Raw genomic sequence first — 144,179 nt, forward strand, 5'->3', positions numbered from 1 at the left:
ATATCATTAGGTAAACCGTTGTATTTCTCTCCGTCATATTATATCACATGTGCTGCAGGCGTATTACCCGCATGCATGTGCTAAATGCTGCACGCATGTGGAAATAACAGTCATGGAGGGGTGGAGGGAGGGAGGGGAAATACAGCAAATTGGTTCTACCGAAATTTTATTTCTCCGAAACGCTGAAAGTTAGACGCTCGGACCTTGTCCGCTTTCGTTCGCGACGTTACTGTATATACCAAATGTGTATATTGTTTATATACCTATAAAGTTCGTGTACAACATTCGTATTATACGCATGGAGGAATTGCGATAAGGCGGATGCCTGCACCTACCTCCGCATAACGTACGATCTTATCGAGCCGCAATTGTGTTGGACGCATACGTCGGAGCGGTTGGCGAAGGAAAAGAGGGAGATGTTTATGCCGGTGCAACGGCTTGGCAAGGTCATAAGTGCAGGACCGCAACTATACAGATACACCGCAAGCATCCTCGACGTGTACTAGGCTTGTGTGCAAGCGTACAATTCTCCAGACGGGAGTATGGATAGTACGAAAACGTTTTCGCATGCATGGATGTATGGGTTATACGTGTTTGTTGGACATTATACGCGAGATACGTTGCATCCGTTTATGTATACGTCTACTATTGGCCGCGCGCGAAGTCCGTGTTTAACTTATAATGTCAGAGGATGGCGATCGCTGCATTGCATCGTCCTGAACACCGCCTCAAACTGCGCATATGTATGCACGTATATTCGTACATAAGTATAACCACCACCCCGATGGATGCAGCAGTCCACACCGGCACATTCTGGCTCGCGACGTAAATCACTCGCCAAAATAACCCGTCGCTCGTTCAACGGGCTTTGGCCCGATGCCTGTGTTCCTACATGTATATACATATACATACACCCGCGTGATGCGTGCATGGTATGTACGTAACGAGAGGATCCAAAAACCCTTTTCCGATTTTCCCTTCTTTTTGTTTTTAACCCATTTTCGAGCCATGGAGTGAAGTCGGTATCTGTCGCCGATTAAAACGGACCCCGGGCGAACCGAAATTTCGTTTGTCGGATTAATTTTTTTTTTTTCTTGTTTTCTTCTTTTCTTTCGTTTTATACGTTTTCTACCCCGTTTTTCAGTGAAAGTAGAGTTCACCGATAGTCAGCCGACCGCTCGGCTTCCCTTTACAACAACGTCATCACGCGAATCTGCGAGGGAGGCACGGAGTCGAGTCGAAGAGAGGATAGCGTATGATCAATAATGCGGTTCACGTGCAGCAGCCGTCTACAGAGTATCACCGTCGAGTTTTCTATCTGTGTATACTTCGTACTCACGGTTGATCCACGATCCGACCGCGATTATTGCAACGTCGCGTTAAGCCTAGCGCGGTTTTCCGGAATCGCGGAAAAAACGGTGGTCAATCATACGCGTATATAAGATATAAGATATAAGATAAGAGGAATGTCTTAACTTGAATACGAAAATAGTTAGGCACAAGGACCGATCGACAAGTTAGACAGGAACAAGACGTCCGCTCTAAGTAACAAAGTTTTCTATGACCGGCGCCGACCGCCGTTAGTTCGTAAAAAACAACGGCTAATGTGAAAATATGTAAGGGCTTGATATTCGTTAACAAACATTACTTGTTTTAATACGAACTCTTGTCAATATTTTTTTTTGGGAGGAGGATCAGACGGGCGATTAACCTCTTAAAGATACAACAGGAATGAGAATATGAAATTTAATGTGAGATTGACAAGAGGAAAACATAACCTAACTCGCCCAACTAACTACAGCGATGCATCGCCCCGTGGAAATATAAGTAGATTTACGTCGTGAATGCACCAGCAGCCCACTTTCTCTTCACGGAAGTGTGTGTTAAACTCGAACCAGCCCCGAGACCGGACGATACTCTCTGTCGATAACCGCGTATACATAACGCGACAGGTATACGTATGTACATATTATGTATGTACATACCTACGTTCTGCCGACGTATAGAAAGTTCCGGCGACGTCTCGTCGCCGCATCGTTGTCCCCGGATCAAAGGACTAATTGGCTATTGTGATTACAGAGGAATCGGATCGTGGTGCTTTTACCTTTCTGTATCACCACGACAAACCGGAGAACAACGATGACTGGATATTCGCCTCTCGGCGTTTCTCGCGGAAGGACATAAAAGAAATGGCGCGGAGGGAGGAACGAAGAATGAATGAGACAAAAAAACACGCCACGTCTTGCTGACTTTCATTGTCGAAAACCCGAGCCTGTACTCGCCCCTACCCTTGTTCAAGGGTGTGTTATTATTTTGCGCACTCGTTACTTTGAAGGTCTGGTTGCGAATAAGTATCGAGTATTCCATTATGTAATTAAAACTTTTCTTGCGTCTGCGCGCGTTGTGCATTTCCTCTGTGCATATTCGCTTTACTCGCAATCATTGTTAGGGTTCTTGGGTAATTTGAAACGCTGAAAAAATTCGACTCTTGATCTACTTTAATTATAATCAGTAGCAAATCCAATGGTTTTAGATGCGAATTTATTTTCGATACGACGTCACGGTGTCTAAAAATTTGCGGGGTTGAAATTGATCATATTCGCTCGTGTACCGACTGTTGTGGAACAATTTTTGTACTCAATTCGGAAATTCAGCATCATAGATACTGTTAGATTGACGCCAAAATATTTTCCATAGAAGTCTACACCGAATTTCTTTGACAGTGCAATTTTCGTAACGTATACTGTAGGGACTAAACCGAATGAACAAACAACACCTAATGATTTTCACCCAAGAATCTGCAGTTCCAGCAATCAATGCTCATTACATGGCAATCCCTTGAGGCTTATTACCTGACCTAACTTTTTCCAGGTGTAGGGTACAGTTCAACCAAACATAAGACGAAATGTACACTTGGGTGATTCATTTTTAACTTTTTTTTAATGATGCCACTCGAAAAATTTATGACAAATACTGAAAAAAAATTGTCGTAAAACCTGAAGGAAGTAGGAAAATATTCACAGGTCGCTACCAATTATTGTAATATTTTTTATTTATTTTTATGTGTACACCTTACGGTCTTATGTATACATTAGTTTATTTTTTTCGTATCGTGGTCCAATTAATCATTGCTCATAACAGTCAGTACTGAAAACGAAATAGGGACATTGAGGTAATGTGATACTTCTTTTTCGGTAACAAACACTTATCCAAATTACTCGGAAACGATTAATCTTTCGAATAAAATACGAGAACTGCCATCTGCGGAATTGTTAGGCGGAGTTTGCTGTTGATGGGTGAACGATTAATTGGATTACGATACAAAAAAAGAAATAAACTAATACATATATAAGTTCGTCAGGTGTGCTCATAAGAATAAATAAAAAAATATTACAATAATTGGTAGCGACCTCTAAATATTTTCCTACCTTCTCTAGGCTTGGCTAAAATTTTTTTGTTAGTATACGTCACAAGGTTTTCGAATGGCAAGTTAGAAAAAAAAAGTAAAAAAAAAATGATCCATCCTACAATACACACTAAATGAAAGTAATGGATATCTCGTGAAGGGAAATCCCATGATCCGATCAAGGCGCACTTTCATATAGGTGGCGACGCAGATAATCGAAGAAAGAAGGCAGGGAAAATCCAAGAGCGGATGAAGCGGAAACGACGATGCCACGAGAGCAGCATGCGCACACGTGTGTAACGCTGCACAGTGGTAAGCGCTCGAGTAAAGGAAGGAAGGAAGGAAGGAAGGAAGGAAGGAAGAAAGAAAGGAAGAACGGACGGAAGGAGGGAAGATGACGGAGAAACGAAGCAGCGGCCTGACCTTGGCCGGCTTTCCCTTGAACCTTTGTCGTCGCCCTTGCAAGAGCTTGACTGCCGTTCGGAAATCCGTCTCACCGAGAGATCGTATTCGGAGGAATCAGGTTAAAACTGCGTTTCACCGTTCAAACGACAAGTATATAAATTCGCAGTTCCACAGGATACGCAGATGTGGTTTCCGGCGGAACTGACGCCGCCATCTTCAACATCTTAATACACCTGCACGACAGGCAGAGAGCTGCTGATGCGTCGCGTGCAGTCCCAGGGAGCTGGAGGGGAGTGTTCCGGAATCCACGCGGGGCGGCTTCCAGGACGCAGCGTCGCTTCTCTCGCCCGTCTGGCGAATTTTGCGGGTTTTACCCAGAGTATTGATTGTGCGTACGTAGCCCCCTTCGTCCACCGCGACCCCCGGATCACCTCGCCCTTCGGCAGACACGAGCCACCCTCGTCGCAGGTACATACATACCTACAACCGCTGCGCTCGCCCATTTCAGGCTATATTTATCGCCGTACGAGTGGCTGCAGCGGAGGCTAGAAACGGCTCGGCCATACCACCGCGCTTTTGCACATGCAGGGGAACTCGGATCGCGTAACCGTGCGAATTGCACATGCCTGAGCTCTCCGCTCTAGCTGCCTTCCTTATACTCTTTGGATTTTCTCCTCTCAGTCGCGGCGTTGCGGCGAATAATCGAACCAAGACAAAGGAGCGTGTTATTCACTGGTTGCGGTGCACCGAAAATCTTTTTTTTTTTATTTTATTTTTATTTTTTAGACTCCACCGCAGGCTACGAAACCGGTGCGCCTCGAGGAAGTTTTTGGATTATCAGGACGTGTCGACGGGTTAGAGGTCCGAGCAGATGTTGATTCCATGCCTGCCTGAGAGTTCTGATTATCTGCGCACTGTGCCTGGGTGATTTTTTTTTTTTTGTCAAACTAAACCAAGGCGGATATAACGATCTCCGTTTGTACAGACCAGTCAAATGATAGAAAAATATTATGACAATTTTGAGAAACATCTCCTATCATATTTTTCTATCAATCATCAATCATCTATTTATTTTCGGATTTTCAGTTCCCTTGCTCTTTTTCGTTACGCCAAGGATGAAGCATCCTTCAATTCGTTAGTTTGGATCATCAGTGCATGGATAAATCTGACTATAATTTCTAAAATTTCATGTGCCACGTACGAGTCGAGATTATAGGTAGATAAGTAACTTTAGCGTTAGCAGCGACTTTCGTTTGCTTTTCAAAACTTCTTTATTGTGTTACAGGTTAGATAGTTTCGAATTCAATTTATATACATCGCTGGGGTATTTTTCTTTTATTGATCTCTCGGTGCCAGGCCTGTTCTCGCCACTCTACTGCGTGATTCCGTCACATGAAGAAAGTACAGATCACGTCAGATTAAAATGTTATTCAGGTGACTGTGCGCACCGAGTATGTGACAGCCTTTTAGTCGCACTTCTATTACAATCCTATGATTGCTATTTAACTGCGCGGAAACGCTGATTAATCCCATTTTCTCACCTCCCACATCCCGTTCGTCATTGCTAATTGCGGTATACATACATGTATATACGATTACAACGAGAAACAGCCAATTATTATATGCATACAGCGATAATTACTAATCGTATGAATATAAGATTCGCAGTATCATTAAACTTTCATTCGAACATCGCCCGCGTGCAAATACTTGCAAATTATTCAAGGAGAGTGCCTTTCAACACCGGTACAAGAATTCATTTCGAAGGTCAAAACATCGCCGCATCATCGCACCTTGAACCTCGTTCGTGAAATATGCAACCATATTATCATAACTACAATGCATCGCTGTTTCAGGTCCACGGGATATATAATGTGCAAGAATTACAGCATTTCTAAAAAGGTTCTTTCCTTTTATCGCCCCCCCCCCCCCACCCCCTTGAAATGCCGCGTATGGTTCGTAGACGCGATTCCGCCTCTCTCCCGCAAACTGAGAAGTGCATTGTGGTGTGGAAACATGTCATAGATGGCCAAGATTACGTCGCCGTTCGGACATTGTTTCAGGGTCACGTCCCGCAGAATTGCGGCAGCGTCGCGTCGGCGATATGCAACCTAGCCAATGTCCATCCGCAGCCGTTAGCCTGCATCCCAGCATGACGATGTAGGCGCAGCAGCATAGAACAGAGTCTTTCGTCGTAGCGATCAACACCACCCACAGTTGCAAATGTTTTGCGTCGCGATGATGAAAAGAACGGCGCCGTAGCGTCGTCGTACAATATTCATCGTGCAATTTCCATTAATACCAATGAGCATAGGCGAATGTGAATAGAAAAAAAAAATGTGCGATTATTGCACGTTATAGCTGCGTAAAGAACGAGGCTGCAACAGGTCAGAGCAAGTGTATCATCGCATTCAACGTACAAAGGTGCGTGTATACGTATATATAGGTACTTCGGTATAATAATAAAACTATTCAGCAATCGAAAGTAGTGGTAGATTTTCTTCCTCTCTGTTAGGTAGGTACATGTTAAATGCGGTGCAGCAGACTGCAGACGAGAGGCTCGAGCAGGTTCCTCGATTTTATTATATGCCTAATACAGAGAGAACCGCGCGCACGTGTGTGCACGGCATAAGTAACACGCTACGCGGGCCACTCGACGCACCGACACGAACAAACGCGCAAAACCGGTGCGCTGCAGGCGGCGACTGCGTGCAGTAAGCGAGTGCAGTGGAGCAGGTTAGTTCTAGCCGGCCCACAAGCCTCGGTGTGTGTCCTCAGCGGGCGGCAAGCCGCGGCCTTGAGACACAGCGACGCTCAATGCACTCGCAAATGCTACTCCGTTCCGATGCCCGATGCACTCAGCCGCCTCGTTCGCGATCAGCGGCCTAAACCGCGAGCCCCGATAGGGCGAGAGAGAGAGAGGGAGGAAATCGACGTTTTTCTTTAAACTCGAACACAGTGCCTGGACACTGACTGCAACGTAGCTCGGTGAGCCGCAAGAAAATCTAACGTTGCGACATCTGGTGAGAAAATAATGCACCTATGCAACTGGGCCATATTTAATTTTAAAAGACATCTTTCCGACTATTTTTTAACGCGTATAAATTCTCTGTGCGAAAACTAAGGCCTCACAGCTTGCGCAAAGTTTTCTCTAATTTCGTACTCGCTCTAATTGACCGTAAAACAATTTGTCGGTAGCTCGATGAGAATTTTGCCGCCATATTGCTGGTAACCCTTATTCGTTACGGATAGCTTAGAGAATGGGGAAACTTAAAGTTTAGTCGATATTTCGACGATTCGGATTTTTCAAGAACGAATAATGGTTCAAAACGCGTGCATCCAGGCACACTGCAGTTAAAAACGAGAAACGGTTGCGCGCCATCGTTCCAGAGAGCGCGGAATTTTTCATTTTTCTTCGCCTTCTGGTTCCATTTTTTTTTATTTTTGTGTTTTGTTTTTTCCTTCGCACCAGATGCTAGTAAACGAGAGCGACTAGCGAATGGGACGATGCAGCAGGCTTGGCGCATCGCATCGGCTTGTTTCTGAATTGGCACAGAGCACAGAGCTAGCGCGAAATTCCAAACAAATTCGGCGGTGCATCGTTCTCTCGGTGGCCGCGCTCGGCGGTGGCGTCTATTTCTGACTTGCTCGTGTATAAATTTAACCGGTCTACTACGAGGAACGCGAGGGGGGCGGCAGAGGCGAGATGCGAGTGGCGGAGAGGCGGCCGACTACATCACAGGGCGCGGGACTAGTCTTTGTCCGATGATTTTCACTCATTAACCAAGTTTTCCACACTTGTCAGGATGGCCGAGCGGTCTAAGGCGCTGCGTTCAGGTCGCAGTCCACATCTGTGGGCGTGGGTTCGAATCCCACTTCTGACAAGATCTATCTTTTTGTTTTCCCTACGACTCCCGCATTTTTGACTCGACACATCTCTCTTTCTCCCCAACTCGTGACAATTTTCGACCCGCCTTTTTCTTCTCGCGTTTTGTTTACAGCGAGCGAATCGCGCGAGCAGCGTTGCGTCGTTTATCATCCCGGCTATTCATACGCTCGTCAAGACAACACGTTGAACTATAAACAAGGTAGTGATGCAGGCAGATTCGATGCGCGAAATTCCGTGCGCGGAATAGACGGACTAATCGCCTCCTCAATGTTTAAAATAATCAATCACCGACTGTATCGTTTCTCTCTTCCTCTCGCGCTAGGTCTGGAGGTTGCACTTTGCAGCGGTCGAACCGCTGCACCTATTATACTTAACGTTATTACTCCCCGACTATCACTTGACAACACAGTCTGCTGCATGGACGGGGTGTCGTCATCGTCGGGTCATCTCTTTCATTTACGATATAGTCGAGCATGAAATGATTCGCGCTTGAAACGCAGTAGCGTAACTCTACAAGGGTGAAGTTGGCAGCGTATATATACATTCGCGAGTTACAGCTGGAAGCCGTGAATCGCCAGATTTTCGCGTTAACATCACCGCGACACATGCATATAATTGAACGCATTTCATCGATCAATTGTAAAACGCTTATAGAGATCTTCGTTGTTCCATGAACGAGAATGTTTTTTCCTAACATTATACCTTATACATATAATATACAGCAAGTTACGCAACTGGAGGCGATAATTATTTACTGTTTTTAAATGTATGTACATATAATTATACACATACCTACGCGAGAAATCTCACCGTTCGAATGACGAATCAACTTCTATTACACAGTCACGTGTTACAATAACAAATACGACGGTATTTCAGTCACTGAATTTCATCAGTGTTCAGTGACCGTGCATCGTATAATACCCGATGTGTGTACACCGATCTGTATTTTATTCTTAATTGCAGGATATTCACCGAGTCATATTATACTACATGGTGTGTACATGCCGCATGCGTATTATATATAAATACGCTTGCATTTCAATCTCGCGCATTCCTTTCCGCGGTTCTTTGCCTGACTGTACTACATCCCTCTCTCTCGCACACTGCATGGTATCGCGTACAGAAAGAAGAAGGCGGCGGGGGTCGACGAGGAGAAGGCGGTGGTGGAGGAGGAGGGGGAAGAGGTAACCTTGAGAGTCGGTGAGTCGTCGGCCATCTTGCCGCGCGATGCACTTTTGTCTTTTTTTCTGTTTTCTGTTATTTGTTATTTCGTGTGTGTGGGTGTGCGAGTGTTTTTTTGTTTTTTTGTTTTACTCCTTCCTTCTCTTCTCCTCTGTTTGGGTTGTTTTTTTCTTCGAGTTTCTTACTCGAGACAAGACCACCGCCGCCGCCCTCGCCGCCTTCGTTCTCTCAGTCTAGGTCCCTTCGTCTCTCGGTCGCCTCCGCTTTCGATTCCGCTTTGCAACCTCCGCCACCCGTGCAGTTCCCCATTCGATCGTCCTACATGCCTCCTACCACAGATTACCGACATAATGCTGCGGCCGCCGCAGCTTACAACCACAGACTGGCCTCGACTCGGTGTCTCTGGATTTGCAGGTGTTGAACGCGCCAGAGTTCCCAGTTTGATTAGGGCCTAGCGATTTAGGATTAGAAAGTCAGATGTTGGGAGATTGGAAAACTAAGAAATAAAACTTGCGCAGCCCGTCCATAAAAAACCTTCACGCTAAAATAATTATTTAAACTAATTTGGGATCAAGTATTTATACCTCACATCCATTGCGTAACAAAATCAGCGGAGTAACCTTGTTTAAAAGTATATAATATTTTTGTTTGACAAATGTATTTACCTTAGACCTATTCAAATGTTATAATTATTATTCCGACTTAACTTATAAAAACAAAAATTTCACGAGTACCACGAAATTGAGTCTAAAAATTATAAATAGTATTCATCATTTCCAAGCTGTACTCAATGTGTAAAGAACGAATCATCTGTATGCTTATATTTTTTCAAAACCGTTAAGCTTTTCCGCTATACGAACGTATACACGGTTCAAAGTTTCCCTGTTGACATTAGATATCAGTCGGAAGTTTGATAAGATTTACACACACGAGCCACGTGCAGCTACCGTAAGCGGACTCCTTTCGTCCTGCACAGATCGCGACCTGATTTCCTGACGGACTACAGTAATTCCTGTAGCAGTTATACGTACGCATATGCATATAGGTATGCACGAGTTACTCACAGGCACGCAAGTAAATACCTGCATACACAAGGCGCGTAATGCGCAAAGATTGAAGTTGCACGGGAAAGGGGGTGACTTTGATAAGTCGCGAATGTAGGTCAACGAATGCGTAAAAGAAGCAACCGATAAGATTGAGCAATGATAAACGATCTGTGGTCGGTAATCAGTAAAGATATCGAATTGGTACCTACCCGCTCGAACGTGACACATGCGCACACACACACGCAGACTGCACACGTCGGATATAATGGTGTATTATCTACCGCGGAAACATGGTGCATCCACACCTACCAACAAACGTCCGTGTATTACAAGCCGGGAGAAGATAAGAGCAGTGTACGTACGTACGTACGTGTGTACAGAGTACATACGAAAACATATACAATAGATAAACAAATCCACGCGTAGTGCGACCTGTGATAATATTGTCACCAAATATCTGACCCAAAAACGAACGTACGATCCGAGGAGGAACGAAGATGCGCATTCCGGGATGCATCGCTCGTCATTGAAACTCGGCTTCTCCTCTCTCTCTCTCGCTCGCTCTCGTTCTCATCGCTCGCGAGTCGCAGGCAGTCAAGCCTTAGGCTTACCTCGTTGTCGCGGCGTCTTGCGGGTTGCGGCGCGGCAGGAGGGAGGCGCCGATAAGTGGAGGGGATGCCGAGGAGGACGCTGATTGGCTGCCGACCGGGGAAGGCATGGAAAAGCTCGTCTTTTGTCGGTGGCGAGGTGCGGTGCGGGGCTACGACGGCGCCTCTCAGCGGCGTAGCGGCGAGGCTCGGACCTCGCGGCGCAGAGGGATCGCCGCAGTCGCGCGCTTGCACTCTCAGCGGAGACAACATTACCCGTCGTACAAGTTCATTTATTTGCCGTATATCGCGTATACCTGTTTCTCGCCCCCGTTATTGTCCGGCCCGATAAAAGAGAACCCCCCACCCCCGCCCCTTGTTCCCACGTTAACCCCGTTCGCGGTTAACGGCTGGACATCCCCGTTACGCGTCCATATTTATCGCGTTGCACACAACAACGCGTACAATAAACTTGACCTCGGGGGGGGGCTTGTGTGTTTCGAATCGTCGAGTTTTTCTCAACGATTATCAATAATAATCATCGTCGTCGTCGTCGGTTATATTATATACAGTGACGTGCACGTGTGTATTATTAATACCTTCGTTCATCGTTGTGTGGTTATTCGAAATTTTTTTTTATTATTTATCGTTGTATTTTTTTTTCTCTATCTTTCTTTTCGATGCATTTGTTTCCATCGTAATATACTCAAGTATTTCTTTACTTCTCAATAATCTGTGTGGGTTTTATTTTGAAACTGGTTTACATACGTTCGTCGAGAAGAATTGTTAATAACTAACTGTTCTCAAAAGACAGCATCCCCCTGCAGTAACACGGACTATCAATTCAACACACCGACTGGGATATCTCGAGAGGAACGGTTGTTATGTGAGTACAAAATCATAGGCACGTAAATACCTATATCATGTGTATCCCATTCGTAATTTGTATTCCCTTACTAATCAATCGCTGGAATACAATCCGTGGTACCTTCGTCCTCCATCGATCGGCAATTGTTACATCCAGTTAGTCCCTTACTCAATACCGTCTTTTGCCAAAGAGTTATGCCTAGCTAGTTTCTCTCTCTCTCTCTCTCTCTCTCTCTATATATATATATATATATATATATATATATATATATATATATATAAAATATATACACCTATACGTATCTCTATATCTCTCTCTGTCCGTCGTTTGCCCAATAATATCCGTCCGTTCGATTTCTCTCACTGGACGCGGTACGCGTCGTCCTTCTTTTTTTTCGTTTTTTTTTTCTCTTTTATTATGTACCCATCCACGGTTTCCGACGCAGCACACGTACACTGGTTATGTGCAGTGAAACCCAGCAATCCGGCTTGTGTGCGTGTCGCGACGTCGTCGGTGCGTGCGTGGTGCCGGAGAAACGAGGACACGGCTCTAAATGGTACACGGGTTGTTGGGTACTAACCGTTCGTAACAAGTTGTCCCTCCTCCGCCGACTCCGCCGCCCCCCCCCCTCCCGCCTCCCGCTTTCCTCCCGCCCACGAAAACTCGCCGCCGCCGCCGCCTTCTCATCCTCGTGTTAAAAACGCGCGCCGCGTTGCGCTGCTTCTTGACTTTATACACATATCATGCACATATGTAGGTACTTTGTATGTACGTACGTATGTGTACCCACCTACTATCCGAGTGCGTATAGCGTAACTCACGACGCGTTGCCGTCGATCGCTATTTTATCCAACGTCAATAGGAATGTTGTTCCTTACACCCCCCCCCCGCCTTTGTAACGCACTTTCGCATCGACTCCCGGAGTGGAGACTCTTGGTAATTGTTTCGGTCGCATATCTACCCCGACGACGCGATCCCTTTTCTTGCTTAATCTCGGACACGACATCTCTCTTTTTCTCTTCTCGCCGCCACCTCTCCAAGAGCACGTTGGGTTAACTGGGTATTATTGTTACGAGGTTGAAGTTAGTAACGTTGCTTTAACGACGGATGTTTGAGGGGTGGGGGGGGGGGGGGAATTGCTACTTTGATTCTTATTGTTATATGTGAAATTCGTCTGGTAAATCTTGACAAAGAAAGTATGTTGATATTTCGAAAGGTCAACTTCTCGAAAGTTGTTCTAAAATTGTCGAGGGAATGATTTTTTGTTTTTTTTTCTGCCATCATGTTTCTTTAAGCCAACGTTACTAACTTCAGCCTTGTTTTATTATTATTGCTTCTCTCTGTATCGCTTGCTTGGTCAGTTAGTCAGTCAGTCACTTGGTCTTGTCAGTTAGGGAGAGCGGTAGACCGGATGACAAAAACCTACTTATTTCTAAGGCTTTTTACCGATTTCCAAACTTACCACGGAGCGTTGTAGTTGACGTTGCGCAATTTACAATATTCTTTATACGTAACTCGTGGAAACGGGGGGAAATTAACCAAAATGGTTCCACGTAGTCCGTTGTGTGTACAACGATGATGTTAAGTCTACCATTCGTCGTGGCAATGCCCCCATCCCCCCCCCCCCCCCCCCAAATGAAAATCAGGGAAAGTTTCACAGGCTTGATCGAGCAGCCGTCGTGGCCCTGTTTACGAGAGGCGACTGGATCGCAGCTTAGAGGGGGAACGAGGGCTGCTTTTCTCATCATCGTCATCGTCATTATTATTGTTGTTATTATTGTTGTTGTTCTTGTTCTTATTGTTGTTGTTGTTGTTGTTATTATTGTTGTTGTTGTTGTTGTTGTTGTTGTTGTTGTTATTATTATTATTATTATTATTATTATCGTCGTCGGTCTGGTCTCTCACGAAAAAAGGAGCGCCAATCAAGGGAACGTGGATAAAGAGGAATCAAAAGTTACAACTAGACAAAATCAACAAGACGGAGAGGAAGTAAGATTAGAATATGATGGAGGAAAATTTATTTTTTGTTGTTTTCGCGTTAATCTTCTCTCATTAGATACTGATCTGTAATGATTTTGAAGTTAGTAACGTTATCGTAACGATTCACGCTGAGAAAAAACCATTATTTCGCATTTTTGAAACTGTTTGAAATCTAGTAAACCGTAATGAAACGAAATATACTCACGCATCATATTTTGCAATCGTAGTTCCCTAAGAATTATTGTAAATGTGAACGATATTTAAAAAACGTTTCGTTACGATAACGTTACGTAACTTAAAGTTCGTGATCTGGGGGGTGATCATCTAGTGTCAATTTTCACTTTTCCTAACATCCAAGCATATTCTGATTGGTTGACTAAACTTTGCAAACCCAATGAGAATGCGCTGCAGAATGGTGGGAAATGTGAAAAGTGAAATTAAAGATATTCTACCCTGTACCGTTGATGCAGGGGTTCGGTTGGAGCGGATAGTATTGTACATCGTGCAGCGACGAGCCTCTGCTCGGTCTCCTCTTCTTCTTCTTCTTCCTCTCCTTCTTCTCCTGGTTTCGTCGCGTCGAAATCTTGACCTCGAGAGGCGGCGCGGGCGGCAAGAGTGCGCGTGCGCGATTGCGTCGTCTGCACGCACGCATGCACGGAACCACCACCATCTACGCTGCAGCATTCGTCTTCCTCTGCACTCGTGTGTGCACTTCCGAATGCCACATAACCCAGATACCTACCGCGCGAACACCGCTTCCCCCCTCTCTCACTCTCTCTCTCCTCATCCAACAAAGTTGAAAGAAGAGAGAATGAGAGTGTGCGAGAGGGAAAGAAACCGATGTTTTCGGTCGGATTAGTAATCGAGCTCCCCTTCGTTCGACTGACAAACTTTGACTACCAAAACACGTCGCGTGTTGTTTATCACTAGTTCCCTCTACGCGCCCTTTTTTTTCCTTTATCTCCCAATCTCTACTTCTCGCTCTTGCTCTCGCTCTCGCTCTCTTTCACTCACCCTCGAATCTCGCTCGATTATCATCGGTGTCTCTCCAGTACTCCGTCGCTTCGAAGATCTTTACACACTATGAAAAACGAGAACTCGTCACGTTTACTTTGAATTGTAGGGTAGCATTTACGAGACGGTAACGAACCTCGAGACTGCCGATCGCAAATATTGCAACCACGTGTTGGAAGACGAGAAATGAAATAGGCAAGAAGACGAACCGTGACTATGTGCGCGCGTAATTACAAATTATATAAAAAAAAAAAAACCAAGAATTCTGAAACACTCGTATTTATTCCCGCATATCGTGGTTTGTTTATTACATAATATATATATATATACATATATATATATATGTGTGTGTGTGTGCGTACTCTTCTTTGCTCTTTACTCTTTTACATTTCGTTTCTCTCGTTCATCGTGCAGCGCAGATCCAACACCTTTTTCCTATTATTCGCGACAATGAAGTTCTCTTTCGTCCCCATGGCATGAACTTCTGAGGATGCGTCCCCTCCTGCTTTTTTCTCTTCCCCCTCTCTCTTTCTCTTTCTCTTTCTCCTCGCAAACCACAACCGGGTGGACCCACCTCGAATTGAGACTCTTATCTGCAGGTATAAATTGATTGCGTATGCATACTTGCGAGTGTGTATATGTGTATGTATTTTGCGCAGGTCACGGTGGACGCTTCTCCTCCTTCTCCTGTTCCTCCTCCACCACCTCCTCCACTTCCTCCTCCTACCACTACTACTACTACTATTACTATTACTACACAAACTCCTCCACGCGGCGGTGTGCACTAAGGAAGTAAAGCCGCGATTAACCATACAACGCAATCTATTGTATAAAGAGATAGATTAGAGGTGGCGTTGTCTATTCAAACGTATATTAGGTTTAGTATTTAAATACCTTAAATTTATGCGAACATGTTGTACATTTCTCACTATATATACGTGTGTATATATACGTTTATATATTGTATATATACATGTATATATATTTATACACTTATGTAACGCGTATAGTATACGCGAATACGCATGGTGCGTGATTTTGAGTCTTGCCGCAGCAATATTGCGGAAAAAGAATCACCTCCACCAAATGCGTCGTTGAGGAGTAGGTAGTTATGGTATCGGGTTACATGATATATAGCTCTCTGCATGCGACGAGGAAAAGGGTCTTGAGGAAATTATTCCAAAAATAAAATATTGAACCTTTGATATCCGGTAACTTCGTACACTGGTAGAAAAAAAAAAAAAAATGATTGATCGTTGGCTGAATATATGTATAGGTATGTAATATTTTTTTACTATCGTTTCGAGGAAATGTAATTATAATAATTATATAAAGTAACAAATGACTCAGTTTAAACATCTGTAGTTTGTTCTCATTAAATTCAATTGTATATCAATTTCTGCATCAAACCGATCATCTATTATCAAATGTTGCTTCACTGTTATGATACATGTATGAAAATTTAGTACAGAGTCACAAGCGGTTTGTGCGTTAGTTTTGTTTTTGTTTTTCAATTTAACCTCATTATGTATTCGACGATAAGGTTAGATAATACATCGATTGCAGGTGTCGAGAATTGATAACAAAACGGCAAAACGACAAAAAAAAAAATTTTTTTTACGCGTAACACACGCTTGAAAACGAGATCGAAGTTGACCTTGCGTTAAAAAAACCTTGAAACCTTTTATGTATTTCGAAAATTATCATTTTCACACGCGGCTTATTATCATGCTTATAATCAGAAGGAGAGACGAATAACCTACATTCGAATAGAATAACTATATCTAATTTATAACTGCGCGATACAGGGATAAATCTTGTGTATTTCTTGAATGTAAAGTTTTGCGTACTTGTAACAGGAAGTGAAAGAATCGGTGTTCGGATCGACGATAATGCGTGTTTCACGGAATCACATTATATGAATATTTTGGTTCACGATTGATTAGCTTATGTTTTTCCGCCGTGGGGTTGATGCAATAACGTAGAGCCGTAAAAGAAGGAGTGAAAGAAGGAATTTCTTTTATCGTCTTCGTCGTTCTTCTCTTCGTCACTACTCTCATTACTCCTCGGTATCATCGTAGTTGCTGCATGGAACAATGACGAATCCTGTTTCTCATTTCATTGTTATGTCTCATCGTGTGAATCCGTATAACGATGATGCCGAAAGTAACAGGTGCCAGTAAGCAGGTAATCTATGTCCAAGCTTTCAGGTCGTAAGCAAACGATAAAATATCCAGGAATACATATACTTAGGATAATTCTCTTGAACAATCCAGACACGTTTCATCGTTTGCTCAACCACAGAAAGTTTTTTTTTTACACGTATTACCTGCTGGTTATTTCCTGCTAATTCTCCTGGATCGGGAATAGGAGCGGTTACAATATTGTAACCGAAATGTAGAATTGTCAGAAAAGTCTAATTTTTCCACACTTTACCCAAATTTTTTACTTTTTATATTATTTTACTTTTCTATATTTTAACTGCCTTTTTATCTGTCAAAGATTCGATATTATAGGTATATGACCCTTCCCTTTTTTGATATTTCTACATTCTACCTCTGAACTAAACGATACACTGTCTGGGGAAAAAGAAAAAATCGTTTATACTTTGCAACAGTTACGTTCTCTTCGACTTAAAATACATTAATTTATTTTTAACAAAGCAGAATATGTAACGTTGTAACATATATACTTTCCGGTAAATGAACAACCTCTTGGAAGTAATTCTAGAATTTCATAATACTGGTGTCTGTGAATAATCAAATTTAGTTTTGAAATGTTTCGTTACGTTAACTTTGTTAACTTGACCCCATTGCGATGAATTCATTAATCCAATATGTCGATACATATGCGGTATAATCCTGAAAAGGCGAAAAGATCTTTACGTTTGTTCTGCAAATCAATGAAATGTCACGACGATAATTCACCGACGCCGATAATATAAGCGGAGAATGCACATCGAGACATGATTTCGAGATACGCGAGCAACGCTGCATTCTGCGCCCCTCCGTCTTTGCTCTCTCTCTCCCTATCTCTCTCGCTCTCTTTCCTTCTCTTACTCTCACTCTCTCTCTCCGCAAGGCGAAGGAGTATCTATAGGCGTGACGTCATCCCCGCAGACCGCGCGCATCATTTTTAGACCCTCTGGACACACGAACAAAACACGATCTGGGATGCAACGCGGCGAGAAGAGAAGAGAAGAGAAGCGAGCATGGCAGAGGATGCGACGAGAATCTAGAGACCCAATGTTTTCGAAAAAGTTTGTAAAGTTGCATCGGCGTCCCTTTCCCCACGCCGAGTATCGCTCGTTTCGAAAACATCGATCGCCAACCAACCAAACAAGACAGCCAAACTATGCATGTACGTATCTTCGGGGGCCGCGGTTTTCGGGTTCTCTCGGCTTTGCTCGGACGCGGTCGTCGACATGGTAGAAACTCTGTAAGTCAGACAGAGAGGCACGAATCGCTCGGAACAACAGAAACCCGGCGACGATGGTACATATGTAACTTTAGACCGCAAAGCGAACGGAGAGATTCCCAACCACGGACTAGGAGAGAATCTACAGGGGGAGGAACAACCCCCGTGTGTTATCTGTTTAACGCGTGGCGTCATATACCGTCCGTTCCTCCAGAAAATATCGAAATTTTAGAATTCAGTTATTCGTAGTGAAATGGGAGGGAATTGATTGGTTTCTTAGGGTTGGGTGGATCAGAAGGTAGATTTGCCCTAAGGTACGAGGCTCGCAATGTAGATGAAAAAGTGCGCAATTTAGAGAATAACAGATTCACAAGTAAAGCAGTAGCCAAGAACGAAGAAGCTTACTCGAAAATATTGTTTTTCAATCTTTCACAATTTCAGGCTACATTTTGAGTAGAAATTTTTTATTCGACAAATTGTTCGAATCAACTAATTTTTCACTCAAACGCGTCAAAATTAATAAATCAAAACCCAATTTTCCTATAGCTGTATTGTATATATATACATTTCTTTAGCTAGACCTACAAATTTTGATTGATTCTGTTAGGAGATCTTTTTTTGAGCACTAATACAACATATTTATTCAGTTTTTAATATCTTGATGATTTTCGAAAACGAGAAAGTTTCGTTCGGTTTAGAATTCTTTTTTTTTTTTTTTTTTTTAATCTACCTATAGTTTACGTGATATAAGAGATATATCGTGAAATGTAAGAGAACCAGATCACGGAATGATCGGTGTAGAATACAGAAAAAAAATCAAATTGAATAAAAAAAATTCTACATACATATAAAATTATTCGGATGGACAGATATCGCACACAACTATAATATAAAATCCACGTTTGATCAAACATACAAAACGTACGATAAAAAGAAATGTATTGACATTTTGACAATTCTATATTTTAGGCTTGATAACTTTATTTTCGCCATTCTGCGTTGTGTTTTTTTTTTTTTTATATATTTCTATTTCTCGACTCTACATTGGGATATTATACAGGTATAAATTGGATAATGCGTGTTTCAATGTTTCTTTTTTCGTTTCCACTTCTTTATTGAAAATATAATAAATGTACTTCGTACATAGTATACACACATCACTTTATTACTCGTAGTTATTTTATTCATTTCAATTCCATCGCTACGACTGCCCTCGTAACTTGTTTATCATACTTTTCTCTTCTACATTTTATTACACACATTTCAATTCTTCGCCGCATGGCGGTATAACGAAAGAAGATTTACGATCATATTTATTATATATCTATAATCGGGATTTGAAAATGCACGGAGTCACTGGAGCTTTGCCACGGAATGGCCGATATCCTGCACCTCGTGTTTAGGGCATGGTACAGGAAGCGACGAGAGGAGACCCTTCTTGTCGCCGTCTCTCCGTCCGTTCGTCAATTCTTCGTCGTTATTCGGACACGGTATATATCATATCTACGCACGCACACATACGCACCATGAATACGAATTTGCGTGCGTGTGCGTGCGCTTAGATACACGATACGTGTACACATACAGACGTGATGCGGTGGCAGAGACCGGCCAGAATGTACCTGCCTTGCATGCAGAGAAGGATAAGGTTGAAGAGGAGGAGGAGGAGGAGGAGGAGGACGGAGGATGAGGCGACAGGAGGACGGAGGACAATAGCCGAGGATGCATTTTTATTATAACGCTGCCCGGTGAATTTCTAATGCCGTGGGAGTGGCAGCGCCTGCCTGCCTGCCGCGTGTTTCCAGGAGGCAAAACCGGCTATACACAAACACACTGCAGTCAATCCTCCAGCTTTGGATCTGCCCCTTTGCCTCTCCTTTCATGCTCTTATAAATCCTCTTCTTCTTCACCTTCACCTTTCGCTGCACCTGCAACTCCTGCACGATGATGAACTAATCCTTGATATTGCCGTGATATTTTTCTCTCGGCGTTATTATCGCAAATTAATAATTCGTGTTTGGCGAAATCGTCACTTTTGGTAGTTTAGTTTTAATATTTGACGCGTCTTTTGAACGTTACCTACTTGATCTTTCTTTCGTGCAAGCTTATGTACACTTGGGGACAATGAATCTGAGACGGCTTTATTTTTTTACACTGGACAGTTATGTTGGCAATGCGGAGAAACCTACAGCGCCACAGTCCTCCGAGCGCGAAACAAACTCAATCTCGATAAACGTACCATAACCCATGACCGTCGAATCTAACCTTAGAATAACCGCGGGGATAATGACTTGTTAGATTGACACGTATTCTAAGGTTAGATTCGTCGGTCATGGCTTATCTTATGTTTATTGAGATTGAGTTAGTTTCACGCTCGGCCGACTGTGGCGCTGTAGGTTTCTCGATGTTGCCAACGTAACTGTCCAGTGTAAAAAATTATCCGTTTCAGATTCATTGTCCCCAAGTCTACGTTGTTATGTACATCATGTACGATGTATACATGTATATATTGTTTATACGATGAGCGTGGGTGTACGTACGCATCAGTGAACTTAGGAGGTCGGTTATACGCACGCACGCAAGCACGTTTGTTTCACTATGCCCGTTTTCATGCACGAGTATCGATGTTGCGAAGATGATATGGTACGACAGGACAGGAGACACGGCTTTTGTATACATGTGAATATTTGTATGTTGAACCGACATAAGGTGTACACACACACTCGTAAACACGCGGGCTTGACTGCAGTCTGCTTGAACGAGTCAAGGCCATGTGTAAGTAGCTCAAGTTCAGCTAATACTATCGTGTTACAATGTGTACGTACGCTCTGCTGATTCTGGTGCTGTAACTGTTGTTCTTGTTGTTGTTGTTTTCATTGTTTCTGCTGTTGTTGCATTCGCGTAACGACGCGCCGCGCATTACTCACGGCTTACAGATGAAGAAAGATAGAGCGAGACGTAGACGCATTGGTATATAGACAGACAGATAGGCAGGTAAATAAATTTAGTTAGATTGAAATATAAGTGGATGGATAAAATAAATACAGTTAGATAGATTCATTTATCTCGTATCTTCAACAATGTTGGATGTATACCTATGTATAGATAGATGGACAGGTTTAGGGATAAATAAATGTAGTTAGATTGAAATATAGGTGGATGGACAAATATAGTTAGATTCAGTTATTTCGTATCTTTAACAATGTTGGAGAAGATGCGAGTGCAATCGCGGTTGTCGAAAACTAGAAGGAAAAGTAAAATTTATAAAAAAAAAAGGCAAGCGAGGTAAAATACCCCGCCCGGCAACAAAAAAAAAAATAAGAAAAGAAAAGAAATAAAGAAAAACAAGAGTATCAAATCATGCGGTCTAGGATTATTACAAAGAAAGAGAAATAGAGCCGTCCAAGTAATTTCTCTTTGTCTGCTCGCATGGTGATTTTTTTTTTTCTATTCCTTTTCATCTTGAATAAGGAAGACTTGGCGGATAGGTTCAAGCAATGACGAAGCGGATATATATTCATCAGATACAGGAAAAAATATCGATTGATCAAAGGAAAAATGCATCACATGTATGTAACTATACACTGTGATAATGAATCTCAAAGATTGATCCGTAACATTCATTCAATCGTAATTACCTGCACAACATAAAGATTGGGAGAATTTTCTTCCGTTTTTCATCCATTAAATTTTTTTCATTAGACGTAATCTAAGGAAACGCTGTATATAATTAAGATTCACGTTGTGTTCGATGATTCTTGATTGACGTGACGTGATTTTCCTATCTCGCTCTATCGCACAGAAATTTGAAAAAAAAAATACACTAAAAGAAACAACGTGCAGGATATACGATCACTACGTTGATGAATGAGTGTATATTTCATTAATTCATTCGTTCGTTAGTTCGTTCGCATGATACAATAATAATGATTATAATACTGCAGCTGTATGAGAATTATCTCTATTTTACCCTATCAAATGGGTCAGGTATAATTATATCTATCTATCTATCTATATCTTATATGCGCGCACACACATTCATACGTGCACAATATCTACTAACACACCTCGTACAAAGCGGCGGAGGCAACTTTTACGTTATATCTCTCAAGTATCCGGCTTGCCGGTGCACCTTAATATCACCTCCACTCCCCCCCCCCCCCCCCCCCCCCCATCCCGCCGATATATGCATTTATATAATTATACAGATATGGATGTGCGTGCGTTCGCGCCTATGTAATTCGTATACGTATATTTATACACAAGTAAAACGGTCGACCGGATCATCTGGATCTCCGAGTATCGCCGGTATATGGGTATACATACATACATATATACATGCATGCATGCGCGCATTATACACGTACGTATTCGTAAGTATTTGCTTCAACGCACAGGGTTGCAGGACACCGGCGCAGCGTAGTGCGCTGCATGATAGATACGTACACTTGGGAAGAATGAATCTGAGACGGCTAATTTTTTACACTAGCCAGTTACGTTGGCAACACAGAGAAACGTACAGCGCCACAGTCGGCCGAGCGCGAAACTGATTCAATCTCAATTTACGTAACATAACCCATGACCGTCGAATCTAACCTTTGAATACGGCAAGGATAATGACTTGTTGGATTGACACGTATTTTAAGGTTAAATTCGACAGTCATGGCTTATGTTACGTTTATTGAGATTGAGTTTGTTTCGCGCTCGGCCGACTGTGGCGCTGTAGGTTTCTCTGTGTTGCCAACATAACTGTCTAGTGTAAAAAATTATCCGTTTCACATTCATTGTCACCAAGTGTACATATGCATGATGCTCCTACCATGACACAAAAGCCCTATTGCACTAGGAGGTAGGTACATATGCATTTACGTTGAGAAATATCGCGTTGCTGCTGCTGCCGCTGTTGCTGTTGCAGGGCTGTACGGAAAAGTTGAATGTGAACGTGTATATGTATATTTTATGTACATGCATACCGTACATACATGTATACATATGTACCGCACTCATGTAAATAGTTTCTATGCGCGAGGCGAGGACTGCCATCTGTCCGGAAGTAACTTCGACGACAGAAATATACCGGGTGACGCGGCGGACGATGGCGAACTGCTCATTCTTATTGCGTGTGTATCGCTGCTGTTGCTGCTGCTGCATCCGTAACTCGATATCCTTTCAAGTGCAATAAATCATTATACATGCGTGTATGATATACGTATAGAATTACATAGGATACGGATGGAATATACGAACGTAAGAATTGTAGTCAATATTATACATATGTATAATGGATCCAGCAGCATTTACTTACTTCCGTGAAGGAAACAATTATTTGAGTTGACGCTATTTTTATTCGTTGATGTTATAAAAAGGTGTGGTCGATGTAACGATGCATAATTTATGTATAGAAAATAGTATTATTATGCCACTTTACAGTATACAATGAAGTTAAATTTTCAACTTATGACGTGTTCGTTAATGCTATTCGTATGACGTTTTACTGGAATGCCATATATTATAATACCAATACGTGATATCGTTATCAAAATTCGATTATCTATGGATTTTCATTCTCATATACCGCGTGCAGCTACTTAACGAAATATTAACGTCTTATTGCGCCGATGTATTTAATATCTCTACTCGCCATTTTGTTCAAGTCCTCAATTATTATTGTTATATATATATAACGCTTTAAACGAAGTACACCTAATAATAATGATAATAGTAGCAGTAATAATAATAATAAAAATGTTACACCAAGACCTTGCGCAACAAATAATCGCTTAGACGTATCTTTGCCCACTTATTAAAGCTGTAGGAAAACGCACATGTCGCGCGGCGGCAGATAGTTATTATACGTACACACATGCGAGAAGGGAGGATAGGTGCATGAGTATAATACGAGTATGAGACAGTAGTCGAGCGATGGAGGCTTCAGCCCCATTCGGTATTAGGTTCGCCTTTGAAAATTCTCTGGGGGGGGGGGGGGACAAAAGAAGAAGGGGCACCCAGGCAATCAGGCTGTCCCAGCCCCAGCTGGCAAACAAGGCGAAGAAGAAATGCACCGGCGGTGGCGGTGGCGATTACTATTACTATTACTATTACTATTACTATACCATACCTACCCGGCTACTTCGGAACGGGGAACGAAAGGGGGCGAAAGAAGACGGAGCAGCGACGCGGACGACGGGAGAATTCGCGTTGACGCAGGTCCGGTCGACCGACAGACCGACATAGCCTTCCTTATGTCTGCCCCCCGTGCTGCTGTTGCTGCACTTGGCGTATATATACGCGATATAGTCATGTATGGGGGGGAAAAAGGGAACGCGCGACACGTGTTTACGCTCCTACAACACGGGACATATTTTTGAAATTCAATCCTCGTACGACGACGAATTGAATTAGGAACAAGGGCGAAGGACGGAGGACATTTCTTTTTTTTTTTTTTTTTAATTTTTTTTTTCCTTTTTTAGGCACTGTCGTTGCTCAGTACGAACACTTTCAACTTTCTATGGATAGCGTAAATTATGGTCGTCGGTCTTGATCTTTATAGTTTTATGAATCGTACTGGATTGCGTGGATATTTTAAATGTTCAACTTTTAATGAGAATGTTTCAAGTTTTACGGTTTCGCGGTTCGTGTCCGTTTATGATGGCCGGCGGGAAACGCGGAACGGGACGGGAACGATGGAATAGGATCGGAATATGGAACGTGAGAGAAACGATGGAAATAGGATGAGAAATTCATTGTTACGGGTGAGGAACGATGGAATTGAGTAGGAATTGGGAACAGGAATAAACCGATGGAATATATAAGTATGGAAATTAATTGGGATGGAAGAGGAACGGTGGAACAGGGTATGAATTTTGAACGGGAAAGAGGAAGGGTGGAATAGAATGAGATGGAAAGAAGGCGCGACGTGCTTGCAGAGTGTTTTGTGGTTTATTAAAAATTGTTTAGATTTAACAGTGATTCACGGTCAGTTTATATATTAACCGGTCTGTTTATGAAAGTCCTTAGCAAAGAAATATGTGTTTTTTTTTTATCCTATATTACAACCTTAGAATACGGAACAGAAAAATACCAAGAATAAAATCGATGTATGTCTTTTCGAAAGCATTCGCAAAGTTACGGAAATAATCGAGGAAATCACGATAATACCTCAAGTCTGATCTAAAGCCAAAATTTACCTGTTCACGTATGGATAGATAATATTTAGGTTACGATTATTATTTGGAGGGGGGGGGGGGGGGGGGGGGGGGGGGGAAGTACCGATCGTCTTACGGGGCGGAAAAAAACCATCGACCTAGTGAATCAAATTTTTTTTCTTTAGCACATATACATCCCCCCCCTTAATTTCAACCATCCGTTGTACAGTCATGAAAAGAATGTAAGCGTAGAAAGGAAAGTTAACGTTATTGTACTTGAGGACAAGTATTTTCTTGATACGGACGGAAATAATATTTTATTTGAACATTTTACTTGACCTATTTGTTTTATTCCTTATATTTGTAAGACGTACTCGTTCTTCTTTTACTGATTATTTATATAAATTGCAACGCACACGCCGGCCAATAAACCCAATGCCTACACACGTACCGCAAGTGCAAGCACATACATATGTATATCTTATCATTTGAGGTCTGAAATTACAAGAAACGGGTCGTATCGTCGCACGAAATGTTTTTTTTTTTTTTTTTTCTTTCATTTATCTTATTATTATTATTATCGCATATTATTTCGCACGAACAAAATTTTCGTTTGACCTAGTTTATATTGAAAAATCGGGGGGCGTTGTTTTGCACAGCTGTGCGTTTGGTCGACAGTTGTTGTTGTTGTTGTTGTTGTTGTTGTTGTTGTTGTTGTTGTTGTTGTTGTTGTTGTTGTTGTTGTTGTTGTTGTTGTTGTTGTTATTATTCCGTGTTATTACCATTACCATGTATAATAATAATAATTTATTAAAGTGTCCCATTCGTTTAGTAGTTCAATTTAGAAAAATTGTTTGATACGGAAACGCAGCACTAACGGCAGCAGCAGCGGTTGGGTATATATGATACGTTTTCTACGCATTATAACGATCGTGTATAACACGTATAACACCCGATGGAACGCAGCTATGCGCGCCTCGATTGAACGTGGGATCTGCTGCATCCCACGGCGAAGGACGACGGCAGCAACAACCGGCGATGTGTGTTTAGTAACGATGCCGCGATGCCGCGACCGCGTCGAGAATCGCTAACAATATTCAACTCTTCCCTCTCGTTTATATGTCGTAAATACTCGGTGTAATTTATCGTATGCAGTACGCGTGTGTTTACCATGCGATGTGCAACATGCGAAACGTCAGCCTTTTTATATACATTATACATGTATGTATGTACAAAGTGAATTCTTAACTGACGAATGATCGGTAGTCTGCTAAAATTTTATGCGCACGCGCTATAATCCGAGAACGCATGTATGCCAGGCTGACCAATTGTATCTTGGACTTGAAAAGTTTTGACAATCGTAAATTGAGCACAACTGCCAATGGACGGTTGTTGAAATTTTTTAGGTTACATACATCGGCGATGAATTGTCGTGTAAATTTGCGCCGGTTGGTCACCCTGGCTAACAGTCATTCTCGGATTGTCGCGCGTGCGCATTAATCGTTTAGCAGACGACGGAACGTGCATGTATGTTGGTAATTCTCCGATCTGGATATATATATATATATATATATATATATATATATATATATATGACACGCCAAGTCAGTGTGGTTTCAAGTTTGTTAGTTTCTTTTTTTTTTTGTTTCTGCCGTTCTTCTTATTTTTTCCATCTCTGTGTTGACGTTGCATGTTTTCATTCGATTATCATTCTGCAAATTGAAGCTTGAATTTCACGAATTTAACGACGAATCGGTTTCAATCGAATGTTTGGGAAGTTGTGGGGAAAAAAATCGTTTGAAAAAACTCTAGCAATTTTCCTGGCGCCAGTGGCATTTGACGTAAGTGAAACAACGTATCTTACTGTATTATGCGATGTAGAAATGAATCTGAGAATATTCGACTAACATAAGAATAGGTGTTGACAATTTGATGAAAGATTGTACTAATTTAACTGTGGGTTCGATGACAAAAAAAAAAAAAAAAAAACGATTACACACTTTTTCATCAGCATTGATATATGTAATGTATAATTTTAATTGCAATTTTTTTTATATTTTCATTTCTGTTTTTACATTTTCCCTGTGAACGTGCATTATTCGTCGGAGTCTAAAACTGACAGGGATAACTGTAGTAATTTTTGAAGTAATATTAAAAATCTAAAAACAGTTTACAATTAAACTTGGATGCGATCTTTTAAAGCGTGTTAAAAAAAAAAAAACACGAGACCATTTGAACGTTCAAAAGTGGTGGCAAACTATTTCGTGCTTGCTTGCCGTTTCTATAGTGTTTTTCGGCTCGTTGTGAGTTTTCGCTTTTTTTTTTTTCTTTGTTTTTTTTTTCCTCGACAGGTAACCTGTAAATATTCTTAACAAACAGAACAAGGCAACAAACATTAGAATCGTATTAAAGAAATGAAGAAATAACAAAAAAAAAAAAATAAAACACTGGGTGGATTACATTTCGAAGGTACCAAATAACAAAAAGTTTTCTCAAATTCTCTTTAATCGTTTGCACACTTGGTTTGCGTTGGAATAAAATTTTCTGAAATTCATATCTCTCAGGCGTGGCGAGTCCACGAGACAGTATAAAACGTTGTGCAATTTGTTCCGTGTTACGTTAACGCCGTAAATTTTTTTATCAAATGACAAGCGCGGTTTAAAATTGGCGCTCTTGAAAATCACATTTCTCAAATTATTTCGCTTTCCTTTGTGTCCCTGGAATGGCGGGGGAAACAAAAAAAAACAAAAAAAAAAAAAAGAAAAACTCTGTAAAATTATCGCAGTCCTCTCTCTCTCCTCTGTTCCAGATGGTTGTGGAAGCTGAGCTTTTGGCGGAGGGTGAAAGTGCATCCTTTCGCGGCGATGTGGCTCAGTGGCGAGACGCGCGGAGGTGATAACAGCTTCTGACCTTCCGTCTGTTTCTCGTCTGTCCCCCCCGCGTCGCGTGTTTGTGTGTGTGTGTGTGTGTTCTCAATCCTCGTCAGTCGTCGTTGATCGGTATCGTCGCGACGAGTCCGCACGCTGTTCGTAACGAGAGCGCAGTTTTTCACTCGCGTATAAAAAAAGTGTGCGAGTTTCGTCGTTTATTTTCATTGTTTACGTCTTATTATTGTTATTGTTATATCCCTCCGACGACTATAATCATCATCGTCATCGTCATCGTCATCGTCATCACGAAGCGATTGAAATTATTCTTCCTACATTTTGTTAAATCGTTTCTCTCTCCCCGTTCATCATCGTTCGTTTCTCTCCGACGAACCGTCAAGACTCTATTTTCCGCTCTTATCCCGTTGGTGTTAAATCGGCAATATTCGTAAACCGGTGAATCTTACGCGCGCGATAAGAATGAAATTTTAAAAAAACAAATCGTTAATATAAATAACAAACAAACAAACAAACAAACAAACAAACAAACAAACAAAGCAAAACAAAATAAAACAAATACCTCATCATACCTACAAAGTACCTCTCGTCGTTCGAACCTTCAGCGCAATAGTGCCTAGGCCCTGTAACTAACGTGAAAAAAAAACAAAACAGAACGAAAAAAATTTAAACAAAAAAAAAAAAAACAAATAAAGAAGCAACAAAATAAAAGATAATAGTAATTTAGTAACGTCTTAACAACACTTTTAAACAGAGAGAAAAGAAGAAACGAACAAATTAATTGAAAACAACATCATCATCGAGTGACTTACGTGTACGAGTGAGTGCGATAGGAGAGAGAGAGAGAGAGAGAGTCGTCGTATTAAGAGGTCAAGGATACGGAAGAAGTGTGAAATATGAAAAAGAGTTTAAATTCGACGGAGGAAAGACAGAGATAAAGTGAAAAGCTATATATTATATATATATATTACATATATATATATATAGATATCATATATATTTAAGAAAGAAAGGAAAAGAAAACAAACAAACAAACCTATATACTAAACAAATAATAATCAAGCAAGCACATAATAACAATAATAATAGTCGTAGATTGAAGAGGAATGAAATAAACAAAGTTGTTAACCGCGACATAATTCAGGACAGTTGAGTACCTCCAGATTATCTATTTATTATAAAAAAAAAAAGAAAAGAAAATAAAGAAAAAGAGAAACACGCGATATTATTGTCTATTGAAAACGGTTTAATAGTAATGATAAATAGTGTACACCGGTTGCAATATTCTTTACACGTGCTATTTTAATAAATTAAAAAAAAAAAAAAAAAAGAACAAACAAACAAAAAAGAAACAGTGAAAGAAAACCACAACAATATTCATGATAACAAATGTAAACGGTATTAAACGGTATACATATAACTAAAGTTTTAATATATCTACAAGAATAACGATATTAATATTAATATTATCATTATTATTATTATTATTATAATTAACACTACAACAGAAACTATCGAAAATCCCTTCCTCCCCCCTACGTCGGTCTACCTTAAAGGTGAGTAATCAAAGATTCCTTACGATAGAATTACTTGTGATGTTAACGTTCTCCACACGTGTGTAAATTATTATTTTATTTTATTTTTTTTTTTCCAAAATTATCATCATTTATTTCATTGAAATCCATACGCCATTATTATCAGATACGCAGATCGCGAGGCTCATTGTTTACTGTTTCAAATTTTTTTTCTACGATAACTCGTCGATGTGTCCATGTGTGATGAAGGAAAAAGAAATAAATAAATTAAAAAAAAAAAAAAAAAAAAAAAAAAGAAAAAAAATACAAAAATTCGCCACGGATATAACAAGAACGTTTCATGCGCGGTGACAAAAAAGGATATGCGCATGTGTTTAAAATGCAGACAGGATTTTTACAACAATTCCGTGAAATAAAATTGTTACGTGAAATTCGTGTACGGTAGTATCTGGTTGTTGCGTAACAAAAATACGGAAAAGTAGAGCGGGCACGAAATGTTGGTTGTACAGGTAACGATATAGGTTCTGGCAATTTGGGAGTGAGAATAAGAAAGTTTTTTTATGTATGCTGCTGGCGCGGTTATTGACGCGAACGTATTTCTTGCGTGGGCTTCGTGCTGTTTCAACCTTTGTGCACATACGTATATATATATATGTATATGTATATATACACGCGTGCGAAAGTTACGTATGTACGTGTAAATATGTATAACGTGTATATACTGTATATATCTATTATGCTGAGACTCCGTGCGTTATATCAAGTCTAGCTATAATGCAAAGATGCGCCTTTTTTTTTTTTTTTTTTTTATTTATATCGAATATTATACATAATTATACATTTAGCATTTTACTGTATCTACATTAAGGTGTGCCTAGAAAAAAGATTTTTTTTTTTTTTCAAACGCGCGTCAAAATTTCCGTTAGAGAATCTCACATAGAATATCTCGGGCAGTTATGAACTCTTGATGATATTGATATTTGGAGGTGCCTGTTATATTTTTCCATGTTTCATTTAAATAATAGGTAAATAAAAAAAATCGGAAAATTTTTTAATCTATTTTTTTTTTTTATGTGAACGGCTTGACTTATAAACTATCTGAATACAAATTATTATAGGAAACTTCACGCTGTATAAAAACGTACCGAGGTAAAATTTTCCTAACTTTAACCGATTACGAGATATTTGCCTATGATCATTGAGACGTATTGAATATTTATCAATCGGTTATAGTTAGGAAAATTCTGTGTCGGTATTTTTTTTTTTTATAGTGCGTGAAATTTCCTACAAGATCCTGTATTTAGATGGTTTATAAGTCGATCTGTTTACGAGAATAAAAAATATTCAAAAAAACTTTAAATTTCTTGTACGTTTTATTTAAATGGAAAATTGAAAAAATAAAATCCTCATATCTAAATATCAATATTAAGAACTCATATTTACCTAAGATATTCTATTTTAGACGCTCTTTGATGGGTGAAAAAAAAAGCACCCTAACCTAGATATGCATTATATTGAAAACGAGTTTTAAACGCATACTATTTGAATACGAAAAATTTGCGGCACAAAATTTGTATCCTGAAACCATTTTAACACCAATTTCGTCGCGTACTTAGCAAACTTTTTTTCCGCAATCTCGTCGTCAGCTTTGATTCCGGTACTTCGTGAACATCGTGTTAAACATATTGTTATACATAAAATAAATTCTATAAAGTCCGGTATAAACCTTTATTAGCATGTAACGATTGTTCAGATTTCAACAATTTTTAAACAATTGGAAAATCGCTGTCTCTACATATCGTACAATACATATTAACTTTTGTCGGTTCTCCCGCGAATTATTTTATAACACAGATTTCACTCGTCGGTTCGTTTCGCATGTTGCATAATATTATATTCCTGCTGAAATAGCTGTATTTTTACAACATAGATGCGCCCATACGTCAGACTTTGGCACGTCCAGTCTGATTGCGAGTGACTGACGACGACGACGTCCTCTACACACATGTATTATAAACTACGCGCCTCTCTCGTTGGTTCGGCGTTTCTCTCGACTCAAGATCACCGCGTTGTTTTGCTCCGGGGTTTACCTTGTGCGGAGAGCGAGCTGGAATTGCGACATTTGTTTTCATGACCTGAAACTCGCCGGCGTTCTACTCCTCTTTCAACGAATGGAAAAGGTGGTGAAACTCACGAGTTGCGTTCTACCGCGCATGCGCGAGCTCTGTCGGTATGTTTTGTTTTTTTTTTCTCATCCAGACTGGCCAACTTCGGTTTGTTCAGCTGTCAAACGCCCAGCTTAACGGAGGTTATGTCCGAGTGTTGCGATTTTTTTTTCTTTTCAGGTTAACGGGGTATTTAATTTTTGCGATTTTGCTATGATTCGGGACAGTTATGGAGAAACTTTTCACCGTCTAATTAATGACTTAATGCTGCTACGAGATGTCGTAAAAACGTGTTTTTTAATTCAGAAGAGTTTGACTCTCTTTCGTGCATCGTTTCGAGTCAAGTTGGCAACCCTGGATTGCAGAGACGAAGATATTATAAAGAACAATAGAGTTGTTTATTCAATTAGGTTCTGAAATATCGGGGACGCTGCCTTTTGGTAGCAAAAAGTTTCCCGTCATTTTACGTTGGGACGAGGTTGAAATTTCGAATTTTTCGTGCCGAAGTTTAATGTAAAGAAATCAAAGTTTCGAAACAGCAAAGTTCCAAGGGCATAACTCCGACGAGTCTTAAAGTCCCGAAAGTGCGAGAATGAGAAAATAAAAAAATCTGAAACATCGAAATTCCGAATGATCGAAGATTTTCAGTTCCGTGAATTTCAGGCTTGGTGAAACTTTACCACTTTGATATTTCTTTGTTTTCGATTTTCTATATCTTTACGTTTGGAATCCGAATCATTCTGTTTTTCGGTTTATCTGATATTTTACACCCACTCGTTGATCAAAGTACCGTATGCGAGTATATTTTAATCGTACGAAATTTTACTCTTACGAAACTTGAATTTTGTCAAAATCCTGCATCACGAAACTTTGACCCGTCGCCTTTCCGACCGTTCGAAACTTTGTTGTTTCTACGAAGTTTCATTTCTTCAAATCAAGTCTTGCCACAAAATAATTCAAAATTAGGGCGCTTTCGAAACTTCTCAATCCCGGAACTTCAACCCCGCCCCTCATATATATATTTGATTCGAACCGATCATTCGTCAACCTTGTTGCAACGTCATATTTCTTTAATCCCAATAAAGCATATCACTTCACTTTTTCCCCGTGTACAAAATTTAAACTAAATTCTCCTCCAATTCCAACGCTTTTACACCACAATATTACCCTACAACTTGCTGTTGTTTGTAGCTGTTGGGGTTAAGTCGACGCGCGTAAACACGTGCGTACACTCTATACACGTGCATACGTACATATACCTACGACGACTCGTTCAAGTTTCGCTGTTGCTGTTGCGTTTAGCCGATCGACTCTTAACGCGACGCCACCGCCACGTGTCCGCACGTCCACGTGTGTCCTCCCCCCCCCCCCCCCCCCCCCCACTTCATTCCATTCCTGAAAGAGTCTACGACTAGGATATCCAACTCTTGCCTACCTATACGTATACCATGTATTATTATTAAGCTACGATTTTAACTAGCCTAGCTGCCAGCGCAGCGAACGGTTGTATACGTATAATGCAATAAGCTATATATATATATATATATATATATATATATATATATATATATATATATATATAGGTCTGTGTATATATGTATATTATTTTTATATATATATAGACATGTTTTACTTCACTTTTTTTTAACTTAACTACGACGGACGGTTCGACTTGGCCTCGATCGCCGCGCCGGACGGATCTCTTGACTGATATCTCTCGCTATTGCAGGTATACCTGTAATACCTTTAAATATACCTGTGCCTCTCATGCATGTACGTACATACATGCTTATATAAATATATATATGTGTATTAACTATGCGAACGTGTGAATTCTGTATACATACATCGAGTTTCGTCGCTGTATTATTATAATGGCTATCGAGAAACCGATATATTTTATGTATACACACTCACACACACGTATATATATATATATATACTTGGCGCGGTAGTAGTTTTTTTTTTTTCTCCTGCTCTCCTTTACGAATTAGTTGACGCCAAGGCTGGGATAGATGTGTTGTGTTGGGTATCGTATCGTATCGCATGTAACGCGCACTACAGGTACATATATTCCTTCTTTATAGTACAATTTATTCATCGAGTTGCATGCGAATAGTTCACACGCTTACGTACGTATACCCAACGAGATGGCTGAACGGGCAGGGGGGGGGGGGGATAGTAAGATAGAGAAAATAAATGGAAAACGTAGAACAGAGGAACGAACACAACAATAAATTGATATCGTACCAGGTAAAACAACAACGGTATGCGTAGGTGCATATAAATGCATATATGTTATGATTGTTGAATACATATTTACGATACAGGTGTCGATCGGTCGATGGAGAGGTGTTATAAAAGTGGAATAATATTATAATTGATCTCTATTTTTCAAACAGTGTTTTTCTGTTGCCTTTTCCCCCCATACCGGTTCTCTTTTTGTTGTTCTCTAAGGCGAATGTCGAAGGTACATATAATGTATACATATTATTGTTGCAATGTATTTAATCTTCGGAGGTCCGTTATGGCTTTTTCAGGAGTCAGCGGATTTACGCGGAAACTTTACCGGACGTCTGCTGACTGTATTTATGTACATAAATCATTGTTCCGAAAAATAACTAATTTCACGCAAAAAAAAAAAAAAAATCGGACCTCTAAAGAGGTTAACTTACAAAAGATACACGTGATGAAGTATGTGTGTATATATATATAAAATTATACAATTTACGGAAAAGAAATGGAGAAAAATTGACACGTGAAGAATAAGAAAAACGAGAAAGAACACACAGGCATACAATAAATTTATGGAAATGCATGCATAAATTTACTCAGCTGCATCCAGTGGGTATATATAATACGTACATTATTAAACCTGTTACACGTATAGTGGTAATGTATGAAGATGCATTTATATGGGTGTAGGTTGAAGAGAACGGTTGTGCACAACCTATACTGGGTTGAGGAAAAAAAGAACAAATAATAATAATGATGATAATAATGCGCACACACACGCACACACACACACACACACACACGGAGGCATGTATCCGCATTAAAAAGCGTGTCCATTGGTGGCTGCTGCAACTCGGCATTAGTAATTGTACTAGAATACTCCCCGGCTAGGAGCAGAGATGATGGCGTCATCTTCAATGCAGTCCGGTGGCAGCAGCAGCAGCAGAAGCAGCTGTTGCTTCGTTGGTCATTACTCGGTCAATTGAGTCTCTGCTACGAATGATGGGATCGATGATGGAGAGACGCTGCTGCCGCATGCCAAAACGTACGATCTTTTCGATGATCTTATGCGGTTGCGCAGATTGCGCTGTTTTCTTTCATCGAAAGTTGAGGTTTTCGTTCGAGGAGGTTCGAGAGGGGGGATTGGTGGGATTTTTTTTTTTTCTTTTTCTTTTTCTTTTTATCCTCTCTCCGTCTTTCTCTTTGTCCTGTGTTATCTTTATTTTTTTTTTTTTTCTATCGATTTGAAGATCGATTTTATTAGGAGAGGGGGGAGGAGGTCGATGGAAATATTCGCATCTTTTACACGTACTTGCATTAGTTTTTTACAGCAGACGTATACGTATACACGTATAGATATGCGGTTGATATGAACATCGTTGAATAATCATTGCACACAAAAAAAAAAAAAAGGAAAGGAAAGGATTTTAACCCGATCTAACTTTGTTCGTAACTAAATTTTACGAAACATTTGTATACTCGATTTTGTTAACAGTAGAGCATCGTGCGCTTTAACGTTACTCCGATCGTCGTTTTTTTACCCTACACATCAAGCACCTATTGCAAAACACTTCGATATCGTTGATTTGAAATTACTGATCCATAGTGTATGAATCAATATACATGTATGATTTGTAAACACGGAATGGACCGATGTTACAGGTATATGTATAGATACGTTTGGCACTTGCTTAGAAAAGCCCGTTGGATCGTAAAAAATGGAGAAGCCGCTTGTTGCGAAACTAGCAATCAAACGATCTAGTGTTCTCATTCGCGTATAAAGGTAGCGAAGTTCGTTAATAAAAACTTTTTATGAAATACCTCGAATCCGAAATGCTTTTACAGGATTACGGGGGTGAAACGGAACTGCACTTTTTTTTTTTTTTTACTTTATTCGAAAAAGTTTAAAAGGACTTTGCCGCGAATTTATACGTACACTCGAGTATCGGTTCAGGTTATACCTACCTACGTATGGAGATACATTCGAGTGTTGGTACGTAAGAAACGAACGAATGAACGAGGGACGAAGAAACTAAAGTCGGTGTGCATATTACGCTTGCCGTTCTATCCCGCAGGCAGGCGCATCTTGAATAATACAGATTGCAGTCTATTTATGCTGGAAAATCAATACCCCAACCGCAGCTCTAGCCGAGCAGCGAGGAAATAGTTGCCGGCATTGAGGGTGGGGGGGATGCATGACGAGGGAAACGTTGATACGTCTCGACACCCCTCGACTGCCACCCACCTTCAACCTTTACGTTCTATACCTTCAACTTCCATTTCGTCACGACGAGACGACGCATAATATGTGAAAGAAGTCTTTTTCTTTTTACCGTATCGTCCCCCCCCCTCTTTTTTTTCTCTCTTCTTATTTGCAACAGTTTTATTATTAATTTACATTCTGTTTGTCGGTGTTTGCAGAGAAATGTGTGTGTGTGTGTGTGTTTTTTTTTTTCCCCTCTCAATCACAATAACAATAACAACGAATAACCACTGCGTGCGTAACTACTTGTTGCAGTAACTTGTGCGAAAAAAAATGTTGACAATACGCGATTAATTTTGTAACGCTGTGCTGGAAATTTCACTACGTGATTAAGTGGTTTGTGTGAAGAAAAAAAACCGAAAAACGAAATATATATATGTATATTTTTTTTACGGCGCGGATTCCTTATAAAACTGTTGTTTATGTTGAAAAATAAAAACCTCGTGCAAGTATCAGCTCGATCGGATAAAGATTTAGGGATCCCGCTTTCGAGTTTACGTTTTTACATTGTAATAACACACGGGGGAAAAAAAAATGATTAACTTAACTCACGGCGGATTTCGCTTGAAAATATTGACGATAATGAAAAATGTCAAGAAGAGACCCTTTTTTTTTTTAGCAACAATATTTAGCGCGATAAAGGTCTTCGGATATGTTTTTAAATTTTGCACATTATGACACTTATTTTGACTTGAAAGTGAAAAAATTGAAAATAATCGTATTAAATTCAGAAAAAATAGAAGCTTTTATCGATTTTTTTTTCTTTTTTTTATACGCGTTATTCGAATGTAAAAACGAAAACTCGGAAGCGGGACGTCCAAATCTTATCCGATAGATCTGAAACTTTTTTTTTTTTTTATTTTCGGTGAACCACTCTAAATTGTGTAACACATGATTCTTGTAACTTCCTCAAAAAAGTTTGTTTTTTTTTTTTCTTTCGTTTCTACTTCGCTTCGACCACCGATAGAGTCGTAATTTGGCTCGTGGACGTGCGGCTAACGTCAATCCCACGGTCTAAAGTCCTTGAGCGGTAGCTCACACGCGTCGTTCACCTCGATTCCAAGTCACACTCGGACGACGACGATCGCATGAGTGGCTATGACGACGATGCTAACTTTAAAACACCGCTATTGCCGTTCGTCGTGTGTTTAATATCCCTACGCCACGTGAAAGAGAGAGAGAAAGAGACAGAGAGAGAGAGAGAGAGAAAGAGAGAGAGAGAGAGAGAGAGAGAGAGAGTTTCTCTATATTCGGTTCCTGCTGCCTGGTTTAACCACCCGACATCAGCACGCGATTTGCGCTGTTTATACGTATTACCGAGAGGAAACGGCGAAACTTAACGGATCTTGTAACAGATCGTATCTAGGACTGCGCATGCGCGCAGGTTGTTCGAATTTTCACTCAGGCTTGCCACCTCAACTTGTTGTCACCTGTCAAACGCGTCTTACGGAGGTCACTACGTTACCGATGCGAATATCTTTAGGTTAAATCATATCTCAAACTGTGAATGCAGCGATTCGGAAAGATTTTGGAAAAACTTTTATTACCGACAGAATGATTACCGGTTACCGGTAACACTGTTCTCTAAATAACGCAATTTTAATTTTTGCCGTTCGACGCGGAAGAGTTTGACATTTTATACGCATTCCGTTTTCAGTTTAGTTGGCCAACCTGCCTTGCAGACGATAATATCCTCCCTGACCAACGGAGTTCGGTTATTTCGCGCATGCGTAGTCGATCACTCACAATTAGCCTGACGAGTTTCACCGTTTCGTTTCTCGCGGTATTCGCGAAACTTGCGTAAACTTGCCTCCATCACTCATTTATGGACGTTATTATTATTACAGGGTATATCTCCCGTTATATTTCCATCAGAAATCATGCCGCGTGTCGTTATATTTATAAGAATATCGATCCGCGTGACATTTGTTTTTTATCCCACCCCAATCTACCGACCGATACAACAAGTTTTCAAATATATTCTTTACTTCTACTTTTCGATATCTGTAATTCGGTTCGTAAAATGTGCGTGCAATATACGTTAAATCACAAATTCTGTCACAGTATCGTGACCGAAGGAAGCCTGGACAAGCTGTACGGTTAAATGAGAAATAAATAAACAAAATAAAAAGAGAAAAAAAACATTCTGTATTATTTTTCTATTTTTTATTTTTTTTCTCATCGTCGCACATATTGTTGTGTCTTATATACATATACATGTATATACACACGTATGTAATACATTTAAATATATTTTTTGACGTTTTGGTAAATGCGAGAAGGTAAAAGGCTGCACTTATTGATCGCTAGGCAAGGCGAGGCAAGCAAGGAGCCGAGTCACGTCGTTCGTCGGAATCGCACGCGTGCGTGGACCGACGCACGTGCAGGACTAGACCTCCCCCCCACCTCCAACCTCCAACCTCCAACCACCTCGAGGCTCGTGGTTCTCAAATTGAAATTATCCAAAAATGCTCTCATTACGGGATTAACCCCCCCCCCTCTTCATCCAATCGTCCGTACATGTGCTTGCCGTGAAACATGTACGCATGAGAAAAGAAAGAAAAAAAATCTATCATTGCTTACGCGCGTGCGTTCGGACGTGTGGTATTAATATTTTTTTTTTTTTTTTTCAACCCCACTCTTTCTCCAGATGCCCAATCCACGACAAATCCATAAAACCATCGTACAGTTGTTTTACTCGAACTCTGTTGTTGAATCGTACGTGTGATTTACTGTCGTGATTAATTGGTGCAAGTAGACATTAGGCTGGAGAATTTTTTTTGTTAAAAACGATTCTCCCTGCGCCGAATGTTTTTTTTTTTTTTTTTTTTAACGTTTGAACACGTTTGTTTATTAATTTTTTTTACGATGACACGTGCTGCAAATCAATGCTCACGATCGGTTGCTTAAAAAAAAAAAAAAACAAAGATTTATTTCATAGAAAAATCATTCGATCCGAATGATTGGATGTTTGTTATTTATATAACCATGTTTATTCACGTCTATATCTACAATTAATTACATGCTCGACACTTGTTCTTTTTTGCGCCAGGTCAACTATTATTATACATTGAACTCGCAAAGTGTTACTTCGTTTTTTTTTTCCCGGGTAATTTATTTCTTGCATAATCATGTAAGCTATAGGACATCTTGATCGGAATAGGTAGATTGTTCCTTTGTCATTTGAATGGAATATATCTTTATATTTGTAAATATTTGAATGATCGATTTGGTTAATTGTGGTCAAGATCGTATTGTTAAGTAGATCGAAGAAGAATTTCTTTCAGGCGTGAAATTAATTTTTTTTTTCTCCTACTCGAGAAAATTATTCGAGTTTATTCGGAAACGAAGTTATTATATACATATTATGTGTGTGTGTGTATATATATATATGTCATAATACTCTCTATTCGTTCCTTCAGATTTTCTTGGTTAGGTGATAAAAAAACAAAAAAAAAAAAAATTCTGTAAACTGGTAATCTTGAAAATGTCATCTCAAAGCGCAAAATAATGAAATAAAAGAGAGGAGAGAAATGAAAAAAAAGTAACGAATAAGCGCGGCGATCCGGAGTCAGTGAAATTTTTATATATAATACTTGTATGAATAAATTCTGTACAGCGATTCGGACGACAATGACGCTAATTTATCGTTCTTTGCTAGAACCGTAATGATCGAATAGAAATATGTAAACGTTCCGTTTTTCCCAGCATGGGTGTAATTTTTACGGAAAATAAGAATATCTCCCGAATCGTCGGCTGGTAGCAGACCTAAATTTAATTTTTTTTCTCCAAGAATAACTATACCATTCATGTACACGTAATGATAATTCGTTTCATTCAGCCTAAAGTCGCGGGTTATATGCATAGGATAAACAAGAAGGCGAGAGGACAAAGAAGAAGAATAATCAGGGAAGCTAATCTTAACCCTGCATGTGAAAAATATACCTTTTTATATTAACCGTCAAACACTGCCAGGAATTCTATGGGACGTACAGTCGGGTAGAAAAAATGCGTTGAATGGAAACTGTGACAAAATAAAGATTCGCGAAGCGTATAAACTGAAGAAGATAATTTAGTTACACGTAACTGAGAAAAAGTCCTCGTGACACGATTAAAAATTTTTTATCTCTCCTTCTGATTAACAGTATCTTATTTGATTCGTAAATAAATTCTCCGTAATTCGTCTGCGTCAGATTTTAATTAATGTGTATTAATGTTGGTGGTATATAGTATTAAATCACAAGTTTATTATATGCGAATTATAACTTTCGGACGTATCGGATTTTCTTTGTTTCTTGTGACTGAGAAGATCAAAGAAGAAAACTGTCTCGGGCGCTTCTCAGTCTGTTAACTTATAAATGAAATGAGCTATTTTTTATCAACAGGGTGATGGTTACACACCTGGAAATTATTGTCTGGGTATTTAAAAAGGGGTCATGGAAAACCTGGAATTGTCAGGGGGTTTTTAATTTGGTCATGGAAAAAATGGAAATCATCAGTTTTCTATCATGGGAATTAAAGGTGAATTTTAGAGATAATAAGTCGTCTCTTTCGTCGAGAAAACAAATTACGTTAAACTGACTTTTTTGTATATTATAATTTTTATTCAATTTAAATTGAATTTGAACCGGATATATAGAGTTAATAAGCTGAACGATTTAGGTTTTAGTAACTCACCAGAACTGGGAAAATGTCGGGGAAAACTGGGTTTTAGTTTCTGGGAAGTCTGGATATCTAGTGAATTTTTTTCCCCAAAAATTTGTTGCCACCCTGATCAAGATCGGACGAACTGTACATACATATATATATATACAGCTTTGGAAGAGATTTTTTTTTTTTTTTGTCCCTTCTTCCATAATTTCGAACCAATTCGAAAAATGATGATGATACAGCATCTCGTCTTCTTTTTGTACAGCATCGAAACACGGGATCGATCAAAGGAAGAGAGAAAAAAAAAATGCAATTCTTTTTATAAAAATTTATAAGTTCGCGTTGAAATTGAGCGGGGAAAATGTGCAAAACGCAATCGATGGCGGTGCAGCGGTATTTCAAACAGAGAGAGAGAGAGAGGGAGAGAGAGGGAGAGAGAGAAGGGTTGAAAACAGAGAGAAAACTCTCTCGCTCTCTGTTTAGGCACGTTACTTCGCCTCGTCGCTGTTGCTGCTGCTGCTGCTGCTATGTAGGACAGCTGCTTGGTTCTAGAGCCGCCTGCTACTGCAGGATCAATAGCTCTTGCAACCCGCGCCGCGACGGTTTCCAGACATCGACGACGACGACGACGACGACGACGACTAGGAGACTCGCCGTTCCTACACTTTGCAATTCTTCGCTATCTCCTCCGGTTGTATGTTATATCCATGTCGGCGTCGCGACGTCGAAACCCGGGCGCCTCCGCTGCAATCCACTTCTCTAAGGTCATCCTCCCCCGACGAATACCCGTCGCGTTCTTTGTTATCTCTTGTACTTGGTGGTCGATATGGTCAGGGAATCTTGGGAAGTTGGGGAAAAGATTGAGAATTCGAAAAAAGGTTGGGGAAAAGTCACGGAAAATTAGAGGATTCCAAAAATGGTGAAGGAAAAGTCAGGGAATGTTAGAGATTTCAAAAAACGTTCGGGGAAAATTGTGAGAGAATTTTTAAAGACGGTAAGGGAAATTGGGGGTGAGTTAGAAACTTTGAAAAAACGATAGGAAAAGTCGGGGAATGTCGGAGAATTCCAAAAACGGCCAAGGAAAAGTCGAGAAAAATTAGAGAATTCCAAAAACGGCCAGGGGAAAGTCGAGAAGAATCGGAGAATTTCAAAAACGGGCAAGGAAACGTCGGGGAATTCAACAAACGATCGAAGAAGTCAGGGAGAGATGAAGAATCCAAAAAACGGTCAGAGAAAAGTGACGGATAATTAGAGGATTCCAGAAACCCTGAAGAAAAAGTCAGGGGATTCGACAAACTATCGAAGAAGTCAGGAAAAGTCTCTAGAATTGAAAAAACGGTCAGGGAAAAGTCAGGAAAAATTAGGGGATTCCAAAAATGGCCGAGAAAAATTCGAGAAAAATCAAAGAATTCTAAAAACGGGCAAGGAAAAGTCAGGGAAAGTTAGAGAATTCAATAAACGGCTGAGGAAGCGTCGAGAAAAATCAGAGAATTCCGAAAATTGGCAAGGAAAAATCAGAGAATTCAAAAACCGGCCAAGTAAGTTAGGGAAAGTTAGAGAATTCGGAAAACATTCGGGGAAAAATCGGTGAATCGAACAAACAATCAAAGAAGTCAGGGAAAGTTAAAGAGAATTTGAAAAACGATCAGGGAATTTTTCAATTAGTCGCAGGTAATTTTACGGCAGTGTGGAAACAGAGAATGAATAAAACTTCACGAAACGGCAATATCTTAATTGTAAGAACAATCTTTATCTATGCGCTCAGTTCCGTGACCACTAATTAGAGCATAAACGTATTTTGGAATACCGGTTGAGCCGTACCTCTGTTTGTTGGATACTCAAATTGGCACTATTATCAATTATATTGAAAATGTAATTTTGAGAAAAATGTGTTTAAAGTTTTGATGAGTAAAAATTATACAACTTCAATTACTTGACGGCTAATCAGCGATTTCGGCGGCATAAAACACCCCTTTGGATACTTGGAAAAGTTAATTTTCCCGGATTCGCTTCTGTATCCAAGCTTTTCGAGCTTCTATAGAAAATATTGATCTACAGCGATGCTGACCAACTAAATCGCGTCTCGTCATTTTAGACTCTTGAGATGTTATAATAACATTTTATGGAATAACAATGAAAATCCCCCCCACCCTTAAGTACCTTTATTTTAAAATTCCATTTACGACTCTTGGGTTTATACAATGACTTCCTTGAGAGAGTGAACCCAACGTCGTGAATTAAGAGTCTTTAAAGGTAAAACAGCTGCCAAATTGACGCAAGGAAAACCATTCGTGGATCAAGTAGCGAAACCGATCGTTGTAGGTGGTATTTATTTTGGTATCGATAACCATAAATGACACACGTGGGTCCGTTTTAACCTATCACGACGGCGGCTTATGGTCGAGGCTTTTTGGAGACGGTGCCGCGAATGCCGATTGAATATGGATCATCGGTGTTACTTGTCCTCCACCACCTCGTCAACAACGACGTAGGTACGCCACCTTCTCGATGAATATAAATTCATACGTCGTTCCAAAAGTTAAATAAACTACGCCACAAGGACAGAAGAAACTCCGCTGTTTCTCTTATACGGTAGGTTTCTTTTATCTCATCTCGCGACAAGATCAACCGGAATAATAATAAATAAATCTTACCTCGGTATTTTATACCCTGTTGTATATTGTGTTTGGTTGTTAACGTTTATTCGTTTCATTCTTCAACCCGAGTTTCGCGTCAATATTTTAAACATCATTTTGTATCACCAGGCGAGCCCCTCTGCGATGCGGAATATCTATCCTTAACGATCATTGACTTTTCTTCACACGTAACACACACACACCAACATGGCGATTACGAATCATCGCGATTCTTCTTCTGGACAAATTTCGTGACACTGAATAGGTATACGTATCTAGATTATATAATGGTAATCCATTCGCGTTGTCTTATCTAGGATCGAGAAGCGACTGTTCGGACCGTTTGGAATCCTATACTTTGTCGCGTTGTCTAGTGATTTTGAATATTGTTTACTCGTATTATTATAACTATATATATATATATATATATTTTTTTTTTTTTTTACGGCTCACTCCTTTAATTTCCGACGATGGACATTATACGTTACACAGATTTACGAAACTTGAAAAATATAACGGTCGGTTGTTCAAGCATCGATATGTATTGTCATAAAGCTACGGTGCGGTACGGATGTTGGAAACGTCGAAGGAAGGGGAAAGAGAAATAGACGAAGTATGGATAGGTATGATTGTCAAGTCGAAGGATACCTAGACTGAAAAAATGTTGAGAAATCTCTTGGAATTATTCATCGTGTGGTCTGAATTGAAAATCGTGCATCATTAAACATCGTGAAATGTGTGGTACTGGACCGTAACATGAATACCTTACCTGCATGTTCTAGAATATAAAAGTATCGCTGAGGTGTCTTCGTTCTACATCTTCGTAGAACGCCATTATCCTTATTGCAACATTTTTACGACGGTTTGGTGTTGTTGTTGTTTTTTTTTTTCTCATTTAAACACTTTACCGATTCACTTTTTAAAACGCTTTTCATGATCGATAAGATAAGAAAGTATGGAAAGTGCTAATCACTGCAGCGATTATTTTGTTACTAGTAACGATAGGGAAAAGTCGCGATACTTCTATTTCTCATAAGAGGCCCAAAAAACTCGAACGATCGTGAAACATTTCGTACGGAATTCGCCTGTAGAAATGAAATGCAGTAAGTGACTTACAGATTTTGATTTGCAGCCTAATGCGACGGAAATTTAGACGTAAGAAATGTGAAACTACTGCAGTATAAAAAATTTTGTATGCTTCGGAAGATCAAACTTTTTATACTAAACTATAACTTAACAAAAATCGACTTTTTCATTAGGGTCTGCCCTTAATGAATTGCGGACGATTATTGAGAAGTGTGAAAATTTTTTTCTTTCGTACGAACAGCGAAAGTTTTTCGATAAAACCTCTTTCGAGCCTGCTTTCTATTATCATTTACCTTCCCTCTCGGTATCGAATCGCGATTATAACCGTGTAAACAACTTACTTCCGCAATCAGTAAAACCTCAAGGGAAATATACGCCTGTAACAATCTTTCTTAAGGTAAGAATAAGATGAGGAAAAAGAAGCGTGAATATATTTTTTCCGATCATAAGGAGGTCGGATGGTCAGAAATCGATACTTTCTATTAATTTTGTTACGGCATAAATGAAATTCTCGTAGAACGATTACATTCTCAAACTTCGAAGATCTCTTTTTGAAAATATAGGCATAGTAAGAACTGTAATTTTAAACAAAATCTCATTCAAATTGCATAAAAAAATGTATAAATAAATAATCGTGACTTAGGAATGTAATGTGCGATTTGATGAAATAACAAACAAGACCCTGATGGATCCAGCCTAAGAATCTCACGCTGTACGCGTTTTGGCCTCATAAAACATAAACAAGTCTGATTCTTTAATTTTTCGAAACTTATTTCTTAAATAGCTCGAAAACTCACGACCGGTAAACTTTAATATTTAGTCAGTTTTAAGGTAAGAAAATCTGCATTAATTAAGACCAAATTCGGACAAAAAATTCCGAACATCCGAAAATTGTTGAAGGTTGTTCTCTAGATCCTTCAAACGTCCAAAATCTAACGAACAGTCAACTTTTCATTATCGAAGTGATTTCGATAAGAACTTGGCTTATTTACTTCGAAGAAAAATCAAGTAACGGGAAGTTAAAAATGCTCGATTTTTCGCGAAATTTGGAAAAAACGGAAATCTCGAACCGCCCTCGACGTCTACCGTCTTATTTAACACACATCCCGCATGCGGCTTGTACTTGATCCTTGCGCAGGATCCATGAGAGCCTGGTTCAAGGCTGCAGACGACGAAGAGAGTGGCGTGTTGACACAAGCTTCCCCTTCTACTTTCTTGTTTGAAAACTTACGACGTTCCATTACCACAGCAAAACAAAAAAAAAAAAAGAAAAGTAAATGTTGGAAAGAAAATTGACTAATAAGAGTGGTAGCATTGATTATAATAATAAAAAACAATGGAAATATGTTTGCTTTTTTATCTGAAGAAGAGAGAGTGCGCTGCGAAAAAAATTGTGTTACCAACAAACGTGGGGTAAAACTAAAAAGTCCTAGTGACTTTCGGTTACTTCGTTAGCCAGCTTGATTCAGGTGGTAATGTTTTACGATGCTGAAGTTGGTAACGTTAACGTGTCGAAACGTTGAAAGAAAAATTTACTACATATTTCGCATCTTTAGAATAACTAAAGATGTTGCGAGGTTGAAGTTGGTAACGTTACTTCAACAATGCAAGTTCGGAAAAAATCGTTCACTCGAACCTTCAGGATCTACGGAAATTCAGCTAGTAAATAATAACAAAGAAAACAATGTTCATATATCGAAAATTCAACTCTGATAGCCGTTTTGAAATTCTACAATAACAGTTTTATTTTTTCCATGTAATTTCGTTACTAACTTCAGCCTCCTAAGAAGTTGAATTTTTACAAAATCTCAGTTTGTTGATGATTTACACTTGGGGACTATGAATCTGAGACGTCTAATTTCTTACACTAGACAGTTACGTTGGCAACACCGACAAAACCTACAGCGCCACAGTCGGCCGAGCACGAAACAAAATCAATCTCAATAAACGTAACATAACCCATGACCGTCGGATCTGACCTTAGAATAAATGTCAATCCAACAAGTCGTTATCCCCGCGGATTGAGTTAGTTTCGCGCTCGGCCGACTGTGGCGCTGTAGGTTTTGTCGGTGTTGCCAACGTAACTGTCCAGTGTAAAACATGATCCGTCTCAGATTCATTTCCCCAAGTGTATACATTAACGGTTTGCTAAATTTCAGGTAATCCTAAAGCTGCAGAGTAACGAATTTAAAAAAAAAATGCAAACATTACAATAACGCTACAAACTTTAGCCTGATAATTCTTTTGCAATGGGTTGTCCGTAACAAAGCATCGAGTTTCAAACCCGCTGCGGTGGGAGAAAGTAACCTTTTAACAACCGGTGTTGATCAACGCACTCTGTCCGCGCGCTATCGCGAGATTCTTGCCTTCGGCCGAATCTGCTGCTGCTGCTGCTGCTGCTGCTGCTGTCTGTGCCGTGTCGTTTCGTTTCGTGTCGTCGACGGCGGACGCTCGAAAGTAGGTTGAGCTCTCCCCCCCCCCCCCTCTCTCTCTCTCTCTGTATACGACGTCGAGGGCCTCCTCCGACAACGACGACGACGACGACGGCCTCGTGCCAAATAATCGGCTGGCCGTGTTGAGGAACGTGTGCCGTCCGCCACTTGATGCAAGCGTAAAAATCGGGGAACAAACCGGGTGAGAAAAAGAAATATAACACGCTGTGTGTATTTCGCAACTCGTTATTAAAACTCGATGATCGATTCGTTGATTGGCTTAAAACACTTTTATCGGTGAAAATTTATCGGCTCTTTGATTCGTGTTTTTTTTTTTTTTTTTCTCTTCTTCTACCGTTATCCAGGAAAACGAAGAGCGCGCTGTTAAAAATGATCGTGAATTTGCTATACATATTACTGTACGAAAGAATTGTCAATTTAGAAAATCAGGTTGCGAATTTAGAAATTTCGGTACAGCGACGTTAATTATTGTGTATTTTTCGTAAATTTAGAATTGCATTATTTTTTTTTTTTTTTTTTTTTTTTTTTTTTTACCAAAATTTATTGGAGAAAAACACGGGAAGAAAAAAGTAATTTGAACTTGCTAATTTGGGTAGTCAATTTATTGTTATTTTGTAAATTGAACGAACGGTAAATGTATGGGGAATTATTCACTGTTTCGTATCTGAATAGAACTTCCAATAAATTGTACGAAGTTCCATAAAGAAATTTTTAAGAGTGAGAGTGAAGTTCGTAACGTTAATGTAACGATTCAATTTGAGGAAAACTCATTGTTTCGTAACGTTAACGTAATACGATTCAATTTTAAGTAAAATCGTTATTTTCTAACTGCAGGATTGTTTCGAAGTGAGTAATCTATTTCTAAAAAGCAAAGTGGATTCAGATTTTGGAAATTACGAATCTTTTTTTTGTGTTCTTCAATATACGCTCTCTCAAGTTTCATCGAGTGAAATTTGAATCGTTTGGAATTAACTTCGAGATAAAGATTAAGTTTTAGTAATGTTACTTTGTATAGTGATTCTGCAAATTTCGGAGAAATCGTAACTTTAGAAATATCTGAAATACAGTTAATTATAATGAGGCAAAATGTTTTCGTACATTAAAAAACTTGACTGCTTCTACTTGACTATAAAATTTAAAACTTCTTAGTACTCTCATAGTTTTTAAAACTTTCTTCTAAATTTTTTTTTTTTTTTTTCGTACCGGAGCGATAAATGATGTACAAGTTCTAAGGGAATACTTGGCATGAAATATAAATAAGAAATAAATATAAAATTCGAATCCCAGTAAAGTGTAAAACTTTAAAATAATATTAAGTGCGATTTGCATTGATAATATTTTTTCGTTCATCGTTTTTGATTCCAGAATAGAACAAGAGTTATCCGAAAAATAACAATTTCGGACGATGCGGTTGAAAATAAAGAATACAACGTCAATTCATTTTAATTGTTTGCTGAATTGACTGATTTAAATGTATGTAATATTTATTGCGGAATCACGATGACGAAATTAAAAAAATCTGCGTACATTATAATTGCAATTGGCAAGTGCTGCTGCACCGACGTTACTAGAAGCGATGTGTCATTATAAGTGTGAAAATCGAATAGGTTGGTTGGGTGAGTTTGTTTTTTTTCACCTTTTTCACCTGCCTGATCAAGCTCGTGTTTAATCGTTTCGCGATTGTTTGCAGGAATGAAAACGTTTAACCGCGAACTGGTTGGCTGCAGTTTAACGTTTGTTATATAATATAATTGTTATTGTTTCTCTATTCACAAATATATTCGTAAACAAGTAAAAAAAAAAAAAAAAAAAAAACCGTCCCACCTGGAAAAAAGAGTTTCGCATAAGAAGATTTTTATTCTTACTAAAAAATCTGCCAAATTGCTGTATGGCTGGCCCAATTTTGATCGAGATTTGATTTATTTTGAGTAAAATGAAATACAAGCAATTGACGAAATCTCGTCTGAATCGGTTCGTGCATTTTCGAGTTATTGTTTAAATAAAAAACTTATTTCGAAAGTAACTCAGGAACAGTTTCGTCGAAATCGTCTAAAATCCCAGAGATCTTAAGTTACGAAGAACCGCATCGACTGGGTCCAAAATCGTAAAAATCCTGCGATTACTTTTCGAGATATCGACGTACGAAAATAAACGCACGTCTATATCTTACAATATAATAACCTACCCTATTTGTTATCATCGGGTGTGATGTTATCATTTTATTTCGACGATATTAAAACGGACGTTGGCGTGAAAATATCGACAACGACGAAACGCCGCGGTTGCCGTTATAAAACGAGGGCTTGGATCAAAGATCAGAGATCAAACATTCGGTATTATATATATACGAATGTATTCTTGTGTCGTCCAACCAAACGAACGCCCCCCCCCCCCCCCTCTCTCTTTTTAACCATCGAAATTGTCACACGACATATATCACGAACTCGGGAGGTTGGCTCGGATTAGGCTGGGTTAGGTCAGGTTAAGTTAAGTTAGTACAAGTTAGGTTAGGTTATATCAGGTCAGCCCAGGTCACCCTGGGCAAGAGAATATCATCGATACGTGCACAATCGTCATTGACAAGTAATCGTTTGGTTGTTTGTTCGTGGTCGCGTCATCATCGTACATCCGCTAAACTGTTTCTGATTAGGGGAATGTTTATTTTTTTTTCAAATTTAACCTTATTTCAAATATCCTCCAGTCGTATAGGATTTTGATGAGAACTTTTCCCCATTCGAATAACATGGGTATAAAAAAAAAGGAAGTATTTAATCCAGTTTCCTCGCGGATTACATAATCCAAAATCGATTATACAGATATGAGGTTGCAGGTAATTAATTAAATTGTCCAATCGAATATTTATAGCTTTTTCGTAGAAAGGATTAACCAGAAATTGAATAGTAGAAAACATCGGGACGTTTTGTACCTTTCGTTCGAAATGATGTATCGAATTCAACTTTTCAAGGTCCACACGAAAACAACCAAAACGTTGTTATATCTATTGAGAATATGAAGCCAGTCCAACTGTCAGATCGTACCGCAGGATTATTTTGGAAAACTGCTCAATGAAGTTGGATTGAGTATTAAAAGTTTTTTACACGTCATTTAAACGGGAAGGTGTCACACACGGTGTAATGAGGCATCTCTTAGACCTGAGCTAAAAGTGAATCCTTCTAGAATTTAGAGTCTGTCAATCGGTGCTTTAACTCATTGGAATCAGCTACTCGTTGCCACTTCCATGTCATTAACACGAGAGCTCGACCTCGGACAAGGATCACTTGATTGATGATCTGCCCGAAGTGGAGAAGTAAGGTGAACGCGATGATCAAGCGCCCAGCGTATACCAAGAAGAGATGGATAGATGCCCTGTCATTGTTTCACAGATATGTTTCTTAATAAGGTAATGTTTGCCTTTACCTTGTCGAGAGATTATTCATACCTTTACTGCTTATAATTAGACCATATGAGTACCTGGAGGGAACTTGGCCCATCTTTTTCCATATGTGGAAAGTGTCTGACAGACAGACGTGGTAAGGCGATGTTTTGTCTCTTCGACGGACGATCCGATTGGTCTAAGTCACTTTACAAGTCACGTGACCGGTTAGGTACTGTTTCTCTCTTTGTTTTTACACATTTGGACAAAAAGGCCGCGTCCAAGTAATATGGTGAAAATTAAACGAAATGAAAGAAAAAAAAAAAAGAATACATCCCAGAAACTCAAGATCAACAGCCAAATAACGTTTAAGTACTTGGTATACTAAACTTTATCGTGCTCTCAGACTATTTGTGACACCATTAGCGGTTTGTACTCTGCATCATAAAGCTATCAAATGCTTGATGTGTAGGTATAAATAGTGTCATATTCCACGAACGATATTACGATTGGTATATCGGTATCCATTGACAGAACTTTGCACGCTCCTACTCAAAACATGATACATATTGTAACGACACGATGACGATTTGATGCGAACATGTGTCTTCGTGGTTTTATTATTACAACAAGTCCGATCTCGTGTTCGTGACATAACCGGACGGACGTAGCCGAGAATGATATTTAGCTATGACTCTGCTATTATTTGAACGGATATTGACACCTCAACGTGTTGGGTTATTATACACACATTCTGTTTTTGGCTGGTTGACGTCGCGGCTACTTACATCGCTCTCTCTCTCTCTCCCCCCCCCCCCCTCTCCCTCTTTTTCTTCAACCTCCGTGGTTCTCATAAATATCAAACAATGTCATTGACTGAGCTCACACAAATGCACCCGGTATCAAGGCAGGCAGTAAGCAGCACGCTTTTATAATACATTCGCCTAAATCGGATCATGCGATACAGGCGAACTCGATTATGTAAGAATTATCCGACTGACTTCTCGTTTCATATATTATACTGTGTATATTCGGTTGCGTATATTCCGATTACGTAAGGATTGTGTGAAACGTGAATTCGAAACTTGGGGTCAGGGAATTTCTGCGAGAAGAAACGTATCAGGACTTCAGGTTTACTTTGAATATCCAGTCTGAGAATTCGGCAACGTCGAAAATCCACGTATATGAAAGGGTCGAAGGAAAAGTGTCAAATATAACATTTACCCTTTTACTTTTGTGTCTTCGAATCACGCAATCACGAAATTTTTCCATAATCTGACGAACAGAAGTTCCGCAGCCGTTAGACTCGGCCACAAAATGCATCCCGAAAAGTTCACTCGATGTGGGAATCCATTGGAATGTACGAAGCTTCGAATATCTGTTCCTTCTTTTTTTTTTTTTTTTGAAAGTACGTGATAAATTATCAGTCGACGGATTTACGAGTTATGAATTTTATAATATTTCACTTTTTCATTTATTATACTTGAAGATTCGATCGATCAAGCTTGACCGAAAAGCGGCAGAATCGTAAACGTATGGATGATAGATCATTGCAATATTCATCCATAAACATATACCAGTTCTTACTCTTCTCAAATAAGTTTCATTCGCTCTTCAGATATTTATCATTAAACCTCAGTAGGGTACTTGTACCGATTTGGGTGTCATCTTGGTACCAGTTATGGTCAGATTCATCACGTGTAATCGGAGTTTATGATCGCAAATGGTACTAGAGGTGCTTCGATCTATGTGAACATCGTTTAAAAAAATAATAAAGTGTACCAAGAAATATTGAAAACTCGTGTCCAAAACTTGCTCAAAATCAGGAATTTCAGTAGTCATGACTCGAGCAATCGAAGGGATTAAAAGTAAACTTCTTGGTGATTACTGCAGACGGTACAGTAAACACAAATGATGCAGATCTATGTACCTAGCATGCAGGAATAATTGATTTCTCGATAAAACTTGATCGGTCGTTGAAAGTTCAGGTACGTAACTACGTGAGATTATTACAGTTGTAAAGATGGTTCGGAAGAGAACGTATCTCCCGTGAAAGGTGATGAGGAACCCTGCATCACGCGTCGTATGAAAAAGTCAAAAGGCTTCGGATTGAGATTTGAGCGGATGCACTCTGACGCAGAACTGCAGGTTGAGGAGGGGGAAACGAGTGAAGCGGTGTGACTGAGGAAATGAGAAAGGGGGCTTTTGGTAGCCTTGCACTATGAACCAAGTGGGTTGTGCGCCCCAGTTTCATCGCGCATGCACTCTCGAGAGCGCGGTCTGTGGAATCGATCCTCGGCGGCACCACCACCACCACCACTACCAACACCACCACCACCACCACCATCACCGGGGTAGAAAATACCAACGATGGCGAGTAGCGGTGCATCCATCCCCATACCCCCAATGGTGAACCTGCAACCGTACCCCGGGTCCAAGGTAACCCAGCGGGATTCGCAATCCCTGGAGCGAGCGTTCAGCCAGCTCTGGAGGCTGCGGTCACAGACATTGACCCAGATGTCATTGGTGCCTGCAGTTAGTGTAGGAACCTATACAACTCGTCGTCCAAACGCTCTGCTGCATCGCCCCGCCAAATGTGCTTGGTACCCCGGACTGACTGACTGACTGGCTGGCTGGTTGGCTGGCTGGCTGGTTGGCTGGCTGAGTGCCTCGGAATGCGTTTATTCGAGCTGCATGCTGCCAACAACCGGTGCTGGAATTTTGGCTAATCAGCTGGAAATTTCGGTTGATAAATTTTTACTGAGGCTATACGGTTGAAATAACGGTTAAGTCTGCATGTGCGACATTCTTGGTATGTTTCTGTGAGGTTGAAGTTATAGCAATGTTGTTGCAACGATGCGCGCTCAGGAAACGTATTTAGTTGGAAAGTTCGGGATTTTCTGGAATTCGGTAAATCGGAAGGAAAGCAAAACGTGCGTACGCATGTTTTGAAAACTTGACCGCTTCAAAGTCGTTTTAAAATTGTCACATAGTGCTTTTATTCCCAATGCTTCGTTACCTTGACGTTACTAGATCGACAGTCTTAACAAAGACAGTATCAGACCTCCGGTTCACAGATTTTACCGACACTTATAGGTTTTTTTTCCCCTAAAATATCGAGCTTCCGATGTGTAGTTTTATTCATTAGGCCGTTTTTCAAAGTCGTAGTAAAGTTTGAGTTGCGGATTTTCAAAAACCCGATGTGTTCTAAATCGAGCGAGGGAAGACCCAACGCATGGAACCAGACATCGGAAGCTCCATATTTTAAACCGAAACAACCCCCTCCTAGAGGTTTCAGCAGAATCTGTGATCTCGAGGTCTGATACTCTCCTTGCAAGTGGCGAAGATCAGGAAGCATGTGGAGCAAAATCAAGATCATAGCATCACTTCGGGCGATGATCCTCGGTATTTTGGCAGTACCGCAACAGCATGCGAGGTCACGGATAGTCAGGGCCAGGGTTTAGAGTTTAGATCCTCGAGGGAGGATGGCAGATGGCCGATGCATCAGCAAGCCGCGCATGTCATCAGGGGCAGTTGCACGTCGGTGCATAAATGTTACGGTAAAAATAACCCCGGTTTCAAAATAACACTCATAAGCGTGCACGAGCATATGCACCATCATGCAGCAGCGTGCCATGTGCAATGTCACCAAGGTCGAGTGCCTTTCTTGTAAATAATTTATACTTTAGGGCGATACGCTTCTAGAGAGTTGCTGTTGGTGAAATGGAGGAAGAAAAATGGATGAATGGATGGATGGATGGAAACAAAGAGGTCGATTGTGTTTTATTAGCATTAGTCCAACAACAGCGTGTAAACTCGTCGATCAATAACAGCCAAACGTGATCATGATCTTCAACAGACAGTGCGAATGAATTTCCAGATAGCAACCGAACGAACCGTGACGTCATTAGACCCTGTTTCTCCGCCAATGACAAACTTCTATTCTTCTCCATTTCCATGGCACTGTTTTCTCCACGATTGTTTTCACGAAAGAAGTACATGCGGCTTTTCATGTACCGCACAGCTGGATGATGTCAGATGCAGATGTTCAGCAGACTTGCGGAAAATGTCTTATAAGGTTTAAAATAGACTGAGAATTATTGTGCAGTTCTCGCATTGTCTTGAACTAATTTTAAAACCGTTGATCCATCTCCAAGAATAATTTCAATTCATTGACTGATTACGAGTAAGATTGTGCGTAGTTTTAGACATGCGAAAGGTTCGAGACACAGAATGGAGCAAACAGGGAAATCTTTGTTTATTGTTAACGTAACTTCTCTCGCCTTGTGCAAAACGAAGCGGCGTTACGGTCCATCGGAATCAATTTCGCGCTTCAATTCACGCATCTTCTGTTATGATTTGTCCGATACCGAAGTGGTTTATTATCTACTTCGAGTTCAGAGCGAATATAATACTCGGATTTCAGATTCGATTATCCGACTGATTTCATCGTTCAGATTGAAAGCTTGAATTACGGATAAATTTCGTCCCCCGTCTGACAAACCCCTTCGTGATATTTAGACGCACTTCAAGGCTGAAGCCTACTCAGCTGTTCGTTCATTCGCCACTTATGCTCACAGTCCAGCTACGATTCGGTGAACATCATTGCGATTCGTGTATGAACCAGAGTCGAATTGCTGTCCTGATTTTGAATCGGAAAGTCTGTCACATTGCTGCAGAAATCGGTTTCGAACTTTCGACCTTTAAGGGGGTCCTCTAGTTTCTCGGGTCGAAAAAATCGATTTTTTTTTTTTTTCATAAATCACATCTACAACATGTGTAGAAAATGTGTGCCAAAGGATTTTTCGATATTCGAAGTGGTTCACAAGTTACAGCCCTGGAACGGAGCAGGAGCGCGCGCCGGGCTGCTCCGAAAGCCGAGCGGCGCTGACCATTGTATTGATATCCCTAAATCTAACTGCTACCTGAACCTTTTGTGAATTAGGCCCGAGTAAAGGGGAGCCGAGACCATTGACAGACGCTTTCGAATATTGACTAAGACGCCGTGAAGTTTTAGTTCAGTTTTGCTGTGGCAGTTGCGAAGCGTACTATATTTTCTCTTGCGAGTCGCACGTAGCTGATTTTTTGAAAATAATTTTCAAAATGTTCATGAAAGGAAGTAGAGACGCCCCGGCTCGTTACGATGGACCTAAAAAGCGAAAATTCGCAGGCAACCGACACACTTTTGAACAAGACAAGTCGTTTACATCGGCGTCAGCGACGAAACTTCGTCAAAATAAAAATTTTGAAGTGAGCGTTGAACAGACTGTTTTGTATTGTATTTTGAATTTTGTGAGTGTATTTTCAACCATTTCTTCGGCTGTTATTTGTAAAGAGTGCAAAAGTACGGTGACTTTCCATCAACGTGATATACGAGGATTGGGCTTTAAAATTTCTATGGCGTGCAAGTGTGAGAAAGAAAAGAAATAGATTCATGCCCAAAAATCTGGACTTTTGCTCCGAAGCACCTCCATTCTGGGCCAAAAGTGGTTGAAATCGCCACGTTTCTCGCTGTCATCATCTTCAACGAAGGATTCGAACCTATCCTGAAGACCTTGGAAACCATGGGAGTGAAAATTGGCCCACAAGCTAAAGGATATGTTGAACAGCGTGATAGCTCTCGGATCGACCGTTCAGAAAGGCGCACGAGCGATGTTGTAAAACAGGCCCGAATCGCGAAAAGAGAAGACAGAGCAGCTCTGCGTGACTTCGAAGAAGAAGAGGAAGGCCTATTGTATGGTCCAGGCATAGCAGATTGACGGTAAGATGGAATTTTTAGTATAAATCACATGCGCGAACTTTCAAACGCGTTTTTCTCGAAACACCATTTTTCGAAACGGTAACCACGATATTTCAGAAACTATTGCACCGATCTTGTTCAAATTTATACAGCATCTTTAATATGTTATAAGCCAGCGATTGAACTAGAATTATCATGATTGCTTCGATAGTTTTTTTCGTACGAGCGAAAAACTTAAGAAAAAATGAGTAAAAAATAGAATGTAATTTTCAAAAGTGTATAAAAATGTCAATTTTTGTAATTTAAAATTCACTCTAGTTCAATCGCTAGTCTTGAATATGAAGATTAAAATGCCGTTTGGTTTTTTGATTTCAGATAAGCAGAACAGCCGCAATCTTGGTTACCGTCAAGCACCTCTTCTACTTGATGTCTTCCTGTCGGCCACTATAGCTGCTATTCTATTATATATTTTGACTTTAAAAAATTTGTAAAGCTCATTTAAATGTTGATAAAGATTATGCAAAAACAATGAGATTGATTATTTCGATGCTTTGCCCGTAAAAAATTGTTGAAAAAGCCATAAAAAAACAGCCGAGAAACTAGAGGACCCCCTTAATATTGATACCTGAACCCTTACAACCACGACGAAAAGGATCATTGATAACTTTTTACAACATGTGTTCCATTACTTCTAAAGATTGGACTCCTCCGGCTGCTAACTTCAGCTTCGTCGTGATGTAAGGAAATAAGACGAGACAATGCGCACACGCTTTAGTTCAACTATTCGCAAAACATATCCAAGGTCAGGCAAGGTTCGTACGCACAGGGAAAACCAGAAAAACTTAGGTAATTGCTAACAGCAGGAAAAAGTCTGTGAAAAGTCAGGGAATTTCAGATTCCAAAAAGCTTACGAACCTCGTGACGTCATACAAGCTTGATATTTTCTCCATCGGTGTCAATATTATTATATTTCCAACTTTTGACTCCAAAATTTGTCGTTTTCGTTTAACAGAATATACGGAAATGAATAAGCAATCTCAAGTAACCTATATCTACATGATTTCTATAACGTCATCTTGGATATGTTTGTGGATGTATTTGAGTAAAACACTGGTAATATTTTATTTAACTGTCGGTTATATTTGGCAATATTTTAGAATCATTTTTTTTTTTTTTGTTACACACGTCCACTTCCGTAAACTGTCGAGGAGAGAGGGAAGAAAGAAGCAAGAAAGTGAAACTGAAATCTTTTACTCCTTACTCCAACTCATGGACTCTGAAATCCCTAGGTTTTACTAGTCTAGTGACTTAATTTCTAGGGATTTTATTGCTACTTTCACATGGATCTTACCAGAATGAGCGAAAATCGTTCTTAACTTACGACACACTTTATTTTCTCTTACGTCATGAGCTTCATGACGGAAATCTGACGTATCTGGCGGAAAAGTGGGGGTATAGGCAGAGCGCGGTCGCCGATCCTTCGTTTGTTTGGCACGCTTAGGGTGGGTCAGGGCTTCGCGGTTCTTTAGCGTTCGATATCCCAGCCGCAACGCAAGGACGCGCGACGTAGGAGTCAGGCGGTCTGCTCTCGCGACGCGTGTGAGACGTACACGGCCATTAATTAGAACGCGGTTGTGTATGCGACGATGACGCGGTGTACGTATAAAGCGGCAGCCGCAGGCGGACGGAAGTAGCGGAAGAGAGAAAATCTGCCGTCTTCCTTGATCGCCTCCCGGTTACTTCTTCTTCCTCTTCTTCTTCTTTTTCCTCCTCTTCTTCTTCTTCTTCTTCTTGGCACGCGCCATTCAAAGGCTGCTTGCTGACTTGGCCTCCTGGGAGACGTGATGACGATGACGCGTACTGGCGCCGGTCCAGGGGACAAATAACCAAAATTCATCGCAACTCGAAACGAACCGCTGCTTTGCGGTAGCAAAGCTGGTAGGGCAATCCGGTGAACGTGGAATTTGAAAGATGTTACGGAGAACGAATGAATTCTTTCGTGAAGGAGATTTTATGATTGTCCGTATGCTAGTGCTGACTTTTTTTTTTTTTTTATTCAATATTATTTACTGTTTCGCGAGACATACTCACGGACGTATCAGCAATAGTCGTTTCTTGAGTATCGATCAAATTTTTCATATTCGTAAGGTGTATCAAGTTCTCTTTGAAAAATTGGGAAAAGTTTGAGTGAAATTTAACGAGGTAGAATCTGGTAAATATTTTTTTTTAACAATTCTCAGAGATTTAAAATTCAGAATCGACGTACGATACGAAACTTGCGTTTTCAATTTTAAGTATTCCTAAATTTTTATTTCTTTTTTTTTTTTTTTTTATTTTCCCTCTCTTTCAACACTTGAAAAGATTTTTTCGTAGCTCACGATTATAGTAATAAATGATAAATCGTAAATTTACGAGAATCTTAGTTATTGAATTAGCAAAGAGTATTGATTTTCGGCAAAATAAGTTCTTTGAATAAATTCAATTTAGAAAGATCGCTTTTGGAACACGAAAGTCATCCAGAAATAACACTGGGAAGAAGCGTGATTTTTTATTTTTATCTTTCTCTTCTTCTAAATCGTTATACCACTCAACCGCATTCGGTACGTCATAAGAACTTGATCCTGTAAATAAATATTTTCATAACCATGAACTTCAAATCATCGTAAATACTATCGTACGGAATTAGACTATTTTCTTGCTATTTGCAACAAGTGTTTTTCGCATGCGGTACAAAGAATGAGAAGAAATGAAAAAAAAAAAAGAAAAAACACCTTTCTACCAAACATGTTTGCTATTTTCTTTCTCCGCTTATTAATCTCTGTCTGTATTAATATATACTGCCTAAAAAAATCAGATGCACGAATTACTCGAGCATCCTTTCTTGCCTGTCCTGGATTTGTTGATTTCCCACGAAACGTAGATCACTTGTGGAATAATGACGATGACGCGTTGAGTACGCACATGTATGCCGGGTTCGATGTACGCGAATTGTTTATCACGAATAAACGCGTTGGATTGCCGATTCAATTGCATATTCCTCCTCATACTCCTCGGCGTACGATCCTTGCTCATCGTTAATTGATTTTATTACTTTTTATTGTACCTCTTATTGGCAGTTATTTTTCGACTAGCGAACCGCGGCGTGTTCGTCGCGTTTTTGGCACTGCGGGGACATTGACTCTCTCCGTTGATGACTTCATACTCGCGCGGAGAAAAAACACCACGTGTCTCATCCTGACTGCGCTCATTCTTTTTCTTTTTTCAGTTTTTTTTTTCAGTTCATTTTTTTTTATTTTCTTCTTCTTTCACGATCATCTCGCAACGCTTGATGAAATTTGGGAATCTGATATTTCCTCGTTCTTAATCTCTTTTCTTTTCGTCGTCGTGCAGGTGCGAATCGAGGCGCCAAGAAATATTCTCAAATTTTCAAATCCATTCGAAATCACTGTTTGTACAGTGTCGGGTAAACTGGAACACAGCTGCACGTGTCACGATTAATGATCAGCTGCACGATGGGGGGTCGAGCGTTATCGTATCATACTCGTTCAAATTGTATACGTAACATACACGTAATCTGAATACTGTATATTCGATGATTACGTATGATAATATATATATATATATATATACATACATGCACGTATACATCATACGATATCGGAGAGAGAACGGGTCCATATGACACAAGTAGAAAAACGTTCAAGTTTAATTGATAAAAACTGGTCTAAGTATTGACGCGAGCACGTGTGCGAGTCACTAAAGATGGAAAGATGTAATAAAAAATTTTATATCCGTTGAAAGTTTTCCATTTACTTTGTTATAAATGCGGTAGTAAATGTCTCGGTATCAGGTGTTTTTGCTGTTATTTTTTGTTTTAGTATTTATTTATTTATTTATTTTATCTATTGCTTTAACTATACGTGTTTATGAATGTCACTACTTCCATGCTGATCGTAACCACAAACTTACAATGTACGTATGTATGCAGTATTGTAAGTTTGCGGTCACGATCAGCATGGAAGTAGTTACATTTATATGCGTATAATTAAATTTTTTTTATCTTCAGCTTGCGTAACGTAGCAGTTTTGTTATGTAATAAATGTGCTGCTGCTCAATAGTACAATGACAACAACGTGAGACTTATAGAGTAAAGCTTTGAACTTGGAACAGTGTAATTTTAATCTTCGATTACTTCTGAAATATTATCGCGATTGTTTCTGGTTTGGATGTGACGGTTTGAAAGACTATAAAGTAAGGTATTCGTGTTTTTTCATTATTGTTTCGTTTGATCGTGCAGGTTTGACGGAGAATTAAAAATCCAAACTTTTTTGATGTTAGAATTTCATGATTTATTGAGTTTCTGTCATTATTTTTTCTTACACACTGATTATGAGAAATAGACCATAAGGTAAAATTTGCCTTCAACCTATTGATTCAAGGGTCAAGATAAAGCACCGAAACTCTCATCGCGGCTAGAAAAATTGTAAACACTGACATATTTATTTTGGTAATAAAGTTGGCCAAACCGCGAGTCTAGATCGAGGAGATGAACGATTGCACGCTAGCATGTTTTTTGATCTGGAGAGGAAAAAAATGATCGGACCTTCTCGTCGGATGAAGAACAAGCAAATTGCAAGGTCGGGTTAAAGGACAAATGCAGGGTGTTACGTGGACTGGAATAACGAACGAGGTATACTCATCGAACGGTTCGTTGGGTCCGGTTATACTTTTTAGTTGGCTTCGTCGTCTCCCCGATTATATGGTGAAAGTTGATGGAAAGGGCAGGCAAAGCGCGGCGACGGGTCGCCAAAAGGACATCGAAAGGGCGCCGACGACAAGACCTTTCACTCTCCTTATGGCACGTCGGCTATCGTTCTATCCGGCCTTTCCGACGGCCCGGAATTCACTCGCTAATGGCAAGCACCCGCCCGAGTCACTCAGGTGGGACGGAACCGGGTGCGCTGCCCTTTATAAATATTTGAACCTAAAGCTAACGTTCGAATTTCGGAAGTACGGTTTATGATTCGGTCCATCCCGAGTGAAAACAGTGAAACTGCGCATGCGTCAAATAATCGAACTCTATTGGTCGGCGAGATTATCGTTTTCGCCCGCAAGACAGGGTAGCCAACTTGACTCGAAACGGGATATCGATATTTTCGGAACCCTCACGTATCGACTGACGAATTAAATCTTAGCAGTCATCGGTGGTTACTCGATTAATAATAAAAGTTTGCCTAGTCTTATCGAATCGCTGTATCGATTGTTTTAAGTCTGTTTAACTTGAAGAAACTTTCATCATCTGTATAATATCAGTAAGCTGAGTTTCACAGCTGAAGTTTGAGTTGGTCAGACTGCGTGAAAATCAGACATCGCGCATGCGCAGTTGGTCAATCAGTTTATTAAGCTTCACTGTTGCGTCCTGTTTATACTGTCCTCGAGTAATCCAGATTCCTTTTCGACAGAAGGTAAAGAAAAGTCAGGGAAATCTGAAGTCGAGAATTTGTGACCCCCCCTCCGAATTCCAGGATTTGGGCGACATTTCAAATGGTTATCTATTTCAAAAGTGTTTTATTATATTTCAAATTGATTTGAAGAACAACGAGGTTAAAGTTTGCAGCGTTAATTAATGTGACTATGCATCGTAATGAAAGATTATGATTTTAAAAATTTAGGTTAACCAGATATTACTCATACTTTGTAAATTCAAGTGATTATGCAATTCAAATCAATACTAAAGTTGCAAAATAGACATTGTTTTTTTTTTTTTTTCTTTACCGATCATTCGTTACGTTAACGTTACTATAACTTCGACACAATTTTACGGCCGTGAAAGCTCGAAATCTCGAAGAAGACTGAACCGATCAATGACCCCGGAAGATTCGGACCGATTTCCCTCTCCGATTTCCTCCCTCGGTATCCTTCCTTTCTCTCACGAGGTCGGAATCCCAAAGATTCCCGTTTCTCCTCTCGGCTTGTGCGTCAAAGCAGCAGCCGCTAACAAAACACAAAAATTAAAACGACGCCTGCGGTTATATGACGGCTGGACGCTCTTGGACCATCCACGTTGAGATTTGGCAGGTGTACAGTCAAAACAATTTAAAAACGAAGAGATTATAATAATTGGGTTGAACAAATGCAGCTGCAAAGGTTAATTGAGTTGAATTATCAGAACAATAATCCCTCGATACGGATATGCAAAACAAAAAAATTAAACAACGTTTGAAGCAGGACGTTGCTGATTTAAGTTTTTTTTCTAAAAAAAAAAAAAAATTGCCACGGAATGCTTCGTTCAAAATTTCTTCAAGATTTTTAAAAACCAAGTAGATCTGTCCGATTTTACTCTACGATGGCTCGTTTTATTCAAAAGACTTATTTTCTACAATATTACTGAAACGGATTTTCTATTCCTGTTTAATAGTTAATTCAATACTGCTATTGTATTGACCACAATCGACGCCGTTGCGATGTTGTGAAATATTTAACAATGCCATGATAATAAATGAAAATTATACTTTCAGCTCATAATTGGTAGAAAAAAACGTTTGTCGAATAAAATAAGGCACGATAGAGTGAAATCAAACGAATCTACACGAGATTTGAAACGCTTTAAAATGCAGCATCGACATCGAACCTCTTCTTCATCATTCCAGCATTCTCGGTTCTCGCACTTTTCTAGATCAATCTTCGCGGTAGCTTCGAAAGATTAAATTATTGAAAATATACTCAATGCGCGACTGCTATCTCTTTGTTAAAAAAATGATAGTAAAATTGTTAAAAAATATGGATTTTCATCCGACCTGCAACCTATTTGAAATTTTTCAAATTTCAATTCAATTATCGAATCGAAACATTTCATTCTCGATTTTTCCTCACCTACTTACGCTTCTCCGAATCGACTCTCCCGAAAAGTATGACTACGCAGTCCTCGGCCCACGTACCCGAGGGACCACTGGGGCAGTGGCCCACGACCCGAGACGAAGAAGAATACTATACGCTCCTTGTGAAGATCTCGCTGGTTGTTCCGAGCTGTCGGACGGAGAGGGACGGTGGGAGTAAACGACTCCTGGTTTTCGGGCCCATAGCTGCGTAGAAAGTTGGGCCCCGAGTGGAGGGGGGGGGGCCTTGGTTCCACAGTTTCGGCAACTGCGTCACGGTGTTCGCTTCGCGCAGAGACACGTCGACTGTTGAAATTAACGACGCGGAAATTTTTACCCCGGTATAACAGAGTGCGGTTCGGATCGGGAAAGGATCGACTGACCGACCAACCTGCGGGTTTTACATCACGTCGATATTTTCACGCGATTCGGTCAAGGTGACTTCGCGATAAAGTTGTAAAATCGTTCGCCTTTCAAAACCTGAAATTGCTGTTCACCGTCGAACGGACTAATACGTAACAAGTGTTGGACAGGTGCGTTGAATTATTTCAGCCACAGTTATAACCTAGGGTTTTAAGCTGTTTTACGGAAATTCTTTAGCCGCCAGGGGAAGCATATTTCTCGCCGACGGAATTAGCGTGATTAGCATGAACGTAAAAATCTGTTGTGGCTATACCCTTGGGCGAATGGAACTCGCTTAATCCTTTCGATCGCATCGAACCCAACTATCTCTCACTTACGATCGATGGTGAAATAAGATTTTCGACCTAAGTCGTTTTCGGTTATTTTCCCCCTTTTGACTCGCTTCTTATACACGTCACACGGTATAATTCGTTCATGGTTGATACGGATCCACGTGTGCGCATCTGCAATATTTATACATGGTACTGTTGACGACAAATCGACTCGACATGACCGTTTGAATCAAAAAGTTAGGAGAAGACTAGAATCCTGACTTGCAACCCGATGAAGCTCTGCGTACTATCGAATATACGCTCGGAAGATAACTATTAGTAAAATAATTTTAGGCAATCCTTTGAATGTCGCTAAGGTGGTAAAAATAACACCCGGATTCAATCATTTCGAATGTTTTAATTGTGAAATGTTTTCTCAAATATTGTCGATATTCTAGGTTGTGTTTTGTTCAAATTTAGGTACTCGGATTAATTTCCAATGCACTATATAGTAAATATGTTGCTTTACTCAAGCTCACCACCATTCGCACCGAATGATTATTACACGTTGACACATCGAACGATGATAATTTATCTAGACAAAAAAGTTTAGCGAAAAACGGTCGTATTATCTTTTATACGTAATATACGCCGCAGGTTATTACCGAGAAATTGGATAAGGTAGACGTTTGTTACTTCATAGTTGTTTATTTCCTCACTATAATGTACGTTCAACCTTCGTCGTTGTCTCCGCTTTTGTCATGAGTAGTTGTTCTCTTACGATGAGAAAAAATTTTTCTACCATGTTTTATGCCTACCGTTAAAATGACGAGAATAATTTTACCGTTGTGATTACAGGAAATGAAAATACTTTATAAATGAAAAAAACTAAAAAAAAATTTTTTTATTTGAATACGGAGAGGAATTGTATAAGATCAACGCAAATGATGTCACAATAACAGTAATTTTATTTATCACGTCTGTAACGCTGCGTAAGCAAACGCTCTGCGATATAACCTGTTGGTGTATAAAACGTTAGTTCGATATTTAAATCTATCATCGCAAGTATTAATTTTTGATCACCATCAGTTTATCGGACGAAAACCCCTGTATAGGACAGGCACTGTGCCAACAACTTTTTAGTTAACGTATATATGTATATACACGTATGTATTGTGTAAAGATTGATGTGAAGAGTTTTTAAATTGCAAAATTTTAATAATTAATTGTATCATGTATCAATAAGACGATGTCATCAATTATAGATTCGAAGCAAATTAGTTTATGGTATATTCCTAACCACGTTTGTGTATTTTTTGTTGCAGATACACCGATCGTATTTACCTCGCAACCCGTGGTATAGGTCTAAGGAGATATCATCGGTATCGAGTACGACAAAGATGCGTTAGAAAACTAACGTTTGTTAAGCAACATCGAAAAGAGGTTGAACAGTAACAAAAGTTATCACGAATCAGCCCTCGACGTATTCGGCGAGTGAAGTGCGAGAAAGGTAATCCCCGATAAAGTGACGCGTGCAGTTTCATCAGGCTCTGGCGCGAGTGAAAAGAAAAAGAAAAAGAAGAAGAAGAAGAAGACGAAGAAGAAGAAGAAGCGACAGTGGAGAACGCGGCCGCGGGATGTAAACGTCCGAGAATGAAAAGTTTGTTTAGTTTTTCTACGATCAATTGTTGTATGTAAGAAGGGAGGGGAAAAAAAAAAGAAAAAGAAAGACAGAAAGAAAAGAAGGTGCGACGAAAAACGACGTTGTTTCCGGGACGCGGCCTTCTTTTCGCCGAGTTTAACGATAAAACCAAACAGGAAGGCGAAGCGACATTTCTCCGAAAACCCCGTTCCCCTATCCCTCCCTCCCTCCCCCGCCCACCCCCCATCCCTCGCATGACCCTCGTGAATTTTTCGGCCGGAGGTACCATCTTTACCGACTTATCGACGCTAGGCGAACGCGAGGTGTGCGTTTATTTGACCGTGGTGCGTCCGGTGGGCGCCGATCGGCCAGTTAAACCGGAGTCACGGTGGCCAGCCTAGTGAGCGGCGGCGGCGTCGCGGTGCGGTACGATGAGGCGTCCGTGGTGGCGGGAGCTGGGGCCGTCGTTTTGGCCCCCGCTACCCGGCTAGCGCCCTCTAACATGGACACCTCCGAGGGGCCCGCGGGCCCCCGAGTCAAGGCGGAGACGCCCGAGCACTTGGCCAGCACTTCTCTCGCTGGCGGTGGAGGAGGAGGAGGAGGAGGAAGAAGAGGAGGAGATGGTGGTGGTGGCGGCGGCGGTGGAGGAGGCGGAGGCGGAGGCGGCGGTGGCGGAGGCGGGGGTGGGGGCGGCAACAACAACGCGGGAATACAGAGCGCCGGTAGCGCCGGTGGACTCTTCGCCGGTATTGCAAGTAGCAATAAGCGGCCACGACCCGACGACTGGTTGGCGCCCCACAGTCCCAATTCCCCCGAACCCCTGCCGACCCAGCATCCGCTTTACGCGACGCCTCAACAACAACAGCAGCAGCAACAGCAGCTCCATCATCACCAGTACCAAGTACCCCAGCAACAGCAACAACCCCCCTTGGCCCACTCCACCCCACTCACGCAATCTCAGACACAGACTGCACCGACTACACAACAGCCTCAGATCCCACAGGCATCGAACAACAACGGATATGCCAGTCCGTTGAGCTCAGGCAGCTACGATCCGTATAGTCCCAACGGCAAGATTGGTGAGTAAATTAGACTTCGCACGTGGATTTTTTTGTTTTCGGTTACTTCTACACTGTTTTTTTTTTTTATCTTTCCTTCTTACTTTATTTCTTTCTCTCTTTCTCTCTCACCACTCCCTTCAGTCTCTCTTCGTCTCGGGGTTATTAACTTTCGTTTATGGAATAGTAGTGAAACTAGGGTATCTTATATGCTAGTTTAGAAACGTTGAACGTTAAATATAACACACTATGATGCGCAGTACAAAAATTGTTTTGGTTCGTGAATATGGAATAATTTATATACTTGAGACATGTATATATATGCATATATACGTATGTTGCCAAAATTTCGATCGATCGAAAATACTACCGTAAAATCTTGAAAAAGTAAATGAAATTTGATAACCTGAACGAATAGTAATGGTAAATGATAAGACTCGAAGCTCAATATTGTGCTGATCTATATTCGTTTATTACCTGAACATACTGCTATTAGATATATACGCATATCTAATTTCAATTAACGCAGCGTTCAAAAAAACGTGTCGATATGTTGGTTTCTTCTGTACATAAACAATGAGCCCATTTGATATAGTCATTACGCATTCTTTTTTCGGCATGTGAATGTCCTGTGAGCAAATAGAACGTACACTCAAGGACAGTGATTCGGTGACGGCTAATTTCACAGACAAGTCGGTTACGTTGGCAATGGAGAATCAGACCGCAGCGCCACCGCCGGCCGGTCGCGAAAAATCGGCTTAAACTCTGTGTTTTGGTTTACTTTATATCTTTGGGTTAGATTCGACAATCACGGATTATGTTATGTTTACGAAGATTGAGCTTGTTTCGCGACCGGTCGGTGGTGGCGCTGCGGGCTGATTCTCCATTGCCAACGTGACCGGCTTGTCCAAGAAATTAGCGTCGCAGAATCACTGACCTCAAGTGTATTCGTTCATGGGGTGTTGAACGTGAAAGTATACAGCTGACCTTGAACGGAATCGTTGGCACTGTATGTTTTCGATGCGTTAATTTATATCGCGCACGTGTTTCCGATGGCCTTTAAACGCCAGTCAGTCAATGACCGTTTCAGTACGTTCTATACTGAGATCTTGGAATTTATTTCCTTCGATAATTGATACAAAATTGGGAATCGTGTTGAACATTTCACCTTCCGTGATATTTATCTGTAACAACTAGAGTTGAAACTGAAATATTTCGCAGTATTATCCAATTCTGGCTGTAATAAAATAGCGACAAATCGTCACTTAATTACCGCTCTATTAGGTATATGAAATGTAATTGTGCAGACAATCGAACAGAATTGATATCATGTCCATGACCGAGCGCCGCCGTCCCTTTTTGTACCTGGTTCAGGCCGATTTCGGTGTCGTCGGTACCGTCCGGGTCTATTGAACTTATTCAAAGGAATACAACGCAAGTAATATACAGAACAGGTACCTCCATCGCTTATCATTATCGACGTACAATGGCGCGTCGCGGTGCGTACGCAGTTTCGATATTCGATCAAAGCACCGCAGTTAATCAGGAAACGAAATCGTGATCGTCGCTCTTCCGGCTTCAGCTTCGATGAGGAATATACCCGGTCGGTAGTTATACTCCTATAACGTGAACGGCGTGACAAGCAGCAATAGAGAGATATATACACACACATATATATATATATATATATATATATATATCGAATACAGGGTATATTTCTGTTGAATTGAACAATTATTCTGGATGTAAAAACTGACTTGGCATCGAATCGCGACAGTATACGTTGACGAATATTTGACCGAATTTCAATTGCGAAACGGTTTTTGTTGCGGTGGTGAGAAATTGCGGTGTATTGCGTACTGCTGCAGGGTGACAGTGACAAAAGAACGGTCGCAGCTCGTATTCAATCGATGGTTGCCCAATTTCCAATGAAACCAAATACGATGGTGTCGTAATTGCCGTGGTTCGTATCGTCATTACATTCTACGGCAATAGCATTAGTTACATACGTACCCATTGAAATACACTTGTGAAAAATTTCTTAAGTAGTTTAAAAACTTTTTACCTCCGTAAGATAGTATATCTTTTGTATGTTTCCCGTAACTAATCGTCTGGCTTAAGGCACATTATGGTTACCTTCGAACCTGGTTCATTTCTTCTGCCTTGCCATGGTTGCCAACGATAACCTGCAAAGCGTGAAAACCCTGTACCAACCCAGGTGTAAATATCCGGTGGATTATAGACGAGTGCCTATGCGAAAAAAAGAGGGAGAGAGACTCGTCGTCGTATTTTTCACAGTTCATTTTTTAACGTCAAATGAAATCGAACGTCCGCGCACGCATGCCTTACAACACAAGTTCGATAAGCCGTCCTAGTCTGTTTGTTTTGTAGCTGATTGGTGCCAGTGCAGGCGGTCGGTTGGTAGTTATTGGTTTGCTAAACATTCTGCAGAAGTCGTAATTCTCATCGTGTCGGTGACGGCCCCATGCGGGCGCCCAGCGTTACGGCTTTAATACACCATGCAGCACCCGCCTACAACCAACCGTGTCGTAAATACTCACAAAACAATCTACTCGCGGTTATCTATGCAAATGGCGAACACCCGTATGTAACTACATACCACAACTACGGGCAGTGACGCCTCTGCTTCCCGGCCTCACCGACATAGGATCGTGGTGCAAAAGGGCACAGGCCAAGGAAAGAACACCTTCAACCATCGAACGAGCGGTTTATTTTATTTTTTTGTTAATACTGCGAACGGAATGGCTGGCTTTGAGTGGTGAAAGACAGTTGTTTAGATCAGAGGTACCTACCTGCACTCCATCCATCCTGCAAACCTCAAAGTGGATTGGACTAGATGCACGTACTGAGTGCGTGGTAGAAATGGTTTTACACACGGCCAGACTAGAGCGTCTCATGGGATCAGAATTAAAGAGCGAAGGGTACGTCTGAGCCTGACCACTGCAATTTCTACCATCCACGCTGTACAATGTACCTTTATGCTCAAGGAGGGGATGAGAGATTGTATCCCTGCAGGACGCTAATCTACGTAGGATAATGGTATGAACCTGCTATTACCCTCCGGTAGATCTAAACCAGATCATCAACTGCACTGCACCGAGAGTAACGTATAGCTCTAAAAAATGCTCGCTCGGTTGGCTGAGCAGCGGTTGATAGGCTTCACGTCAGAGGTTGCGCATTCACGTTATACCCACCCATTGAAATATACAACCTACATTCGTTCGTTCGACCGCGATTGTGGGAACCGCAGATCCGCGATCGATGCGCCTATATGGGATATCGTAAGGCCATATGGTCCCACCGCGCACGGCAATCGGTCCTCCTGGTTTCCCTCAGCATGCACCTTCATATTCCTCGCAAACTTGAGGAACGAGTGTCCACGTTTACACCGTGAACAACATTAAGGCGGAGGGTGCGACACGTCGTTCTCTAATCACGTTGGCGTAGGTCGGCATATGCAGCTATCTCTTTCCCATTCAGTCAATCACTCAGTCAGTCAGTCAGTCAGTCAGTCAGTCAGTCAGTCGCTTCGTTGGACGCAGTTATATCTATTATCTGAATGGCGCATCCGCTTGCTGCCGGAGTCTCTGACGCGTGAACCAGATCGTGTCCAATTTCAATCGCGATCATGATGTTATGTACCCATCACTCTGTATCGACCCTCAGATCGCGCTGTTGCTTACTTTGAGCCAACCCCAAAGAATCCTACGTGGTGGTGGATAATTAAAATGCGATCGGTGCGTGCAACTTCGTTGAGGTTGGAAGTAAGGTGAACGCCGATCGATACGCCTCCTCGTAGTCGTTATCTGCACCGCTGTCAGGTAACTTGCCAAACGTCTTCGACTCCGTACCTACCTTTCTATCTCCAACCGAGTCATATCTGGACTAGGAAAAATAGTATGGCGTATAAGGGAAAGAGGATAATATCAGAAAATGTAAACGGAAAACATTCCTACGTTCCAATCTGCTTGAGAGTTGTTGTCCTATAACCTATTTTAATTCGAACGTACATAAGTCTCTTTAACTGGCAATTAGACTGCACTCGCTACGTTTTCTCGAGATAAGTGATCGTTTTCTAGATCACGTGACAACTAATAAATGGAATGGTCAGATTACGGAATGTCTGTTGTTTTTGTTTTCTACTCGATGCAGCCGTGATCCTGAAGACTGCCGCCACCGCGTTGCCACCTGTGAGTGAAGGTAAAGACTCCGGTTAATGTCTGGTTTAGCGAACAGGTGGCGCCACCGATCACGGTGCGGTATGTCTTCACGCCCGCGTGACTTATGCCTGAGAGCTCCACGAACGTAACGACAACAACACGGAGCTGAGAGGCACCGACCGGTTTCTGGTTGTGCTAAGATAAGACGACATTGGCTCGTCGTGGAGGGATCGGAGAACGACCGGCAGGAGTTGTGCGGTTGATACACAGTCCGCGTATGTCTGCGTCATCCGCGTTCCATCGTGTAGCGCGTTGTAGAGGCTGAGAATTTATGTGTCACTAGTAGCCGTTCACAACACCATGACTCCAGGATAATAATTGGTTGATGAGTGCATCAAGCTTTGTCTAGGTTTTAATTGAAAAAATTGTCATTGCAGTTTGAAGTCGTCGTACTGATGTTAGGTATCTTTCATCTATCCATCACATACCTACGAGAAACTCAAACACTGAATCGATACGTCCGTTAACCTAATTTTTCGATGAAATACCGTCTCGGTATAACAACGTCCGATGTTTCGTTAAAGGCCAAGACGTTACGCAATGGAACTCGTTCAAAACGGCCGCTTGGATCAGGCGTAAAAATTACTCGGGAACGAACGAACGAGTTTCGCAACTATACTAACTTGAGCTTGTTTTATTCTTGGTTGACGATATCGAATGACTAAACAGGTATAGAAAGGGAGTGAAATATGTGAAAAGGAATGAAAACAGGGGAACAAGAGCCGGTTTTGTTTCTCGAAAAAGTTATAAGAACCGAGAGAAAGACAAAGATGATTGTAATTTGATAAGCGCGAGGTAGCCTGAAGACTAGCTCGAGAGCGATGGAAGCCTGTTTTAAAAACTCGTTGGTTCGGTAACCGCGTAACGGTGCTTCGTAGAGCACGTGGCTAGTCCAAGTCAAATTCATTATTCCTCTACGGTAGTTTTAGGCGGGAGAAAGCTGATATATATGTATACTTATACTCTTCTTAGGAGCAGAGCGTCGGGTGGTAATACAATTCACGGAAATGGTTTACCAGCAGCGTAAAGGTGCCTAAGCCTTATCCAGGCATCTGGGCCACCGTCGTAATTCAGTATTCACATACCTACTCATATACGACTCTCGACGCATTCATTGTGAAATCGCAGAAATACCTCTTAGTATATAATTGCTTTCGTTGTACAATGTTTTTTACGTCTACGTACTAGGCATCGTACTATAATGCGTAAGCCTTCTTATTCACCGCATCTGAGACACATCCAAGCGACAAGTCTTTGACTGTTCTACAAGATACCCAGGGTCGATTGGACCTCGGGTATAACAAATCGACTTCGTACTCTAATTGTACGTGTAATTGCGAAAGACTGCGCGTGAATCTTTACCATCAACTGGAAATTAAACATTTGTAAGACCCTGACGAGAGCAGCCATAGTAAAAAAAAAAAAACAAGAATTACTTCACCCACCACGGTGAACAAGCTACTCTTGCCAAGCAGCAAAATGTGTTTGAAATTTTAAATTGTACCTACTTCGAGAGAAAAGATACCCAACAGACAAGGAGCGTAGGTAACGCTTGACTAACCTGACGGCAAAACCTCACAGTAGTCGGTATTAGCTCATTGCGAGAATCAAGCAACCGGCGGTGTTGCGATGGAAAAAAGTCGATCGAGCCACTGTAATAGCGATGCGAGAAAGTTTCAAACTCGTCGTCGTCGTTGTCGGTACACTCTCGCTTGTCGTTGTCACTCGCCCTATGAATATTCTGCCTAATAAGGTCACGAGCCGTGGCCAGGTTCGGTGTCGCTCGGCTGTCCTCGGTGTCGTTCGTGCATGTTTCTTGCGGCGTGAACGCAGCCCTGGTCACCATTCGCTCTCTGGTGCCGTCAGTCGCCGTGATCGAGGAGCAAACGCGCAGCGCGCGCAGTCCATGGAATGCCTAGAAGTCCGCGCTAGAACCCGTGTGGGAAAGTGAGCGAACGGCAGGTTGGCCTCGAACTCAGACCTCAACCTTCTCTTCCCTTCCCTTTCCTTCCCGACCCAATACCCGTATCCCTTCTTCCCGACTCGCAGGCGGTGCTGCGCTGCTGGTGCTTACTATATGCGACCGCATCGCCGGGACTAGGACAGGTTTGTACTTACCTCCATGTGGACTTCGTCCCAGGCTACCAGGAGCTCCTTAGATGAGGATATAGCGCAAACCAGTTAGACGAGGCTGCCTCTGTTTTCCCCGCTCACAACCTCCTGGATTCTTGCTCTATCGGACTGACAATGGTGATGAAAATGAGACTGTCGCAAACCGCATTTTTATCATCACCTCCGCGTTACGTAAATTACTGGGCGATAGTAATTTATCACCTACAGCGACGGCTCTAGACTTGGTACTCAGCTGTTACGAGAAAATGCATAGTCGATGTCGCTCAACAGGGAACGATACGTTCCTTCCGACGATGTATATCCCTTAGGGAAATTCAAGAAACCCATCAAAATATTGCCGCGGTATCATACACTTCACTGATCCGAATATACTCACGATGATATCCCGGGTGAAACTTTTTGAAGGATGTTTCGCGTGATCTTTCTGTCATCCATAAAATTAAAAAAGATAATCTTTAGTACATCGTACAAAATGTTGTGTATTCGGTGTTCTCTTCAGCAAATACTACTCTCAATGCGTCAGTGCCAGAAGAGGGCAAGGCACAGTGAGAATACATTTGGAGATCATGGTTTAAAAGTTCGGAGTGGTAATTATGGATAAATATGAGGCAAATACGAGGTCGATCATTGCTGACAGAGTAAAAAGAGCATTGCAATCGGCGCCATTGTAGCTAATACTAACCCTCGCTAAGGCGTTTCAGTTGCTAATAGTAAGAGTGGCTAGCACGGCACAAATTGCGCAACGTTTTTCAGTGTGGCCGAACGGAAACTTGGCGTACTGTCCTAACCGCCGAATGACCCAAATGAGTCAAATTTTGCTGACGCGATAATGCATGTTATTATACCGTGTGAGTTTTTTAAATGGGGAATACTTTTTTTCTCGCAGTATGATGACATTATACAACTCATGCGGAACATTAATAATTATTTTTATCTTGGGTCAGTGGCGATAATTCTCACGATCGGCTGATCGACCTTGACTATAGACAATCTGCTTGCTCTTTCATCTTTCCCACGAACCGCTCTCTGCAGCTCCTGTACCGTGTATAAAGTTAGTTCAGACAATGTATCCATCGCTGGCTGCTCATTCCGTCATTATGCAAGCCTCCTCTGCCTGCTTCGCTCTTATATCACGGTCGTGAAGTGCAGAAATAAGCTCTCCACCCGACTCGTCGACAGGGCCGATCAATTTCAGTGGTTTGGGTGCAGGTGGTTGCCACGTCGATATCCAGCCGCCGTTGACCTAGTTTACCTCGGTCTCCCGGGAGGCAGACAGAGAAATAGGAACAGAGAGAGCGATGGAGAGCTGGAACATAACAGAGTACCGTATTTATTCGTCGTGGTGTATAAGTGTATTGAACAAATATGTAAACACCAAACAAGCAGCATATGTACCAATCTATATCCGCCTTGCGGAACACATTTTTCACCAGGCCAACACCGGAAAGGAGGGTATTCCATTTTAGAACGAAGCTTGCAAGATCACGAAATACCGAAAGTTCTGCAGATTTCTTGGTATGAATTATTCCTCATCGCCGAGAGATCGGTGAACAAGTTGTATGGAGCAATAATGAGAAACGGGGAAACCTTGGGGATGCGGAATAATGGTTCAGGCGTAGAGATCTATTGTACTCATGGACCATCGTTACAGCATCAGGGTATCAGCTGCCAAGGAAGGAGCTCCTGGGCACAATAGCCGGATGACGTACACGTACAGAGCCTGACCTGGTTTGAACTTCTCCGTGACCCCGGTGACCTCTTTTAACTGGCGCGTGTCCCTGACCCAGCGCGATCAACCGTTGCGCAGGTCAGCACCGCCCGGCTCCCTCTTCTCGGGTCTTCCTCCTCCGACCCCAGACGACCTGGCCGCTCCAAGGCATGAGCCGCACAAGTTACCGATGAGCCCCGAGAGAGTGTGTGGGAAAAAAAAAGCAGGAAGAAGGAAGAAGAAGAAAAAACATGGAAAGGGACGGAGGTGTGTATTTAGGTCCGTTGAAAGAAGAATTTCGAGCTACTTGATATTCAGGTCGCCCCCTACTTCCGCTTCGTTTCCAGCTAACCCGGGGGGCACGGGGAGAAAGGAAATAAATGGTTCAAGGTTTTCGACGGGAAACTATCGTCACCCTGAACATGCAGCAGATGCAGGGGACTCGTAACCATATTTTTGATCTTTGGTGTTATTCGGGCTTGGAAGTGAGAGGAAGCGAATGAATTTTAAGAAGTGGGTATAAGGACTGGTCGGTAGATCGTGAGCTACTATTTCGGAGACTTACGAGTGCCGCCAAGGATTGGAGGGTGCTTTTCCCCCTACTTCGTTAGCTCTGACATCTGGAAGTGGAATCTTTTTGCCAATTTAGGTCGCGCAACCTGTTTATCCGCCTGGGTTTCTGAGAAAATTGCACTTAAAGATCGGGGCACAAGAAACAGCTGTCGGAATTTTTATAATTACGGTTCGAGCCGCTGTCGCGAAACCCGGATCTATCAAATTTCTCACCGCTTTAAAGAAGCGGCGAATATCTTGGCTCCGCCTTTCGAAAGTTCTTTCACGCCGATGCCGCGCGCATGGTTATTAAACTTTCTTTCGCGTGTAGTGCCAAAAGCAAACGTTTGAAAATTTACCTACCGTTCGAAATCTACTGCACCCACATGTATGCTTTGGAGCTTAGACAGTTAATAATGACCCCGTGAGTTCACAGTCGCTGAATATTAACTTAACCGCTTTTCATTACGTCGGATTCGAAGCGAACCACCACCAACCCCTGGAGGAGTGGGGAACCTCAAATTCCAAGAAATTCCAAGAGATCCTGTAAAGGGTCGGGTTTGTCTTTGTGGTCTAGAGCTTTCGGGGACCTCTGAAGGCTCTGACCATTATACCTTACCGTTTCATTCGCACAGGTATGTTTCTACTTACGGCAAGAAAGCGGGCGCAGTGCATAAACTGCGGGTTGCGGTGACGCGGGGATTTCGCGAATACTTTACGACCTGATTCTACTTATTCAGTCAGACTTACGACTGTGGGCCTAGCTTTCATCATCATATGAATCCTGCTGGCCCTAGTCACAGGATGTTTCACGCACTTTTTCCTTCTCCGATTCCACGTGGCGTCGGCTGGATCCATCCGACGTTTGCTTGCCGCGAGAAACCCTAGATTTTATACCTGACTCTCCCCCTCGGGATACTTCCTCAACACATTCTGTCGAGAACTGGTAGGTAAAAAGGCAGGTAGGTAGGTATGTATGTATGTATGTATGTATGTATGTATGTATGTATTTATGTATGTACGGGTATCCTGGAATTCTTGGGAAGATTAGGTTACCGCTGGCTCGTTGTCGATCGTAACTTGTCCCTGTTGTGATCGCGTGCCTTGCTGTGCCGAGTTGACCTGCATCGGGGGCACGAGAATTCCATTTCTGCGTAGGAATGGTATAATAACATTTTACGCTTTCAGTTGAGCCGCTCGGTTATGGGAGTTTCCATTGGCGACCTTTCTCACCCAGCTCAGCTCTTTCGCTATGCAGGTCAAGACCCAAAGCCGTTGCTCGTGGGTTCGTAGCACGCAACAGCAAGCGAACGGAAATCAACCCCTCAAAGGAATTTCGACACAGGCGTCCAGCTGATTGGCAGGAGACGTTGAATATATGATGCGAGTTGAATGGAGGCGTAATTTAACCAGAAAAGTATTGTGTCCTCTGCGCACGGACCTTGGCATTGGAATTGACAGGTTCATCTGGATATACATACGGTGCCGGTCTGCACCTGAGGTGTTAACAATGTGGGAATTACAACTTCTATTAATGCGTAGTCCGCGGTTGTCGATTGTTCATATTCACAGTGATTGCGATTTAATCACAGACCATTGTCATGGTAATGCGTAGTACTCGATGGCGTTTTCCACGTTGGTAGTACGATATCAGAGCGCCCCCAACCACGGCGGTTTTGCATATTCTTTATTAAGAGAATGGCGCAGATGTATACGACGCCGGAATCATGGCGAACAAATTATACGCGAATCATGAACCCTGAGTCCCCTCATTATCCCGTAATAGAGAATATAGGATAGAGGGGAGCTGGGAAAGACCGTCTCGGTGTTGAGCACAGCTTGGGCCTTGGTGCGTGTGGCAAAAGCCTCGCTGTGTTCACTGGAGCCTCACGAGGCCCCGTAATCCCAGTAATCCTCATTTCCGGTCCGCTTCAGGAATGGATGACTCGGCCTGCGCCTTTTTGAGATCGTAGACTCGCGTTAGGCCCCTCCGGAGGCATGTGTTGAGGAAACAGCAGCAGTTCTTCTGACTTTCGTCACACTCTTGAACACGTGGTTATTAAATTCACCAATGCCTACTTCGGTATACGGTGATGGGCCCAGGCAGCCTCCACTCTTCTACACACGACCTTTCAATTCACGCGATTCTTAAAAAAAAAAAAATAACAGTCATTTCCTGCGAGCGTCTCCGGCTTCCATGACTTTTCTCAGCCGTGGTAATTGGCTCGGGAAATACTCGAGCGTGGTGAGAAGCCGCTCACCCGCTCCTAGGTCACCTGGTCGAGGGAACTGCCGAGAAATGTTGTATTGAAGGTTCTTAATGGTCGGATGAAAGATGCTGGTGCTCAACTCGCAGGATCACTACTCGCATCAATAGAAATGGAATGTGTACTATGTCAGGACGAGTAGTGCAATTTTCAATTTCGCTGTTACATCATTCTGGGCTACGACTGTGACGCGCATTGCACATAAAACCAAACTACTTTAACCAAACTTTTTCATACTATTTCAATATAAAAAACAGTCTCGACAGTGTGCGATAAAAATATTCAAAATGGTCTAATAAAGTAATTGACTAATTGTAAGATCAGCCGAAGAAAAAACTCGAAAGTTCGCGTACGTGTTTGCGAATAACTAGTAAGTACTCGTATTTTATTAATTCGTCCAAATTCTGTGTGCACAAATAACGTTGAATGTCCTTAAGTTATGCGAAGAAAAAAGTCAACTGCCTGACCGTAGTAGGTATTAGTTCTACCGTGGTGTAATAGATGGCGGTAAAAGTACCTCATAGCAGTTGTAGAGAAAGTGTTTGAGACAAATGAAACCTACAAACCTTTTCAATTATTCATTAGAGACCACAAGGACCTTTTTCACACAGACATGATACTTAACGGTATATTTGTGCCAGGAACCGCACACTGGTTATAACTTTGATGTTGAAGGGTGGTAGTCCAGGAGAGAATGCAAGTACTATGATCATCGTCCCTTGAAGGTGTAGCAAAAAAAAAATTCTTGAAATGAATAAGGGGTCACATTGAGTGATACAACCGGTAGCAGTGCTACACTTGCATTCGTTGACTCCGTGAAATTTACACACGATGTGCCCAGGGCGGTGGAATGATGCAATGACAAGAATGCGCGTGACCTTGAGACGGCTTTTTAAACCGTACAGAGAGAGAAATAGGGAGAGCAAAATCCGGACTGAGGTCAGACACCTGCCGACTGTCCTCCTCGGGTTCAAGCTGGGTTGTCAGGTGCTTCCGTACCTGTACATTGTCCGGAGGAAAGCAGCGGTGGCCGGATGGCAATTCGGTACCTGCGGTTATCGGGTTCGTGTGTGTCCCACCTAAGCCACACCAACGACTCCTAGGACGCCCGCGTCGTCGTGTGCGGACTAATTCGCTTGGCCCCGTTTCGGGTGCCGACGGCCATGACCCGGCGGGGTGTAACAGGTGGGTGACGTCACGACCGCGAGGGCGCTTCCCCCACCGCTCCCCTCTGACCTGCATCCTCGTCAGGCGCACCGGCGCACCCATTCAGCGGTACTGGCCTTCTTCTCTCCCGGGGTAGACGGATTCCCGGGTTAGATCCTTCCGCAGTAGGTCGCCGAGGACCTCACGGAGCGGCACGACTGGCGTACGATTTCGAGTCTGACGTGTTCCTAACGCGACGGGGGAAAGTGTACGTCGGGACTTTGGGTCGTCGAAGATTGAGGAGAGGATATCGGGACGACGAGGACCAAGAGTGTAAGGAAGAAGAACCATCCGGTATCCATAAACTGGGGTGCGCGCGCCCGCAGTGAAAGTATCGCCGTTGGTGCCGGGAGGCTGCTGGTGGTTCTCGCGTTCCTCGCCGGGTCCTCGTGCCGACCGACCGACCAACCAACCGACCGACCATCGCGCGGACCTTCAGTCAATGACAGGCAGCCGGCGTGCTGGTGTCGTGCACCGAGCGCTCGCTCCAGCTACATCAGTTTCGAGACCGGTCGCACCTGAGGATCTTTAACTTCGAGTACTAGTATCACCTTCCCGGTAATCATGCGTAACTTTACTGTAGAGGATAAAGAAGCGAGTTGACTTCCGATGTGTTCCTCGGGATCGAAAACTGGTCTTGTTCACTTCACCAGAATTCACGGAGTACAGTGTGTAGTAAGTGGTTCAGCGTGTTTCGGTGTTTGTGCAGTTTCTCCTTGTTATTGTGCTCACTGTGGTGGTAGTGGCGGTAGTTAGTGGTGCCCGGGGAGGAGGAGGAGGAGGAGGAGGAGGAAAAGGAAAAGGAGAAGGATCAGTTTTGGAATTTCGAACACTAGACGAGCCCGGGAACACATGCTGGTCACTTGGCCCTCCGGAGGGTCGAGTGCGGAGCTCGTCGCCAAGGATTCCACCCTCGGTGAACCGAACTCTGATCCCGCGGCCCATAAGGTCGAGGAAATCGCCGAGATGCTGGCCGTCCCCCGCGTCCCTGTTGCCGGGGTGAAAAGGCGGTGGGGCGGTGGTGGGTTTCAGGAGTCAAGCCCCGAAGTGTCCAGCAGTGGCGTTCTTTCTCCGCCGCCTAATTTTCACCCTGCGGCTCCAGAGTGCGCCGTAAACGCCGAGGACCTACAACTCTGGGACTTGGATATGCAGCAGCGTGGCTCTTCGCTGCATCATTCGCGTCGCAACGTCACGGCGGAAACGACCCTGTTGAGTACCCAGGACCCCATATTTTCCTGCGATCCCGTCATCGAAGGTATAACGCGAGTTACCGGCATCCACAGTCGCGATGCGCGTTCGTTTCACAGTTCATATAACTATACGAATGTCGTAGATTCCAATTGTCATCGGCCGTCTCGTTTTCTTTCCTCTGTTTCGTACAATCGACCTTATACTCGAAACGATCGGAAACATTTTTGGTAACTGGGACCGCGACTCGGTGGTGATTCGCTGGCTCCTACCACAGTCTGTGCTGCCGTAATTCTTGGAACGTGATAAAAAGTAGGTTACGCTATTGCGCAAAACAGTCGTAACGCCTTCGGTCGGTCGGCGAAGTTTCGCGCGTCACGGACGATCGAGTTGTTCAACGATTTACTGATCCGTGTATCACTGTTGCAGTGGTTTTCGGATTCGCTCTGACCTTTATATTCTCATTCCGTGTATATTTGTTTCTTTCTCGACAATCATACTTCGTCGACTTATCAATGACGAAGCGTGGTACATCATCCTTTACTCACGAACCCTCGGTGATCAGGATTACACGATGATCATCGTCAAGTACACGACAACAATAAACGAAACCGCCGCGCTCTTGTCGTCGTCAGTTCACTTTTTACCATGTCCGAGTGTCACGTTTTAGTCAACGTTCGCCATTAATTTCACGGATTTTGCCGACGGTGGCGGATGCCATTGTCTTCGATGTATAGTACACCAAGCTTCTAGTACAGATACAGAACGTCCGGGAAACGGTTCTCGTAATATTAGCATATTTTTTAACTCGACACTGTACACACTATTAGCACTATCCTCGTAAAAGCATCAATATAACAGCGAATCTCAAGACAGCGCGGTTTTTTTTTTCTTTTTTTTTTCTCTCGTGGTCTACCCAGAGCATATTGATACGCTTCATAAGTGACAGTATAACGAATGAATAATGGAGTTACGCACGAATGGGAGCTCTCTTGTATCGATGAGTCGCGTGTGTCGATCCTCTAGAAAGTTTCAAAATTCATTTATCGCAGACTCAGAGCCGAACCGTGTTACTCGAAGCTCCCTCACCTTCTTCTTGCCTTCAAAGTACCGTTGCACCACGGTGAGCCGTTCAACTAAACGGCTGAAAAGGGTCATGCACGTGCGCCAGCTTGTGTTTCTCATGCGCGGTTCGTCATTCCAGTTCCTCGTAATACCCTTCCTGAGCCAATGTCGCAATTGCGCAATCGACGTAGGCAAATAATTACCGACACTTCATACCGTGCGTACCCACATGGAGATTTTCTCACGTATCGATCGATCGATCGAACTCGGTGGTCTCGTTTTCCCCCACCTCGTAAACCTTGTAAATAAGCACAATAAACCTTGTGAATAATAGTTACAATCAGATCAGCGAAACAACCCGAAACACGCGAACGACTTTGCACCGCCCTCTGGGAACCTAGATTAAATACTGATCTCGAATCGCCGAGATTCTGCGCAACGCGTTTTATACGTGTTTAATCTCGTTCGCGTGTGTAGTCAGCGCATCGGTTAGGTCAGTAGGTCACTCTTGCTGGCGGGCTTGTGCGACGTTTAAGACGAGAGAGGGTATGACAAACTGGCGACGAATGGTATCTGTTTCGTGATAATTTGGCATCAATTGAAACTGGACTAGATATACTCGTATCGCGTGGCGTACGAAAGATGAGGGTACGGTCATCTCGCAATCGCTGTTACTTTATACCTCTTCCGTTTCCAATTTGACTTGTATTATTTGTCCAAACATTTTGCGACACTCTAAAAGTTCGACCCAATTTAGAACGTACACCGAACGTATACAAGGCGGTACACGCCAGCTAAGGAAATGGCCCCGAGGAGGCAAGGATCGTGTCCCGGTTTTAACTGGAAGTCAGTCTCACACGCGCAACTGCCGTTGATAAACAATTTTGTGATAACTCGGTAAGGTTGTCAGTCGGCTACACGTATCCGTTCGTTGTATTGTAACAACTTGTGCGTGTGCGTTCGAGGTGGCAATAACGAAACCGCAGCAATTTCCGTGCCGTTTCTCTGTTGAGAACTTCATCGGCTTTCCATAAACGACACATTGTGGCCATGACCCAAAGAGACTACGAGCTGCGACGTCGTCGCTCGTTAATTCACACGGTCTGTGACGTCGAAAAGTTTAGAAATGCTGAGGAAACCACGTCGAGTTTGTCGCGAACGGTGTGTTTACGTTGCAAGATTTCCTACGGGCACCTTTTAGTGGAGAGAACTAGGCTGCTCCGATTGCTTGTTGGCAATCCGCGTTGTTACTTTTTGCGGATGGCTGACGGTGCAGCTGGCTACGGGTGACCGGCGGAACGAGATGCAAGGCTAATAACCTCTCGCGAGGCTGTCTGTTTATCCTTGAACTCGGTGAAGAAACAGAGCGTTCCTCCGCCACTGCCGCTTTTGCCTCTTTCTTGGAGAGGTGTGTAGGTGTGCAGGCAGAACCGCGAACCGAGGAGAAAGGACGCGCTCTGCTCTTTTCTGCAAGCCGGAGGAACCGAGTTCTTCATTCGCGATGGATGCCGTGGAGCTGCAGCAATCTACGTTGATCGAAGAATGGAGGCTAAGTTTACTCCCAGGAGGATACGGACGATACGAGATCGAGAGAGAGAGAGGAAGAAGCTGAGGTGGAGGTGGAGGTGGAGGCGAGAGGAGAGCCGAGAATCGCGCTGACAAGGCCAGGGCTGGCGAGTGGTGGAGAACCGACGGTGGAGGGACAAATTGTCTTGCGCAACTTGGAAGAACAACAACGACAACGACGACTGGTTGGACGTTACGCTAGCTGCCTCGGTTGTAAACACACCGAAGCGTCTCGAGACAAGTCGGTGCTGCTTTATATAGTTGTTGCGCTTCGGAAGTTTGCCTGTCAGGTTTAGACAATTACAAGTATAATATTATGCCCTATCTTGTTGTCGTCGTCATCGGCTTCGTCACGCTGTCGAACAAAATGGCGACGGATGGAGAACCGTTCCTCGTTTCAGGATACCTACATTATACTCCCGAGATTAAAATCATCTTCGATCGATTACACCGAATTGCACAATCATCCGTAACACGTACAGTGCAGAGAAACCAACTAGTTATGGCGTTAGCGAAGGTGGTAGTATTGATATAACGATGACACTTGCGTAATGACTCATGGACGATGATCTGTACCCGGATAACGCAGCTTTGCATTTCTGTTGCGCAAACTTGTGCTGTTACGATGCAACGCGAGGACCGCAATTTTCCTTATATACGCTGGCACTACGCTATATCAACTATAATGCGATGCGTGCGTGCATGCGTGCGTGACTGCAGGTTGTGAGGGCAAGTCCGAGATTTGTGTTGGTGACTCCGACGCGCATACCATAAGACTCGCGTGCTCGCTTCATCCAACGTCGGAATCTCCTGCTCTGCAAACAAACCGCTTTACGAGAAGGAAGTCGGACCATTGCATTTCTGCTTTATACCACGGCGTGCATTCCGAACCTTGATTCTTTTCATCTAATGGGCTACGTGTTAATATACGGGTATAAATCTCCGGAGCGATAATCAGTCCGTAAACGTGGTTAGAAACCACGAAATTTCCCGAGTTGACCGCAACGAATTCTCGCTCGACTGTCTTTTTCGTAAATCGGGACTTGCGCGCTTACAGTGGTATTGAGTGTATATATATTTGCACGTATCTAGTAAAATTGACTGTCTAGTTTGAGGAAACAATCGGTAAATTAAAATTGCAACTGTCACTTCCGGTGCTGAATTAACTAATACGACGATTTGATCCGGATATTATAATTTTTGCGGAGTTTCGGTGACGACGTTGATTCAAAGTCAAATAGCATGTGGACATAAATCATAAGACTCTCAGCTAAAAGCGTGTCACCTGATCTAAGTATATAACTTTCCCGAAGATCTGTATACGACCTGAGATGAGATGAATATACGGATCTAGTCGTATGTGAATATATGTATGCAGGGTTACCTACACGAGTATATATTTGTACAGCAGCTTCTTCTGCGCGTTGACTTTCTAAAAGAGAAACATACTTTTCATCCGAGGTCGCATTGCATGGGCTATAAGACTGATTAAACTCTGTACAGCAGTTCGATACCGCAGTACTTTTATTAAACTCCGGTCCTTTATCCATCTATCTATCTCTCTCTTTCTCTAAATTCTACAACTATGCATACTGACTAAACCGCGACGATGTATTCTTGAGTGTACATGTGTATTATCGCATTGAATACATAGCTGCAGACTGACTAGTCGGCTCTGTATAGAATAAACATTAGGAGAGTATAATAGCGATGATCAAAATGTCAAGTAAAATTAGAAACGATTACATCATTTGCAAACACACTGCGCGAGTGCTGGGTTTTCAAAATCTTAATACGAGCTGTGCCCAGAATCGGGTTGTCTTTCGATTAGGAATGATCAGGCTGAAGTCTAACGTTGATGTAATGATGCATCTTGGAAAACAGTTGCTACTTTGTAACATTATGATTACTTGTAATTTCGTAAACCGTTAATACAGCGTTGACAAACTGAGATTTTGTAAATTCAGCTTTCTCAGGTGTTCTAAAGGCACAAACATTAACGTTGCTAACTTCAGCCTAGTGAAAGAAGGACGGCGACGCAAAACAAGATCAAGATGGCCGACCGATAGAGCGGGATTGCAAAATGGGTCTAGCTGCTGCTGCTGCTGTTGTTCCTCCGATGCTATAATAACACTCGTTGGTTCCTTCGAGGATATAGCGTGCAGAAGTACTCTGCTCAGTGCTCACCGCGAACCCGATCGCCGTTCCGTTCGCTTCTCGAGCTTGTTGCTCGGCTGTTCGCTCGCCGATCGCCGACGCCGCTCGTTCCCCTGCTACTGTTAATGGCGATCCCCATCTGCGGAGAGTCGAAGGCTGCTCTGGCTCGCCTGCCATTCGTCCCGGGTGGTTAGGCTAGGTTGCGCAAGTAAGAAAGATGGAGGTGGGTACCAGAGTCAAGGCCGCTCAGTGCTCCGCAACGCGCTGCTAACCAGCACGGAAACCTGCGGGGCGAAACTCGGCAGTGATCCTGTTCTCCTCGCAATCGCGATATAGGTGTAGAGGTATAACTCTGCAGGTATAAGTACAGTCTCGTGGATGGCCTTCGATTGAGGCACGTAATTCCATTGTACACCTGGTCCATGTTCGACTCTGGAATCTCCGATGTCTTATTTTATCAACTCAAAATACCCGGCCTCGATCACCTCCGTCCGAAATGTTCACGCAGTGAGCGATGCTCGCTCGGTCCGTCCGATCAACCTTGAAAGAAGATTCAAGTTGATCAAAATGTCACGGGGATCAGTCTCCCCAAAGCACACCGAGAGCCTTCGCGTATATAATATATTTGGGCACTTAATGGCAAACAGTCGTCTGCAACGATCCCTCGACGATTAAGAAATCCTCTCAACCGAGCGAGTTTTGACTCAATGTCACAGACGCCGATTACCTGTCAGAAGCAGCTGTTTGTGACTGACGCATGATGTATAGATTTTACAAAAGCATGTACGGCGGTGGATTTTAAACCAAATTTATGAACGCCGCACAACACCTCGCTCTCGATGATTCACTTGCTCGTTCTCTTTAATGCACGGTGCCGCATAAATATGAAATCCATCCTCGGGTCACCAAGAACTTATCCTACAGGCCGTAGGTACCCGTAAATCGCTTGAGTTTTGCATATTTACATGACCAATGGGACTCTTCGGTGAAACGGTATTGAGCATCTATCATCCGCGTTAACCTGCAGGACTACCGACTAACAATAATAACAATATCGTCCGAGGTTCTCATTTCTGATACTAGGAAGGTGACCGAAATGATAACATGAAAAATCTGGAAATTTTCACACGGAGATCTGTCCCGGCATTCAAATATATCACAGTTCAAAGAATCCCGTACCGCAAAGAATGTTGTTGTTGTTGTTGTTGTTGTTTGAAAACCATTGAAAAATGACGGACTTTTGGAAAACCCAAATATATCCGTGATCGTTCTGAGCTGAACAGTCGCCGATTGAGCACCTCCGTGACTTCGAGGAAGAAACGAATCCTCACTGATCACAAGTGCCGTTAGCCAAAGATTGCAACACGACGTTAATCACGAATACAGAGTCGAAAGGATGAAACGGTGTGTAAGATGAAGAAAGTATACCTACTACCTGATGGTGAAAGTAACGCGGTTTACGAAGCAGGAGACACGGACGCACGATGGGTCTGACGAACCGATTTGGTTTACCGTATAAGAGTACTCGTACCTGTATATCTTTGTTATAAATATGCGCATTGATATCGCAATTTCGACCAACAGTACCGTCGTTTGTTCGTTATCGCAATTCCAGAAGGTTTCACGCACATCCACCGGCCATAGTAATTGCTCTGGGTCTAGTTCTAGGCCGTACGTACGTACGTAGAGTACGTGGCGGAACGTTCTCGTGTATCTATTATTCTCTTATCGCATGTAACTAACTAACTCATCGGGTGGAACGTGTGGATGTCACGGTTGGTGAAAGTATCTACATGTGAGTTTATTACTATGTATGCGTATTGCCCCGTGAACAGGAACTCGTACACACTCCAGCATAGCGCGACCATATTATACCGGCACAGCGCCTCTCAACCATTTCGTATAACCCGTGAACGATCAAAGCCTCAACTTTGTCTTACGGTGCAAAACTGTACCAACATCGCGTCGTAGAGGCGCTAGGCGGCAGGTTTATTGTCCACAAGTGGGACACTCGTGTAAATAATATTTATGGTGAAACTTTTACATGATCTGCGATTCGTTGCAACCGTAGGTATCACATCTTACAAGCGTTACAGGTTCTCCTTTAACATTTGGTACGGTGGTGACCTTTTTAAACTCCGACGATCGATGAAGATGAAATTTTCATAGCCGCGCTGTGTTACCACGATATTAATTCGGGTCACGGTGACTGTTATAAACGACCCAACGAAGGTGTTACACTTGATCAAGTAATTAGCGATTCTCCTGCAACATCCAAGACTAACGGGTGTCGAAATTGCCTCACATTTACTTGGATTCATTACGCAACTGTCGAGTCCAAGCTGCCGAGCATTAAGTATAATAGTAGTCAATTAATTCGGTTAACTGTTCCTTCGTCTTAATGGACTGATGGAATCGATTATCGTTGTATTCGAATCTCGTTGCAACATTTTACTATACCGGTATCATAACTCGAGCTGCTACAGATATAGGACATTGGTGAAATGAATTAGGAAACTCGTGAATGAAGCTTATAATTGAAGCCTTCGTCGCAATCATCGCACTTTCGGTGCATTCGGAACTCGACGACCGATCGTTACTGACGTTTGTTTTTCTCTCTTCTCTGTTTCAGGAAGGGACGATTTATCACCACCAAGTTCTTTGAACGGGTACAGCGCGGACAGCTGTGACGCTAAAAAGAAAAAGGGACCGACGCCGCGGCAGCAAGAAGAATTGTGCCTGGTTTGTGGGGACCGAGCCTCGGGTTACCACTATAACGCCCTCACGTGCGAGGGTTGCAAGGGTTTCTTCAGGCGAAGCATAACGAAGAACGCTGTCTATCAGTGCAAGTATGGAAATAACTGCGAGATTGATATGTACATGCGTAGAAAGTGTCAGGAGTGCAGGCTGAAGAAGTGTCTTACCGTTGGAATGCGGCCCGAATGCGTCGTACCCGAGTATCAATGCGCGGTCAAGCGCAAGGAGAAGAAGGCCCAGAAGGTAGGGGTAAGGAAACATCGATATACATTACATATCTATTACATACATATATACAGGGTGACCCTTAGGCTGACAGTCTCTTCATCTTTAGGTATTATTCGTGACCTTGTCGTATTTTAGTCAGAAAAAATTTTTCGTCGGTTGAAGGTCATTTTACATCAGTTTGATTTTGTTTACAAAATATTTAAATTCAACGTTCACTTCATTCCATCATGCCGTTTAAACAACATCAAAGCGGAAAAGGTTATTACGTATTCCCTGAATATGATCGGCAGGGCCCGATCGAAACCTTGAATTTAAATATTTTGTAAATAAAATCAAATTGATGTAAAAATGACCTTCAACCAACGAAAAATTTTTTCCTACTAGTGTCTTCATCGTGAAAATCTGCGAGTGTGAAACGTTTGTCACTTCTGACAGAAAAGGACCTTGCAGAATCCTTATGGGTATTGGTTCCCGATCGAATTGGCTGGATTTTCAGTATGTTATGGTATATATCCTCCCGATGAAAAGTTCTCATGGAAACAAGACCGAAAAATCAGTAGTTTCCGAAATACAGGCTTAGGAAGAAGGTTATCAAAATTTTTTGATATCCATGGATTTCGCAATTTTCGTGAATTGCAAAGCTTATTAAAGCCCAGGGACTTGGCACACACGTGAAAAATAGGACAATTCGATTATTGCAAGAATCGGAGGGTCTCGTTCTTCATGCGAAATCTGATGTTGCACCTCTTTCCAGTAAACTAGGGAGTTCATGAATGGAAACAATGCATCGATGGTCTCGATCACAGCTTCCTGCCCATCTTTGAGAATCAACCGTGCAGCTTTTTGAGTGATTTGTTTGATTTAAGCTCCCTTGAAGCTTTATTATTCATGAATATCTCGACACCTTTCTTCCGATGCCCGTATCTCGGAAAATATTAATTTTTCGGACTCGTGTCCATGAGAACTTTTCGGATCGGGAGGATGTGTACTACGACATACTGAAAATCCATGCAATTCGATCGGGTGCCAATTTACGTAATGATTCTGCGGGATCCTTTGTCGTTTGAAACTGGTCAATTCGGTCATAAATAACGATCTGCAAGCCCTATTTTTGTTCCGTTCCGAGTGATCGGAACTACAAATTTTCTGCGAGAAATGAAAAATGTTTCAGTCGCACATTTTCACGAAACATACATTGGCAGTCCATGGGGCGATAGTCTTGGGTCACCCTGTTGTACACGTGTACCCAAATCATTTTCGTCCGATATATTTCACGCCATTTATTGTGAAGTAAGTCTCACGATATGCGTCGCCACGACGCTGTACGAAACAGGAAAAGGACAAACCAAACAGTACAACGATGAACGGATCGCCCGGAAGCCTCAGCGGCATGGGCGCCGATCAGATGGGGGTCAAGCTCGAACCGGCAGAGACCGAAAACCTTCCGATGCTCGGGAGCAGCAGCAGTTCGAACGTCCATTCCCACAACGGGATAAAACCCGTCAGTCCGGAGCAGGAGGAACTTATCCACAGGCTCGTTTACTTTCAGAACGAGTACGAACAACCTAACAAAGAGGATGTCATACGAATCACGGTAAGCGGAAGAATCTTGATATAACAATTAAAGAAGAAGATTGATCATCACCGTATCCGATTTTACATATCAGGCGAGAGAGAGAGAGAGAGAGAGAGAAAGAGTGAGATTTCTGATCTTGCGCCTATGCTCGAATCCGCTCGACTAACATCTTCATGGAAAACAATATTTTCCTTGATATTGCGAACCTAAAATTGTACGTTATTTTAAGCTGCTACATTTTTTTTACCAGAAGAATAAGTTTTTCTTTTTGTTAAACATGTGGTAAATATATTTTCGTATTCAAAAATATATACCCGAAAAAATGACCTGTACGCGCATTGTAAATACGTATTGCAAAAAGAAACCGGGTAACGTTGCTATATTGATGTAAGCAATTTTTCTTATCCTTTTACTTTTCCAATTTCAGAACGAACCCAATGAAGGAGAAGACCAGAGTGACACGAGGTTCAGGCATATCACCGAGATAACGATATTGACGGTGCAGCTGATTGTCGAGTTTGCGAAAAGGTTACCCGGGTTTGACAAACTATTACGCGAGGATCAAATAGCCCTCCTCAAGGCCTGCTCAAGCGAAGTTATGATGCTGAGGATGGCGAGGAGCTACGACGCTGTGTCTGACAGTATCGTATTCGCGAATAACCAACCCTATGGCAAAGACAGCTATAGCCTCGCCGGAATGGGCGAAACAGTTGACGATCTCCTAAGATTTTGCCGGCAGATGTTCGCGATGAAGGTCGACAACGCCGAGTACGCCTTGCTTACGGCCATCGTTATTTTTGCCGGTAGGTGGTGGTCCCCCCCCCCTTCCCCTTAAAAAGGTTACTTGTTGAATTTTTGTCGAAATTTATTCATAAAATCGTTATTATACATTTTAATATCGTTGCTGCTCTTTTTCTTACTACAACAGAAAGGCCATCTTTGGTCGAAGGATGGAAGGTGGAGAAAATACAGGAGATCTACCTCGAGGCGTTGAAGGCCTATGTTGACAATCGGCGGAGGCCAAAGTCGGGGATGATATTTGCTAAGCTCCTATCCGTTCTCACGGAACTGCGAACGCTTGGTAACCAGAACAGCGAGTTGTGCACAAGCCTGAAATTGAAAAACAAGAAGCTGCCTCCCTTTCTTACCGAGATCTGGGACGTGATACCTTAGTTTGTTTTGTGGTTTTTTTTTTTTTTTTTCATCCGATTTTTAGTGTCTTTCTTTTTAAATTTTTATTTGTCTTCTCAATATTAGCCGTCACGTTGGCTACTACTGTATGCGTCCCACGGCGCCGTGACTTTTATAATAGTGCGCCGCTATTGGGAACGAATAATAAATACGAAGGTCACGTTTTTTGAAATTGTCATATTACACTGTAATATGTAACTACTTTTGCGGAAATTTTTTCTTTTCTTTTTTTTTTTCTTTTCCCAAAAAAAGGGTTCGTTTATTCGTACATGTATGCAATCTAGCGAAATGTGGTGTGATGATGATCACTTTTCTATTTTTATTTATTTTTATTTTTTTCAAATTGCATTCCTTCACTACCGCCGTGTATAGGTTGATACCGCGACGAGAGAAGTTTTTCGTTCCCAATGCCGCTGTCTCTGAGTGCCGTTGTTTCGTGGAATTAATTCGCATACCTGATACCTGCAAACAATAATAATTTTGGAGGACTATGATTTGAAAAAAATCAACTTCTACGAGAAACCGAGTGTATTTTAGTGCAATTCGGCGATAAAGGAAGCGAGAACGGTTTGGAAAGGAGACGAGACAGTGGCGAGGCACGCAGGCTGTGATACGTAGAGACAGTACCGAGACTCTAACGAGCTACGTAGAGTTATATATATATATATATGTATATATATATTATATACAGTTACATATATATATATATATGTATATACCTATATAATATCATATACGCGACACGAGATACACATACACATGTATACATATATTATTACGTACATATACATATATATACGTATATATATATTTAATATCCCCCGACTACTCTCGATAATAATATGTAAATGGATTATAACATGTGGAAAAAAAAAAAAAACTGTATAATGCGTTTAGGATAGAAACAAAACGGTATGAGACTATAGAGGATAGGGAATTTTGTGAGGTTGCACTGTAGAGCAGTGCGCCGATACCAAAAACTGCAAAGCGTGAATATGATATACATAATAATTACGATAGAGTCTATATCACACACATAGCATAATAATATATTGCTAGTATGTATGTTTTGTTTTATTATATATAAAAAAAAGAGAGAAAAAGGCAAAAACAAATGGACAAGATATGGGTGACGAAAGAGGGTGAGAGAAAAAAAGAAGAGGAGAGAAGTATATGTAGAAATCTAGTAAGTAAACCAGTGTATACATAATATGTATATACGGTTATATATATATATGTGTGTATATATATATAATATATATATATATATATATATATATATATATATATATATATATATATATATATATATATAATATATATGTATATATATAAAGATGTGTGTGTGTGTGTATATAAGTAAATATAAAGAGTTAACTGAATAATTAATTAATTAATTGATTAAGTGAGTAGGCATAAGTAAGTGATTAAGTAATTAAGGCAAGGCTAAGAAGTAGTGAGTTTTAGTCAGTCAGCTAGGCTAGGTGACCCGAGTCAAGTGCAAAGCCCGTGCCTTCAGCAGCGGACATCGGCTCACCGACAAACGAAAAACATGAAATTTAACCGTCCGTTTTAATTTTTTAATAAAATCAACAAAATCTTAAAATAATAAATCCGAAAAAATTCATAAGATAATGTTATTATTAGTGAAAGAGAGATTGTGCGTGAAAGAGAGAGGGAAACTGACATTGAGAGAGTGAGAAAGTGTGAGAGAGAGAGAGAGAGAGAGAGAGAGAGAACGAAAGTGAGAGCGAAAATGAAAGATAGAGGAAATGTGCTGTACATAAGAGATCATGACGATAATGATGATGATGGTGATGATTATGATGATGATCTGGATTCATAGTAGCTATACGTACACGTACACGTACACATATACATGTATATACATATACATATATATATATAATGCAGAAGTAAAAAAAATCGTATTATCTTACTGGATGCCACGTGATGGAGCAAAACAAGGGGAAAAAAGAGGTAACAGTTGATGTACGGGGATAAACAATAAAAACCAGGGGATGGTAATATTAAGCAAATAGGAACAACTCCGCCATTCGAAGGGCGTTCGTGAAAATGAATATTTGACCGTGATTTAGCGTGAAGCTGATAGCGATCTGATTGTCGCACTTAATTATCTCAATAACAGGAGGAAATCCGTGGCAAGAGATACTAAAGACCCCGGCAGTGAACGAAAGTTGAACGAAACGTAAAACCGTTGATAAAAACGAAAGGAAAAAAAAAAAAAAAGATTAAAAAAAAGAAAAAAGAAGAAAAGCCGTTTAAAAAACATTCTCTCGATGTTGTAACACTGTAATAACTTTAATGCTATATCACAAATGTATGCAGTTGTATTATACTATAGTAAGTACCAGCGAGTAAATACGTCATGATAATCATAAAGCGTACATACATACAATTCATACATAAGTGTGCGTGTGTGTGTGTGTGTGTGCGTGCGTGCGTGCGTGCGTGCGTGTGTGTGTGCGTGCGTGCATATACACGCGGATGTGAAATCGTCTCCCTTGATGAATTTCGAAGTGACGTTACTTCGTATATCTACATACATACGTCTCTGTGCGAGTGTGCGCACGTGCATGTGCGTATATGTATATATATTTTTATATACACACGCGCTCGCGCGCGCACGCGCAGACCCAAACACACACACACACACGTGTGTTTATGTGTATATCTGTAGAGAGAGAGAGAGAAAGAGAGACATGTAATGTAAGTGTGGCATGTCGTTTTACACAATTAACGGTTTATCCTCCCCTCATCTGCGGCTAAGCATTCACACCATGTTCGATACCACCTCCCTCCCATTTAAGGGATTGCGCTCTTGGCCGCAAACCCTGATAAATACAATACAATGTCTTAGCCACTGATCAGGGTGGTGCCTGGCCAATAGATCAACCAACTATGTAATGTCGCAGGGCAGACACTGCCACACCAAAGCGTGAACACGAGAACACCATTATAACCATCTTCATACAACCACCAATCGATATAACTGCATCAATCGAACCACTCTTATAATTCCTCATATAATACACATGGGTACCTCTCAGGGTATTGAAAAAGAAAAAACTTAAGAAAAAAAAACAATTAAATAACTTGTTCCTCCAGCAACTTCGCATCCTAACTCTTTTAACTTGGTTGTTTTTTTTTTTTTACTTTGCTTAATCTTTGGAAAATCTAGACTCTTACATGTAATATAGAAACATTAATTGCACTCTTACCTGTCAACTGCAATGTGAAATCGTGAAATCAATTAAGGAAGAATTAGAATTGTGTAGTTGAAATCGAAATAGTTGAATGGTAACTAGATTAACGAGTTGAAGGGGGGAGAAAAAGTAATCTCACTTTGAGCAAGGAAGATTATAGTTATTTATATTCTTTTTCTTTTCTTCTTTTTTTTTCTTTTACATCACCCTGATATGTATCCAACTGTTAGCTCTAGATCGTGTACTAACAATACTGCACACTACACCATGAATAAACATTGCCTAGCTAACTAGCTCCTCGGTTCAGAAAGAATCGTAAACATGTAAGTTCTATAACTACGAGGTATACATATATATATATATGTATTATATAAATATATATATATATATATATATATATATATATTTAATATATATATATATATATATTAAAAAATAACATAATAATATAATTAAATTCATAATTTAAAAAATAAATATGCGATGTGAGAATGCACACACACATACACACACGACACAGGGCAGACACACAGGCAGTTCATAATCCGCGAGTGACGTCTAATTTTCCCCCTTGCTCCCAATTTTTTTTTTTTTTTTTTCCCTAGAACTTTTATACCACTGACGGAAGAGCGAACCAGTATCAAAAAGCTGTATAACGTTAATTATTACTGTGTAATCATTTTGTTTGAGTGAATCAGATTGTTGATGGCAGGTCGATCGGGTAATTACTTTATTCCAAATGCTTAACGCATTAATCCCTCGACCTTTGGTACATGTAACAAACAAATCTGTCGATCAATCGATCGATTTATACAACAAACGAAGAAACAAAATTTTTTTGCACAATTTCTTTTCTCGCCACCGTTCATATTGGCGAACGAATCGATACGAATTCGTTTCGTAAGTTCGTACAGGAAAGAAATTTAAAAAACGAAAAACAAAAAACAAAAAAAAAAAAAACAAAAAAAAACGAAAGAAAGAAAGAAAAAAAAAAGAAGATATGTATATTACATATGATATTATATGTATCGCAATTCTAAAATCACTGCCAAGGCGTTTGCGTTCACGTCGGTTTTTCGTCGTCTATTATGATGTTATATGGTCTTTACTGCTGTCGCTATAAGCGACTGAAAATCTTAGGTCGAGACACTGCCAGTGTTTAAAGAGTCGTCGCTAGGTTTGTGTCTTAACTTTAATACTTGTTCGGGAAAGTTTATCGTCGTCATTTTCATCGTACACGTTGTCATCGTAATCACCTTTTTGCTCGTTCGTAATTTTTCCTAAAAACAGGAAAAAACGTTAAAAAAAAAAGCGAAGCGCTGCTTCATTTTTTTTTTTTTTCTTCTTCGCGTCATTAATATTATTATCACTGTTGTTATTATTATTGTTACGTGGAAATTTCTGACATTCGTAATATATATCCCATTGTAATTGGCCTGCCAACACCCGTCAACGAGTTGGTTTTAACGCGTAATAGAAGATACCAAAACCCTCACACAAATACACACAAGACACACACACACACACACGCACGGCACAGCGGGCTCTTTTTTGAGAAGTGCATCTTGTCTATAATAATAATAATAATAATAATAATAATAAATAATGTTATATTACTTGAAAATATACCTTACCTTAAAAGAAATCGAAATTGATGCGTAAACGAAAAAAAAAAAAAAAAGAAAAACCGAGAAACGTAAGACGAAAATGAGGCATAAATAGAAAATGAAAAAAAAAAACAACAACAACAACAACAAAGGGCAAGAAAAATTCAAAAATGTTGAAATAAAAAAAAAAAAACCATTGAAACAATGTTAGACAACTCACGCAAGGTGCGGAGCAGTTTGAGCTCTCTGATTGGTATCTTCCCGCCACTGTCATCCGCCCACAATTGAATGGCTGGGATCACGATTGGTGCTTTGGAATATTAGACTGAATTGTTGTACGTTTTAAAGGGAGTCTTCTCCGGATAATTGGTAAAGAAACATTATTTCTATTGGAATATTTTATAATATTGCTTAGGCACTTTAGGGTTAAATAGAAGAGCGACGCTGTGCGACTCTCCCAGCCCTTGCGTGTAATTCAATTAATTTTATTATAATTAATTAATTCGCGTGTCTGAGGGGAGCGTGTGTACATCAATATGATATACATATGTGTATATATATATATGTATGAAGAAGAAGAAAAAAAATGAGACAAGGGAGAAAGAAAAGATTAAAAGTGAAAAAAAAAAGAAAAAAAAAAACAGAAAAACCATAACACGATAAGAAAACGATGTAACGATTAATGTAGGATAATTTTAAAACGAGTTATTAAGTAAACCGAGCAGCGTCAAGCTACATGATGTATTTGTCATTTGATATGATGTGAGGATAGTTTTGTTGGCGAGGCGTATAGACTGACTGAGTAGTAAAGACACACTCATGGTGCACTGTACTGCTATTTATTGTGTATTGTATTCACTACACAACGCCACTACTCTTATCGGCTCTAGTAAATCATTTATAATCTATCAGTCTCTGCGATTTTTTTTTTTTTTTTTTTAACGACGCCAGTCGGCGGTGAGAATTTATGAGAACGAACTTGTCGTTATTTCGATGAAATGAAAACGATTAACATGACGAAAAGACGCAGACGATGTGAAGAGGAAATTTTATGAACGATTGAGAAGAAGTCGAAAGGAGCAGTGGTAAAGCACACTACAATATTGAATAATATTATTATACTGAGAGAGATAGAGAAGGAGAGAGACACGAGAAAGCTCTTTCGAGAGGATTTAATTTATCTCTGTACGCATATGTGATAAGGTACCACGATTGCGATGTAACGTCGTGTATAAAGAGGAAACACGGATGATGATATATAAGAAGGAAAGAAAGGAAGAAAGAAAGAAAGAAAAAAAGAAAGAAAGAAAGGAAGGAAGGAAGGAAGGAAGGAAGAAGAAGAAGAAGAAAAAGAAGAAGAAGAAGAAGAAATAGCGTGAGAGAGAGAGAGAGAGAGAGAGTGAGAATGAGAGAGAGAAAGAGAGAGAGTGTGGGAAAGCGAGTAGGAGAGTGCGCAATAGATATTGATGATACTACTGTATATATAGAGAAATGCGGATTGAAATATATAGGGTATTGAAAGCTTTGTAAATTGGCTTTACTGATGTCCCATATTTTTAACAAGCTGTTAAAATAATAATTATTTAATCATTCACCGAAGATCCATACGCAATACCACCACTACTGGCTTTAATCTCGCGTCACGTTTTTCGTTTCCAACCGGTCTAATAAGAACGAAAGAAAGAAAGAAGAAGAAGAAGAAGAAGAAAACCTGCCGTCTACGTACGTGCGCAAAGTGAAATAAACCGTATAATCTAATCTCGACGATTGACATTCGTTTCCGTTGACTGAAATTAGGGCGAATACGATTATGTGAATTGAATGATCAGCTGGACGAAAAAAAAAAACAAAATCAAATTGTACGTTCGAGATGATGACTTCGCGCAAGTTTCGGTTAGAATGAAAAGAAGAATAAGAAGAAGAAACAAATCCTAATAACAATAACATCCACGTTATGTCCCACAATTTCGCTCCACCGTGTAACGTCACAGAAAATATAATTATTTCAACACAATTCGGTCACACACTTGCTGACAATGAGACTTACATACGTAAATATTCGAAAGCTAATTTCTGTCTCTGTACATTATAAACAGAGGTTGGCTTAAGCATTAGCCATGCCCGCTGCGCGTTCCATCAACGGCTGTAGATAAGACCCTATCGCTTTGACCAATATGACCCATTTAACGAAAAGGAGTACAATAAGCTGCTCTGACTGTATTATTACGATTAATATTATTATTTTTATTTTTTATTATCATTATCATTATTATTATTGTTGTTGTTATTATTATTATTATGCATGATACGTTATTTTGATGATTTTTTATTTCGTGTATTTAAGTGACGTAGTTGACCAAGTTACTCTCCTCATGTTATATTATCATTATTATTATTAATTATTATTAATAACATTAATAATCTTAATTGTTAATAATTAATTAATTAATTAATTCTTATTGGACCGTGCAATATGTACAAATTTTTGACTAAATCACATTTTTATATGGATATTAATGTAGGTTGCAGCGTGCGGTGAAGATGTAGGTACACTACGCGTATACATGCGTACACATAAGGTGAAACGAATCCTATTGTCTGTTGTATATTATTTTTATTTCCACCATGTTTTTTTTTTCCTTTTTTTTTTTTATATTACACAAAACGCAAGATCAGCATGAACCATGCCATGTATGGATGATATGTTCCAATATTAGATTAAATCTTTCAACAAATACACATTGCCAACGGGCATTCTTCATATGCATATATCTCTCTGCGTATGCCGTATATGTATGTACATACATATTTTACACATCGCACAGGTTTATACGTATATTTTAAATTCCCACGTTCCCCAAAAAATAAGATTTCCTCGATCGAATCAAGCACAATGTACATCTGACAGGTAAGTATCTCTGCTGTAGGAAGATAAAATTCACCGCTTTGTGCAATCAGTGATTATATAACGTTTTAATCAATATTTTTTTTTTTTTATATTCCTTTTTTACGCAGGGTCCGAAAACCTGGTAAAAGACACGGAATGATATTGCCAGGGTTTCGTGAGATGGTTCAGTGTTTAGGGAACAAATTGTTGAAATATTGTCAGGATTTTTACGGATGTAGGCAAGTTGATTGTGAAAGATATCATGCGCTTGAACAATTCAATGCTACGAATTTTTTTACAGCCGTAAGTGCAGTTTTTGAATATACATTTATGTATATTAGTTTACAAGTTAGGCTTCATAAAAATATCCAATGAACTATATCATCGTTATCATATTACGTATCCTAGTACGTGAAATTAAATTTTATAAGGTAGACTTTATGCACTATGGGTACGGAACGTACGGCTACATATATTTACACATAAATATACAATGCGGGAATCGAATCAATTGTAAAAAAGTTACGATTCAATTATCCATATCCACGAAGTGTCGCCTAGTTCTTCGTTCTGTTCCAACTGCAGCAAGTAAGATAACCGTATGGAATATCGCAATAATGAATACGATTATACGAATACATAACTTGTAATTACAGGTGAAGAAAGAAAGGTGGACAATCCGTGTATAATGATTACAATCACTCGACTGAAACACAAGCAAAGTATAAAATTATATAGCTGAGATCATCAAATGATTATTTGGTGGCATTAGCATACATCATATCAATATAAGTACATAAATATTCGTAAATCTTTGCCGTAGTAAAAAAAAAAATCTGTCACGTTGAACAGCTTTTTTTCTTATTATACATTCGGCAATACGTTATATCTACCGATCTCTCCAGCCAGACCAATTTTAAGGAAAGAGTACTGGTTGTGAATCGAAATTCACCGAGTGATGATTGAAAAGTTGTATTATTAAATTGACAAAGAATGGCCGGTAACTTATGTGTAATTTTACAGATAGACGGTCTTCCTTTTTTTTTTTATCACTGTCCCTCCATTATCGGACTAACGGAGCTTTCGAAGATCCATGTTATTTACACACGATCACCCAATTGACTAGTCCAAAAGAAAACCAGAGAAGATGAAAGTAATTCACAGTGACAAAAGACAATGAAACAATTACTTTGGACTAGACTTCAGGCGTCTGTTATTCAATACGTCACACTGGTCATTCTTCTCCAGATTTTGTTAAGGTATGTATATCTTTCATCCGCCCCTTCAGTGTGGAAATTTTTTTTTTATCATTCGCCATTTCTCACCGTACAGAATCGGTTTTTTTTGTACGCTCCGCGATGCGAATTATAGGGATCAGCAGCGCGTCCACGTTTTTCAAAATACGTTTGCAACTCATTCCTGCAGTTTAGCGTCCCGCTCACCAGACGCTGCATTTGTGAGTCGGGTTCATCGGCGAGCCCGGTGAGCAGTTGAAGGCACGCGCAAAATCCTGGCTGTTAGAAAGTGGGCCCAAAACCCGCACCGGACCCGGCGAATGCACGCTGCTACGGATCTTTGTCAATGCGTCCTCCGGGCGCATCGAGCCGCACCAAATCTGGGCATAATTTAAAAAGAACAGCTGATCGTGCGTCAAATTCACACCTGGCAACAGCGGCTCCTCTCCGTGAATGGAAACCCACTTTTTGTAAGCCTGCAAAATGAATGTTCATTATTGTCAGAGAATGGATTGCAGAATGGAGAGATTAGTTTCGACGGTTGGGAAAAATATTTTCGAGCGTAAAGAAGTCGAGAATATTATACGTTAAACGTTCAAACTTTTTGAACAAATCTCATTTTATTACGTCATCAGTGATTGACTGTATTTTTGTGGCTAATTCGATTGCTTCTGATGCTGCAAATGGATCGAGTTATTGGATTGATCAGAAAACACATGTCTTACGGTAAATATTAAATGGAACTTTTCAACACTCGATTATTTGAAAAAGTAATTTTTGAATTTCGACCGGTTCGTCCACCAAGTCGGCTCCACGTAATTCAAAAATAATTCCCTCATTTTTCAGATTTCTATCTCAACTCTAGACCCGTAGCCTTACCCTACGTTTTGGTTCACCATATTGGATCTGCCAGTTTAAATGTTCAATTTCTGAGTTGAGATTACTAATCACCGATCCAAAAAAACTCCCCTTTACCAAATTTCATCTAAATCCGTTCGGTAGATTTCATCTGCCCCTAAAAGTGTTGATGATTATTTTTTAATCATGTGAAACCGATTTAGACGGTGATCCGGTCGAAGTTCAAAAATTACCTTTTCAAGGATCACCCTAAGGTACATGTAACGTATATCGCCAAAAATGGATGAATCGATGGCCATATACGGTACACCAAGGTGTTCAAAATCGACATGTCTACCCTGCGAGATATATTTACCCTAAAGGACTGCTTGAGACCACCGTTATCGGCGATGTTCTCGCCCTGAGTCATCCGGCCGTTTACGTAAAGGTCAATTTCCTGAAGTCTGTAGCGGGAATACTGGTCAACTATACACTGCGCGCGTTCGCGAAATGCCTTGATAGTGGCATTGTTCCACCACTGCATCATGTTACCGTCCTTGTCGAACTGGCGCCCCTTGTCGTCGAAACCGTGGGTGATCTCGTGCCCGATGACGACACCGATACCGCCGTAATTTAGGGACTTGGGAAAGTGTTGCGAATAGAATAACGGCTGTAGTATACCCGCGGGAAATACTGTAACATCATACGCGTGCAAGTAAACACGCAATATTATTGATCATAATAATACCGCTAAGTCAATGTGTGTTATACACCTTTCATATATCTACAAACCTATGTCGTTTTTGTTGGGGTTGTAGAAAGCGTTGACAACCGCCGGTTCGGTCGACCATTTGTCCTTGTCTACCGGCTGCCTCAACTTCTGTAGATTGTGGTACGCGTCGTACTTCAGAACCGCCAGTATGTTCTCAAGGAAACGATGGTCCGTGATGTTGAGCTGCAACGTTCGTAGAAGTATAATATAATCGGACTTGGACGATCAACGAACCCCACTTTGTACAACAAATTCTCACCATGACGTATTCCTTCGAAAGCTCAACCGAGTCCTTGAGGAACTCTGGATACCCGATACGCTCGTTCATCGAATCGGCCTTGCTCTTCGCCACGGCCCTCGTCTCGTCGTCCATCCAATGATTCTCAGCCAGAAGTTCGTTGAAGGCCTCTCTGATAGTGTGAATCATCTCCAGCGCGGTCTCCTGCAAAAGACGCGTGTTGTTTGAAAACTTTTACTATCCGAACTTCTATCCGACCATTCTCCATCCCACCTTGCTCTCGTGGTTGAAGTTGTCCCGGATGAATAGTGCGCCAACTGCCATACCCAGCTTCTTGTTTGTCCATTCAACGCACTGAGACCAGCGGTTCCGCTCGCTCAGGATTCCCAGGAGGATTTTACGAAACTCTACTCGCTTCTGTTGGTAGTCGTCGATCATGTGCGGCATTATCGACATGACCAGGCGCCAAAGGACATAGTTGTGGAGGGTCCTGAACGTAGGAAGTTACGCGTTAGAGAAAACAATTGTTAGACAAGGCTCTTGATCAACTGTTGATTCGACAACTGCAGACCTCTGGTCGGTGTTTTCAAGGATGCGGCCCATCTGGACGAAGTAGGGCATCGCGTACGTAACGACGGGCTCATCCTCCGTTATCGGAGCGGTCAGAAAGGCCGTTAGATAGACATGCCAGTTCAGCTGAGGGACTTCCTCTTGGAGCTGGCGGAGAGTCAGCTTTCGATAAATTGCGGAGGTATCGTGTCTGTCAGCTTCCGGAAGCGACGCCTGTGTGGACAGGAAATAACGTTACATATTATTCTTTTCTCTTCTCCTTGAAGGTTTCTTTACGAGCGAATCCCCATGCCGTTTCTTACGTTAGCAAGCTGCTTCTCGAGGACGATTACTTGGTCGAATTCTGCCGCCGCAGTCTCTGGATTTGCTCCGAGGAGGATTGCGACGTTCGTCATGTAACGGTGGTAGGCCTTCAGCTCAGCCTGGCTGCTGGCCTTCAAGTAATAGTCGCGGCTTGGAAGAGCCAGCTGCATCTGATCCAGCTGAAAGAATGCCTACACTGTCTACCCATTCCTGTGATATTTCACTCTAGACATGGGGACAACTCCAAGATGCACCTGCAGATCTCAGGGCTGAATAAATCCATTTGAAATATAAAGTTGAAAATATTTCTAAAGATTTCGTTCATCGGGAACATGCGACATAACGTTTTGGATTTCAGGTAAGCGATATTTAAAGTGAAACCATTTCAAATATTACCTAGGCCTGCAGGCACCTATCCAGAGACATTGATTCAGAGGTCAGAGTTCAGCCCAAAGTGCGACGGTCACTAGGTACTGCGGCTATTTTAATTCAAATTTATACCCAAATGATAATGCGTACAAGCAAATGTATCAAATCGCACAAGAATCGTGATTCCCATTAATATCGATAAAGTGGCCTCGGCGCAACCGTAATTATTCTAGGTATCAGAAGTTAAAAAGTTGAACGTTTATATGAGAACTGGAGGAGTCTGCGAAGGGCGGCCGATCAGCTGAAACCTTAGGTCATCGACTAAGGTCTTACTTTGGTGGCGCACCTGGAGGATGTTCGCGGAGGAGTTCTTGTCGTCGGGTCCGACCCACTGCTCCAGAAGCACTCCCTCGTTGTACTCGCCACGAAGGCGGCCCAACAGGACCTCGACCGGATACGGCGGAGGGATCCAGGAGGCACCCTCGACTGCCGGCCACCCCCCGAGTCCCCGAAGGGTCGTCCTGAGCGGAGCATCACCGATCTCTCGTATTCGAGCTGGGGAAAGTCGTATAAAAAATGTTTACCTCACGCATTAAGAGTATGCCACAATCAGTCTTTACCGACCGAGTCGAATATCACTTATTTTCACTATCATCGAAGCCTGCAATTAGTGGTTATTCGATTGCAGGAATATATTTCCCGGCATTAGTATTGTGTAAAAAAAACTTTGTTGCGATATTTTTATTCGGTATTGCATGTAGAATGGTGCTACTCAGAGCTTCTTTGCGTCAGTGATGCGTAAAGTGAAATTTTACTCAGTCGGTAAGGACTGACTGTACAGCATCTTCTTAAGGTATAATATTTTATGAGAAATCGTTATAATTATCGATATATTTCACCCACGGATATCGACGCAGGACTTGTAGAACATTTTGGCCTTCAGGGTTGCGGCGTTGTCGTCTTCGTTCGGCGGCTCTTCGAGGACTCGTTTAAGGATGACCTGGAGTTGGTCAGCGAGCACTTCGAAGGTGCTTATCGAGCTGCGATCCTCGGGAATGACGTGAAGGCGATTCCAAGTGCCGCAGGCGTATTGGAAAAAGTCCACGCATGGCGCTGCGGTTTGATCCATCGCCGAGAGGAGGCTGGCGGCTGGGGAAAAACGAGGACGGTGCTTTGAGCTTCGGGGTGACAATTCATTTTGGCGGGTAATTTCTTAATTCAAACTCTCTCGCGCGGCTGCTCAATCTCGTTATTTAATAACAATTTACGAACGGTACGGGCGCTGCTCCCCGTAATTGCAACGGTGGAGGATGATATTAACGCCCTTGCGGATGGGCTCGGCTAATCTAATACGCCGTGCAGTAACGATGCGGCGAGTGGCAATAAGAGGCCCTGTTATTAAAGCTCGCGGAGATGCAATTATACGAGACGCGGCTCGCGATCTGTTCACAGAGATCTGTTCGAGATTCGCAATCTTCAATCCTCATCTTCTTAATCTAATCTTAGAACGATATCAGCCACGACAGCCTTGAGCACCGAACCGAAAAATTCCTGAAATAAGACTTGGAGGTGAGGCCAATATCTTCCTCAAAGTCACGGATATATTCGTGTGGCCTCATGATTTATGATTCGAAATTTACGATCTACGCAATATAATTATCAGTGGCTGTCGGATGGTATAGAAAATTTATTAACGGTAGGATAAGAACGACACGACAGCATTATAAACGGAATAAACACGTAGTGGATGATTTATATGATCAATCGTTTTTACTTTAATCACACTAAACTACGAGAGTGAGATTTTAAACTGATTATTATTTTAAAATGCTATTAAGTTTCTGTAGTTGAAAAATCCCCCCCACCCCCAAAATGTCTTAATACACTTTAAGTATAATACTTATTTCTACTCAACGAGTTCATCGAGTTCTAAGCTTGAAACTCATATAACGTACAATGATAATAAGAAAATAAATTGCCTCTGTCGTACCTATGATGCTTGAATTTATGGATCGAGGGTATCAACTGTTGCTTACCTGTTCGCACGCACTCCTCGGTCATGCACACCTTGGGCACTGTGGATTAGAATGAATATTAATTTACACGCTGCATAAAAAGAGAACAGTGATATTTTACCGGCACCGCGGTGCACACGGATTACCTGAATTTTGATACATTCCCTTTAAAAGAGAAAAGAAGAAAAAAAAAAAATTAACAAAAACCAATGTATTGATTTTCCTTGCATGTTACATCAACTTGAAATTTTGTACCGCTATAATCAGGGGGAGAATTTACTGGAATTTACTCGCTTCGCGAAGCTCATCGTTACGACAATGGCTAATTGTATCATGTAAAAGCGACAGGCGCGCTTGGAAACGACAGTTGTTACTCGTGGTTGGCATGTATGTATATTTCCGCAGGTAGAGGTACAGGTATAAGGTGTGTATATTTTCAGTTGTCCAACTTGTCACAAGTTTATCAAGGATAATTTATTCCGCTCCACCCTTACACCCCGCAGCCACCGCTGCCCGGAAAATTAAGTAATTATTTAATTAAGTGCCCACGCCAAAGCAGAGGGAAGTGCGAAACAGGGAAAATTCGCTAGTTAGGCGGAGTAAATATTCGGTAGAAAAAATAATTAACTCCACTTGATCTTCAAACTCTTATAACAAACTTCCGAGCTCCGATAAAATTAAAAGCCTACAATCCACTCTAAGCCCTTTCAACTAATTCAAAAGTTTTTACTTAACTCGGTAATACCGTAGTTAAACCTTATTAGCTTGTTCATTTTATGCCCCGCTAAATTCGATCGATATTTTTCGTCCGTGTGAAATATTAATTTCGACTTTCGCCTACTGTCAAAGACTCCATTTTGAAAGTGAGAGTATTTTTCTTTCTTTTTCTAGCTCCGGAAAGTCTTATACCACATTGAAAGGAAATCTATAGTTCTGTAATTCTGGGGAAATGGCGGGCGGGGGCTCGAAACTGTACAGAATCTAGCTACCGTTGCCTGTTGGCCGAGTGGACGTATAACTTTCTGCCGAGTTGGGAATGAGGAAAGTTAGCCGAGAGTTGTACATGTACTCGAGAAAACTTGATTCAAAGTTTCCATCGGCCTGACGGCTAGATAGAAAAGAGAACGAGATACCGAGGCATGTGCCTAACACTCTCTACCGCTAGGGGAAATGTAAATTCTACCAAGTTTCCTCTGTCTCTGTGGGAATATCGCGTCACGGCTGGGAAAAAACGCTCTGCTGTTTAGTTAAAAACTATCCAAGCTCGGTCCCTTTTCCTTCCGTCACTCTCCTTCGCTCCCTTCTCTACAATATCAAATCACGTCTAACATTGGGGAACTCGAGAAGAAATGGTACGGCTACAGAAGGCCGAAAAACAGGCAAAATAACTTCATTGGTTATAGTTACTAGAAAAATCTAGTTACATAAATTTTGACAGTAAACGCTTTGAATATCGTTCGAATTAGCAAAAAGGCTTGATATAAGTAACTATCAAGTGTCATTGCAATAGTTGTCAATACCCATATTTTCTGGTTATCGTTAAGTTAAATCTGTACTTTTAGTTTTTCTATATTTTTTCACTGAAATGGGACCTCGACATCAATTTATTCAAAAATGTACCAAGAAATACCAATGATCAAAGAGAATAGTGCAACAAATACCAGATTGTCTGGTTACAGCTGTAAATCCGGTTTTCATTTTTTACCCAGAACCATATTCTTCGTTCATAATAAAAAATGAAGATAGTTACGGACTGTGTAGTAACCGAAACTAGATTTCTCTGTGCGTGCTCACGTAACGCTCACTCAGGGTAATAAGTATGGCCTTTTTCCAAATTGTGCGAAGCTCACCTATTTCCTGATCGCATTCACGCGACGTATTCAGACCGAGGAGCAGAAGAGTGAGCAAGCAACTTGCGACGAGAGTGAAGGCCAACACACCGAGCAGTCGCTGCCTGTTCAAGGACACATGACTTCTTCCTCTTGGAACTCCACCACCGCCAATCGAACCCTGAATATTGCTTCCACCGTGATGAGTTATGCTGGCTGCTGCGACTCCTCGAGGGCCGATTGTCACCTGGATAAATTACGAGGTTGAAGGTTAGCAGTGTTAACGGAACGAGACATGAGAAAAATTTTCATTATTATACAATTTTAGAATTACTTTGGAGAAGTTGGCTTATCAAGTTATGACTATGTGTTGTTTACTGTGCTTGACTAAAAATTTCAGGCAATCCTAATGGTGCCAAGGTACGGACAATGTTTCCTAAACATGCAACGTTACAGTAACGTTACTAAGTTCAACCTCACTGGAAATTAAATACGCTAGGGACAAAGGTCAAGGAACAAAATCGTTTCGCCTGACCGTGAACTGTAAGAAAAATTTTGGCGCGGACCTTCAAACGGCAGCTATATATAATTCGCTTATAAGACTATTTGCGATACTAAATTTCTGAATTCGCCAAGCCTACAAGTGTAGTTGGTTGCCCGACCATACCGAAATCACTTGGTCACTCGTAATTGCGATGTAAAGAAAATATATAATTGCTATTTAACGGTTCAAACTCAAACCAATAGCGAAATCTGTGGTTAGAGATTGATTTTTGCTTTTGTATAACGTAGACCTCTGCAGCAAAATTGAGTCACATCGTCGGACTTCTCGACGGTTCACCGAAAGAGAAATTTATAGTTTTGCTCGTTATATCGTCCGTAACTATTTTCAGGTCATTACCATATTACCAAAAAATGCAGGACTGAGTACAAAATGAAAATAGGTTTCATCATTGTAACCAGAAAATTTAGTATGCGATACTATTCTTTTTCATTAATGTCACTCGAACTGTACTTTCTTGTAACTATTGCATGACAATTTTATGGTTCAACAATAAATTGATGTCAAGGTCTTATTTGACTGAAAAGAGTTCGTAACATGTTAACGTCCAGATTTAATTTTGCAATATCCGTAAAATTACACTAAACAGTTACTTGTAATATCAACGATATTTGAACTGTTATAATTGAAACTATACCCATTTTAGTAGAAATTTTCTATCAACTTCAGGAAATAAAATTTATCCGCAATGATTCGGAATCCAATAATGTCGAACTGGTTAAGATATTATTTTCAAAAATAGATAAATGGGCAACAAACAAAAACACAAGTTGTTGAAACAGTTCTAGGATCCAAAAATATGAATCAATTTCCTGGCCGAATTCCAAGAAAAAACAATTGTTTGCGCGTCTTTTTGTGTCTAAAAAAGCTCCCTGTCCTACATGCGTAAAACCCTCGATTCTACGCCGAGTCGACACTCTTAATTACGTGTTGTAACAGCTCTTCGGTCACGTGGATATTTTAGAGACGATTGGTCGTAATCCCACCTGAAGCGGTACACCGGAAGCCGGTCCCTGGTGTCCGACGGAAGCTGGAAGGAGCTCGCTGTCCTCGGGGACGACGTTGGTCCTGAGGTAGCCGTTGTTGCCGTCAGTCTTCATGTCGGCTCGCCGCGGCACGATTCTCGGAAGGCGCACTTCTGAACTAGGCGGGAAAGCGAGACTTTGGTCCGCGGATCCACGGGGCCGGTGGGGACGCAACGCCGTCGCAGCGCCCTCGGGTTTTCCCTACCACCTCGCCCTCGCCCTCTCACCCTCTCACCCTCTCACCCTCTCGCCCTCGCCCCGCCGATTCCGCGTTTCAGCTCCGAACCGCCGCCGCTGTACGCTTCGCTGGACCAGTTTATCTACGAGGGGCTAGTTGAGCGCGCTGCGTGCAACGGAGCGTTAGCACATCGCCTCTGATCACTCGGAAGCCCAGCTCTCCCGACTCTCGGCTGTCTCCGAAAATAACGAGGAGAACTCGCAAAGAAGCCGAAACGAAAACTACGCAGAAATTATAGAGGGAAAACGACTGCTATTATCCACGGATAAATGCTTCGAGATAACGGTCACCTTAAAAAACCGCGTTCGCCAAAACCTGATTGGTCAATTCGAACAACGATACACAGAATCCGTCGAGTCACGTATCCGTTGAAAACACCGAGCCAAGAAAAGAAATTTTCAAATTTCCCGCCAATTACCACAGAGTACAGAATCACTGGTCGGTATGTAGATTGGGACCTCGCTGTAAATTTCTTTCTCAGTCAATGGCTCACGTGTTGCGGTATCACGATCACCTTCCGCTGCATGAGTGCGAGAAACTTCCGTCCTTTGCAAAGATGCGGTAAAACCGCACGGTTTAAATTCGGTATAAAAGCTTCGCGGAATAGCCTGCATTTCAGTAATCGTCGGGCAAACTCCATACGTGGCCTTGAAAATCCGTTGGTTACGTGTTGCACCCGGCGGGGATCGGAGGTGGGGGTGACGGCGAGGGTTGGGGTGGGGGCGGGGGTGCGCAAAAGAAGTCGGAAGCCAAGGGACCGCCGGCTCAGCGCTCATGGAGGATCGGTCCCATCTTCGGGGGGGCGAAGGGCGGCCCCCCCGTTGCGTAGGCCTCGATTTCTGGGTGAGAAGCCGGGGTATTCGGCGCGAGGATTGAAGCAATGACGACGCGTAGAGCGGAGCCGCTAGCGACGGTTTCGGGGGGATTTCATGGACGGCAGGTGATCCCCGGTCCTTCTCGAGTCGATCCGCGGCTTCCTGGTTGCTGCACCTGCAGGTGCAGACGTCGAGGCGCGAGGCGATCGACGGCGATATACCGACGGCGGCGGGCGTCGGGACGGACTGATTCGAGACGACGAGACGCCGCGAAACGGTTTGTCGTAGCGGACGGCTTGTTGCGCGTTCGACGTTCCGTGTCACGCGTACCTCGCCTTGCCTCTCCGCGCCGCGCCGCGCCTTGCCGCACCTTCACGGTACGGCGCGATCCAGCCCCGAGGCTATTCGTCGGCCCCAGTAATCCAGTATCCTGCATCTAGGCTGACACTCCGCAGGTCGATAACACGCCTGCGCTCTGCCGGGACCCCCCGAGGATCGTCACCGACGAGTCTATCTATCACAGGCTGCGATGCAGATCGACGCACCTCGCCCTATCACTCACGACCAAATCCTCGAAAGGGGTTGATGCGTTGGGAATTTTTTAATGCTTCCAGTTCGACCCGAGGAATTAAAGCCCACTGCGTCTCTCACAATCGGGGTTGTACTACAGGCCTGCAGGGCGATGTCTGAAATTGTGTAATTTCAAATATCCCCACGTAACTTGACATAGATTTGAACATGCATCCTCTACTGTTCATTTGAAAAGGTAAAATCTGCGCTTTGAACTGTTTGTCAAATTTCTCTGTTCGAATGGGTACCCTCATTTTTCCTAAATTCCGTGGCTAATATTGCAGAATGATTCTCTTTGATTGTAATAAATTATGTTGAAATTGTCAGGTCCTCATTTAATTCTTAACTTACCGAGGAAAATGTTTTTACCGATCCATTAATCCTTTTACTCGGGTGAGCAGTGATTTGATGAGTGTCGTGATTGACTGGGTATTGCGCGTGAAGACCGAGCATGGCTGCACCTGTATAAGCCTCTCTTTCAAGAGAAATAACAGCATTTTGAAAGATATTTTGCAAATGAACAGCACGTGATTGCAGTGCTAGTAATATCCTCTAGATATCTGCTAGTTACAAGAATTGTCAAAACTGCAGTTTGATGTGGTTAAAACACTGTTCTTGAAATGCAATACTTGTTTACAATCGTCTGCACCAGTTGCACTACTATTTTTTATAATGTAGCCTAACAGCCCTTGTGAAAATGATTTCTAGAAATTTCTGAGAATTTTTAAGAAAATTCGGACCGAGCAAGTTTTTCGTTCAAAATTGTATAGATGCATAGTTGTTCGTAAATAAATGTGAATTTTCATAAAAATTCATTGTATTATCGAAAAAAATCTACAATATTCTTTAATTTTGTACGGAAAATTATAAATATCTAATATTTTCTATAAAAAAATATATTTACAATTTTGTACGAAAAAGTACAAAAATGACCGAAGTTGTAGAAATTTTCACTTATATCTATAATATTTAATACAAATATTAATAAATTGCTCACTTTATTAGGCATATTACAACAGTGTACTCATGTCTATATTCTAAACCGCAAAATCATATTATTTTGGAGATGGTAAAAACTTGTGAGTGGAATCACGATCTAAAACTTTTTCTCGCAATCAGTCAAAGACGCAGTAGTCTTGACCAATTGTACTTATTAGTTTAAAAATACACGAAGGTTAGTCCATATGTCTTTATTATTTTACATGGAAACGATACCTCAGTACATACTTTTAAAAAAATGTCACGCAATATTAGGTAAAGGAAAAAATTGGAGCAACTAGTAGAATGAGGTACTGCGCGGTTTATATTCTGTACCACTTTTGCTTGTTTTTCGACTTTTAGGCCATCAATCGGTAAACAATATCTTTGGATCAAGTTCAAATGAAAGAATTTTGAAATCCTAGGAGTTGGTATACTCTGACAAATCGCATCCGAAATTTTTATAAGTATTATCGTTATGTGAGACTACTTTTTCCATCTTACATATATGACTTATTTCCAAATTTTCATTAAATTTTTTTCAGATTTATTCGGCGACAATCTTTAAAACTGGAATTGACTCCGAGTGATTGAAAAATAACACATAATAGTATCTGGTTTTGATAAGCCTGCACTTTTCTCGATGTTTAGAAAGGTATGATATAGTCTTGTCGATCAGAAATTGAACTGGTGACATAGAGCGGCGTCAACTTTGTGTAGTTCTGAATATCAAGTAACAGAACAGTTGTATGTCCGTTTAATTGAATCGATAAACGTGTATTGGTGAGTGGTGTAAATGAACTCCACGAAGTAATACTAACTTCGTGATGAATTCATACAAAACTACTGTCGTCGGCTGAATGCATCGCCCATATTGAGCTGTCGTATATCGATTATTAAAAAACAATTGCTCTCTCATATTGCAAAAGAAGAATATTGAATCTGTCAAATCTTTTGTGAGCTATTTTCTGACAAAATACGAGTAGGTCAATCATGAATATCTAGAATAGTAAATACGTAGGCATCAACTATTATTCCTTGACCTTCTTTCTCAGAATCTAGATGACCTCCAATTATACTCGCTCCTGTGATCCATTCTGTTTATGTGCATATAGCAGTGACGTCGAGCATATTTCAAGTCTCAGATCTCAGTTCTTTGGAACGTGTAAAATATTATGGTCTCTATATTATAGTTACTCAAACACTTCTTAAATCAATCTGATAGAATTCAAGTTCGCGTTACGATGTATACCTAAAAAAAAAACTCATAGGAATGGTTAATTCGTATTTTCACGAGATTTCAAAAAGAATTCTATTTCGGTTACAAAACGAATTCTCCTTTTCAAACCGATTTCATTCGAATCTCGATATAGGTATGAAGAATTTCGAATTGTCCAGTCATTTCTGTTTACCATCACGCAGGTATGAGGGAACGCATAAATAGAAATCCAATAATTTGTAATTCAAGTATCTATAATTATCTCTCAAAAAGTAATCCTTTCACTTACATTCTAATACCGTAGTCGATGTCTATTTGAAAAGAAAGTAACGACGACAACGCTACAAAATCGTAGCGGTAACTTACGTAACTACCGATGCATCACAAATCGTAGTTACAAAAAACGCCGCAAAGTGGCACTACTAATCGAACTATGAGGTGGCGCTAACTTGGCGATGGTTTGACAACCTGCTTCAATGTTAGGTTAGTCTGACTTCGCTGCTCCTCGGAGCAGAGAGTCCATCTGTGACAACTGTGCGTGAAGGTAATCTAGCCCATTGACGCATGTATACACGTATGTGTGTGTGTACGTACGTACTACACTGTATCACACGATACTATAGCGATAGTCACATGTCCGGTTGACCCTAACGCACATTTGAATCAATGGAGTGATAAAAAAGTTTCCTTTGTGTGATGATAACGGCCGGTCATTCGACTGCATGTATAATAAAGTCCGCGTGCGTGTGTCGTCGAGAGGTTGGATGTGAAATAGTTGGGGTTGAGACGTCGGTGCCAGTTACGCGTAGCTGCGTGCTTCTTGTGTAAAGCTAGAAACGATAAATGGCAACGGCATCGTGGGTGCTCGGTGGCTCTCGGAGTGATCAAAGAGCCGAGTGCAAGCAGCGCTCGGTTTTGTCGCGTTTTGGCCGTTCATGCTGCACTTGAGGAGACGAACTTCGTCTGCGGGAAAATCGGTGCGGTGAAAGTAGCTCGAACGGCTGCTACGTTATACGTTACGCTCGTAACTCATAGACGCGCCACGCATTACACGTAAAAACAACTTCCTCCGCGTCGATGGCGAAATTCGCTAATCGCAAGATTGTGCGCTAATTATGGACTTCTCGGTATCTGGATCGACGCTCCGAGGATGAACAACCTGTCGTTGTTCGACACCCCGGAATACCGCTGCCAATTTTATTACCCTCGAGGAAACGCAGAGCCGCCAAAAAGTCCCTACCCTGGCTGCTGCTAGCATGCCTCTTGACACTCGACCTCCGCACGCGCGACTCTACACCTCACGAATTCATTGCTATAGGTGAGTGGGTATCGTATGACCGCTGATCGTTATGCATTACTTGTTACATGTTTTGCGATTAAAGAGAGGTGTTGTCTCTTCATCGAGCTGTTTACACGCAAACGTCACTCTTGTCGTTCAACTGTTGCGACGGCGTTGTGCAGTCGTAACATATATGAGTCGTAAACATTCCCTCGTATGTACGCAATCGCATGCATAGGTATGTGTCGCGTGGTTGTGCGTTATACATGCTTTAACGTCTTAATTATACAATTCGTTTTTTCATGTTATACTTTTCCATCCCCGCACATTCCTCGGCTTCATTCGAAATTAGTCAGATTCCTCCGTATTATTATTACATGGACTTTTCCATCTTTTTTGCTACAGATTGAACGGACTTTCCGTATGATTCGATGAAAAATTTGTCCCGCGGTAAGTGGTTTAGCCAACCACGCACACTCATCGTCTCAACGTACGTGTGAATTTAAAGTTAGATTGAACATTGTGACATGTCGTTGACATGCCTTGTGAAATACACGTAAATATTGTTTGAATACCTACTGTTACAAGACAAGGTCAGCATTTCGTATTCGGTTTTTCGCGAGTGCTCTTTCAAATTGAAATAATACCGTGAGAAATCTCGTCAAAGAAACAGAACTTTTGATTGCGAAACAGAGCTATTCCATCTTCTTTTGTTCAAAAGCCTTTGCTAACTAACCATTTAACCATTAGTTTCTCATTTTCCTGAACAGGATTGATATTTTATCATCTGCGGTAAGGGGCGGAGAACATTTAGTCACCGATATTCGGCGAATTTTAAAATCAAATCAACATGGCTACCGTTACTCGCGTGCAAACAAATTTCAACTGTATGCAACTCCGTTGCCTTTCCTCCTCAGTTACCCAGCGCTATCTCACGCCCTAGAAAATAACGGCAAGAATAGTTTAGCTGTGATTTCACCTTTGCACAAAAGCTGAAACATTTAGAATTCAGCTTGTGAAATCTACTCGCACGTGTGTGTCACTTGGTCGATAATGCAGTTTGTAAAACAACTAGACCTTTAATGTTTATTGCTGCGCTACAATAAGGAAAAATTTAACTACACAAAATCGTACATGTCTAAACGCACAATTCTGTAATATAATTTCGTCATGCTCTAGATGCGTTACCTAAATATAAACAATGGCTGACGAAGAAGGAACTGAGTGGCTCCACGAACTGTTGCACGACGTTCAGCTGACGCAATTTTTCACTCGGATCAGAGACGATCTTCAGGTGACTCGATTGCACCACTTTGACTATGTGCAGCCGGAAGATCTGGAGAAAATTGGATTGGGTAAGCCAGGGATAAGACGGTTAATGGACGCAGTGAAGAAGCGTCGAGCAAATCAATGGAAGAAAAGCTTGATAACGAAGATAAAAAGCACAAAAAGTAGTAAACGAACATCACAGGCGCTGGACAGTCCCGCAACGTTAACTTGCCTCATTCAAGAGAAGGACGTTACTCTTTCTATAAAATTAGGCGACGGAAGTTTCGGTGTTGTCAGACGAGGAGAATGGACCTCTCCCAACGGCAGAACTCTTCCTGTCGCAGTCAAGGTTCTCAAAGCTGATGCACTCACCCAACCCAGTGTTTTTGAGGACTTTGTCTCTGAGGTTCAAGCCATGCATACTCTGGATCATCACAATTTGATCAGGTATAGTTTGCAGCATGTTTAAGAGAAAATTGATTTTCTCAGTCATCTAACTCTCGCAAATATTCTGAAGACCCACGGAGTTATGGAATTTGTTTGAGAATATTATCACAGGTAAAGCTGCAGCAAGTTGCTTGAAAGGAGATGTTTTGTTAAGACTGAATAGAACAGAATATAATATCATGAACATTTGATATCCTTATCTTCTTCTACTTCCTCTTCTTCAGATTGTATGGAGTTGTTTTATCCCAGCCAATGATGATGGTGACGGAGCTGGCAGCGCTCGGAGCCCTTTTGGACTATCTGCGCAAGCAGTGTGGCCATATGTCTGTCCTCACTCTTTGCAACTACGCGTTGCAGGTGGCAACAGGAATGGCCTATTTGGAGACTAAGCGATTCCTCCACCGTGATCTGGCCTGCCGAAATGTGCTCTTGAGCTCCGTTGACAAAGTTAAAATCGGCGACTTTGGCCTTATGAGAGCTCTGCCTCAGCAGGAGGACTGTTACGTCATGACGGAGCATAAAAAGGTCCCATTTCCATGGTGTGCCCCAGAGTCTCTGAAGGCGAGACAATTCAGTCATGCGTCGGATGTCTGGATGTTTGGCGTTACTTTGTGGGAGATGCTGACTTTCGGCGAGGAACCATGGATTGGATTAAACGGTTCGGAAATCCTCAGGAAGATCGACAGGGAAGGAGAAAGGTTGCACGAACCGGACGCTTGTCCGCCCCCCATGTTCCAGCTAATGCTACGCTGCTGGGCCAGAGATCCCGCGGAGAGACCGACTTTTTCCACTCTGAAAGAGGCCCTGACCGGTATGGTACCTTCGGTCATGAAAGCCCTGAGCCGCTTTGAGGACACCGAGAAAATGACCATCGAACAAGGCGATCAGATTGTCATAATCGACGGAAGGCCAGAGAATTATTGGTGGAAAGGACAGAACCAACGCACCTTCCAAGTCGCCCTCTTCCCACGCTGCCTCGTTGATCCGATGAGGCGGAAACAAGCCGAAGACATCAGCAAACCGCTTGAAAATTCGTTCATTCATACCGGCCACGGTGCGCCGTTTGGAAAATCGTGGGGCAGGTAAGAGATTTGATATTATTTTGATTTGTTCATTCAGTGAGTAATCTTGTCACTGAGATTGTTTGTTATGGAAATAATAAGAAAAACAATGAGAAAACAAACATTCTTTTTCCATTTTTCACCCTAGTCCCGTCTTCATCGACGACGTCTACTTAAGGAATCCTATGGAGCCACCTGACATTATAGATGTAACGGGTGTTGAGAGTCAGACAAAAAAAAGATTTCAGTACGGAACACCGAGATCTAGAAAACAATTCAACTATACCAAACTGCAAAATGACTTGAGATCCAGTCCAGCGAAAAATAGCGGCATGGTTGTTACCGGTGTTAATCAAGAGGCACGACTGATCGATCTGACACCGGAAGAACTGGCCAATGCGAGTGGCACAGTACAGCCTGATACAACGTGTAGAAGAGTTGTCAATATACTAGACGAACCTATAATCGATGCAACGGCTCAGCAATCGCAAGAATACTGGCAAAGCGATGACCCCAGAACTTATGCTAATTTTCCTGGCGGCGTAGAGGCCACTCAACCTGATCCGTTTGACACGTCACTTGTGTTCATGAATCCGCCACACTCTCGATACTACAGCCACGTTACTCCGGATTTGGCAAATCATTCTGTAGTAAAAACACAGCAAACCTACGGGAATGTTCAGAATGACGAGGACACTGCCGGAGCAAGCCAATTCAAAAACGAAGCGAAATCCGCTGGCATGGGAATAGAACAATATTCCTTGAGTTTGAACAAGGACATCAGAAGCGGAAATACCAATTTAAATGTGAACGTAGACTCGGCCGAGAACGGCGATGGCGCCAACGGTGATTATTACAGCGAAATCGATAAGCTCAGTCCCACACCATCAAGTCTCTCCAGCTGGCCCGAGGATCTACGAGGCGGCACGAGTCAAACCTACGCAAATGTGGCCGAACGTAGTCTCAGCGTCGCTGTTCCACCTCCCCCAACACCACCGTCTCTCGGTCCTTATGAAGCTCCGCCGAAGCCAAAATCGAATCACGATCTTGCCCAGAGTTTGAACGAGTTAAGCATAGATGCGAGAGGTCAATCATCTCCCAAAAAATTGGACCCAGCGTTTTTAGTTGAGCTTGAAAAACACCTGGGCGAAAAAGAGGCCTGCAAAAATACTAATTCTAGTCACGCGGTTAACACGTCCATCGCGCAATACGCTTCTCTGAACAAACTCAGGGAAGAGAATTCTGCTATTCCTCTTCTCCAGCCCCCACCGGCGTCCACGAAACCGAGATCTCCCCAAAGCGAGCAGCGCATTGCCGCAGCCAACTTGCCTACCAAAGTTCAAAATTCGTGGCAACTAAAGAGCACCAATGTTCAGAGGCCTAGGAGCCAACTGGGTCATCATTCCCAGATGGTCGAGGCAACAACGGACGCTATTGTTGGACAGATTTGGCACCAGACTCATTCCCAGCAATTTCAACAGCCAAATTTTACCCAGTCTCAGTCACAATTGGCGCAAGGCACTTCGCAGGCTGGTTCGAATCTGCTTCAGGTGGTTCCGGTGGCCGGCGGATTCAATCACGGGCGAATGAGTAACCTCGAAAACGCGCATTCTGTCCAACCGACTCATTCAAACTCCAATCAAAGCAATCCGCAACAGCAGAATCTGCTCACTTCCAATCATCACAACTACTTCCAGCAGCAAAACGTTAACTTGCAACTGTCCAGTCAGAACGCCGAACAGCACAACGTTAGCCAAGCACAGAATGACCTACATTCCAATATGCAGAGCGCCGCGATCAGGTCCTCAACTTTGCCACGGCCCGCGGCAACGGCTTCGGGAGCCATACTATCCGAACAGGTCTACGCCGAGCTGAAACAAACTGTCCCCAATCTCGATCAGCTCTCACAGAGCGAGTTCAACACTCTGTACAACAAAACGGTACAGCAGAACATATTGAGGAATTATCACAACAGCAACCAGACGTCGTCGAGCGGTACCACCGGCCAAGCGACGAGCTCAAATCACGACAGTGCACATGTTCAAGGACACGCCGCTGCTGCTGGTTCTGCACAGCCTGGTTATCGCTATAACCAGACGCTGCCGCGGGCATATCCCGCCCAGGATCATCCCTGCGATTTTAGTCTCAGTTTGAAACAGCCTATCAGCTACAATCCGCCACCAGCTTACTCCGCCACAACGTGGAACAGCCCTATGAAACCGCTGCAGAACGGATACCCGCAGTATTCGCCAGGCAGGCACAACTCGAATGTGGTCGGCAATCAGACCGGAAGTCCGAATCTCATGCAGTTTACACCGACGAGAATCTCTCAGGCGGGGCCGACGATGCCCTCGCAGCAACTGTCGACGGCGCGAACTTTGCTGCCTCAGCTAAACGAGACTGTCATCAATACTCAGCTCGCACCTTCCGTTTCGGCTTATCCATCAGGAATCAGCCCACCGCTAACAGGCGCTTCCCAACAGCTCGTCATGTCCTTGAACGACGAATTTAGGGCCAGTAAAATCATGAAAGTACAAAAGGAAACTGGGGACGTCGCCCAGACGGAAGTTCTCGCCGCTTTACAAGCCACCGGATGGGACACGAATCAAGCTGCTAAACAAATCATCAAAGATCGACAAGCCAAGATCGAATCTCTTGTTAGGTACGTACAATATATTTAGTTGCTAATAGGAATAATTATACAGATAAACTACTTAAAAATTGAATCCTTTTCAACTTCACCCACTAGGTAACAATTTTTCTGTTTTCAGACTGGGTCTAGCTGACAGACCGCAGTGCGAAGGAGCATTAAAACAGACTGAGTACGATGTGGAATTGGCAGCATCTCTTCTTTTGGACCGCGTTAGATGAAACTGAATTATCAAACAGCCAAGATGCATCTCGAAAGCACGGAAATACCTTGTCAATTGCTGTTTTACTTTGTTTTTGTTTAGTTTCTCTTTGTCTTGTGTTTCCTTAACTCCGTAGACAATAGGATTGACAATTGTACCAGTACCTATCGGAATTGTCGCGAAAAATCCTCTATCGTGACACATACCAAATGACATGAAGATACAGTTACATTAGAGAGAACTCCAGTAAAATAAGTAGAAAAAATTCGAGTAAATAGCCAAGTTTTAACTTGTAAGTAATCTAGGTCATAAAATTACCTTTATTAAGGGGTACTGACGGAATCGTAAACACGCATCTTAGTGCTCTAACAGATTAACGTTTTCAAACTTCCTATCTTACTGAAATAAAAGGGTGTATTGGCAGTTTGAAAATGGATACTCTGCAGAAAATGTGTCTTCGAAGTTAGATTAATTACAAACAGTGAAGTTCGGAGCAGAAAGATTTTTTTTTAATAATTAGAGACTACGATTTCCAATGTCTTGACTTGACTACAATCAAGCTTCAAATGATTGAATTTTTTTTTTTTATGATACTCCCATAAAGAAATCCCGGTAAAAACCTTGGTTATTCGAAGATATACTTTCAAAGTGTACCAGTTTCAAATCGCTGTTTCAGTGGTGAGTCAAGAGATAAAAAGAGAAACTCATCCCTGCAATTGTACCAGGACTGAGATTTTACCTGCGTGTACCCAGAAAAGAACTTTATTTCAATAATTCACTATTACATATATCTTCGATATATTCAAAGACCATATTTCATTATTTATGTATTCTATTCTTACTACCCAAGCATAAATTTTTTCACTCGTAAATACTCTCACTCGTCATCCAAATGTCGATCAAACGCATATATATATATATATACACATATATTCCCCTATTTTAATCCCTCTCTCTGATTGCTATTGAGAATGTATTATATCCATTATTAGTAGGTCACATTGATGTATCTGTAAGAATGCGCAGCAGACACGCTGAAATCTGCATTATTGTGACTCGGAAAATGTGTGAATATGAAAACCATAGTGGATTTATTTTAGTGACTTTATACAGGAGCATCGTGTGAAATGGTTCAGTCTAGTTTAAATATTTAGCTTAGTCTAGTTTAGTTTAGTAACGAGCGTGACGAACACAGCACTCAAAATTCTTACTGTGATAAGTATTATTATACATACTACTATTACTATGTTACTACCATTGTGCAGTATAAGTATACTATTGGTCGATGATAACTAAATCTTATAATTATATGTATTTCGCAAAATGATTTGATCTACGTAATTTATAGTCGGTGAGGCGAACCAATACTTTTGCTTTGCTTTAATACTAAATGTGCGGAATGATAGATCTACCATCGAATACTCTGTCGTAGAATTTAGTATTACTCAAAGCGTAAATCATTACTTACGATCATTTGTAATGACCACGAATTTAATGTTACAAGCAAGGCTTATGGTGAGTTTGCGCAATTTTTTCAGTTCGACAAAAAATTCATTTTCTCGTGTTTAAAATTACGTGACTGGCTACTTATTCTGTCCGACACTTTTTTTTGCTTATCGTCAGGTCGTTAGTCTGATTAAAAAAATCTAAGCCGAATATACGTGAAAAGCTGAAATTAAACGAAAATTTCTTTTAATAACAAACATTCAAATTTACTCATCTGCTCAACTACCGGAAAAAAGACACGTGCAAGAAATGAAACCTTTTCAACTTTCACATGACGCTTTTAGTCTTATCATCAGTAGATACGTGTATTGAAACTGAATAGGAAATAGAGGTAAGATTTTATTTGGCATGACGGGCTCGTGTCCGCGTTAATTTTCACTTTCTTCGTACATCATAAAACACTGTTTTAACACAGAAGAATCCGGAAACAGAATATTTTTCAAAGTTTTTTGCTAAGGGAAACAGAAGTTAATTGCATGTTAATATTCACTTAAGACATATTATGTATTATTTGATCAATTAATATCCACGACCGAATATCTAAACTTGGAATAAATATTCTGGGTTTTAGGTTTTTGTTCTTTTTCTTCTTCAAAATCACCAACGCATATACACCAGCGAAATTGTAAATGTATATTTAGCGCGAACCTAAATATTGCATAATCTTATCCCATTTGTATGATCCTTCCTAATAGTTGAATTATTCTTCACCCTCGTAATTATACTTATCATTTTTCCCATAGAACAGCCAAATTTAAATACAACAAAGTCGAACGTCCACATGACATACAGTGAATTATTTAGTTATTACATAATACGTATATTAAAGTATATGCATAATAGGTATATCTAAGACTGCTGCGGAATTATAGAAATCAAGAAATTGGTTTATACCTGTAATACGCGAGACGCTGTAAAGATAGTTGAAAATCAGTCGAAAGAAAAAAAACAATACTGTACATCGCATTATTATATTCCCATTAAAAAATTATTTGTTCTTAATTTCCCGTATCTCTTTGTTCCTATAATATTATTATATTTTCTTAATTTTAAATCGATGCGTATTCGTAGGCGCAGTAGTTTGTCAGTACGACTTTGCACGAGTGGCAAACGACGAAGGTGAAAACTACACGCGGTGTTGTTCGTTTTCACTCGAGCCGCCGATTCGTAGAGAGCGGCTTCTTGGCCGCAGAGAAGCTCCTGCCGTCGCCGGCTCTGTGAAGTCTCAGAAGGGAAAGCAATCACGCGATGAGCGGATCGCGCTCAGCTCCTCTTCTTTCAAATTCATCGAACGTCAACAATTCGCGGGAAACTACCAAACTCTCCGGGCCGCTCTGAATACCATCCGAATTGTGTTCCCAAATCCGATATTAATGAACAACTTGAAATTAGCGGACGTTAATGTAGAACGAAAACAGTATAACATCGATCAATTGAATCTTTTCACCGATTCTTGTGTTGAAAGTGGCGCGTGTGTGTTCTTAAAATTATAAAATTCTTTGCATATTTCTGGTACATCAATACTGTGACTGTAATAATTTATCCAATTTTAACAAAAACCAAGAGAAAATTAAACCACTAAATAAATTAGCATCCGATCGCTAGTTACTTTTTTTTTTGTTTTCTTTCAAGATAAACAAATTTGTGAAGAAGGTGAAAGTTATCGCGCATCAGGATATCTCGAAACCGCAAAGTTGGGGAATAAAATTACAATGCCTGCCGCCTCGTCGATATACTTTAACTCTGAGGACTCTCAGAGGTCTTCGGCGGACGGATCTGAGCCAAGTTCTTCGACTTCTGGCGGCAGGCGGCGATACATCGATCCCTGGGATCTAGAGAACTACGCGTATCTCAGACGTCGGCAAATCGAGGTAGTTTTACCCCGGTCAGGCGATGCGGAGGGAATACAGAAGGTTAATTTGACAAGGCAGGTCAACGAGTCTGGCAGTGACACATATTACTGGTGAGCTAGTGAAATTTAATAAGTTTCAATTAGAAAATTATAATAAGGGCGATGGAAATCGGGGTGCTGTGAACTGTTGCCATTTTCGGAATGATTTGAATTTGCATAAATTTTTAAAACTCTTCATCTCCGTTTGACCGTTACGACTGTGTTTTAACTAGCAGCTTTCGAAATCGATGGAGTAGAAAACATGTCATTAGTATGAATATTTGGGTATAATCACGATATTCAAAACTCTCGATTTCCAAAGCTAAAACATGAACTAAAAATGAACGAATGAAATATCTGCCAGAAAATCTGATTACTGTAGACGATTTTTGTACACGGATTACGTAAATTAAGTTTTATTTTAACAGTAGAATGATACGAAAATTTGGTACTAAAAACAAAATTTCTTTCGTATAATCGAAAATATCTTGTGAAATTTCTATAAAGAAGATTTTACTACCGTGAATGTGGTTATTTTTTAACTGAGTAAAAGTGTTTTTATACAAAAAGTAGTATTTCCTGTAACCGCAATTAGAATAGCGTAAGCGCGCATAATTACCGCGCGGCGGTTTGACAATCCGTAAAGTGAATAATTAAATATTATGTAAATTGAGAAAGTTATATTTGTCCATGTACGATCGCGAGTAAATGGCGCGAGGTAATCAATGAGGACCATGATATACACGGTATAATTGATTACATAAAAATCATTTGCCCTATACAGAATTGTGAAGCGAGCTAGGCATAATGTGAGACAGATATAAAAAAAATTATCCCATTTAAAAAGTTCCACGGTAAAAAAATATCGATATGGTTGTAATTTGAATGTATTACTAAGTTATGAAAATCTTTCAATTTTTAAACCATTAGGTATAACTTTTACGAGAAATACATTGATGAGTTTTATCACTTCTTCGAATTCTTGTTGTATATCCTAGCGTCGTTGAAGAAAAATTTTAAAAAAATTTCACCTCACGTGTTATTAGTTTAAAAAGAAGTCCGATCTTCTCGAATACGTAATTCATTTTACGACATAAATTTTTGGATAGCTTAAAAATCAATGTGTTTTTTCGACATTTCGGATCACGTATGTATAGAAAAAAATGTCCAACAGGTACCCCATGACGACAGTGACGGGGGAAACTTCAGGCTACGATTCTTCCAGCCCCGTGGACGAGCTCTATAATCTCGGATTATCCCATCAGGTCAATCAGCCGCTTTCGTACCCCATGCAACAAGCCACTTACGAAGAAGATGCCCGGTACGTCACGTCGAATCCGGTCTACGTCCCGCTTTCCGGTTAGTATTTACTTACCTCCACGTAACGTCCTCGAAGTCGAGTTTTAAACCTGGTTCAAACTCATTCAAGGAGTCTGTAACAAGTGCTGAGTAAATTGATATAATCAGCTCTGAAACCGAATGGAGCTTAAGAAGTGTATCCAGAAACGGCTTTTATTACACATTGGTCTTGCAATCGACTGATGCTTATTTCAATATTCTCATGTTCCTTCTCGCCGTTTCGTATTTATCTTCTTCCATTCAACTTATTATTCGTTTCATGTGTATACTTATACATATATGTATCATTCATTCCTTGACTTACTGACAATGAGCAAAAGACTCACGGTAACTGCGGGTAAGTCTTGTGCAATCACCTGCGCTACTGTTGTACAGACCAGTGACTGCACTGCGATTCGTGAGAAAATTTTTCTTTACTTGCAATAATATAACACTTGAACACGGTGTTGGGACATAAAATTCAGGTGCAATAGTGCCAGTATAAGTACACGTTATAAAATAGGGGTAAAATCTATGTTATAGTGAGAGAAAAAAAAATCACTGCGCAGGTAGTTGCCATAATTGGCAAAATGAAATACATCAAAAGAATTGCAGAGAAATAACGTTCATGTCATGTATAAGTGGAGATTTGAAGCACACTTCACTTCTGTCGTAGGAAAATTTTAACTGTTGCGAATGATTGGACATAAAATACGGAAAACTCTTACAATATTCTATACACTAAACCGATCATTTCTAACAGCTTGTAGAAATTTTTCAAATTTCTCTAGTACCATGGGTAAAATGCTTTTGAGAACGTGATCCGAATGAAAAAATGGAAACGCTGTCACTGATCCATCCGAGCGAAACGATCGATGGATTGTTAAACACACTCCCTGCGAGTTGAAAAATTAGGTAAAGATCTGGGAATTCGAATCGTTCTGAAATATTGGCCACGTATAATCTGTTCAAGTAGACGCATTTGACAAACAGCGCATAGATTTCATCATCTAAATGAGCGTACACCATGCATCGTGTTCACAATACATAGAGCCACGGGATCTCGCTGAGAAAATATTAAATTACCGAGCAACTTGATTAATTAGACGGTGGCCGGTAATGAGATACTGATTACTGACGGACTGTATCCTGGCGCCATTCGTTTCAGTTAAGAATCTTAAGCTTGTCACGCGACCAAATAACCCGCGATATGATAGCCGAGTGACGCTTTGTAAGACGTGGAATTTTCTCCGGCCTACTTATACGTTAGTATTGCCCGCAGTTGAGTTGGTTTTTTTATTTAGTAGTGCCTGGAGGAGAAACCCATCTGTAAAATTAACCACTTGTCGTCAATCATATACGAGCCCGTGTAATTCTAACGTGAGATTAGAGAGATTTCTACTAACGCGTTTATGCCACTAGCTTTCCGGTCCTAATGGCTAGGTCATGGTCAGGCGGCTGCAACGCTGCGCTAATAGACGTGACAGGAAGTTAGTTTCTCGGCAATTTCAGAGACGACGATTGCAGCCCCGCGATGGGAAAATTCGTGTGAATAAATTATACATTAGGTATTATTTATTGGGTACGTCGGAGCGCTTTTATGGATTCACGTATACACGGTATTAATTCACAACGAATTTCAATGAAAGTGGAATCCGAATTTATTTCCAATTTACTCGATCGAAATTAATGTTATCTTAGATTAGATTAATATTATAATTATATATTCACCGGCAACGTCGACGGACTTTATAGAAGTGTTTTAATGATGTGTAATTTTTTATAAGCATTAGTATATATAAGAATGTGATGTTTCTTCTTTGTATAGAAATCGCTAAAAGTGTTTCAGTTCTTTTACTTATCCATGTAGAAAAAACCTATTTACAACTTACGGCGTAGAAATATTCTACCTTCCTTTCATCAATTTTTACTCATTTTTATCTTGGAAAGTCGGATTGAACATTGCTCTAAAAAGCCTATAATAGAGATAAATAGCTGGGGACAGTTTGCACGCTAGCGCGAGCGCATAATGAGTATTATAAATGAACCGAAGGATGTAAAAAAAAACAAAAAAAGAGTCACTACTCGGACGGTCGTGCTCTGGAACACTTTCGAATAACTTAAGCAGTGTCATTATATAGATTGCACTGCGTTTTTGCTACTCCATTTGACGGGTAATGCTTAAGGGGAATTAACGAAAAGCAATTTCGGCGAAAATCATCATGCTGCAGCCGGCGAGTAAATTCCATTCTCGGATGAAAAACAACTTTCGAACGAAACCGCGAAAGGATCTGCATTCACGTGTTGAAATGGTCCAACCACCTCGAGCCTTGGACAATATTGTAAAATTTCGTCGCAACCTCGCGATGCAATGATCGTGACAATTAGCTGCACCTGTAATACGCTGCGCCACTTTTGTTCGTATAGGAAAATTCCTCTGGTTTGAGTGTAAGTCGTTCTTATTTCTTATCGTCTAATGGCGTTTCTTTTAGTATTGACCCGAGGCTAATCCGGTTCGGAAAACATGAGGTATTTTAGATGTCAATTTCACAAGGTCGAATTCCTGCGTGAATGAGTATATCTGTAAGGTTTATTATACTGTATTAGGCATGTACGGCAGATGACATCCGGGTGAAGTAGAGGAGGTGGTTTATTAGTTTTTTCCTAATCACCTAATTCGTAAGATCGTTTATCTCTGCTTTATGTATTCTGTTAGCGATCTACAATTCCGCGAGAGCTAAACGCTGGTATATAAAAGATTCTTAACTGCTTGTACGCATGTTTATAATTCATTATAGACACGCATTTACCAAATGATCTATTCTCACGTAGGCCGAGTTGCTGAGACGTGAAGGTATTATTGATAAACGAGTCATCGTCACTTTCGCTATGTGGTTATTGCAACGATTCGAAAGCTTCGATCGGGATTGTCTGCAGAATAGTAAATAGATTGCGAGAATAAAGGAAACGTAGTTTTGCATCAAGATCATGTTTATGCAGTTGGTGATATGGTGTAAGGTGGTGATATATTGATCCATAAAAGTTCTCTTTAAAACAGAATTTTAAAACGGTTTAGAACACCTATAAAATTCTCCTACTTTCGCTATTTTAAAACCTATACTCATTTTCTCTATTACTATTACTAGCTCTTCAGGTTTATTGGGTTTTCAAGTTTTCCTCTCAGTAAGATAATAAAGTAAAAATTTTGGGGAAAAATAGTATATTGTGTGACAAGAAGGCAAACTCGGTCTTTTCGGGCCGAGCGTAAGTTTGCAATGTGAGTCGTGGGTGAGCCAAGAACGTTGCCTCCTTGTTGTAAACTATTTTTTATATAACAAGAGTATTTTATGCGTATTTTCACAGAGCACGAAATTGAGGTTAGGGTCGCGTAGTGACAGATTTGTTCACGACAGCGCATGCGCGAAGTACAGAAAATACCGTTTTTAACTCCTAGGACTTAGAAGTGGTCTTTTCAGTACTCCGCGCATGCGCATTCGCAGGCGCACTCTACAGCCTCACTTTCATAGAAACGGGTACTTTGTGTATGGAAAACACGCATGGAAAAAAGCGTAAAACATGCTCGAGTCATCTATACTGATATTATAAAGAGGTAAAGTTTGTTTGTTTGTTTGTGTGTAGCGGGTAACCTCTGGGACTACTGAACCGATTTTAAAAATTCATCACCAACAAAAAAGCTAAACTATCCCTGAGTGCCATAGGCTATAATTCATTTTGATGAAAATAAGTTTTTAGTTTGAATTCTCAATAATAGTAAATTAAGTCGGAAGAAAAAGCACCGCTTCACTGCTATATCGGCGTGCTCTGATCACATGGTTGAATAACGTGAAATATAACATTAGTGTGATTTGATAGATAACTTTACGTTTCGGAGATACAAAGCCATCTTTTGTACAAGCTTGAAGCGGATAAACTCGTACGGGATTAAGCGTACATTTAACTTAGATTTGTCTATCCTTGCGAAGCTGGGATGGATCGGCTAGTATAAAATAAATTTCTAACACATATTTTTCAGTTTTTCGCACCTTGAACGTGAACATTTTTAGCAAATCATTTACAACAATGTATTGTAGCTACCAATACATGCGTAGAGGAGGCTAGCTTATACGTCCCGCGCGTATATTTATAGTATGATATAAAATGCGTGAAGACGATCACAGAATTTTGTAGATATGCTTAAAGGTCAATACACATACTTAATATGCTGAGAAATTGAGTAATTCTGATCGTGAACGCTAAAAGGTCGCCAGAACTTGTAAGGTGTGCTTAGTTTCCGCTCGCTCAAAATTATACTCTTAAACCAGACATTATAGTGTATATGACTTTTGCAACGCCTTCGACATACGCGGACGTCAACCTGTTCCTTCGTCACAACTTTCGATTTTCTATGACTTTGAAACAAAATACTTTGCGTACATCTGAGCATTCCATATTCCATCTTATCTACGTAAAAATTTAACTCGACCGAAGAAAATTTTATAAATTGTACGTACAATTAAATTACTATTATTATTATGATTTAGTCTGCCACATTTTAAGAACATGCAACAACGTTTGTGAGGCTGTATAGTTATATTAATACGTTGTTTAATTTTGCTTTCTTTCAAAGTTTTTAAATCGATATGTTAGCGATTAGAATAGCTAATTTGTATATTCGGTTTATTGTTAGTCGCACACTTCGCAAGGGTTGTCGGGTAATAAGAAAATCTCAATATCATTCTGAAAACATTGGGCTTGACTCTTGACACACTTAAATAAGCAGTAAATCCACTGTTTTCAGATATGGAGTTGTGACGTAGCGTGAAACTAAACTGAATAGACTATTTCGCATAATTAGTGCGGCAATAAACTACAGGGGCAAATGAATAGCAAAAGGATATCCTTGAAACAAATCAGGCAGGTTTTGGCACGCGACCTTCGATTTTTTAAATTGGACGATTAAATTGAAGCGATTTACACGTAACTGTTCATCTTTTTGCACGACGCTAACTTTATTTCACTCTTTTATTCCCATTTCTCGAGGACAAATTCTAAGGCATAAAAATCTTCGAAGAAAAAAAAAAGACGTCATAAACACAGCACGTAGTGTTTTCATACCTATAGCAAAGTTAGTTATATGCTCGATTCATTTGCAGATATCGAATATTCTGAAACCGCAGTTGAACCACACAACGTGCCAAATGTTCTCCCAAGACGCCGGAATAGACTGATCAAAGATATGGCGCACTATATGTAAGTGGCTGTTCTTTTATGACTTAAATTTTGAATGTGAAAGTAGCGCGAAAATCGGAGCACACCGAACTGCATGTTTGAGAGAAGACATGAGAATTATCTGTCACGCGAACGAGATGATAAATATATCTTCTGTCAAACGAGACGCTGGTATTTTTCAGGGAAGAGTGTCCATGTCCGTTTCATGGACCCCTGCAGCCGGAAATCACAATGGCAAAAGACGCTACAAGCGTGAAACAGGCGAAACAGCTGGGATTGAACACCTACGGACACCTCAGGATCGACTACGCCAGAAGCTGGAACTCGCTGCATCGCAAAATGAAGAAATGACCATTTAGTATGTCTGTATTTAAAGAGAATGTAAGTTATACTCTCGTGACTTACGACGAGACAGCTGGAGAATAGGAATGCGTTGTTTTGCTATGGGTATTTTATTAATTGAGTTAGACGTGTATGAAGCCACAATCACTGCAGACGATTTTCAGTGCACATTTAACTCAAGAAGATATAACTTTTACGCGGTAGTGAATTTCTAGATTTGAATTAAATGATTTTCCATTAATTCTATTAATTTATACATAAGGATGTATTGCTATGTTATCACACATTTGAATGACTCCACCCTGTTGACTGTTATTTGATTTTAATATATAATTTTTGATCATTAAACAGGTGTTTTCCATATTAAATAAATGAATAATCTGATCGCTTGAAAGCTGTAATGATAAGGTATAAGATGGATCAGATATCCATCGGTATGTCGTTGTTAGAAACGAAGAGTTTCCTTTTTGACCCAGTACCTTTTCCTTTTCCCCTTCCACGACCTCTTGTTGCACTTCCCTGTGACTTTATCTCCACCGCCAGCTCTGGCCACCTGAGAATAATTTTGGTTCTTTAAATCTGCACAATAATTCCAGGTCTCTGAGTGTGTATCACACTCAAATCATATACTGAGCTGAATTTTAATGTCAGAACAATTTTTATGATTATAATAATCATCAATATGAGACACTGGTCACACTTTTTATTGACGTTACGTGGGGTTGTCAGACTCTTCGGGAATAGGAACGGATTATCCTCAGTAATTCTGACTTCTGCAGTCTCATGTCTGCTTTGGGTCAGATGACGAATCTGTGAAAACAGAAGTGGCAATAAATATACCAGTATGCAGTACACTATTTGTAGTCAATCGATTAATTTCATTTTTAAGTGCAGAAAATAAAAACAAGTGAACCTTCTCATTGGCATCTCGCAGTTTAGTCTCATAGTCAACAACTATCTGCGTAATGCTCTTCTGGTGCAACTCACTCTGTTCTGATATCTTTGCTCTTGCTGCTCTCAACTCTACCTCTAAATCTTGAACTGTCACAATTAATATTATATCAGAGTTTTGAGTTTAGTACCATTTTAGCGATCAGTTGTATCAATATTAATCTTGTAATATCATGTTTAGAAGATATTGAAGAATAATGAGGTTTTATACTATTGTAAAGCACCAAAAGAAACAATCATTTGAGTCTATTAAATGAAACTGAGTGCGTTTATGCTACTCAGAATGCATTCATATTTCTGATTCTTAATGACAAGAATACTCACTTTGTTTCCGATTCTCTTTACGTAATTCGTCCCTATGTTTTTCATTCGATGAATAAAGCACGTCATAGTCACACTTCAGCTGCTCATAAGATCTGGTAAGGCGGTCGTTTTCATTTTTGATTTGCTTCATGGCAGATATATCCTTATTGGCATTTTTTAGCTTAGTCTGCAATGTCTGAAGCTGCAGCTCTTGATCCGTAAATACTTTTACAAGGTCAGCAGTCCTCTGAGTGTTAATAAAATGCGATAGAGATGATGCAAATATTCATTGCAATTAATAAATTACCTTTTTTAACGCGAATGGTTTAATAATGCAAGTTGTTTATAAATTCTTTAACCAAAGATTTTCCATCTGTTCATTCATAAAGGTCTGGAAGAGAGACGAAGTTGTTAAGATAACCTCGGAAACAAGATTCGCACTTATGAAATGAAAACAGGAACGAGAAAATTTGCCCGAGGGTTGATTTCTCTGAAAACCTAAATACTTACCATGCGAACGGAAGTAAAATCGTCTACCAACTTCTGTAGTTCCGGGTGAAGACTGAAGTGAGGGGACATCGCTGAATTAGCAGAATTAGGAAATTTCAGTAATCTACCCAAGTGACAAATCGGAATAGTTCCCAACTTATTCTTATACCGTGTTCCCTACGAAGGGAAACCCAAGTAAATGGAGGACTGGACAAGTTTCGTTCCGCCGAGACGAAATGGAGCGGAACGTGGAACTTAACCAATGTATGTCTAAAGGTGCGTTCCGAAATTATGGCAGGGTGAAAACTTCCTCGGCTTGGAATCGAATTAAATGACCTTGCCTAGACTAATTACCCCGACGGATTGCAAAAAATATATTCCGAGCTTCGTAGGGCCCAATTGCTAAGAAAACTCGAAGAAAATGTGGAGAAATGTAGTGATTATTTACTTTCTTTCAGGTTACAAAAACTTGTAACGATACAATATCATACATATCGTATCCTGCATAGGTGCATGGCACCTGTACGTAGACCGTGAGTTAAACTATACTTACAAACTACAATAATTACTTGGTACGATCGGCGAGCGCTGATTTCATGGGCTGATCTTGACAAACTACACTAACAGCTATCCCATGTAACATTTTTCATATTCTTCTTAACGTAACGTAATTCTGCACTTCTTTCCCGTTACATAATTGCTTAGACTTCTTATGCAATGTTTGATAATTTTTCTGCAATACTGTAATGATTCAAATATAACCGCCCACTGTACACGGCACGATCGGATTAGGTTAGACCCAAGGAGTGTGGCACCTGGTCGCAAATTTAAGGAGAAAATTAGGTGGCTTGGTTTACGTCTCTCCAGGAGGAAGGAGGTGCGGAGGTTTTCCTCTCTGAAAAGAACTCGTAATCGATCCAAAATCGACCAATTAAAAATAATAAAGTAAATCTGAACTACGAGGACATACCTATTAAATTAAAAATTAAACACTCCAAAACCCAAGCCCAAATTTAAAAAGAGACGATATAGAACGAGAAATAATAAAAGTGCAATAAACAAATATAGTGCCTTGACGAAAGACGGTTATTGACAATTATTTATAATCTCAAGCATATCCACCAGTTTTAACCATATACACTGTTTTAAACCATATACACCTGGAATGAATGAATTGTGGAATGGATGAATGAATGAATTTTGAACCTAATGACGGCTCATGTGTGGATATATTTATAAATAAATTAAAATTTTCACTCTTCTACTCATAGATTATAAAAGATTTTTAATATTGATTTCGAATAATTTTTAATTTCAAATAATCTTATAATACCTTTCATCTTTCACTTCGATACTATTTAGCAACTTGGTGAGGGTACAATACACTGATACCTAAACACTTGCACTGGAAATAAGGCATATTAAATAAACAGCTGAAATTTTATACCTATCGATTTGTGATTTTTCTTCCCCGCCATTTCGAGAGCTGCGTGCATGTCTCATGTATTTTGGCCATAGCTCTTAAGCCATTTTTGGAAGGAGTTGGCCCGAACATTATAAGATTTTCGGAGCTAGGGAACTTTTTAGTCTGAGATTCGATTTGTATGACCCTTTCCTGACTGATTGGATCCCCAGGAACTCAGAAAACGCAGCGAAAAGAGCGTGGGATCAACAGGAGAGAAATTACGAAGAAAAAACCACCTGCTGGAAAATGTCGAAAACACAGGTTCTCGTTTTTAGGCTCTAACTTTTGATGCGTTGATCTCAGTGTATTGGGACTACGCCCAGCCGATTTCTCTCGCAAAAGTACGTCGGAATAGTGCATGAAAGAATTTATTCCAGCACTTTTCAAAATCGCGAAAATTTTCGCCAAAAATGCAAAGGGCCTTACTTTTCTTTCATTTTTCGACCAAAAAGTTTTTGGTCTCAGGTTCGATTTGTATGACCCTTTCCTGACTGATTGGATCCCCAGGAACTCAGAAAACGCAGCGAAAAGAGCGTGGGATCAACAGGAGAGAAATTACGAAGAAATAACCACCTGCTGGAAAATGCCGAAAACACAGGTTCTCGTTTTTAGGCTCTAACTTTTGATGCGTTGATCTCAGTGTATTGGGACTACGCCCAGCCGATTTCTCTCGCAAAAGTACGTCGGAATAGTGCATGAAAGAATTTATTCCAGCACTTTTCAAAATCGCGAAAATTTTCGCCAAAAATGCAAAGGGGTTAGCCTTACTTTTCTTTCATTTTTCGACCAAAAAGTTTTTGGTCTCAGGTTCGATTTGTATGACCCTTTCCTGACTGATTGGATCCCCAGGAACTCAGAAAACGCAGCGAAAAGAGCGTGGGATCAACAGGAGAGAAATTACGAAGAAATAACCACCTGCTGGAAAATGCCGAAAACACAGGTTCTCGTTTTTAGGCTCTAACTTTTGATGCGTTGATCTCAGTGTATTGGGACTACGCCCAGCCGATTTCTCTCGCAAAAGTACGTCGGAATAGTGCATGAAAGAATTTATTCCAGCACTTTTCAAAATCGCGAAAATTTTCGCCAAAAATGCAAAGGGGTTAGCCTTACTTTTCTTTCATTTTTCGACCAAAAAATTTTTGGTCTCAGGTTCGATTTGTATGACCCTCTCCTGACTGATTGGATCCCCAGGAACTCAGAAAACGCAGCGAAAAGAGCGTGGGATCAACAGGAGAGAAATTACGAAGAAATAACCACCTGCTGAAAAATGCCGAAAACACAGGTTCTCGTTTTTAGGCTCTAACTTTTGATGCGTTGATCGCAGCGTATTGGGACTACGCCCAGCCGATTTCTCTCGCAAAAGTACGTCGGAATAGTGCATGAAAGAATTTATTCCAGCACTTTTCAAAATCGCGAAAATTTTCGCCAAAAATGCAAAGGGGTTAGCCTTACTTTTCTTTCATTTTTCGACCAAAAAATTTTTGGTCTCAGGTTCGATTTGTATGACCCTTTCCTGACTGATTGGATCCCCAGGAACTCAGAAAACGCAGCGAAAAGAGCGTGGGATCAACAGGAGAGAAATTACGAAGAAATAACCACCTGCTGGAAAATGCCGAAAACACAGGTTCTCGTTTTTAGGCTGTAACTTTTGATTCGTTGATCGCAGCGTATTGGGACTGCGCCCAATCGATTTCTCTCGCAAAAGTACGTCGGAATAGTGCATGCAAGAATTTATTACAGCACTTTTCAAAATCGCGAAAATTTTCGCCAAAAATGCAAAGGGGTTAGCCTTACTTTTCTTTCATTTTTCGACCAAAAAGTTTTTGGTCTCAGGTTCGATTTGTATGACCCTTTCCTGACTGATTGGATCCCCAGGAACTCAGAAAACGCAGCGAAAAGAGCGTGGGATCAACAGGAGAGAAATTACGAAGAAAAAACCACCTGCTGGAAAATGTCGAAAACACAGGTTCTCGTTTTTAGGCTGTAACTTTTGATTCGTTGATCGCAGCGTATTGGGACTGCGCCCAATCGATTTCTCCCGCAAAAGTACGTCGGAATAGTGCATGAAAGAATTTATTCCAGCACTTTTCAAAATCGCGAAAATTTTCGCCAAAAATGCAAAGGGCCTTACTTTTCTTTCATTTTTCGACCAAAAAGTTTTTGGTCTCAGGTTCGATTTGTATGACCCTTTCCTGACTGATTGGATCCCCAGGAACTCAGAAAACGCAGCGAAAAGAGCGTGGGATCAACAGGAGAGAAATTACGAAGAAATAACCACCTGCTGGAAAATGCCGAAAACACAGGTTCTCGTTTTTAGGCTCTAACTTTTGATGCGTTGATCTCAGTGTATTGGGACTACGCCCAGCCGATTTCTCTCGCAAAAGTACGTCGGAATAGTGCATGAAAGAATTTATTCCAGCACTTTTCAAAATCGCGAAAATTTTCGCCAAAAATGCAAAGGGGTTAGCCTTACTTTTCTTTCATTTTTCGACCAAAAAATTTTTGGTCTCAGGTTCGATTTGTATGACCCTCTCCTGACTGATTGGATCCCCAGGAACTCAGAAAACGCAGCGAAAAGAGCGTGGGATCAACAGGAGAGAAATTACGAAGAAATAACCACCTGCTGAAAAATGCCGAAAACACAGGTTCTCGTTTTTAGGCTCTAACTTTTGATGCGTTGATCGCAGCGTATTGGGACTACGCCCAGCCGATTTCTCTCGCAAAAGTACGTCGGAATAGTGCATGAAAGAATTTATTCCAGCACTTTTCAAAATCGCGAAAATTTTCGCCAAAAATGCAAAGGGGTTAGCCTTACTTTTCTTTCATTTTTCGACCAAAAAATTTTTGGTCTCAGGTTCGATTTGTATGACCCTTTCCTGACTGATTGGATCCCCAGGAACTCAGAAAACGCAGCGAAAAGAGCGTGGGATCAACAGGAGAGAAATTACGAAGAAATAACCACCTGCTGAAAAATGCCGAAAACACAGGTTCTCGTTTTTAGGCTCTAACTTTTGATGCGTTGATCGCAGCGTATTGGGACTACGCCCAGCCGATTTCTCTCGCAAAAGTACGTCGGAATAGTGCATGAAAGAATTTATTCCAGCACTTTTCAAAATCGCGAAAATTTTCGCCAAAAATGCAAAGGGGTTAGCCTTACTTTTCTTTCATTTTTCGACCAAAAAATTTTTGGTCTCAGGTTCGATTTGTATGACCCTTTCCTGACTGATTGGATCCCCAGGAACTCAGAAAACGCAGCGAAAAGAGCGTGGGATCAACAGGAGCGAAATTACGAAGAAATAACCACCTGCTGGAAAATGCCGAAAACACAGGTTCTCGTTTTTAGGCTCTAACTTTTGATGCGTTGATCTCAGTGTATTGGGACTACGCCCAGCCGATTTCTCTCGCAAAAGTACGTCGGAATAGTGCATGAAAGAATTTATTCCAGCACTTTTCAAAATCGCGAAAATTTTCGCCAAAAATGCAAAGGGGTTAGCCTTACTTTTCTTTCATTTTTCGACCAAAAAATTTTTGGTCTCAGGTTCGATTTGTATGACCCTCTCCTGACTGATTGGATCCCCAGGAACTCAGAAAACGCAGCGAAAAGAGCGTGGGATCAACAGGAGAGAAATTACGAAGAAAAAACCACCTGCTGGAAAATGTCGAAAACACAGGTTCTCGTTTTTAGGCTGTAACTTTTGATTCGTTGATCGCAGCGTATTGGGACTGCGCCCAATCGATTTCTCCCGCAAAAGTACGTCGGAATAGTGCATGAAAGAATTTATTCCAGCACTTTTCAAAATCGCGAAAATTTTCGCCAAAAATGCAAAGGGGTTAGCCTTACTTTTCTTTCATTTTTCGACCAAAAAATTTTTGGTCTCAGGTTCGATTTGTATGACCCTTTCCTGACTGATTGGATCCCCAGGAACTCAGAAAACGCAGCGAAAAGAGCGTGGGATCAACAGGAGAGAAATTACGAAGAAAAAACCACCTGCTGGAAAATGTCGAAAACACAGGTTCTCGTTTTTAGGCTGTAACTTTTGATTCGTTGATCGCAGCGTATTGGGACTACGCCCAGCCGATTTCTCTTGCAAAAGTACGTCGGAATAGTGCATGCAAGAATTTATTCCAGCACTTTTCAAAATCGCGAAAATTCTCGCCAAAAATGCAAAGGGGTTAGCCTTACTTTTTTTCTCATTTTTCGACCAAAAAATTTTTGGTCTCAGATTCGATTCGTATGACCCTTTCCTGACTGATTGGATCCCCAGGAACTCAGAAAACGCAGCGAAAAGAGCGTGGGATCAACAGGAGAGAAATTACGAAGAAATAACCACCTGCTGAAAAATGCCGAAAACACAGGTTCTCGTTTTTAGGCTCTAACTTTTGATGCGTTGATCGCAGCGTATTGGGACTACGCCCAGCCGATTTCTCTCGCAAAAGTACGTCGGAATAGTGCATGAAAGAATTTATTCCAGCACTTTTCAAAATCGCGAAAATTTTCGCCAAAAATGCAAAGGGTTAGCCCTACTTATTGCGTGGGCAAAAAATAGCAAATGTGTAAGGTCTTAGTTGTTCCATGATACTCGAGGTCGAGGACCACTAAAATACGGATATGTTTATATACATACATATTCCTGTGCATCGTTGCGTATAGTCACATAACATGGTCGAAGCGAATAATATTTCGAAATCACACAATTCGAACTTATCATCGGACCGCCAGAGTACACTACTAGCCATACAACGCGTATGTCAGCGCTTACGGGATAATTCCACAAGCAGCCACAAGTATGTTTCAGATTCAAGGAAAGAGCAGGAAAAAGCAAGTAAGGTGAAGGTATTGAAACGAAGGTGCAAATCGAAACAGACTGTTCCACAACCCGAAGAAAATGGACTATGTAATATCGAGTTTCGTCAGGAAACATATAGATTTATTGCGATCGGAACGCGACGAGAATCTCCAGCACGTTTTCAATAACATATCTGCTCAAGCCCTTCGTAACCTCGAAAAGGAAGGAGATGCATTGACTAAATTATCCGTTGGGAGTTTGGCTAGCCGTGGTTTGAAACAGCTCCAAATTGACTTCGTCGACCCGAACAATCTCCCCCTGAAGCATGCCTTTGCCGTCGGTGACTTGGTCGCCTGCATTCAATCGAATAATCGCAGCCAGTTTCTACCTGGTCTCGTTTCAGCCATCTCACAGAGAACCATTTCAGTCACCATTTCAGATCAAACTGTTGTCAATGTCAATGAGGAGGAACAATTCGCCATCATCAAAGCTGATTCCGATTACACTTACAATTGCCAAACCAGGTTTGTCCAGCCAGTGAAATAGGCACAGAAATTGCAGGAACACTCTGTTTCTCAGGTTGTAACGTACAGTGTCATGAATCGACAATCTTATTGACTCTTTAATTATGTCATTCACACTGAGAATTAGAACTTGAGAAAAATCCGAAATATTCTGTCTCAAGGTTGGCTGAAGACTTTGGTCCACATTAATGGCAGATTCAAACTGTTGCAGAGCTTTGAAAAATCTGGAATCAACGGAGACATATTCCTGGCGATGTTTCAATGTCATTAGAATTCTTTTCGACAATGATGAGAAGATTGTTCAGGAGCTAATAGATATGGACAATGAAATCTCTGAAAAATATTTGAATGTGGATGGTCAGCTGAAGTTTATCAATGATAAACTTGCAGAGGATCAGCGCATGGCAGTATCATTTGCTTTGCGTAAAAAATTTCTTGCCATTATTCAAGGACCCCCTGGCACAGGAAAGACTACCACTTTAGTTGAATTAATCGGCCAATTGCGGGGGTTGGGTAAAAAGGTAATCAGAATTTTTTAAGAGTTGTGATTCAATGGTCGAATGATAAGAAAATATTCTCATTGATACTCTTTATAATCCGCATTTTAAATTCTTATAAATCATTGTTTTTTAAATTCCGTACTAGTATCAACAATCGTTTATGTAAAATGTATCTATTGTGACTGTCCAAACTAAATTTCCAGACCTTCCGGAGTTGACTACTATTTTTAAACACTGCACAAACATTGAAATTTGAATTCCAGGTATTGGTGTGCGCTCCAACTAATGTTGCGGTGGACAACATTGCCCAGAAATTATGTGATGCTGGCATAAAGCCATTGAGAATGGGCCATCCAGCTAGGATAGCCAAGGAGGTACAGAGTTGTTCAATAGATGCCAACGTGCGCCAAGATAACTCCTATGAAATTTTAGTTCAGATAAAACAGTCGTTAAAAGAATTGCAAGAAAAGGACGGAGACACTGAGAAGGGTGGAAAGCCATGGGGTAAAATCAAGGAATTGAGCAAAGAGTACCGTGAACGAATGGACAAGCTAACTTCTGAGATAATCAGACGGCATCCTGTAAGCAGATAGTTCTCGACACTATTGCATGGCGATGAAAAAGCTAATTAATTCTGATTGTTCCTGCAGGTCATTCTCTGCACTCTGAACTCTGCAACTACTGGAAAACGTGCTAAAACTATGCGGCACGTGCCCAGAGAATATTTCGATGTTGTTGTAGTGGACGAAGCTTCTCAGGCGTTGGAGGCCTCGAATTGGATTGCGATTCCAAATGCGGAGAAGGTTGTGCTTGCCGGCGACATTAACCAGCTTCCGCCTGCTGTTATGAACCAAAAAGCAGCCAAAAACGGACTATGTGTGAGCCTCATGGAAAGGGCGATTAAAAAACTTGGAAAGAAGGCTTATAAGAGTCTCGAAATTCAGTACAGAATGAATAGCAAAATCATGTCGTGGTCTAGCAAACAGTTTTATGAAAATACTCTCAAGGCGGACAAACTCGTTGCGAATCACTTACTCAGAGACTTGCCTGGAGTGGAATCATGTTCGCTTACAAGTACGAATACATTACTTTGATTATGCTTTTATTTGCATAGGTAAAACCTTCTTATTTTTCTACGCAAAAATCCGTTTCAGGTGATTCGCTAGTGTTTATCGACACCTGTGGATGTGAATGCGAGGAGTATCAAATCGGCAGTGGGACAATATCGAAAGGAAACGTTGGTGAAGCGATCGTAGTTGACCGACTAGTAGCGGCACTGGTAAAATCTGGTGTCCCGGAACGAGAAATTGGTGTAATAACGCCGTATGCTCTGCAGGTGAATAAAAAATGAACTGGAGATTAAAAGAAGTTGATTTGGTAGATGAATGAGATGAAACGCTGTTAAAAATTGTTTTTGTTTTATTTTCTTTCTATAGGTAGACTTTGTACGAAAAACGCTGTCAACTCGTTCTATATCTGCTGAAGTTTCTACGGTTGATGGCTTTCAAGGTAGAGAAAAGGAAGTGATCGTACTATCTTTGGTCCGGAGTAATGAAGAAAAATCACTCGGCTTTGTCACTGACTTTAGACGTTTAAACGTCGCGGTTACACGGGCAAGAAGACTGCTTGTCGTCATCGTGAACAGCGAAACTGTTGAGGATAACAAATTAATTACTGGTCTTTTGAAGCATATTGAAGATAACGGTCTGTTACAAACAGCGCAGGAGTATTTGGAAGGTGAATTGGATAAATTTGAATAAATAATTTGTTTTTTCCTACCACATCCCAAAATCGAACCTGCTTAATTAGACATATTTACCCCAGATAATTCGGAGGACCTCAAGAAAGACTTGGAAGAAAATGTAAAAGTGAAACAGAAATCTGTGGTGACCAATAAGACGGATAGTAAGACAGAAAAGAGAAAGAAACCAGCATCGAAAAATGGCGATAAAATTAAAGGTGATACCAATTTGAAGAGTGTTCTCAAAGACAAAGGAATCGATTTGAGTATAAACGCAAATAGGAAAGATTATAATCTCTTCGAATGTATTAGCGAAAGTAATTCCGACATTGAGGACACAGAATTACTTCCGAACACGGTAGAAATCGCTACAGAGGACCCAGAAGAAACGGATGAAGCTTTGCCATCCGTTGAACAGGTGGAATCAAAACCTAAAATTGAATTATCCAATTTGATCGCGAGTTTAAAGCAGCTCGAAACAACTTCCACGCAAGGTATGAGATAAGTTGTGTATTATTTTTGGGTGGTGTTTGTAGTTTCCGTATTCGAATGTTTGAATTAATTTGCAGTTTCCTCTGCAGGTACGCCTCTTGCTTCAAACCAACCCGTGCCTATGCAAGCTAAGAAGAATAAAAAATCTAAAAATCGTAAGCCGAAAAATTCGGAAATAACGGCGGACGATGATCTTGATAAATTAATAGCGACGGTGACAGCCAATGACTACATTTGCGCAATGGCAGGGTGCAAGAAATCGACCCAATTAATGCATGTTGATTGCGAATTCTGTAAATCTAGGTTCTGCTTTACACACGGTAACTATTTACCGTTAGGTTTCACTGTTTTTAATCTAAAAATTTGAGATAATCCTAATGAAATATGATTATGTAAGAAATTAAACTGCTTTCCTAGATTCAAATTAGGTTTGCCCTCTCCTTACAGGGATGCAAGAAATTCACGGTTGTGGAGAAGCTGTGAGAAACAAAGAAAGGAAAGAGTTTGTTCGTCGGAAGCCAGAAAACTGTAAGAAAACGGACAAAGATAAATTTGCAAGAAAGTTGAAGCAGCTGGAGGAGGCTAGAAAACCGAAAAAGAAGGTTGAAAAATAGTTTAAAAAAGTGTATAAAAAAATACCTTCCGCGATAAGTTTTGTAAAGAATACGATATAGTTCATAGAACTACGCGTATTCTACAAATTGGAATGAAAATTACGATATTTATTTATCATACGTATATACTGCGCTGCGCGTTAGTCACACTGATATAAATTTTCATTTCATTTCGATCTCCGTTATGTAGTTCCGCAGTTTTATAACAATCTTGCAAAACGCCTTATAAATAAACGAATTTTCTATTTAAAATAAAAAGTGTCAGCTTACACGAGCTTTACGTCACCCCGATCAATGCGGAAATTATTCAACCGATGAAAGATTCAGGAACATTTTTAGCAACATAAAGCCGTTATATTTTGTCGAAAAAATTTGCGATTTATTCTAGACATATTTACATGACACCTTTTTAGGTGATTCAATTAAGATAATAAGTAACTTATGATACACTGACTTTCATATTTGTTCGATTATAATTAATTCTATTAAACGAAACCTCATGAACTTACGGTAAAAAGTCTATATTATAAGTTTTATTCCCTAAAAACATGCCGAATTTTAGACTTGCATCAATTTCGGGCTCGATAATCATTTCATCCTCTGAATCCAAGCCAGTTGATGGTTCTGCGGAATAAAAATAGAACAACATTGTCACAGAATAATAATTTCTTATTGCTAAGTAAAAAAATCTAGCACACCACAATTACTCACTCAGGTTTATTTTGGCTGGCTTTGAAAATAACGTGACCTTTGGTTTACGGAGAATTCTTATTTTCACGCATTTCAGTCTACAGAGCATCTGTTGATATTAGAAAGTTTGATGAAACGGAGGTTGGAAATAATTCATAAGTACTGACTCTATGAAGACCGCCTTACCTCGACTAATTCGGTAACCTGGAACGGCTGTAAGGCTGGAACAAATCTTTTTTGCACTTTGGATAAGGTAATGCCTGGATGATTGATACAGTAATCTAAAACCGCACCCAGCATCCTGTCTAAAACACGCCGATTAAGAACTCCATCAATACGAATCCATGGCTTTATTACCACTTTTATCGGCTCCACTGTGCTGCAACGTTTGACAAAGCAACATGGATTTTATTACGCCAGTAGGAAATTTTTAGAAGGAAAGAAGAAAGATATCGTGCTTCCAGATTTTTGTAACCCTGTTCAAATCTTATCTAAGAATCATGCTCACTTGAAGTCAAGTTTCTTTGCCGCTTTTTGAATATCCTTGGGTTGAAGTAAGGCTGTCCTCTTTCTCATTCTGCGCGTGGTCTGTACGTTACCGGTTGTTTCATCGATATCCTTATTGTCAGGTGTTTGATCATTGCCACTTGTCGCATCTTCCTGGCCATCTGTCTGCCCGCAGAGTCGCTCGTTTTTATCTAGCAAAAAAACTTTATCCAAGTCCGCAACATTCAATGATTCACCAGTGGTTTGGATTTCTTCTACAGAAGGAAATGTATTCTCTGATTTTACCAAACAGTCATCACTGGTTGCCGAAACAACGTTCTCTTTTTCGGTAATTGATATAATTCTGTCGGACACAGGTGACAAAGATTCTTTGTCCAGGCGGAGTATTTTGAATGATTTTATCATCCATGGGTCTGTAAACTTTTGATGTATATAACGCGTTGTTGTGACACCAGATCGAAGGACTAAACGGTGCTCCGTTAGTAGGGATAACAGACGATGCAGTCGACTTTTGGATGTGCTTTTGAAGTTGGACTGTAAAAACATGATAAAGTTGACACAATAACGAAATAAAAGTACACAATATGTAGTTTTTTTTAAGATAATAAACATGAAGCGATGATTACGTACTATAATCTGCTTATTAGTGGCTCCAATTTCTCTCTTGTCATGCAAATACTGATAGATTGCACGTAGATCGTCAATTTCAGTTATTTCTAATTGGTCCCCAACGGTGTTCAGAAAATCTTCAAACGGTACCGGATCTTTAGGAAACAGTGCGAACCTTTTCAAATCTCCTATCAACTCGTCAATTAGTTGCTGTTTCAGTGGTAAAATGTCGGCGGGTAATTCCATGTTGTAAAAATATTCGAGGCTCCTCGGTTCTTTGGTATCACGTAACTTTAGAGAGCAAAAAATTTTGAAAGTATTGACGATGAAGTAATCGTGAGCATGATAAATGTCTGTTACTGCAAGATCATTCTCTTCTCTCATCAATAGAAGTGCTATTCTTGTGCACCTTTTTTGCATGTCGTTCATATCCTCTATCTTAATATCACCCCAATCTACTCCAAGCTGACAGTACATCTTCTTTATTAAATCATTTACCCTTGTACCAATCGACGACTGTGCACTTAAAGTATGGACGACGCTTTTTCTCCCGCTAATATCTGCGCTGTATCGGATTTCACTTTGAGATTCAATATTCTGACCCTCATTCCCGTGCTCCGAAACTTTGTTCGAGGATTCCTCAATGCGTGCACGCTTTGGTGATTGTACAACAAGCATATTTTTTTCGTCTATTTCATCTATTCTCCTTTTAGTTAGAGAAACAGTCGCGTTGCTCTGTAGAGGCACATCAGTTTGTTTGGATATGAACAGACTAACCGCAGGACTTTCGACCCCTGAATCAGGTATGTGGCATTGTTCATATTCCGAAACCCCATCTTCGTCAGATTTGAATCTTTTTTTATCCGGGTATTCCTCGTTAGTAGAATCTCTGTTTCGTTTTAAGGGTGGACTTTGCTGCTCGATCGACAAGGATTGAACAGTTTTTTCAGCAAAACACGCCGTGTCTTCCTCGTCAGAGTTCCACGAAGCAGATTCGATGTCTTCCTTGCTCAGGGTGATCGTTGTGCCGTCCTGAAACCGTATGATGTGACTGTCCTCATCGTCGTCTACCACGTCGTTCTCATCCGGATCAGTGTCAGTCTCCGCATTTTCGTCAACAGGATTTCGAAACTCTGAAACGATCGCTTCGGAAACGTTTTCCTCGCCCAATTGCAGAACCTGAGCATATTTGTTTTTCCTTTCCTTCATTTTTCTGTCAAACGCTTCCCTCCTCAAGTTTCTTTCCTTGTCCTCCTTTTCACGCTGCGCCTTCATTTCAGTCTCCTCCAAGCGCTTGCTTATCTCATCGTTTCTACTCTTCCAATAATTCCACCTGTCGCGATCCTCCTTTTCCCGTTTCTCCTTCACTATTTTATCCTCAAACTCCCTTCTCTCCAGTTCGTCCTCCTCCTCGACCTCAGGATCAATCAAATTTGTTTTAACCATCTGTTTCTTTTTCAAACTCAGCTGATCCAAACTTGTCAGAATGTCCTGGTATCGCCGTAAAACTCTGATATAAGTTTCGTCATTCTCTTTCAATCTCGGATCAAGCATTATTATTTGATCTGGGATTTCTATGTCAAAATCTAGCTGACCCCTGGTCAGGTAATCGTGGACACCAACAACTAGTCCTCCTGTGACAGGTCCAACTTCAATTCCGTCAACGTCATCAGGAACAGCGTAACCAAGATTTTCCAACTGATTCTCATACTGCCAGCGTAGAAACTTTTCTATCGTGTGACGAGCCTCGTGAAATAATTCATATGGCCACTTGGTTCGAAATTTGTAAGTGTAACCAGTGCTTAATTGGTACTGAGAGCTGCTCATAGGCATATAGTTTCCATGCTTTTTGAACGCGCACATGTAACTTTTTTTCATCGATACCATTTGGTCGCTTCTAATCTTAGTCATGGCAGAGCGGAGCAACGTCTCTGGATACTGTTGATAAAC

General features: G+C 41.1%; 7 protein-coding genes and 1 non-coding gene across 18 annotated transcripts in view; 5 read left to right on the plus strand and 3 right to left on the minus strand.

The window, feature by feature from the left end:
- The first annotated feature begins 7,611 nt into the window (after nucleotides 1-7,611).
- Nucleotides 7,612-7,695, plus strand: Trnal-cag (transfer RNA leucine (anticodon CAG)). The gene has a single exon. It is a non-coding gene; the product is annotated as a tRNA-Leu (tRNA).
- Nucleotides 7,696-10,755: 3,060 nt separating this feature from the next.
- Nucleotides 10,756-90,678, plus strand: LOC124305446 (ecdysone receptor). 7 transcript variants are annotated; one of them, XM_046764906.1, is made up of 7 exons: nucleotides 10,756-11,404; nucleotides 27,752-29,383; nucleotides 64,838-65,172; nucleotides 86,928-87,301; nucleotides 88,614-88,874; nucleotides 89,284-89,659; nucleotides 89,785-90,678. In XM_046764906.1, exons 3-7 carry the CDS (start codon nucleotides 65,166-65,168, stop codon nucleotides 90,027-90,029), a joined length of 1,263 nt encoding a protein of 420 aa, XP_046620862.1. In that variant the 5' UTR covers nucleotides 10,756-11,404; nucleotides 27,752-29,383; nucleotides 64,838-65,165; the 3' UTR covers nucleotides 90,030-90,678. The 7 variants fall into 7 exon arrangements, with proteins under 7 accessions (XP_046620862.1, XP_046620865.1, XP_046620864.1 ...); XM_046764909.1 differs by having other exon boundaries at nucleotides 27,752-27,834; XM_046764908.1 differs by lacking the exon at nucleotides 27,752-29,383.
- A 5,768-nt stretch (nucleotides 90,679-96,446) lies between these two features.
- On the minus strand, nucleotides 96,447-109,062 carry LOC124305445 (neprilysin-1). Its single transcript, XM_046764902.1, has 12 exons — nucleotides 107,485-109,062; nucleotides 105,958-106,183; nucleotides 104,129-104,167; nucleotides 102,996-103,241; nucleotides 102,439-102,647; nucleotides 101,723-101,902; nucleotides 101,422-101,633; nucleotides 101,124-101,340; nucleotides 100,872-101,054; nucleotides 100,633-100,795; nucleotides 100,217-100,533; nucleotides 96,447-99,479 (listed from the first exon to the last, which is right to left on the minus strand). Exons 1-12 carry the CDS (start codon nucleotides 107,596-107,598, stop codon nucleotides 99,207-99,209), a joined length of 2,379 nt encoding a protein of 792 aa, XP_046620858.1. The 5' UTR covers nucleotides 107,599-109,062; the 3' UTR covers nucleotides 96,447-99,206.
- On the plus strand, nucleotides 103,204-120,759 carry LOC124305444 (activated Cdc42 kinase Ack). 3 transcript variants are annotated; one of them, XM_046764900.1, is made up of 5 exons: nucleotides 103,204-103,297; nucleotides 113,802-114,338; nucleotides 114,563-115,420; nucleotides 115,548-118,061; nucleotides 118,171-120,759. In XM_046764900.1, the coding sequence occupies exons 2-5, from the start codon at nucleotides 113,824-113,826 to the stop codon at nucleotides 118,268-118,270; spliced, it is 3,987 nt and encodes a 1,328-aa protein (XP_046620856.1). In that variant the 5' UTR covers nucleotides 103,204-103,297; nucleotides 113,802-113,823; the 3' UTR covers nucleotides 118,271-120,759. The 3 variants fall into 3 exon arrangements, with proteins under 3 accessions (XP_046620856.1, XP_046620857.1, XP_046620855.1); XM_046764901.1 differs by lacking the exon at nucleotides 103,204-103,297 and adding an exon at nucleotides 111,827-112,661 and having other exon boundaries at nucleotides 115,548-117,966; nucleotides 119,365-120,759; XM_046764899.1 differs by lacking the exon at nucleotides 103,204-103,297 and adding an exon at nucleotides 111,828-112,661.
- Nucleotides 120,760-120,929: 170 nt separating this feature from the next.
- LOC124305447 (uncharacterized) lies at nucleotides 120,930-128,874 on the plus strand. Its single transcript, XM_046764911.1, has 4 exons — nucleotides 120,930-121,720; nucleotides 122,823-123,007; nucleotides 128,140-128,236; nucleotides 128,398-128,874. The coding sequence occupies exons 1-4, from the start codon at nucleotides 121,470-121,472 to the stop codon at nucleotides 128,564-128,566; spliced, it is 702 nt and encodes a 233-aa protein (XP_046620867.1). The 5' UTR covers nucleotides 120,930-121,469; the 3' UTR covers nucleotides 128,567-128,874.
- A 103-nt stretch (nucleotides 128,875-128,977) lies between these two features.
- LOC124305448 (uncharacterized) lies at nucleotides 128,978-130,450 on the minus strand. Its single transcript, XM_046764912.1, has 5 exons — nucleotides 130,322-130,450; nucleotides 129,833-130,058; nucleotides 129,471-129,598; nucleotides 129,258-129,367; nucleotides 128,978-129,110 (listed from the first exon to the last, which is right to left on the minus strand). The coding sequence occupies exons 1-5, from the start codon at nucleotides 130,388-130,390 to the stop codon at nucleotides 128,978-128,980; spliced, it is 666 nt and encodes a 221-aa protein (XP_046620868.1). The 5' UTR covers nucleotides 130,391-130,450.
- A 6,072-nt stretch (nucleotides 130,451-136,522) lies between these two features.
- On the plus strand, nucleotides 136,523-141,807 carry LOC124306405 (DNA-binding protein SMUBP-2-like). Of its 2 annotated transcripts, none has more exons than XM_046767089.1 (9): nucleotides 136,523-137,076; nucleotides 137,288-137,597; nucleotides 137,840-138,157; nucleotides 138,227-138,650; nucleotides 138,731-138,912; nucleotides 139,013-139,313; nucleotides 139,401-139,811; nucleotides 139,887-140,129; nucleotides 140,257-141,807. In XM_046767089.1, exons 1-9 carry the CDS (start codon nucleotides 136,652-136,654, stop codon nucleotides 140,421-140,423), a joined length of 2,781 nt encoding a protein of 926 aa, XP_046623045.1. In that variant the 5' UTR covers nucleotides 136,523-136,651; the 3' UTR covers nucleotides 140,424-141,807. The 2 variants fall into 2 exon arrangements, with proteins under 2 accessions (XP_046623045.1, XP_046623046.1); XM_046767090.1 differs by having other exon boundaries at nucleotides 136,524-137,076; nucleotides 139,899-140,129.
- The window catches only part of LOC124306402 (general transcription factor 3C polypeptide 1), an 8,972-nt gene continuing 5,573 nt past the window's right edge, over nucleotides 140,781-144,179 (minus strand). The window contains exons 8-12 of one of the 2 annotated variants that reach the window (XM_046767081.1): nucleotides 142,251-144,179; nucleotides 141,622-142,154; nucleotides 141,300-141,492; nucleotides 141,135-141,222; nucleotides 140,781-141,047 (exon numbers count right to left, since the gene is read on the minus strand). The exon at nucleotides 142,251-144,179 is cut by the window's right edge and continues 1,625 nt beyond it. In XM_046767081.1, coding sequence (XP_046623037.1) covers nucleotides 140,929-141,047; nucleotides 141,135-141,222; nucleotides 141,300-141,492; nucleotides 141,622-142,154; nucleotides 142,251-144,179 — 2,862 coding nt within the window. In that variant the 3' untranslated portion in view covers nucleotides 140,781-140,928. Of the gene's footprint in view, nucleotides 141,048-141,134; nucleotides 141,223-141,299; nucleotides 141,493-141,621; nucleotides 142,155-142,250 lie in introns of those variants that run through there. The other variant, XM_046767082.1, reaches the window with a different exon arrangement.

The sequence above is a fragment of the Neodiprion virginianus genome, chromosome 5 (assembly GCF_021901495.1).
Source record: "Neodiprion virginianus isolate iyNeoVirg1 chromosome 5, iyNeoVirg1.1, whole genome shotgun sequence".
Classification (NCBI taxonomy): Eukaryota; Metazoa; Arthropoda; class Insecta; order Hymenoptera; family Diprionidae; genus Neodiprion; species Neodiprion virginianus.

Excerpts from the sequence above, each read along its gene's own strand:
- LOC124305444 (XM_046764900.1), top strand. The coding sequence starts at position 113,824 with ATGGCTGACGAAGAAGGAACTGAGTGGCTCCACGAACTGTTGCACGAC. Across the intron at positions 114,339-114,562 it reads GATCATCACAATTTGATCAG|ATTGTATGGAGTTGTTTTAT; the intron begins GTATAGTTTGCA and ends CCTCTTCTTCAG. Across the intron at positions 115,421-115,547 it reads TTTGGAAAATCGTGGGGCAG|TCCCGTCTTCATCGACGACG; the intron begins GTAAGAGATTTG and ends TTTTCACCCTAG.
- LOC124305447 (XM_046764911.1), top strand. The coding sequence starts at position 121,470 with ATGCCTGCCGCCTCGTCGATATACTTTAACTCTGAGGACTCTCAGAGG. Across the intron at positions 123,008-128,139 it reads GGTCTACGTCCCGCTTTCCG|ATATCGAATATTCTGAAACC; the intron begins GTTAGTATTTAC and ends ATTCATTTGCAG. Across the intron at positions 128,237-128,397 it reads AAAGATATGGCGCACTATAT|GGAAGAGTGTCCATGTCCGT; the intron begins GTAAGTGGCTGT and ends GGTATTTTTCAG.
- LOC124305448 (XM_046764912.1), bottom strand. The coding sequence starts at position 130,390 with ATGTCCCCTCACTTCAGTCTTCACCCGGAACTACAGAAGTTGGTAGAC. Across the intron at positions 130,059-130,321 it reads ATTTTACTTCCGTTCGCATG|AGGACTGCTGACCTTGTAAA; the intron begins GTAAGTATTTAG and ends ATTAACACTCAG. Across the intron at positions 129,111-129,257 it reads CCACGTAACGTCAATAAAAA|GTGGCCAGAGCTGGCGGTGG; the intron begins GTGTGACCAGTG and ends AATTATTCTCAG.
- LOC124305445 (XM_046764902.1), bottom strand. The coding sequence starts at position 107,598 with ATGAAGACTGACGGCAACAACGGCTACCTCAGGACCAACGTCGTCCCC. Across the intron at positions 104,168-105,957 it reads TGAATGCGATCAGGAAATAG|TGCCCAAGGTGTGCATGACC; the intron begins GTGAGCTTCGCA and ends TCTAATCCACAG. Across the intron at positions 99,480-100,216 it reads GTCTCAAGCAGTCCTTTAGG|GCTTACAAAAAGTGGGTTTC; the intron begins GTAAATATATCT and ends TTCATTTTGCAG.
- LOC124305446 (XM_046764903.1), top strand. The coding sequence starts at position 79,172 with ATGCTGGTCACTTGGCCCTCCGGAGGGTCGAGTGCGGAGCTCGTCGCC. Across the intron at positions 88,875-89,283 it reads AGGATGTCATACGAATCACG|AACGAACCCAATGAAGGAGA; the intron begins GTAAGCGGAAGA and ends TTCCAATTTCAG. Across the intron at positions 89,660-89,784 it reads GGCCATCGTTATTTTTGCCG|AAAGGCCATCTTTGGTCGAA; the intron begins GTAGGTGGTGGT and ends TTACTACAACAG.
- LOC124306405 (XM_046767089.1), top strand. The coding sequence starts at position 136,652 with ATGGACTATGTAATATCGAGTTTCGTCAGGAAACATATAGATTTATTG. Across the intron at positions 137,077-137,287 it reads ACTTACAATTGCCAAACCAG|AGCTTTGAAAAATCTGGAAT; the intron begins GTTTGTCCAGCC and ends AAACTGTTGCAG. Across the intron at positions 138,651-138,730 it reads GGAATCATGTTCGCTTACAA|GTGATTCGCTAGTGTTTATC; the intron begins GTACGAATACAT and ends AATCCGTTTCAG.